General features: G+C 44.2%; 3 protein-coding genes and 2 long non-coding RNA genes across 17 annotated transcripts; 1 reads left to right on the top strand and 4 right to left on the bottom strand.

The window, feature by feature from the left end:
• Positions 1-4956: 4956 nt before the first annotated feature.
• Positions 4957-59678, bottom strand: LOC127925026 (carbonic anhydrase 14-like). 6 transcript variants are annotated; one of them, XM_052509704.1, is made up of 12 exons: positions 59305-59675; positions 57637-57657; positions 51258-51437; positions 14699-14844; positions 13332-13427; positions 13030-13108; positions 12456-12613; positions 12145-12268; positions 8651-8674; positions 8458-8542; positions 7331-7384; positions 4957-5368 (listed from the first exon to the last, which is right to left on the bottom strand). In XM_052509704.1, exons 1-12 carry the CDS (start codon positions 59375-59377, stop codon positions 5272-5274), a joined length of 1137 nt encoding a protein of 378 aa, XP_052365664.1. In that variant the 5' UTR covers positions 59378-59675; the 3' UTR covers positions 4957-5271. The 6 variants fall into 6 exon arrangements, with proteins under 6 accessions (XP_052365664.1, XP_052365665.1, XP_052365666.1 ...); XM_052509705.1 differs by having other exon boundaries at positions 13042-13108; positions 59305-59672; XM_052509706.1 differs by lacking the exon at positions 57637-57657 and having other exon boundaries at positions 59305-59678.
• On the bottom strand, positions 14854-47198 carry LOC127925027 (uncharacterized). Of its 8 annotated transcripts, none has more exons than XR_008119566.1 (3): positions 46968-47198; positions 20356-20403; positions 14854-15499 (listed from the first exon to the last, which is right to left on the bottom strand). It is a non-coding gene; the product is annotated as an uncharacterized LOC127925027 (long non-coding RNA). The 8 variants fall into 8 exon arrangements; XR_008119564.1 differs by lacking the exon at positions 46968-47198 and adding an exon at positions 32535-32813; XR_008119560.1 differs by lacking the exon at positions 46968-47198 and adding an exon at positions 31560-32095.
• A 152-nt stretch (positions 59679-59830) lies between the features above and the next one.
• Positions 59831-62615, bottom strand: LOC127925036 (uncharacterized). Its single transcript, XM_052509771.1, has 3 exons — positions 62547-62615; positions 60528-61197; positions 59831-60478 (listed from the first exon to the last, which is right to left on the bottom strand). Exons 1-3 carry the CDS (start codon positions 62613-62615, stop codon positions 59958-59960), a joined length of 1260 nt encoding a protein of 419 aa, XP_052365731.1. The 3' UTR covers positions 59831-59957.
• Positions 62616-71656: 9041 nt separating this feature from the next.
• Positions 71657-87287, top strand: LOC118379225 (uncharacterized). Its single transcript, XM_052509765.1, has 6 exons — positions 71657-71861; positions 74072-74424; positions 74635-74708; positions 74968-75046; positions 84458-84638; positions 84725-87287. Exons 4-6 carry the CDS (start codon positions 74997-74999, stop codon positions 85289-85291), a joined length of 798 nt encoding a protein of 265 aa, XP_052365725.1. The 5' UTR covers positions 71657-71861; positions 74072-74424; positions 74635-74708; positions 74968-74996; the 3' UTR covers positions 85292-87287.
• Positions 86768-87350, bottom strand: LOC127925034 (uncharacterized). The gene is made up of 3 exons (XR_008119576.1): positions 87278-87350; positions 87008-87097; positions 86768-86917 (listed from the first exon to the last, which is right to left on the bottom strand). It is a non-coding gene; the product is annotated as an uncharacterized LOC127925034 (long non-coding RNA).
• Positions 87351-121896: the final 34546 nt, after the last annotated feature.

Raw genomic sequence — 121896 nt, 5'->3', positions numbered from 1 at the left:
TCTTCATGTGTACTACACCACTTGTCCTATAGCAGTGTCTAGTGTTCATCATGTGTACTACACCACTTGTCCTACAGCAGTGTCTAGTGTTCTTCATATGTACTACACCACTTGTCCTATAGCAGTGTCTAGTGTTCTTCATATGTACTACACCACTTGTCCTACAGCAGTGTCTAGTGTTCATCATGTGTACTACACCACTTGTCCTATAGCAGTGTCTAGTGTTCTTCATGTGTACTACACCACTTGTCCTATAGCTGTGTCTAGTGTTCTTCATATGTACTACACCACTTGTCCTATAGCAGTGTCTAGTGTTCTTCATGTGTACTACACCACTTGTCCTACAGCAGTGTCTAGTGTTCTTCATATGTACTACACCACTTGTCCTACAGCAGTGTCTAGTGTTCTTCATGTGTACTACACCACTCGTCCAACAGCAGTGTCTAGTGTTCTTCATGTGTACTACACCACTTGTCCTACAGCAGTGTCTAGTGTTCTTCATGTGTACTACACCACTTGTCCTATAGCAGTGTCTAGTGTTCTTCATGTGTACTACACCACTTGTCCTATAGCAGTGTCTAGTGTTCATCATGTGTACTACACCACTTGTCCTATAGCAGTGTCTAGTGTTCATCATATGTACTACACCACTTGTCCTATAGCAGTGTCTAGTGTTCATCATGTGTACTACACCACTCGTCCAACAGCAGTGTCTAGTGTTCATCATATGTACTACACCACTTGTCCTATAGCAGTGTCTAGTGTTCATCATGTGTACTACACCACTTGTCCTATAGCAGTGTCTAGTGTTCTTCATATGTACTACACCACTTGTCCTACAGCAGTGTCTAGTGTTCATCATGTGTACTACACCACTTGTCCTATAGCAGTGTCTAGTGTTCTTCATGTGTACTACACCACTTGTCCTATAGCTGTGTCTAGTGTTCTTCATATGTACTACACCACTTGTCCTATAGCAGTGTCTAGTGTTCTTCATGTGTACTACACCACTTGTCCTACAGCAGTGTCTAGTGTTCTTCATATGTACTACACCACTTGTCCTACAGCAGTGTCTAGTGTTCTTCATGTGTACTACACCACTCGTCCAACAGCAGTGTCTAGTGTTCTTCATGTGTACTACACCACTTGTCCTACAGCAGTGTCTAGTGTTCTTCATGTGTACTACACCACTTGTCCTATAGCAGTGTCTAGTGTTCTTCATGTGTACTACACCACTTGTCCTATAGCAGTGTCTAGTGTTCATCATGTGTACTACACCACTTGTCCTACAGCAGTGTCTAGTGTTCTTCATATGTACTACACCACTTGTCCTATAGCAGTGTCTAGTGTTCTTCATATGTACTACACCACTTGTCCTACAGCAGTGTCTAGTGTTCTTCATATGTACTACACCACTTGTCCTACAGCAGTGTCTAGTGTTCATCATGTGTACTACACCACTTGTCATATAGCAGTGTCTAGTGTTCTTCATATGTACTACACCACTTGTCCTACAGCAGTGTCTAGTGTTCATCATGTGTACTACACCACTTGTCCTATAGCAGTGTCTAGTGTTCATCATGTGTACTACACCACTTGTCCTATAGCAGTGTCTAGTGTTCTTCATGTGTACTACACCACTTGTCTTACAGCAGTGTCTAGTGTTCATCATATGTACTACACCACTTGTCCTATAGCAGTGTCTAGTGTTCATCATATGTACTACACCACTTGTCCTATAGCAGTGTCTAGTGTTCTTCATGTGTACTACACCACTTGTCCTATAGCAGTGTCTAGTGTTCTTCATGTGTACTACACCACTTGTCCTACAGCAGTGTCTAGTGTTCTTCATATGTACTACACCACTTGTCCTACAGCAGTGTCTAGTGTTCTTCATGTGTACTACACCACTCGTCCAACAGCAGTGTCTAGTGTTCTTCATGTGTACTACACCACTTGTCCTACAGCAGTGTCTAGTGTTCTTCATGTGTACTACACCACTTGTCCTATAGCAGTGTCTAGTGTTCTTCATGTGTACTACACCACTTGTCCTATAGCAGTGTCTAGTGTTCATCATGTGTACTACACCACTTGTCCTACAGCAGTGTCTAGTGTTCTTCATATGTACTACACCACTTGTCCTATAGCAGTGTCTAGTGTTCTTCATATGTACTACACCACTTGTCCTACAGCAGTGTCTAGTGTTCTTCATATGTACTACACCACTTGTCCTACAGCAGTGTCTAGTGTTCATCATGTGTACTACACCACTTGTCCTATAGCAGTGTCTAGTGTTCATCATGTGTACTACACCACTTGTCCTATAGCAGTGTCTAGTGTTCTTCATGTGTACTACACCACTTGTCTTACAGCAGTGTCTAGTGTTCATCATATGTACTACACCACTTGTCCTATAGCAGTGTCTAGTGTTCATCATATGTACTACACCACTTGTCCTATAGCAGTGTCTAGTGTTCTTCATGTGTACTACACCACTTGTCCTATAGCAGTGTCTAGTGTTCTTCATGTGTACTACACCACTTGTCCTATAGCAGTGTCTAGTGTTCTTCATGTGTACTACACCACTTGTCTTATAGCAGTGTCTAGTGTTCATCATATGTACTACACCACTTGTCCTATAGCAGTGTCTAGTGTTCTTCATGTGTACTACACCACTTGTCCTATAGCAGTGTCTAGTGTTCATCATGTGTACTACACCACTTGTCCTATAGCAGTGTCTAGTGTTCTTCATGTGTACTACACCACTTGTCTTACAGCAGTGTCTAGTGTTCTTCATGTGTACTACACCACTTGTCTTACAGCAGTGTCTCGTGTTCGTCATGTGTACTACACCACTTGACCTATAGCAGTGTCTAGTGTTCTTCATGTGTACTACACCACTTGTCCTATAGCAGTGTCTAGTGTTCTTCATGTGTACTACACCACTTGTCTTACAGCAGTGTCTAGTGTTCATCATGTGTACTACACCACTTGTCCAACAGCAGTGTCTAGTGTTCTTCATGTGTACTACACCACTTGTCCTACAGCAGTGTCTAGTGTTCTTCATGTGTACTACACCACTTGTCCTATAGCAGTGTCTAGTGTTCTTCATGTGTACTACACCACTTGTCCTATAGCAGTGTCTAGTGTTCATCATGTGTACTACACCACTTGTCCTACAGCAGTGTCTAGTGTTCTTCATATGTACTACACCACTTGTCCTATAGCAGTGTCTAGTGTTCTTCATATGTACTACACCACTTGTCCTACAGCAGTGTCTAGTGTTCTTCATATGTACTACACCACTTGTCCTACAGCAGTGTCTAGTGTTCATCATGTGTACTACACCACTTGTCCTATAGCAGTGTCTAGTGTTCTTCATATGTACTACACCACTTGTCCTACAGCAGTGTCTAGTGTTCATCATGTGTACTACACCACTTGTCCTATAGCAGTGTCTAGTGTTCATCATGTGTACTACACCACTTGTCCTATAGCAGTGTCTAGTGTTCTTCATGTGTACTACACCACTTGTCTTACAGCAGTGTCTAGTGTTCATCATATGTACTACACCACTTGTCCTATAGCAGTGTCTAGTGTTCATCATATGTACTACACCACTTGTCCTATAGCAGTGTCTAGTGTTCTTCATGTGTACTACACCACTTGTCCTATAGCAGTGTCTAGTGTTCTTCATGTGTACTACACCACTTGTCCTATAGCAGTGTCTAGTGTTCTTCATGTGTACTACACCACTTGTCTTATAGCAGTGTCTAGTGTTCATCATATGTACTACACCACTTGTCCTATAGCAGTGTCTAGTGTTCTTCATGTGTACTACACCACTTGTCCTATAGCAGTGTCTAGTGTTCATCATGTGTACTACACCACTTGTCCTATAGCAGTGTCTAGTGTTCTTCATGTGTACTACACCACTTGTCTTACAGCAGTGTCTAGTGTTCTTCATGTGTACTACACCACTTGTCTTACAGCAGTGTCTCGTGTTCGTCATGTGTACTACACCACTTGTCCTATAGCAGTGTCTAGTGTTCTTCATGTGTACTACACCACTTGTCCTATAGCAGTGTCTAGTGTTCTTCATGTGTACTACACCACTTGTCTTACAGCAGTGTCTAGTGTTCTTCATGTGTACTACACCACTTGTCTTACAGCAGTGTCTCGTGTTCGTCATGTGTACTACACCACTTGTCCTATAGCAGTGTCTAGTGTTCTTCATGTGTACTACACCACTTGTCCTATAGCAGTGTCTAGTGTTCTTCATGTGTACTACACCACTTGTCCTATAGCAGTGTGTAGTGTTCATCACATGTACTACACCACTTGTCCTATAGCAGTGTCTAGTGTTCATCATATGTACTACACCACTTGTCTTACAGCAGTGTCTAGTGTTCATCATGTGTACTATACCACTTGTCTTACAGCAGTGTCTAGTGTTCATCATGTGTACTACACCACTTGTCTTACAGCAGTGTCTAGTGTTCTTCATGTGTACTACACCACTTGTCCTATAGCAGTGTCTAGTGTTCATCATGTGTACTACACCACTTGTCCTATAGCAGTGTCTAGTGTTCTTCATGTGTACTACACCACTTGTCCTATAGCAGTGTCTAGTGTTCTTCATGTGTACTACACCACTTGTCCTATAGCAGTGTCTAGTGTTCTTCATGTGTACTACACCACTTGTCCTATAGCAGTGTCTAGTGTTCTTCATATGTACTACACCACTTGTCCTATAGCAGTGTCTAGTGTTCTTCATGTGTACTACACCACTTGTCCTATAGCAGTGTCTAGTGTTCTTCATGTGTACTACACCACTTGTCCTATAGCAGTGTCTAGTGTTCTTCATGTGTACTACACCACTTGTCCTATAGCAGTGTCCAGTGTTCATCATGTGTACTACACCAGTGTGAACATCACACTGACCCAAGCAACATCGTCATTCAACTCCTTTATTTTGATGCTTAATGTATTTACAGCTTAATTCAGACAAGCAACACACACACACACACACACACACACACACACACACACACACACACACACACACACACACACACACACACACACACACACACACACACACACACACACACACACACACACACACACACACACACACACACACACACACACACACAGGCCTTCCACTGGCAAGGAATGTGCAGGGCTGATTTCATAATCACATTGTTCGGACTATACAGTCTTCAATTACAAATTGTGTGACATGTTCATGGAGGTATCTGATTGGTCTCAGACTGAGGGGGGGACAGGATCTTCTTTTTTTCCTGGTTCAGTGGTCGTGTTGAGGGCCACGTCCTGTTTCAGCTCCTTCCCTGGCTCCATAGTCCTACATGTCAGAGGGCACAGGCTCATCAATGGAACTACATGGCATAAAAGCTCATTGATCCTGCTGTATGTCATACTCCCCCTGTTTGCACTGTATTTTGTTTAGCAGTTTACTCAACCATCCAGCAGAGTGATACACTAAATAACTGCATGGATTTGTTCTTGTTGGGAAACATCCCAATGGTAGGTCAGAAAGACAGAAAGACAGACTGACAAAGACAGACAGACAGACTGACAAAGACAGACAGACAGACAGACAGACAGACAGACAGACAGACAGACAGACAGACAGACAGACAGACAGACAGACAGACAGACAGACTGACTGACTGACTGACTGACTGACTGACTGACTGACTGAAAGACTGACTGACTTACTGACTGAAAGACTGACTGACTGAAAGACTGACTTACTGACTGACTGACTGAAAGACTGACTGACTGACTGACTGACTGAAAGACTGACTGACTGACTGACTGACTGACTGAAAGACTGACTGACTGACTGACTGACTGACTGACTGAAAGACTGACTGACTGACTGAAAGACTGACTTACTGAAAGACTGACTTACTGAAAGACTGACTGACAGACTGACTAAAAATAAAATGAAGAAAAGCCAACAAATGAAATAAAGCCATAATCTATTATAATAATAATTCATAGGCTTCAAAGTACAGTAAAAGTCCAAGTAAACAACAAGCGAGGAGTAATGCCTGGTGAATGTTTTGGAGGGAATGATGGAGTGAACGGATCAATGACTCAACAGAGGAGTGTGACGTAGAAACCCACTGGGCACAGACCACGTTCCACGTCGACGTGGAAACAACATTGATTCAACCATTGTCTCCTGACCCCTCCTGTCTCAGTCTCCAGTATTTATGCTGCAGTAGTTTATGTGTCGGGGGGCTAGGGTCAGTCTGTTATATCTGGAGGACTTCTCCTGTCTTATCCAGAGTCCTGTGTGAATTTAAGTATGCTCTCTCGAATTATTTCTTTCTCTCTCTCGGAGGACCTGAGCCCTAGGACCATGCCTCAGGACTACCTGGCATGATGACTCCTTGCTGTCCCCAGTCCACTTGGCCGTGCTGCTGCTCCAGTTTCAACTATTCTGCCTGCGGCTATGGAAACCTGACCTGTTCACCGGACGTGCTACCTGTCCCAGACCTGCTGTTTTCAACTCTCTAGAGAAAGCAGGTGTGGTAGAGATACTCTTAATGATTGGCTATGAAAAGCCAACTGACATTTACTCCTGAGGTGCTGACTTGCTGCACCCTCGACAACTACTTGGCCATGTTCTGTTATAATCTCCACACGGCACAGCCAGGTTTCTTCCTAGGTTTTGGCCTTTATATGGAGTTTTTCCTAGCCACCGTGCTTCTACACCTGCATTGCTTGCTGTTTAGGGTTTTAGGCTGGGTTTCTGTACAGCACTTTGAGACATCAGCTGATGTAAGAAGGGCTTTATAAATACATTTGATTTGATTTGAACCTGTGTGTGCCCAGTAGGAAGTTACAGCATTAAAAAGCTATTGAGAGGGAGAAAATGTGCTATATTAGTACAACACTGGATTTAAAGACACAACAATCTACTTTAAACAAATGAGTTGTGAAATTTCCTAGAATAACAGGATTACAGGAATGGATTAGGATTCTTTAGGATAACACGTGATGTTGGAATTTCTAGAGTCCCAGTCCAAAAAACAACTCCTAGACCACCTTGGTGTTTGCAGATCTTAAGGAATTAGATTTGTAAGTAAAATGGCTAAAAGTAAAACTAGCTCAATTGAGCCTGATTTTAACGATACATCTACACGCTTTCTTCAGATCTGGAGGCTACACACCTACGTTTAGGGGTGCTAGGAGTTATCTCTAGCCAGGGACAGAAGGTAGATGATGGGGAGTAGAATCAGGGATTTGGGTTAAAGGGGTGAAGGTCAAAGGTCATAATCTGATTGGTGACCTGGGCACGGGGCCGGGCCGGACACTGGGCAGGACGTCCCAGCTAGAGGTGGAGCTGTTGTGATGAAAACACAGTGTCATGTGACCAGGAAACACAAACGATCACATCACAGACAGACACAATCATGTTAAAAGGGCAACAATCATGCCCCGAACCGACCCTTTATCATTTTCCTCTGCACGTTTTCTAGATGTGAAATAATGAGATAGTTATTGGCAGTATGGTATGGGCTGGGTGAACCTTTGCCATATTCCTTACACCTAGCCAATCATCTCAGCTCTTTAGTCTCATTCCTAACCATGTGTCTTTAGCATTAAGCCTGGCAAGCGAGGCTGTTGGTTCTAAATCTAAAGTGCATAATGTAGGGACAAAGGGTCGATTAAGAAGTGGGCAATTATCACACAGTCAGAGCAACAATCAGACGGTAGAGGATGATGTTGCCACTGATCTAAGGTCAGTTTTTTTATTTTACCTCCTGATGGTTACGGTTACGATTGGAGTAACAAACCGATCCTAGACCTGAGCAAATAGGCCAATGAATCTACCAATCACTGGTGGTTAACATAGTAATGTTATTTTTGATCAGGGTTGGAATTACACATTGACTCTAGGAGGTACACTGATGGGGGTGCCCACGTTGATGTTTTCTTTTTTTACAATTCAAGGGGTGCCAAAACACTTTTGGGGAGAAACTTTTAGTATAGGCGTGGCTAGCATCTCCAGACATCCCTGTAATTAGAACCCTGTCACAGAGAACACTGGCAGTAGTATTCATTTGGTTTATGAACATGTAGTATTGGACATGGAAGCAGTAGGTATCAGGTATTATGGAGGATTCCACCTGTTTACCAAGACCCTTTCATTAAGCAGGTGTTTGAAAAATCTGCCAAGAGAAATGTGAAGATTGAGACACCAAGAACAAAAAGAAACCCAGGACATTTTGGATCAAAGTATACCACAGTTTCATATGATAAACACAGGTAACCAGGTAACCAGTACAACAAAAATCTGGTTGACCATACTGTTTTCTACTTCAGATAACTCTGTAGTTGGTTTAATCAGAAACAGAATAGCCCTCAGGCAGGCTAGTAAGCTAAGAAACCCCATTTAACAGCTCAGTGCCTTACCGTATAGTCTTCACTATGAAGCGAATGATGACAGCCACACCAACACAGCCACACAGAGCTCCTATTACTATCGCTGTGATCTCTCCTGAGACAGACAGAGAAATATTCCAACTAGTACATCAAACATGAAAAGATAGCCATTGACCAGAGGCCTACTCTAATAATGAATCAGCTATGAAGGTCCACATCTTACCGGCAGTGTACACCTTCACTGATTCTGCAAGTGGGAAAAGGAACATGTTATTTAGAGATTGTCTTATTACCTGTACGTCTGTCATAAGGCCTACATAATAACAGGCTTGACATGATCATAACGGTTTGACATGATCGTGATGTCATGACAGAGGGTTCATGTAAAAATACTGCTGTGCTACTTTGTTTATGCAGTCGATAATTCAGTTGGAATTAATGTTCAATCAACATTTAGTAGAACTACAGGGAAATGATGATATGTCTACAGTGTGTTCTGTAGTCTTTGGAATGAGTGTTGTCTACCAGTAGAACTACAGGTAAATGATCATATGTCTACAGTGTGTTCTGTAGTCTTTGTAATGAGTGTTGTCTACCAGTAGAACTACAGGGAAATGATCATATGTCTACAGTGTGTTCTGTAGTCTTTGGAATGAGTGTTGTCTACCAGTAGAACTACAGGTAAATGATGATATGTCTACAGTGTGTTCTGTAGTCTTTGGAATGAGTGTTGTCTACCAGTAGAACTACAGGTAAATGATAATATGTCTACAGTGTGTTCTGTAGTCTTTGGAATGAGTGTTGTCTACCAGTAGAACTACAGGTAAATGATCATACGTCTACAGTGTGTTCTGTAGTCTTTGGAATGAGTGTTGTCTACCAGTAGAACTACAGGTAAATGATCATATGTCTACAGTGTGTTCTGTAGTCTTTGGAATGAGTGTTGTCTACCAGTAGAACTACAGGTAAATGATCATATGTCTACAGTGTGTTCTGTAGTCTTTGGAATGAGTGTTGTCTACCAGTAGAACTACAGGTAAATGATCATATGTCTACAGTGTGTTCTGTAGTCTTTGGAATGAGTGTTGTCTACCAGTAGAACTACAGGTAAATGATCATATGTCTACAGTGTGTTCTGTAGTCTTTGGAATGAGTGTTGTCTACCAGTAGAACTACAGGTAAATGATCATATGTCTACAGTGTGTTCTGTAGTCTTTGTAATGAGTGTTGTCTACCAGTAGAACTACAGGGAAATGATCATATGTCTACAGTGTGTTCTGTAGTCTTTGGAATGAGTGTTGTCTACCAGTAGAACTACAGGTAAATGATGATATGTCTACAGTGTGTTCTGTAGTCTTTGGAATGAGTGTTGTCTACCAGTAGAACTACAGGTAAATGATAATATGTCTACAGTGTGTTCTGTAGTCTTTGGAATGAGTGTTGTCTACCAGTAGAACTACAGGTAAATGATCATACGTCTACAGTGTGTTCTGTAGTCTTTGGAATGAGTGTTGTCTACCAGTAGAACTACAGGTAAATGATCATATGTCTACAGTGTGTTCTGTAGTCTTTGGAATGAGTGTTGTCTACCAGTAGAACTACAGGTAAATGATCATATGTCTACAGTGTGTTCTGTAGTCTTTGGAATGAGTGTTGTCTACCAGTAGAACTACAGGTAAATGATCATATGTCTACAGTGTGTTCTGTAGTCTTTGGAATGAGTGTTGTCTACCAGTAGAACTACAGGTAAATGATCATATGTCTACAGTGTGTTCTGTAGTCTTTGGAATGAGTGTTGTCTACCAGTAGAACTACAGGTAAATGATCATATGTCTACAGTGTGTTCTGTAGTCTTTGGAATGAGTGTTGTCTACCAGTAGAACTACAGGTAAATGATCATATGTCTACAGTGTGTTCTGTAGTCTTTGGAATGAGTGTTGTCTACCAGTAGAACTACAGGTAAATGATCATATGTCTACAGTGTGTTCTGTAGTCTTTGGAATGAGTGTTGTCTACCAGTAGAACTACAGGTAAATGATCATATGTCTACAGTGTGTTCTGTAGTCTTTGGAATGAGTGTTGTCTACCAGTAGAACTACAGGTAAATGATCATATGTCTACAGTGTGTTCTGTAGTCTTTGGAATGAGTGTTGTCTACCAGTAGAACTACAGGTAAATGATCATATGTCTACAGTGTGTTCTGTAGTCTTTGGAATGAGTGTTGTCTACCAGTAGAACTACAGGTAAATGATCATACGTCTACAGTGTGTTCTGTAGTCTTTGGAATGAGGGTTGTCCACGGGAGGCTGGTGGTACCTAAATTGGGGAGGATGGGCAGAATGGAATTATATCAAACACACGGTTTTCATGAGTTTGATACCATTCCATTCACACCACCCCAGCCATTATTTTAAGCCGTCCTCCTCTCACCAGCCTCCTATGGTGTTGTCATAGGCCACCCTATCAGTTTTTCACAAATTCTTTCTCTTTTGTCTGTGTTCCACTCTCTCTCTCTTGCTCTCACTTTTGCCTTCTCTCGCTCTCCCTTTCTCTCTCTCTCTCTCTCCATTTCTTTCTCTCTGTCTCTCTTCCTCTCTCTCTCACCCCCCTCTCTCTCCATTTCTCCCTTTCGTTCTCTGTCTCTCTCTTCCTCTTCCTCTCTCACTCCCTCTCTCTCTCTCTTCCTCTCTTGTCATGTGACAACAACAGTGTCAGTGTTTAGAGACGAGATTTAGCAAAAACGAATCAGCCATCTCGTAAACAGAGCTCCCCCTCATTTACAGCTCCTCTTTCTCTTCCCCACTACCACTCTCTCTCTATCTCTCTCTTTCTCTCTATCACTCCCTCAAATCCCCCCTCTCTCTTTTCCTCTGTCCCGCCCCCTCTATCCCCCTCTCTATCTCTTTCACAGTCAGTAACCCTTGACATTCCCACAGTTCTCACCACATTCCTCTCTTTAGTGTTTAACGTTAGCCTTCCTCCACATGTCCAACTCGAGAGCCCCTCACCGTGACCACTAATACTGTTTGGTGAAATGTTATTAGTGGTCACGGTACGAGGCTAGCCTGCCCCATGCCCTTCCTGCTGATGCTGCTGTTAGCTACGAGGCTAGCCTGCCTCATGTCCTTCCTGCTGATGCTGAAGTTAGCTACGAGGCTAGCCCGCCCCATGCCCTTCCTGCTGATGCTGATGTTAGCTATGAGGCTAGCTCGCCCCATGCCCTTCCTGCTGATGCTGCTGTTAGGTACGAGGCTAGCCCGCCCCATGCCCTTCCTGCTGATGCTGATGTTAGCTACGAGGCTAGCTCGCCCCATGCCCTTCCTGCTGATGCTGCTGTTAGGTACGAGGCTAGCTCGCCCCATGCCCTTCCTGCTGATGCTGATGTTAGCTACGAGGCTAGCTCGCCCCATGCCCTTCCTGCTGATGCTGCTGTTAGCTACGAGGCTAGCTCGCCCCATGCCCTTCCTGCTGATGCTGCTGTTAGCTACGAGGCTAGCCCGCCCCATGCCCTTCCTGCTGATGCTGCTGTTAGGTACGAGGCTTGCCCGCCCCATGCCCTTCCTGCTGATGCTGCTGTTAGCTACGAGGCTAGCCCGCCCCATGCCCTTCCTGCTGATGCTGCTGTTAGCTACGAGGCTAGCCCGCCCCATGCCCTTTCTGCTGGTGCTGCTGTTAGCTACGAGGCTGTTGGTTGTGTTAGAGAACCCCCCCCCAAACCTAAAGGGAAGGATGCGAGGATGGTCCGGTCGTTAAGTGGTTGGGGTGTACGGTAGTTGTCCTGCATGACGACGCGGTCAGCGTCCTCCTTACTGGCATACAGCACTGTCTCCAGCTTCATCAGCTGAGGAAGAAGGGAGGACAGAGAGGAAGAGAAGAGGAAAGAGAGAAGTAAAGAGGGGAGGAAGAGAGGAAAGATGGTGAAGAGGAGGAAGACAAGAGGGAAGAGGGGGAGAAAAGAAGAGGAGGACATAGTGATGCTTTGAATTCAAGCATAAGTATATCACCATCACACACACAACTTCCCTCACCTGTGTGTGTGAGATTTTGACGGTCTCTGTGAAGAGGGTCCAGAGGACACTCTGGAAGCAGGGAGGAGTGGTGAGAGAGCCATTGTATCGGTAGTACCGCCCCAGGTCAGAGGGCAGGAGGGACTGGACATCAAAGGCTGGGATGGACACACTCTGCCCTGACCACGGAGGAAGGAATGGAGGGGTGGATGGACAGATTACAGTTAAAGGAGATGTACAGGGTTTGACTCCTGGGGGCACATAGTGGTGCTGTTTGGCACTTGCATAAGAAATCAGAGAATGCCCATAAACTACTGTAGTCGTGGTAACATTGCTAGAAGGTAGCTGTAGTAATAATGCTGATTGGTTAAGGTGTACTTTGATTAAGCTACGTGGGGCAGCAGGTAGCCTAGTGGTTAGAGTGTTGGACTAGTAACCAAACGGTTGCAAGATCGAATCCCCGAGCTGACAAGGTAAAAGTCTGTTGTTCTGCCTCTGAACAAGGCAGTTAACCCACTGTTCCCAGGCTGTCATTGAAAATAAGAATTTGTTCTCAACTGACTTGCCTAGTTAAATAAAGGTAAATAATAATTACCAGCTGTCTCACCTGCATGTCTGATGCGACCCAGGTAGTTGAGAATGTTCCAAAAGGCCTGGTTAGCCTCCTCACCTGTCTGACAGATCACACATCTTCCCTTTAGGTCAAGTGTGCAGGCTTTACTATACATTCACAAAGCCTTTCTTACTAATCTGGTGATGTGTACATTTTACAACTGAATAAATAAAACGTAAATAAAGGGAATTTGTAACCTATTGTAAAAATACAACTCTTTTGAAGTATGTAATGTCTCCAGTGGTTGATGTGACTGTCAGTTAGTTATGATGTAACAGTCCTACCTCTATGAGGACTCCCAGGACTGCCAGTCCATCCTGCTGGGTCATAGCTACTGACATGTTAGGGTACAGCTCTGAGTTGTAGTGCACCACATGCAGCTACACAGAGGGGGAACATGGTTAGTGTGTGTGTGTGTGTGTGTGTGTGTGTGTGTGTGTGTGTGTGTGTGTGTGTGTGTGTGTGTGTGTGTGTGTGTGTGTGTGTGTGTGTGTGTGTGTGTGTGTGTGTGTGTGTGTGTGTGTGTGCGTGCGTGCGTGCGTGCGTGCGTGCGTGCGTGTGTGTGCATGGCAGTGTCTAATTTTTAGAAAATCCCTCTTGAGTTTGAATGAAAAGTGCTGCTATATTCGTTTACATAAGGGTCAGATGGGAGAAAGAGAGTGAGGGAGAGGGAATGAGAGAGTGATAGAAAGAGGGAGGGGGGATATGCTGGCTCATTGAAACTCTTTGAGAGGGAGGGAGTAGGGGAGGGTGGAGAGATAAACACTAATTGTTTGTCTTTATGTAATAGTGTGTAACCAGAGCACGGAGTGTTTTCAAACTCTCGCTCTCACAAACTCTCACTTTCTCTCTCTCTCACTGTCCCTCCCTCTCTCTTCCTCTCTCTCTCTCACTGTCCCTCCCTCTCTCTCTCTCTCTCTCTCTCTCTCTCTCTCTCTCTCACCATCCCTCACTCCATTACCTCTCCACCCATTTTTTGCAGGTCCACTGCATGTTCTACATTCCCTTCCCACAGAGAATTGGACAGTGTTTCAAATTCCAAAAGTGTGTGTGTGTGTGTGTATGTGTGTGTGTGTGTGTGTGTGTGCGTGTGTGTGTGTGTGTGTGTGTGTGTGTGTGTGTGTGTGTGTGTGTGTGTGTGTGTGTGTGTGTGTGTGTGTGTGTGTGTGTGTGTGTGTGTGTGTGTGTGTGTGTGTGTGTGTGTGTGTGTGTGTGTTTTTGGGGTACAGTAAATACACTGCCAACCTGAGAAAGTTGGTTCCCCTTCCTATGTATACTATAGGTGTTTGAGAGGCTTTTATTTGACATGCTTTCTAATCCTGAAGTCTTTACAACAATTTCAATCAGATTTAATTCCACTCCCCAATTAATTAACATCATTCAAACACTTGTTCTCCAATAACCTTTCTTTTCAAGTTTGTTTTCTCCTACTATGACTAGTGTTAACCAGATGAGCTAAGAGGTTGCTGTTTAGTGTTTCTGTATAATATTTAATGGGATTATAGTATGGTTTCTCAACTGAAGTGCTTAATACTGCAATCTACCTGGATATACAGCATGGCACGTACGCATGTCTTTACACACGCAGGCTTCCAAACTCTCACCCACCAACACACCCCACTCCCCTCCAAACACACACACAGTCCCTCACCTCTGCTGCGGAGCTCTGACCGTTGATGGTGTGTTCGCTGCCCCCGGCCTCCGGGGCTCCATTGCCCCAGTGCAGGTGCATCTGGACGGCCGTGAACTGCCAGGGCAGCCCCCCTAAACCCATCCAGCCTGGGAGAGGAACCACCACTGTGATGGAGAGAAAGCATGGTTGCTGTAGTTACCTGTATGTATGTTGTTAGTGATGGAGTCAGCATGGTTGCTGTAGTTACCTGTATGTATGTTGTTAGTGATGGAGTCAGCACGGTTGCTGTAGTTACCTGTATGTATGTTGTTAGTGATGGAGTCAGCATGGTTGCTGTAGTTACCTGTATGTATGTTGTTAGTGATGGAGTCAGCACGGTTGCTGTAGTTACCTGTATGTATGTTGTTAGTGATGGAATCAGCATGGTTGCTGTAGTTACCTGTATGTATGTTGTTAGTGATGGAGTCAGCATGGTTGCTGTAGTTACCTGTATGTATGTTGTTAGTGATGGAGTCAGCATGGTTGCTGTAGTTACCTGTATGGCTGTTGTTAGTGATGGAGTCAGCACGGTTGCTGTAGTTACCTGTATGTATGTTGTTAGTGATGGAGTCAGCATGGTTGCTGTAGTTACCTGTATGTATGTTGTTAGTGATGGAGTCAGCATGGTTGCTGTAGTTACCTGTATGTATGTTGTTAGTGATGGTGTCAGCATGGTTGCTGTAGTTACCTGTATGTATGTTGTTAGTGATGGAGTCAGCATGGTTGCTGTAGTTACCTGTATGTTGTTAGTGATGGTGTCAGCATGGTTGCTGTAGTTACCTGTATGGCTGTTGTTACCTGTGATGGGTGTCAGCATGGTTGCAGTTACATGGTTGCTGGTTGCTGTAGTTACCTGTATGTATGTTGTTAGTTATGGAGTCAGCATGGTTGCTGTAGTTACCTGTATGTTGTTAGTGATGGAGTCAGCATGGTTGCTGTAGTTACCTGTATGTATGTTGTTAGTTATGGAGTCAGCATGGTTGCTGTAGTTACCTGTATGTTGTTAGTGATGGTGTCAGCATGGTTGCTGTAGTTACCTGTATGTTGTTAGTGATGGTGTCAGCATGGTTGCTGTAGTTACCTGTATGGCTGTTGTTAGTGATGGTGTCAGCATGGATGATGTAATTACCTGTATGGCTGTTGTTAGTGATGGAGTCAGCATGGTTGCTGTAGTTACCTGTATGTTGTTAGTGATGGAGTCAGCATGGTTGCTGTAGTTACCTGTATGTATGTTGTTAGTTATGGAGTCAGCATGGTTGATGTAATTACCTGTATGGCTGTTGTTAGTGATGGAGTCAGCGTGATTGCTGTAGTTACCTGTATGTTGTTAGTGATGGAGTCAGCATGGTTGATGTAATTACCTGTATGGCTGTTGTTAGTGATGGAGTCAGCATGGTTGCTGTAGTTACCTGTATGTTGTTAGTGATGGAGTCAGCATGGTTGCTGTAGTTACCTGTATGTATGTTGTTAGTGATGGAGTCAACGTGGTTGCTGTAGTTACCTGTATGTATGTTGTTAGTGATGGAGTCAGCATGGATGCTGTAGTTACCTGTATGGCTGTTGTTAGTGATGGAGTCAGCATGGTTGATGTAGTTACCTGTGTGTTGTTAGTGATGGAGTCAGCATGGTTGATGTAGTTACCTGTATGTTGTTAGTGATGGAGTCAGCATGGTTGATGTAGTTACCTGTATGTTGTTAGTGATGGAGTCAGCATGGTTGCTGTAGTTACCTGTATGTATGTTGTTAGTGATGGAGTCAACGTGGTTGCTGTAGTTACCTGTATGTATGTTGTTAGTGATGGAGTCAGCATGGATGCTGTAGTTACCTGTATGGCTGTTGTTAGTGATGGAGTCAGCATGGTTGATGTAGTTACCTGTATGTTGTTAGTGATGGAGTCAGCATGGTTGATGTAGTTACCTGTATGTTGTTAGTGATGGAGTCAGCATGGTTGATGTAGTTACCTGTATGTTGTTAGTGATGGAGTCAGCATGGTTGCTGTAGTTACCTGTATGTATGTTGTTAGTGATGGAGTCAGCATGGTTGCTGTAGTTACCTGTATGTATGTTGTTAGTGATGGAGTCAGCATGGTTGCTGTCGTTACCTGTATGGCTGTTGTTAGTGATGGAGTCAGCATGGTTGCTGTAGTTACCTGTATGTATGTTGTTAGTGATGGAGTCAGCATGGTTGCTGTCGTTACCTGTATGGCTGTTGTTAGTGATGGAGTCAGCATGGTTGCTGTCATTATCTGTATGTATGTTGTTAGTGATGGAGTCAGCATGGTTGATGTAATTACCTATATGTATGTTGTTAGTGATGGAGTCAGCATGGTTGCTGTAGTTACCTGTATGTATGTTGTTAGTGATGGAGTCAGCATGGTTGCTGTAGTTACCTGTATGTATGTTGTTAGTGATGGAATCAGCATGGTTGCTGTAGTTACCTGTATGTATGTTGTTAGTGATGGAGTCAGCATGGTTGCTGTAGTTACCTGTATGTATGTTGTTAGTGATGGAGTCAGCATGGTTGCTGTAGTTACCTGTATGTATGTTGTTAGTGATGGAGTCAGCATGGTTGCTGTCGTTACCTGTATGGCTGTTGTTAGTGATGGAGTCAGCATGGTTGATGTAATTACCTATATGTATGTTGTTAGTGATGGAGTCAGCATGGTTGCTGTAGTTACCTGTATGTATGTTGTTAGTGATGGAGTCAGCATGGTTGATGTAATTACCTATATGTATGTTGTTAGTGATGGAGTCAGCATGGTTGCTGTAGTTACCTGTATGTATGTTGTTAGTGATGGAGTCAGCATGGTTGCTGTAATTACCTGTATGTTGTTAGTGATGGAGTCAGTATGGTTGCTGTAGTTACCTGTATGTATGTTGTTAGTGATGGAGTCAGCATGGTTGCTGTCGTTACCTGTATGGCTGTTGTTAGTGATGGAGTCAGCATGGTTGATGTAATTACCTATATGTATGTTGTTAGTGATGGAGTCAGCATGGCTGCTGTAGTTACCTGTATGTATGTTGTTAGTGATGGAGTCAGCATGGTTGCTGTAGTTACCTGTATGTATGTATGTTGTTAGTGATGGAGTCAGCATGGTTGCTGTAGTTACCTGTATGTATGTTGTTAGTGATGGAGTCAGCATGGTTGCTGTCGTTACCTGTATGGCTGTTGTTAGTGATGGAGTCAGCATGGTTGCTGTCATTATCTGTATGTATGTTGTTAGTGATGGAGTCAGCATGGTTGATGTAATTACCTATATGTATGTTGTTAGTGATGGAGTCAGCATGGTTGCTGTAGTTACCTGTATGTATGTTGTTAGTGATGGAGTCAGCATGGTTGCTGTAGTTACCTGTATGTATGTTGTTAGTGATGGAATCAGCATGGTTGCTGTAGTTACCTGTATGTATGTTGTTAGTGATGGAGTCAGCATGGTTGCTGTAGTTACCTGTATGTATGTTGTTAGTGATGGAGTCAGCATGGTTGCTGTAGTTACCTGTATGTATGTTGTTAGTGATGGAGTCAGCATGGTTGCTGTCGTTACCTGTATGGCTGTTGTTAGTGATGGAGTCAGCATGGTTGATGTAATTACCTATATGTATGTTGTTAGTGATGGAGTCAGCATGGTTGCTGTAGTTACCTGTATGTATGTTGTTAGTGATGGAGTCAGCATGGTTGATGTAATTACCTATATGTATGTTGTTAGTGATGGAGTCAGCATGGTTGCTGTAGTTACCTGTATGTATGTTGTTAGTGATGGAGTCAGCATGGTTGCTGTAATTACCTGTATGTTGTTAGTGATGGAGTCAGTATGGTTGCTGTAGTTACCTGTATGTATGTTGTTAGTGATGGAGTCAGCATGGTTGCTGTCGTTACCTGTATGGCTGTTGTTAGTGATGGAGTCAGCATGGTTGATGTAATTACCTATATGTATGTTGTTAGTGATGGAGTCAGCATGGCTGCTGTAGTTACCTGTATGTATGTTGTTAGTGATGGAGTCAGCATGGTTGCTGTAGTTACCTGTATGTATGTATGTTGTTAGTGATGGAGTCAGCATGGTTGCTGTAGTTACCTGTATGTATGTTATAAGTGATGGAGTCAGCATGGTTGCTGTAATTACCTGTATGTTGTTAGTGATGGAGTCAGCATGGTTGATGTAATTACCTATATGTATGTTGTTAGTGATGGAGTCAACGTGGTTGCTGTAGTTACCTGTATGTATGTTGCTAGTGATGGAGTCAGCATGGTTGCTGTAGTTACCTGTATGTATGTTGTTAGTGATGGAGTCAGCGTGATTGCTGTAGTTACCTTTCTGTTGTTAGTGATGGAGTCAGCGTGATTGCTGTAGTTACCTGTATGTATGTTGTTAGTGATGGAGTCAGCATGGTTGATGTAATTACCTATATGTATGTTGTTAGTGATGGAGTCAACGTGGTTGCTGTAGTTACCTGTATGTTGTTAGTGATGGAGTCAGCATGGTTGATGTAATTACCTATATGTATGTTGTTAGTGATGGAGTCAACGTGGTTGCTGTAGTTACCTGTATGTTGTTAGTGATGGAGTCAACGTGGTTGCTGTAGTTACCTGTATGTTGTTAGTGATGGAGTCAACGTGGTTGCTGTAGTAACCTGTATGTTGTTAGTGATGGAGTCAGCATGGTTGATGTAATTACCTATATGTATGTTGTTAGTGATGGAGTCAACGTGGTTGCTGTAGTTACCTGTATGTATGTTGCTAGTGATGGTGTCAGCATGGTTGCTGTAGTTACCTGTATGTTGTTAGTGATGGAGTCATCATGGTTGCTGTAGTTACCTGTATGTATGTTGTTAGTGATGGAGTCAGCGTTGTTGCTGTAGTTACCTATATGTTGTTAGTGATGGAGTCAGCATGGTTGCTGTAGTTACCTGTATGTATGTTGTTAGTGATGGAGTCAGCGTTGTTGCTGTAGTTACCTATATGTTGTTAGTGATGGAGTCAGCATGGTTGCTGTAGTTACCTGTATGTATGTTGTTAGTGAAGGAGTCAGCATGGTTGCTGTAGTCACCTGTATGGCTGTTGTTTGTGATGGAGTCAGCATGGTTGCTGTGATGTCATAAGGTGAATGCACCAATTTGTAAGTCGCTCTGGATAAGAGCGTCTGCTAAATGACTTAAATGTAAATGTATGTAAATGTCTGTCGTTACCTGTATGTTGTTAGTGATGGAGTCAGCATGGTTGCTGTAGTTACCTGTATGGCTGTTGTTAGTGATGGAGTCAGCATGGTTGCTGTAGTTACCTGTATGTTGTTAGTGATGGAGTCAGCATGGTTGCTGTAGTTACCTGCATGTTGTTCGTGATGGAGTCAGAATGGTTGCTGTAGTTACCTGTATGTTGTTAGTGATGGAGTCAGCATGGTTGCTGTAGTTACCTGTATGTTGTTAGTGATGGAGTCAGCATGATTGCTGTAGTTACCTGTATGTATGTTGTTAGTGATGGAGTCAGAATGGTTGCTGTAGTTACCTGTATGTTGTTAGTGATGGAGTCAGCATGGTTGCTGTAGTTACCTGTATGTATGTTGTTAGTGATGGAGTCAGCATGATTGCTGTAGTTACCTGTATGTATGTTGTTAGTGAAGGAGTCAGCATGTTTGCTGTAGTCACCTGTATGGCTGTTGTTTGTGATGGAGTCAGCATGGTTGCTGTAGTTACCTGTATGTATGTTGTTAGTGAAGGAGTCAGCATGTTTGCTGTAGTCACCTGTATGGCTGTTGTTTGTGATGGAGTCAGCATGGTTGCTGTAGTTACCTCTATGTTGTTAGTGATGGAGTCAGCATGGTTGCTGTAGTTACCTGTATGGCTGTTGTTAGTGATGGAGTCAGCATGGTTGCTGTAGTTACCTGTATGTATGTTGTTAGTGATGGAGTCAGCATGGTTGCTGTAGTTACCTGTATGGCTGTTGTTAGTGATGGAGTCAGCATGGTTGCTGTAGTTACCTGTATGTCTGTTGTTCGTGATGGAGTCAGAATGGTTGCTGTAGTTACCTGTATGTTGTTAGTGATGGAGTCAGCATGGTTGCTGTAGTTACCTGTATGTTGTTAGTGATGGAGTCAGCATGATTGCTGTAATTACCTGTATGTATGTTGTTAGTGATGGAGTCATCATGGTTGCTGTAGTTACCTGTATGTATGTTGTTAGTGATGGAGTCAGCGTTGTTGCTGTAGTTACCTATATGTTGTTAGTGATGGAGTCAGCATGGTTGCTGTAGTTACCTGTATGTATGTTGTTAGTGAAGGAGTCAGCATGGTTGCTGTAGTCACCTGTATGGCTGTTGTTTGTGATGGAGTCAGCATGGTTGCTGTGATGTCATAAGGTGAATGCACCAATTTGTAAGTCGCTCTGGATAAGAGCGTCTGCTAAATGACTTAAATGTAAATGTATGTAAATGTCTGTCGTTACCTGTATGTTGTTAGTGATGGAGTCAGCATGGTTGCTGTAGTTACCTGTATGGCTGTTGTTAGTGATGGAGTCAGCATGGTTGCTGTAGTTACCTGTATGTTGTTAGTGATGGAGTCAGCATGGTTGCTGTAGTTACCTGTATGTATGTTGTTAGTGATGGAGTCAGCATGGTTGCTGTAGTTACCTGTATGGCTGTTGTTAGTGATGGAGTCAGCATGGTTGCTGTAGTTACCTGTATGTATGTTGTTAGTGATGGAGTTAGCATGGTTGCTGTAGTTACCTTTTCTGTTGTTAGTGATGGAGTCAGCATGGTTGCTGTAGTTACCTGTATGTTGTTAGTGATGGAGTCAGAATGGTTGCTGGAGTTACCTGTATGTATGTTGTTAGTGATGGAGTCAGCATGGTTGCTGTAGTTACCTGTATGTTGTTAGTGATGGAGTCAACATGGTTATTGTAGTTACCTGTATGTTGTTAGTGATGGAGTCAGCATGTTGCTGTAGTTACCTGCTGTTGTTCGTGATGTTACCTGTAGTTACCTGTATGTTGTTAGTGATGGAGTCAGCATGGTTGCTGTAGTTACCTGTATGTTGTTAGTGATGGAGTCAGCATGATTGCTGTAGTTACCTGTATGTATGTTGTTAGTGATGGAGTCAGCATGGTTGCTGTAGTTACCTGTATGTATGTTGTTAGTGAAGGAGTCAGCATGTTTGCTGTAGTCACCTGTATGGCTGTTGTTTGTGATGGAGTCAGCATGGTTGCTGTAGTTACCTCTATGTTGTTAGTGATGGAGTCAGCATGGTTGCTGTAGTTACCTGTATGGCTGTTGTTAGTGATGGAGTCAGCATGGTTGCTGTAGTTACCTGTATGTATGTTGTTAGTGATGGAGTCAGCATGGTTGCTGTAGTTACCTGTATGGCTGTTGTTAGTGATGGAGTCAGCATGGTTGCTGTAGTTACCTGTATGTCTGTTGTTCGTGATGGAGTCAGAATGGTTGCTGTAGTTACCTGTATGTTGTTAGTGATGGAGTCAGCATGGTTGCTGTAGTTACCTGTATGTTGTTAGTGATGGAGTCAGCATGATTGCTGTCGTTACCTGTATGTATGTTGTTAGTGATGGAGTCAGAATGGTTGCTGTAGTTACCTGTATGTTGTTAGTGATGGAGTCAGCATGGTTGCTGTAGTTACCTGTATGTTGTTAGTGATGGAGTCAGCATGATTGCTGTAGTTACCTGTATGTATGTTGTTAGTGATGGCGTCATCATGGTTGCTGTAGTTACCTGTATGTATGTTGTTAGTGATGGAGTCAGCGTTGTTGCTGTAGTTACCTATATGTTGTTAGTGATGGAGTCAGCATGGTTGCTGTAGTTACCTGTATGTATGTTGTTAGTGAAGGAGTCAGCATGGTTGCTGTAGTCACCTGTATGGCTGTTGTTTGTGATGGAGTCAGCATGGTTGCTGTGATGTCATAAGGTGAATGCACCAATTTGTAAGTCGCTCTGGATAAGAGCGTCTGCTAAATGACTTAAATGTAAATGTATGTAAATGTCTGTCGTTACCTGTATGTTGTTAGTGATGGAGTCAGCATGGTTGCTGTAGTTACCTGTATGGCTGTTGTTAGTGATGGAGTCAGCATGGTTGCTGTAGTTACCTGTATGTTGTTAGTGATGGAGTCAGCATGGTTGCTGTAGTTACCTGTATGTATGTTGTTAGTGATGGAGTCAGCATGGTTGCTGTAGTTACCTGTATGGCTGTTGTTAGTGATGGAGTCAGCATGGTTGCTGTAGTTACCTGTATGTATGTTGTTAGTGATGGAGTTAGCATGGTTTCTGTAGTTACTTTTCTGTTGTTAGTGATGGAGTCAGCATGGTTGCTGTAGTTACCTCTATGTTGTTAGTGATGGAGTCAGAATGGTTGATGGAGTTACCTGTATGTATGTTGTTAGTGATGGAGTCAGCATGGTTGCTGTAGTTACCTGTATGTTGTTAGTGATGGAGTCAACATGGTTATTGTAGTTACCTGTATGTTGTTAGTGATGGAGTCAGCATGTTGCTGTAGTTACCTGCATGTTGTTCGTGATGGAGTCAGAATGGTTGCTGTAGTTACCTGTATGTTGTTAGTGATGGAGTCAGCATGGTTGCTGTAGTTACCTGTATGTTGTTAGTGATGGAGTCAGCATGATTGCTGTAGTTACCTGTATGTATGTTGTTAGTGATGGAGTCAGCATGGTTGCTGTAGTTACCTGTATGTATGTTGTTAGTGAAGGAGTCAGCATGTTTGCTGTAGTCACCTGTATGGCTGTTGTTTGTGATGGAGTCAGCATGGTTGCTGTAGTTACCTCTATGTTGTTAGTGATGGAGTCAGCATGGTTGCTGTAGTTACCTGTATGGCTGTTGTTAGTGATGGAGTCAGCATGGTTGCTGTAGTTACCTGTATGTATGTTGTTAGTGATGGAGTCAGCATGGTTGCTGTAGTTACCTGTATGGCTGTTGTTAGTGATGGAGTCAGCATGGTTGCTGTAGTTACCTGTATGTCTGTTGTTCGTGATGGAGTCAGAATGGTTGCTGTAGTTACCTGTATGTTGTTAGTGATGGAGTCAGCATGGTTGCTGTAGTTACCTGTATGTTGTTAGTGATGGAGTCAGCATGATTGCTGACGTTACCTGTATGTATGTTGTTAGTGATGGCGTCAGCATGGTTGCTGTAGTTACCTGTATGTTGTTAGTGATGGAGTCAGCATGGTTGCTGTAGTTACCTGAATGTTGTTAGTGATGGAGTCAGCATGGTTGCTGTTGTATGTTGTTAGTGATGGCGTCAGCATGGTTGCTGTCGTTACCTGTATGGCTGTTGTTAGTGATGGAGTCAGCATGGTTGCTGTAGTTACCTGTATGTATGTTGTTAGTGATGGAGTCAGCATGGTTGCTGTCGTTACCTGTATGGCTGTTGTTAGTGATGGAGTCAGCATGGTTGCTGTTGTTACCTGTATGTATGTTGTTAGTGATGGAGTCACCATGGTTGCTGTAGTTACCTGTATGTATGTTGTTAGTGATGGAGTCAGAATGGTTGCTGTAGTTACTTGTATGTTGTTCGTGATGGAGACAGCATGGTTGCTGTAGTTACCTACATGTTGTTAGTGATGGAGTCAGCATGGTTGCTGTAGTTACCTGTATGTTGTTCGTGATGGAGTCAGCATGGTTGCTGTAGTTACCTGTATGTATGTTGTTATGATGGAGTCAGCGTGATTGCTGTAGTTACCTGTATGTTGTTAGTGATGGAGTCAGCATGGTTGATGGAGTTACCTGTATGTATGTTGTTAGTGATGGAGTCAGCATGGTTGCTGTAGTTACCTGTATGTATGTTGTTAGTGATGGAGTCAGCATGGTTGCTGTAGTTACCTGTATGTTGTTAGTGATGGAGTCAGCGTGGTTGCTGTAGTTACCTATATGTTGTTAGTGATGGAGTCAGCATGGTTGCTGTAGTTACCTGTATGTATGTTGTTAGTGAAGGAGTCAGCATGGTTGCTGTAGTCACCTGTATGGCTGTTGTTTGTGATGGAGTCAGCATGGTTGCTGGAGTTACCTGTATGTATGTTGTTAGTGATGGAGTCAGCATGGTTGCTGTAGTTACCTGTATGTTGTTAGTGATGGAGTCAGCATGGTTGCTGTAGCTACCTGTATGTATGTTGTTAGTGATGGAGTCAGCATGGTTGCTGTAGTTACCTGTATGTTGTTAGTGATGGAGTCAGCATGGTTGCTGTCGTTACCTGTATGTATGTTGTTAGTGATGGAGTCAGCATGGTTGCTGTCGTTACCTGTATGGCTGTTGTTAGTGATGGAGTCAGCATGGTTGCTGTAGTTACCTGTATGTTGTTTGTAATGGAGACAGCATGGTTGCTGTAGTTACCTGCATGTTGTTAGTGATGGAGTCAGCATGGTTGCTGTAGTTACCTGTATGTATGTTATTAGTGATGGAGTCAGCATGGTTGCTGTAGTTACCTGTATGTATGTTGTTAGTGATGGAGTCAGTGTGGTTGCTGTAGTTACCTATATGTTGTTAGTGATGGAGTCAGCATGGTTGCTGTAGTTACCTGTATGCATGTTGTTAGTGATGGAGTTAGCATGGTTTCTGTAGTTACCTTTCTGTTGTTAGTGATGGAGTCAGCATGGTTGCTGTAGTTACCTGTATGTATGTTGTTAGTTATGGAGTCAGTGTGATTGCTGTAGTTACCTGTATGTTGTTAGTGATGGAGTCAGAATGGTTGATGGAGTTACCTGTATGTATGTTGTTAGTGATGGAGTCAGCATGGTTGCTGTAGTTACCTGTATGGCTGTTGTTAGTGATGCAGTCAGCATGGTTTCTGTAGTTACCTGTATGTATGTTGTTAGTGATGGAGTCAGCGTGGTTGCTGTAGTTACCTGTATGGCTGTTGTTCGTGATGGAGTCAGAATGGTTGCTGTAGTTACCTGTATGTTGTTAGTGATGGAGTCAGCATGGTTGCTGTTGTTACCTGTATGTTGTTAGTGATGGAGTCAGCATGATTGCTGTAGTTACCTGTATGGCTGTTGTTAGTGATGGAGTCAGCATGGTTGTTGTAGTTACCTGTCTGTTGTTGTTAGTGATAGAGTCAGAATGGTTGCTGTAGTTACCTGTATGTTGTTAGTGATGGAGTCAGCATGGTTGCTGTAGTTACCTGTATGCTGTTAGTGATGGAGTCAGCATGATTGCTGTAGTTACCTGTATGTTGTTGTTAGTGATGGAGTCAGCATGGTTGCTGTAGTTACCTGTATGTATGTTGTTAGTGAAGGAGTCAGCATGGTTGCTGTAGTCACCTGTATGGCTGTTGTTTGTGATGGAGTCAGCATGGTTGCTGTAGTTACCTCTATGTTGTTAGTGATGGAGTCAGCATGGTTGCTGTAGTTACCTGTATGTATGTTATAAGTGATGGAGTCAGCATGGTTGCTGTAATTACCTGTATGTTGTTAGTGATGGAGTCAGCATGGTTGATGTAATTACCTATATGTATGTTGTTAGTGATGGAGTCAACGTGGTTGCTGTAGTTACCTGTATGTATGTTGCTAGTGATGGAGTCAGCATGGTTGCTGTAGTTACCTGTATGTATGTTGTTAGTGATGGAGTCAGCGTGATTGCTGTAGTTACCTTTCTGTTGTTAGTGATGGAGTCAGCGTGATTGCTGTAGTTACCTGTATGTATGTTGTTAGTGATGGAGTCAGCATGGTTGATGTAATTACCTATATGTATGTTGTTAGTGATGGAGTCAACGTGGTTGCTGTAGTTACCTGTATGTTGTTAGTGATGGAGTCAGCATGGTTGATGTAATTACCTATATGTATGTTGTTAGTGATGGAGTCAACGTGGTTGCTGTAGTTACCTGTATGTTGTTAGTGATGGAGTCAACGTGGTTGCTGTAGTTACCTGTATGTTGTTAGTGATGGAGTCAACGTGGTTGCTGTAGTAACCTGTATGTTGTTAGTGATGGAGTCAGCATGGTTGATGTAATTACCTATATGTATGTTGTTAGTGATGGAGTCAACGTGGTTGCTGTAGTTACCTGTATGTATGTTGCTAGTGATGGTGTCAGCATGGTTGCTGTAGTTACCTGTATGTTGTTAGTGATGGAGTCATCATGGTTGCTGTAGTTACCTGTATGTATGTTGTTAGTGATGGAGTCAGCGTTGTTGCTGTAGTTACCTATATGTTGTTAGTGATGGAGTCAGCATGGTTGCTGTAGTTACCTGTATGTATGTTGTTAGTGAAGGAGTCAGCATGGTTGCTGTAGTCACCTGTATGGCTGTTGTTTGTGATGGAGTCAGCATGGTTGCTGTGATGTCATAAGGTGAATGCACCAATTTGTAAGTCGCTCTGGATAAGAGCGTCTGCTAAATGACTTAAATGTAAATGTATGTAAATGTCTGTCGTTACCTGTATGTTGTTAGTGATGGAGTCAGCATGGTTGCTGTAGTTACCTGTATGTATGTTGTTAGTGATGGAGTCAGCATGGTTGCTGTAGTTACCTGTATGTTGTTAGTGATGGAGTCAGCATGGTTGCTGTCGTTACCTGTATGGCTGTTGTTAGTGATGGAGTCAGCATGGTTGCTGTAGTTACCTGTATGTTGTTTGTGATGGAGACAGCATGGTTGCTGTAGTTACCTGCATGTTGTTAGTGATGGAGTCAGCATGGTTGCTGTAGTTACCTGTATGTATGTTGTTAGTGATGGAGTCAGCATGGTTGCTGTAGTTACCTGTATGGCTGTTGTTAGTTATGGAGTCAGCGTGATTGCTGTAGTTACCTGTATGGCTGTTGTTAGTGATGGAGTCAGAATGGTTGATGGAGTTACCTGTATGTATGTTGTTAGTGATGGAGTCAGCATGGTTGCTGTAGTTACCTGTATGTTGTTAGTGATGGAGTCAACATGGTTATTGTAGTTACCTGTATGTTGTTAGTGATGGAGTCAGCATGTTGCTGTAGTTACCTGCATGTTGTTCGTGATGGAGTCAGAATGGTTGCTGTAGTTACCTGTATGTTGTTAGTGATGGAGTCAGCATGGTTGCTGTAGTTACCTGTATGTTGTTAGTGATGGAGTCAGCATGATTGCTGTAGTTACCTGTATGTCTGTTGTTCGTGATGGAGTCAGAATGGTTGCTGTAGTTACCTGTATGTTGTTAGTGATGGAGTCAGCATGGTTGCTGTAGTTACCTGTATGTTGTTAGTGATGGAGTCAGCATGATTGCTGTCGTTACCTGTATGTATGTTGTTAGTGATGGCGTCATCATGGTTGCTGTAGTTACCTGTATGTATGTTGTTAGTGATGGAGTCAGCGTTGTTGCTGTAGTTACCTATATGTTGTTAGTGATGGAGTCAGCATGGTTGCTGTAGTTACCTGTATGTATGTTGTTAGTGAAGGAGTCAGCATGGTTGCTGTAGTCACCTGTATGGCTGTTGTTTGTGATGGAGTCAGCATGGTTGCTGTGATGTCATAAGGTGAATGCACCAATTTGTAAGTCGCTCTGGATAAGAGCGTCTGCTAAATGACTTAAATGTAAATGTATGTAAATGTCTGTCGTTACCTGTATGTTGTTAGTGATGGAGTCAGCATGGTTGCTGTAGTTACCTGTATGGCTGTTGTTAGTGATGGAGTCAGCATGGTTGCTGTAGTTACCTGTATGTTGTTAGTGATGGAGTCAGCATGGTTGCTGTAGTTACCTGTATGTATGTTGTTAGTGATGGAGTCAGCATGGTTGCTGTAGTTACCTGTATGGCTGTTGTTAGTGATGGAGTCAGCATGGTTGCTGTAGTTACCTGTATGTATGTTGTTAGTGATGGAGTTAGCATGGTTTCTGTAGTTACTTTTCTGTTGTTAGTGATGGAGTCAGCATGGTTGCTGTAGTTACCTCTATGTTGTTAGTGATGGAGTCAGAATGGTTGATGGAGTTACCTGTATGTATGTTGTTAGTGATGGAGTCAGCATGGTTGCTGTAGTTACCTGTATGTTGTTAGTGATGGAGTCAACATGGTTATTGTAGTTACCTGTATGTTGTTGTAGTGATGGAGTCAGCATGTTGCTGTAGTTACCTGCATGTTGTTCGTGATGGAGTCAGAATGGTTGCTGTAGTTACCTGTATGTTGTTAGTGATGGAGTCAGCATGGTTGCTGTAGTTACCTGTATGTTGTTAGTGATGGAGTCAGCATGATTGCTGTAGTTACCTGTATGTATGTTGTTAGTGATGGAGTCAGCATGGTTGCTGTAGTTACCTGTATGTATGTTGTTAGTGAAGGAGTCAGCATGTTTGCTGTAGTCACCTGTATGGCTGTTGTTTGTGATGGAGTCAGCATGGTTGCTGTAGTTACCTCTATGTTGTTAGTGATGGAGTCAGCATGGTTGCTGTAGTTACCTGTATGGCTGTTGTTAGTGATGGAGTCAGCATGGTTGCTGTAGTTACCTGTATGTATGTTGTTAGTGATGGAGTCAGCATGGTTGCTGTAGTTACCTGTATGGCTGTTGTTAGTGATGGAGTCAGCATGGTTGCTGTAGTTACCTGTATGTCTGTTGTTCGTGATGGAGTCAGAATGGTTGCTGTAGTTACCTGTATGTTGTTAGTGATGGAGTCAGCATGGTTGCTGTAGTTACCTGTATGTTGTTAGTGATGGAGTCAGCATGATTGCTGTCGTTACCTGTATGTATGTTGTTAGTGATGGCGTCAGCATGGTTGCTGTCGTTACCTGTATGGCTGTTGTTAGTGATGGAGTCAGCATGGTTGCTGTAGTTACCTGAATGTTGTTAGTGATGGAGTCAGCATGGTTGCTGTCGTTACCTGTATGTATGTTGTTAGTGATGGCGTCAGCATGGTTGCTGTCGTTACCTGTATGGCTGTTGTTAGTGATGGAGTCAGCATGGTTGCTGTAGTTACCTGTATGTATGTTGTTAGTGATGGAGTCAGCATGGTTGCTGTCGTTACCTGTATGGCTGTTGTTAGTGATGGAGTCAGCATGGTTGCTGTTGTTACCTGTATGTATGTTGTTAGTGATGGAGTCACCATGGTTGCTGTAGTTACCTGTATGTATGTTGTTAGTGATGGAGTCAGAATGGTTGCTGTAGTTACTTGTATGTTGTTCGTGATGGAGACAGCATGGTTGCTGTAGTTACCTACATGTTGTTAGTGATGGAGTCAGCATGGTTGCTGTAGTTACCTGTATGTTGTTCGTGATGGAGTCAGCATGGTTGCTGTAGTTACCTGTATGTATGTTGTTAGTGATGGAGTCAGCGTGATTGCTGTAGTTACCTGTATGTTGTTAGTGATGGAGTCAGAATGGTTGATGGAGTTACCTGTATGTATGTTGTTAGTGATGGAGTCAGCATGGTTGCTGTAGTTACCTGTATGTATGTTGTTAGTGATGGAGTCAGCATGGTTGCTGTAGTTACCTGTATGTTGTTAGTGATGGAGTCAGCGTGGTTGCTGTAGTTACCTATATGTTGTTAGTGATGGAGTCAGCATGGTTGCTGTAGTTACCTGTATGTATGTTGTTAGTGAAGGAGTCAGCATGGTTGCTGTAGTCACCTGTATGGCTGTTGTTTGTGATGGAGTCAGCATGGTTGCTGGAGTTACCTGTATGTATGTTGTTAGTGATGGAGTCAGCATGGTTGCTGTAGTTACCTGTATGTTGTTAGTGATGGAGTCAGCATGGTTGCTGTAGCTACCTGTATGTATGTTGTTAGTGATGGAGTCAGCATGGTTGCTGTAGTTACCTGTATGTTGTTAGTGATGGAGTCAGCATGGTTGCTGTCGTTACCTGTATGTATGTTGTTAGTGATGGCGTCAGCATGGTTGCTGTCGTTACCTGTATGGCTGTTGTTAGTGATGGAGTCAGCATGGTTGCTGTAGTTACCTGTATGTTGTTTGTAATGGAGACAGCATGGTTGCTGTAGTTACCTGCATGTTGTTAGTGATGGAGTCAGCATGGTTGCTGTAGTTACCTGTATGTATGTTATTAGTGATGGAGTCAGCATGGTTGCTGTAGTTACCTGTATGTATGTTGTTAGTGATGGAGTCAGTGTGGTTGCTGTAGTTACCTATATGTTGTTAGTGATGGAGTCAGCATGGTTGCTGTAGTTACCTGTATGCATGTTGTTAGTGATGGAGTTAGCATGGTTTCTGTAGTTACCTTTCTGTTGTTAGTGATGGAGTCAGCATGGTTGCTGTAGTTACCTGTATGTATGTTGTTAGTTATGGAGTCAGTGTGATTGCTGTAGTTACCTGTATGTTGTTAGTGATGGAGTCAGAATGGTTGATGGAGTTACCTGTATGTATGTTGTTAGTGATGGAGTCAGCATGGTTGCTGTAGTTACCTGTATGGCTGTTGTTAGTGATGCAGTCAGCATGGTTTCTGTAGTTACCTATAAGTATGTTGTTAGTGATGGAGTCAGCGTGGTTGTAGTTACCTGTATGTCTCTTGTTATGATCAGTCAGCATGGTTGCTGTAGTTACCTGTATGTATGTTGTTAGTGATGGAGTCAGCGTGGTTGCTGTAGTTACCTGTATGGCTGTTGTTCGTGATGGAGTCAGAATGGTTGCTGTAGTTACCTGTATGTTGTTAGTGATGGAGTCAGCATGGTTGCTGTTGTTACCTGTATGTTGTTAGTGATGGAGTCAGCATGATTGCTGTAGTTACCTGTATGGCTGTTGTTAGTGATGGAGTCAGCATGGTTGTTGTAGTTACCTGTCTGTTGTTCGTGATAGAGTCAGAATGGTTGCTGTAGTTACCTGTATGTTGTTAGTGATGGAGTCAGCATGGTTGCTGTAGTTACCTGTATGCTGTTAGTGATGGAGTCAGCATGATTGCTGTAGTTACCTGTATGTATGTTGTTAGTGATGGAGTCAGCATGGTTGCTGTAGTTACCTGTATGTATGTTGTTAGTGAAGGAGTCAGCATGGTTGCTGTAGTCACCTGTATGGCTGTTGTTTGTGATGGAGTCAGCATGGTTGCTGTAGTTACCTCTATGTTGTTAGTGATGGAGTCAGCATGGTTGCTGTAGTTACCTGTATGTATGTTATAAGTGATGGAGTCAGCATGGTTGCTGTAATTACCTGTATGTTGTTAGTGATGGAGTCAGCATGGTTGATGTAATTACCTATATGTATGTTGTTAGTGATGGAGTCAACGTGGTTGCTGTAGTTACCTGTATGTATGTTGCTAGTGATGGAGTCAGCATGGTTGCTGTAGTTACCTGTATGTATGTTGTTAGTGATGGAGTCAGCGTGATTGCTGTAGTTACCTTTCTGTTGTTAGTGATGGAGTCAGCGTGATTGCTGTAGTTACCTGTATGTATGTTGTTAGTGATGGAGTCAGCATGGTTGATGTAATTACCTATATGTATGTTGTTAGTGATGGAGTCAACGTGGTTGCTGTAGTTACCTGTATGTTGTTAGTGATGGAGTCAGCATGGTTGATGTAATTACCTATATGTATGTTGTTAGTGATGGAGTCAACGTGGTTGCTGTAGTTACCTGTATGTTGTTAGTGATGGAGTCAACGTGGTTGTTGCTGTAGTTACCTGTATGTTGTTAGTGATGGAGTCAACGTGGTTGCTGTAGTAACCTGTATGTTGTTAGTGATGGAGTCAGCATGGTTGATGTAATTACCTATATGTATGTTGTTAGTGATGGAGTCAACGTGGTTGCTGTAGTTACCTGTATGTATGTTGCTAGTGATGGTGTCAGCATGGTTGCTGTAGTTACCTGTATGTTGTTAGTGATGGAGTCATCATGGTTGCTGTAGTTACCTGTATGTATGTTGTTAGTGATGGAGTCAGCGTTGTTGCTGTAGTTACCTATATGTTGTTAGTGATGGAGTCAGCATGGTTGCTGTAGTTACCTGTATGTATGTTGTTAGTGAAGGAGTCAGCATGGTTGCTGTAGTCACCTGTATGGCTGTTGTTTGTGATGGAGTCAGCATGGTTGCTGTGATGTCATAAGGTGAATGCACCAATTTGTAAGTCGCTCTGGATAAGAGCGTCTGCTAAATGACTTAAATGTAAATGTATGTAAATGTCTGTCGTTACCTGTATGTTGTTAGTGATGGAGTCAGCATGGTTGCTGTAGTTACCTGTATGTATGTTGTTAGTGATGGAGTCAGCATGGTTGCTGTAGTTACCTGTATGTTGTTAGTGATGGAGTCAGCATGGTTGCTGTCGTTACCTGTATGGCTGTTGTTAGTGATGGAGTCAGCATGGTTGCTGTAGTTACCTGTATGTTGTTTGTGATGGAGACAGCATGGTTGCTGTAGTTACCTGCATGTTGTTAGTGATGGAGTCAGCATGGTTGCTGTAGTTACCTGTATGTATGTTGTTAGTGATGGAGTCAGCATGGTTGCTGTAGTTACCTGTATGGCTGTTGTTAGTTATGGAGTCAGCGTGATTGCTGTAGTTACCTGTATGTTGTTAGTGATGGAGTCAGAATGGTTGATGGAGTTACCTGTATGTATGTTGTTAGTGATGGAGTCAGCATGGTTGCTGTAGTTACCTGTATGTTGTTAGTGATGGAGTCAACATGGTTATTGTAGTTACCTGTATGTTGTTAGTGATGGAGTCAGCATGTTGCTGTAGTTACCTGCATGTTGTTAGTGATGGAGTCAGCATGTTTGCTGTAGTCACCTGTATGGCTGTTGTTTGTGATGGAGTCAGCATGGTTGCTGTAGTTACCTCTATGTTGTTAGTGATGGAGTCAGCATGGTTGCTGTAGTTACCTGTATGGCTGTTGTTAGTGATGGAGTCAGCATGGTTGCTGTAGTTACCTGTATGTATGTTGTTAGTGATGGAGTCAGCATGGTTGCTGTAGTTACCTGTATGGCTGTTGTTAGTGATGGAGTCAGCATGGTTGCTGTAGTTACCTGTATGTCTGTTGTTCGTGATGGAGTCAGAATGGTTGCTGTAGTTACCTGTATGTTGTTAGTGATGGAGTCAGCATGGTTGCTGTAGTTACCTGTATGTTGTTAGTGATGGAGTCAGCATGATTGCTGTCGTTACCTGCATGTTGTTAGTGATGGAGTCAGCATGGTTGCTGTAGTTACCTGTATGTATGTTATTAGTGATGGAGTCAGCATGGTTGCTGTAGTTACCTGTATGTTGTTAGTGATGGAGTCAGCATGGTTGCTGTAGTCACCTGTATGGCTGTTGTTTGTGATGGAGTCAGCATGGTTGCTGTGATGTCATAAGGTGAATGCACCAATTTGTAAGTCGCTCTGGATAAGAGCGTCTGCTAAATGACTTAAATGTAAATGTATGTAAATGTCTGTCGTTACCTGTATGTTGTTAGTGATGGAGTCAGCATGGTTGCTGTAGTTACCTGTATGTATGTTGTTAGTGATGGAGTCAGCATGGTTGCTGTAGTTACCTGTATGTTGTTAGTGATGGAGTCAGCATGGTTGCTGTCGTTACCTGTATGGCTGTTGTTAGTGATGGAGTCAGCATGGTTGCTGTAGTTACCTGTATGTTGTTTGTGATGGAGACAGCATGGTTGCTGTAGTTACCTGCATGTTGTTAGTGATGGAGTCAGCATGGTTGCTGTAGTTACCTGTATGTATGTTGTTAGTGATGGAGTCAGCATGGTTGCTGTAGTTACCTGTATGGCTGTTGTTAGTGATGGAGTCAGCATGGTTGCTGTAGTTACCTGTATGTATGTTGTTAGTGATGGAGTTAGCATGGTTTCTGTAGTTACTTTTCTGTTGTTAGTGATGGAGTCAGCATGGTTGCTGTAGTTACCTGTATGTATGTTGTTAGTTATGGAGTCAGCGTGATTGCTGTAGTTACCTGTATGTTGTTAGTGATGGAGTCAGAATGGTTGATGGAGTTACCTGTATGTATGTTGTTAGTGATGGAGTCAGCATGGTTGCTGTAGTTACCTGTATGTTGTTAGTGATGGAGTCAACATGGTTATTGTAGTTACCTGTATGTTGTTAGTGATGGAGTCAGCATGTTGCTGTAGTTACCTGCATGTTGTTCGTGATGGAGTCAGAATGGTTGCTGTAGTTACCTGTATGTTGTTAGTGATGGAGTCAGCTTGGTTGCTGTAGTTACCTGTATGTATGTTGTTAGTGATGGAGTCAGCATGGTTGCTGTAGTTACCTGTATGTATGTTGTTAGTGAAGGAGTCAGCATGTTTGCTGTAGTCACCTGTATGGCTGTTGTTTGTGATGGAGTCAGCATGGTTGCTGTAGTTACCTCTATGTTGTTAGTGATGGAGTCAGCATGGTTGCTGTAGTTACCTGTATGGCTGTTGTTAGTGATGGAGTCAGCATGGTTGCTGTAGTTACCTGTATGTATGTTGTTAGTGATGGAGTCAGCATGGTTGCTGTAGTTACCTGTATGGCTGTTGTTAGTGATGGAGTCAGCATGGTTGCTGTAGTTACCTGTATGTCTGTTGTTCGTGATGGAGTCAGAATGGTTGCTGTAGTTACCTGTATGTTGTTAGTGATGGAGTCAGCATGGTTGCTGTAGTTACCTGTATGTTGTTAGTGATGGAGTCAGCATGATTGCTGTCGTTACCTGTATGTATGTTGTTAGTGATGGCGTCAGCATGGTTGCTGTCGTTACCTGTATGGCTGTTGTTAGTGATGGAGTCAGCATGGTTGCTGTAGTTACCTGTATGTTGTTAGTGATGGAGTCAGCATGGTTGCTGTCGTTACCTGTATGTATGTTGTTAGTGATGGCGTCAGCATGGTTGCTGTCGTTACCTGTATGGCTGTTGTTAGTGATGGAGTCAGCATGGTTGCTGTAGTTACCTGTATGTATGTTGTTAGTGATGGAGTCAGCATGGTTGCTGTCGTTACATGTATGGCTGTTGTTAGTGATGGAGTCATCATGGTTGCTGTTGTTACCTGTATGTATGTATGTTGTTAGTGATGGAGTCACCATGGTTGCTGTAGTTACCTGTATGTATGTTGTTAGTGATGGAGTCAGAATGGTTGCTGTAGTTACTTGTATGTTGTTCGTGATGGAGACAGCATGGTTGCTGTAGTTACCTACATGTTGTTAGTGATGGAGTCAGCATGGTTGCTGTAGTTACCTGTATGTTGTTCGTGATGGAGTCAGCATGGTTGCTGTAGTTACCTGTATGTATGTTGTTAGTGATGGAGTCAGCGTGATTGCTGTAGTTACCTGTATGTTGTTAGTGATGGAGTCAGAATGGTTGATGGAGTTACCTGTATGTATGTTGTTAGTGATGGAGTCAGCATGGTTGCTGGAGTTACCTGTATGTATGTTGTTAGTGATGGAGTCAGCATGGTTGCTGTAGTTACCTGTATGTTGTTAGTGATGGAGTCAGCATGGTTGCTGTAGTTACCTGTATGTATGTTGTTAGTGATGGAGTCAGCATGGTTGCTGTCGTTACCTGTATGTATGTTGTTAGTGATGGCGTCAGCATGGTAGCTGTCGTTACCTGTATGGCTGTTGTTAGTGATGGAGTCAGCATGGTTGCTGTAGTTACCTGTATGTTGTTTGTAATGGAGACAGCATGGTTGCTGTAGTTACCTGCATGTTGTTAGTGATGGAGTCAGCATGGTTGCTGTAGTTACCTGTATGTATGTTATTAGTGATGGAGTCAGCATGGTTGCTGTAGTTACCTGTATGTTGTTAGTGATGGAGTCAGCATGGTTGCTGTTGTTACCTGTATGTATGTTGTTAGTGATGGAGTCAGTGTGGTTGCTGTAGTTACCTATATGTTGTTAGTGATGGAGTCAGCATGGTTGCTGTAGTTACCTGTATGTATGTTGTTAGTGATGGAGTTAGCATGGTTTCTGTAGTTACCTTTCTGTTGTTAGTGATGGAGTCAGCATGGTTGCTGTAGTTACCTGTATGTATGTTGTTAGTTATGGAGTCAGTGTGATTGCTGTAGTTACCTGTATGTTGTTAGTGATGGAGTCAGAATGGTTGATGGAGTTACCTGTATGTATGTTGTTAGTGATGGAGTCAGCATGGTTGCTGTAGTTACCTGTATGGCTGTTGTTAGTGATGGAGTCAGCATGGTTTCTGTAGTTACCTATAAGTATGTTGTTAGTGATGGAGTCAGCGTGGTACTGTAGTTACCTGTATGTCTCTTGTTAGTGATCGAGTCAGCATGGTTGCTGTAGTTACCTGTATGTATGTTGTTAGTGATGGAGTCAGCGTGGTTGCTGTAGTTACCTGTATGGCTGTTGTTCGTGATGGAGTCAGAATGGTTGCTGTAGTTACCTGTATGTTGTTAGTGATGGAGTCAGCATGGTTGCTGTAGTTACCTGTATGTTGTTAGTGATGGAGTCAGCATGGTTGCTGTCGTTACCTGTATGTATGTTGTTAGTGATGGCGTCAGCATGGTTGCTGTCGTTACCTGTATGGCTGTTGTTAGTGATGGAGTCAGCATGGTTGCTGTAGTTACCTGTATGTTGTTTGTAATGGAGACAGCATGGTTGCTGTAGTTACCTGCATGTTGTTAGTGATGGAGTCAGCATGGTTGCTGTAGTTACCTGTATGTATGTTATTAGTGATGGAGTCAGCATGGTTGCTGTAGTTACCTGTATGTTGTTAGTGATGGAGTCAGCATGGTTGCTGTTGTTACCTGTATGGCTGTTGTTTGTGATGGAGTCAGCATGGTTGCTGTGATGTCATAAGGTGAATGCACCAATTTGTAAGTCGCTCTGGATAAGAGCGTCTGCTAAATGACTTAAATGTAAATGTATGTAAATGTCTGTCGTTACCTGTATGTTGTTAGTGATGGAGTCAGCATGGTTGCTGTAGTTACCTGTATGTATGTTGTTAGTGATGGAGTCAGCATGGTTGCTGTAGTTACCTGTATGTTGTTAGTGATGGAGTCAGAATGGTTGCTGTCGTTACCTGTATGGCTATTGTTAGTGATGGAGTCAGCATGGTTGCTGTAGTTACCTGTATGTTGTTTGTGATGGAGACAGCATGGTTGCTGTAGTTACCTGCATGTTGTTAGTGATGGAGTCAGCATGGTTGCTGTAGTTACCTGTATGTATGTTGTTAGTGATGGAGTCAGCATGGTTGCTGTAGTTACCTGTATGGCTGTTGTTAGTGATGGAGTCAGCATGGTTGCTGTAGTTACCTGTATGTATGTTGTTAGTGATGGAGTTAGCATGGTTTCTGTAGTTACTTTTCTGTTGTTAGTGATGGAGTCAGCATGGTTGCTGTAGTTACCTGTATGTATGTTGTTAGTTATGGAGTCAGCGTGATTGCTGTAGTTACCTGTATGTTGTTAGTGATGGAGTCAGAATGGTTGATGGAGTTACCTGTATGTATGTTGTTAGTGATGGAGTCAGCATGGTTGCTGGAGTTACCTGTATGTATGTTGTTAGTGATGGAGTCAGCATAGTTGCTGTAGTTACCTGTCTGTTGTTAGTGATGGAGTCAGCATGGTTGCTGTAGTTACCTGTATGGCTGTTGTTAGTGATGGAGTCAGCATGGTTGCTGGAGTTACCTGTATGTATGTTGTTAGTGATGGAGTCAGAATGGTTGCTGTAATTACCTGTATGTTGTTAGTGATGGAGTCAGCATGGTTGCTGTAGTTACCTGTATGTATGTTGTTAGTGATGGAGTCAGCATGGTTGCTGTAGTTACCTGTATGTTGTTAGTGATGGCGTCAGCATGGTTGCTGTCGTTACCTGTATGGCTGTTGTTAGTGATGGAGTCAGCATGGTTGCTGTAGTTACCTGTATGTTGTTAGTGATGGAGTCAACATGGTTGCTGTCGTTACCTGTATGTATGTTGTTAGTGATGGCGTCAGCATGGTTGCTGTCGTTACCTGTATGGCTGTTGTTAGTGATGGAGTCAGCATGGTTGCTGTAGTTACCTGTATGTATGTTGTTAGTGATGGAGTCAGCATGGTTGCTGTCGTTACATGTATGGCTGTTGTTAGTGATGGAGTCAGCATGGTTGCTGTTGTTACCTGTATGTATGTTGTTAGTGATGGAGTCAGCATGGTTGCTGTAGTTACCTGTATGTTGTTAGTGATGGAGTCAGCATGGTTGCTGTTGTTACCTGTATGTATGTTGTTAGTGATGGAGTCAGTGTGGTTGCTGTAGTTACCTATATGTTGTTAGTGATGGAGTCAGCATGGTTGCTGTAGTTACCTGTATGTATGTTGTTAGTGATGGAGTTAGCATGGTTTCTGTAGTTACCTTTCTGTTGTTAGTGATGGAGTCAGCATGGTTGCTGTAGTTACCTGTATGTATGTTGTTAGTTATGGAGTCAGTGTGATTGCTGTAGTTACCTGTATGTTGTTAGTGATGGAGTCAGAATGGTTGATGGAGTTACCTGTATGTATGTTGTTAGTGATGGAGTCAGCATGGTTGCTGTAGTTACCTGTATGGCTGTTGTTAGTGATGGAGTCAGCATGGTTTCTGTAGTTACCTATAAGTATGTTGTTAGTGATGGAGTCAGCGTGGTACTGTAGTTACCTGTATGTCTCTTGTTAGTGATCGAGTCAGCATGGTTGCTGTAGTTACCTGTATGTATGTTGTTAGTGATGGAGTCAGCGTGGTTGCTGTAGTTACCTGTATGGCTGTTGTTCGTGATGGAGTCAGAATGGTTGCTGTAGTTACCTGTATGTTGTTAGTGATGGAGTCAGCATGGTTGCTGTAGTTACCTGTATGTTGTTAGTGATGGAGTCAGCATGGTTGCTGTCGTTACCTGTATGTATGTTGTTAGTGATGGCGTCAGCATGGTTGCTGTCGTTACCTGTATGGCTGTTGTTAGTGATGGAGTCAGCATGGTTGCTGTAGTTACCTGTATGTTGTTTGTAATGGAGACAGCATGGTTGCTGTAGTTACCTGCATGTTGTTAGTGATGGAGTCAGCATGGTTGCTGTAGTTACCTGTATGTATGTTATTAGTGATGGAGTCAGCATGGTTGCTGTAGTTACCTGTATGTTGTTAGTGATGGAGTCAGCATGGTTGCTGTTGTTACCTGTATGGCTGTTGTTTGTGATGGAGTCAGCATGGTTGCTGTGATGTCATAAGGTGAATGCACCAATTTGTAAGTCGCTCTGGATAAGAGCGTCTGCTAAATGACTTAAATGTAAATGTATGTAAATGTCTGTCGTTACCTGTATGTTGTTAGTGATGGAGTCAGCATGGTTGCTGTAGTTACCTGTATGTATGTTGTTAGTGATGGAGTCAGCATGGTTGCTGTAGTTACCTGTATGTTGTTAGTGATGGAGTCAGAATGGTTGCTGTCGTTACCTGTATGGCTATTGTTAGTGATGGAGTCAGCATGGTTGCTGTAGTTACCTGTATGTTGTTTGTGATGGAGACAGCATGGTTGCTGTAGTTACCTGCATGTTGTTAGTGATGGAGTCAGCATGGTTGCTGTAGTTACCTGTATGTATGTTGTTAGTGATGGAGTCAGCATGGTTGCTGTAGTTACCTGTATGGCTGTTGTTAGTGATGGAGTCAGCATGGTTGCTGTAGTTACCTGTATGTATGTTGTTAGTGATGGAGTTAGCATGGTTTCTGTAGTTACTTTTCTGTTGTTAGTGATGGAGTCAGCATGGTTGCTGTAGTTACCTGTATGTATGTTGTTAGTTATGGAGTCAGCGTGATTGCTGTAGTTACCTGTATGTTGTTAGTGATGGAGTCAGAATGGTTGATGGAGTTACCTGTATGTATGTTGTTAGTGATGGAGTCAGCATGGTTGCTGGAGTTACCTGTATGTATGTTGTTAGTGATGGAGTCAGCATAGTTGCTGTAGTTACCTGTCTGTTGTTAGTGATGGAGTCAGCATGGTTGCTGTAGTTACCTGTATGGCTGTTGTTAGTGATGGAGTCAGCATGGTTGCTGGAGTTACCTGTATGTATGTTGTTAGTGATGGAGTCAGAATGGTTGCTGTAATTACCTGTATGTTGTTAGTGATGGAGTCAGCATGGTTGCTGTAGTTACCTGTATGTATGTTGTTAGTGATGGAGTCAGCATGGTTGCTGTAGTTACCTGTATGTTGTTAGTGATGGCGTCAGCATGGTTGCTGTCGTTACCTGTATGGCTGTTGTTAGTGATGGAGTCAGCATGGTTGCTGTAGTTACCTGTATGTTGTTAGTGATGGAGTCAACATGGTTGCTGTCGTTACCTGTATGTATGTTGTTAGTGATGGCGTCAGCATGGTTGCTGTCGTTACCTGTATGGCTGTTGTTAGTGATGGAGTCAGCATGGTTGCTGTAGTTACCTGTATGTATGTTGTTAGTGATGGAGTCAGCATGGTTGCTGTCGTTACATGTATGGCTGTTGTTAGTGATGGAGTCAGCATGGTTGCTGTTGTTACCTGTATGTATGTTGTTAGTGATGGAGTCACCATGGTTGCTGTAGTTACCTGTATGGCTGTTGTTCGTGATGGAGTCAGAATGGTTGCTGTAGTTACCTGTATGTTGTTAGTGATGGAGTCAGCATGGTTGCTGTTGTTACCTGTATGTTGTTAGTGATGGAGTCAGCATGATTGCTGTAGTTACCTGTATGGCTGTTGTTAGTGATGGAGTCAGCATGGTTGTTGTAGTTACCTGTCTGTTGTTCGTGATAGAGTCAGAATGGTTGCTGTAGTTACCTGTATGTTGTTAGTGATGGAGTCAGCATGGTTGCTGTAGTTACCTGTATGCTGTTAGTGATGGAGTCAGCATGATTGCTGTAGTTACCTGTATGTATGTTGTTAGTGATGGAGTCAGCATGGTTGCTGTAGTTACCTGTATGTTGTTCGTGATGGAGTCAGCATGGTTGCTGTAGTTACCTGTATGTATGTTGTTAGTGATGGAGTCAGCGTGATTGCTGTAGTTACCTGTATGTTGTTAGTGATGGAGTCAGAATGGTTGATGGAGTTACCTGTATGTATGTTGTTAGTGATGGAGTCAGCATGGTTGCTGGAGTTACCTGTATGTATGTTGTTAGTGATGGAGTCAGCATGGTTGCTGTAGTTACCTGTATGTTGTTAGTGATGGAGTCAGCATGGTTGCTGTAGTTACCTGTATGTATGTTGTTAGTGATGGAGTCAGCATGGTTGCTGTCGTTACCTGTATGTATGTTGTTAGTGATGGCGTCAGCATGGTAGCTGTCGTTACCTGTATGGCTGTTGTTAGTGATGGAGTCAGCATGGTTGCTGTAGTTACCTGTATGTTGTTTGTAATGGAGACAGCATGGTTGCTGTAGTTACCTGCATGTTGTTAGTGATGGAGTCAGCATGGTTGCTGTAGTTACCTGTATGTATGTTATTAGTGATGGAGTCAGCATGGTTGCTGTAGTTACCTGTATGTTGTTAGTGATGGAGTCAGCATGGTTGCTGTTGTTACCTGTATGTATGTTGTTAGTGATGGAGTCAGTGTGGTTGCTGTAGTTACCTATATGTTGTTAGTGATGGAGTCAGCATGGTTGCTGTAGTTACCTGTATGTATGTTGTTAGTGATGGAGTTAGCATGGTTTCTGTAGTTACCTTTCTGTTGTTAGTGATGGAGTCAGCATGGTTGCTGTAGTTACCTGTATGTATGTTGTTAGTTATGGAGTCAGTGTGATTGCTGTAGTTACCTGTATGTTGTTAGTGATGGAGTCAGAATGGTTGATGGAGTTACCTGTATGTATGTTGTTAGTGATGGAGTCAGCATGGTTGCTGTAGTTACCTGTATGGCTGTTGTTAGTGATGGAGTCAGCATGGTTTCTGTAGTTACCTATAAGTATGTTGTTAGTGATGGAGTCAGCGTGGTACTGTAGTTACCTGTATGTCTCTTGTTAGTGATCGAGTCAGCATGGTTGCTGTAGTTACCTGTATGTATGTTGTTAGTGATGGAGTCAGCGTGGTTGCTGTAGTTACCTGTATGGCTGTTGTTCGTGATGGAGTCAGAATGGTTGCTGTAGTTACCTGTATGTTGTTAGTGATGGAGTCAGCATGGTTGCTGTAGTTACCTGTATGTTGTTAGTGATGGAGTCAGCATGGTTGCTGTCGTTACCTGTATGGCTGTTGTTAGTGATGGAGTCAGCATGGTTGCTGTAGTTACCTGTATGTTGTTTGTGATGGAGACAGCATGGTTGCTGTAGTTACCTGCATGTTGTTAGTGATGGAGTCAGCATGGTTGCTGTAGTTACCTGTATGTATGTTGTTAGTGATGGAGTCAGCATGGTTGCTGTAGTTAACTGTATGGCTGTTGTTAGTGATGGAGTCAGCATGGTTGCTGTAGTTACCTGTATGTATGTTGTTAGTGATGGAGTTAGCATGGTTTCTGTAGTTACTTTTCTGTTGTTAGTGATGGAGTCAGCATGGTTGCTGTAGTTACCTGTATGTATGTTGTTAGTTATGGAGTCAGCGTGATTGCTGTAGTTACCTGTATGTTGTTAGTGATGGAGTCAGAATGGTTGATGGAGTTACCTGTATGTATGTTGTTAGTGATGGAGTCAGCATGGTTGCTGGAGTTACCTGTATGTATGTTGTTAGTGATGGAGTCAGCATGGTTGCTGTAGTTACCTGTCTGTTGTTAGTGATGGAGTCAGCATGGTTGCTGTAGTTACCTGTATGGCTGTTGTTAGTGATGGAGTCAGCATGGTTGCTGGAGTTACCTGTATGTATGTTGTTAGTGATGGAGTCAGAATGGTTGCTGTAATTACCTGTATGTTGTTAGTGATGGAGTCAGCATGGTTGCTGTAGTTACCTGTATGTATGTTGTTAGTGATGGAGTCAGCATGGTTGCTGTAGTTACCTGTATGTTGTTAGTGATGGCGTCAGCATGGTTGCTGTCGTTACCTGTATGGCTGTTGTTAGTGATGGAGTCAGCATGGTTGCTGTAGTTACCTGTATGTTGTTAGTGATGGAGTCAGCATGGTTGCTGTCGTTACCTGTATGTATGTTGTTAGTGATGGCGTCAGCATGGTTGCTGTCGTTACCTGTATGGCTGTTGTTAGTGATGGAGTCAGCATGGTTGCTGTAGTTACCTGTATGTATGTTGTTAGTGATGGAGTCAGCATGGTTGCTGTTGTTACCTGTATGTATGTTGTTAGTGATGGAGTCACCATGGTTGCTGTAGTTACCTGTATGGCTGTTGTTCGTGATGGAGTCAGAATGGTTGCTGTAGTTGCCTGTATGTTGTTAGTGATGGAGTCAGCATGGTCGCTGTTGTTACCTGTATGTTGTTAGTGATGGAGTCAGCATGATTGCTGTAGTTACCTGTATGTTGTTTGTAATGGAGTCAGCATGGTTGCTGTAGTTACCTGATGTTGTTAGTGATGGAGTCAGCATGGTTGCTGTAGTTACCTGTATGTATGTTATTAGTGATGGAGTCAGCATGTTGCTGTTGTTACCTGTGATGATGGAGTCAGCATGGTTGCTGTAGTTACCTGTATGTATGTTGTTAGTGATGGAGTCAGTGTGGTTGCTGTAGTTACCTATATGTTGTTAGTGATGGAGTCAGCATGGTTGCTGTAGTTACCTGTATGTATGTTGTTAGTGATGGAGTTAGCATGGTTTCTGTAGTTACCTTTCTGTTGTTAGTGATGGAGTCAGCATGGTTGCTGTAGTTACCTGTATGTATGTTGTTAGTTATGGAGTCAGTGTGATTGCTGTAGTTACCTGTATGTTGTTAGTGATGGAGTCAGAATGGTTGATGGAGTTACCTGTATGTATGTTGTTAGTGATGGAGTCAGCATGGTTGCTGTAGTTACCTGTATGGCTGTTGTTAGTGATGGAGTCAGCATGGTTTCTGTAGTTACCTATAAGTATGTTGTTAGTGATGGAGTCAGCGTGGTACTGTAGTTACCTGTATGTCTCTTGTTAGTGATCGAGTCAGCATGGTTGCTGTAGTTACCTGTATGTATGTTGTTAGTGATGGAGTCAGCGTGGTTGCTGTAGTTACCTGTATGGCTGTTGTTCGTGATGGAGTCAGAATGGTTGCTGTAGTTACCTGTATGTTGTTAGTGATGGAGTCAGCATGGTTGCTGTAGTTACCTGTATGTTGTTAGTGATGGAGTCAGCATGGTTGCTGTCGTTACCTGTATGGCTGTTGTTAGTGATGGAGTCAGCATGGTTGCTGTAGTTACCTGTATGTTGTTTGTAATGGAGACAGCATGGTTGCTGTAGTTACCTGCATGTTGTTAGTGATGGAGTCAGCATGGTTGCTGTAGTTACCTGTATGTATGTTATTAGTGATGGAGTCAGCATGGTTGCTGTAGTTACCTGTATGTTGTTAGTGATGGAGTCAGCATGGTTGCTGTTGTTACCTGTATGTATGTTGTTAGTGATGGAGTCAGTGTGGTTGCTGTAGTTACCTATATGTTGTTAGTGATGGAGTCAGCATGGTTGCTGTAGTTACCTGTATGTATGTTGTTAGTGATGGAGTTAGCATGGTTTCTGTAGTTACCTTTCTGTTGTTATGATGGAGTCAGCATGGTTGCTGTAGTTACCTGTATGTATGTTGTTAGTTATGGAGTCAGTGTGATTGCTGTAGTTACCTGTATGTTGTTAGTGATGGAGTCAGAATGGTTGATGGAGTTACCTGTATGTATGTTGTTAGTGATGGAGTCAGCATGTTGCTGTAGTTACCTGTATGGCTGTTGTTAGTGATGGAGTCAGCATGGTTTCTGTAGTTACCTATAAGTATGTTGTTAGTGATGGAGTCAGCGTGGTACTGTAGTTACCTGTATGTCTCTTGTTAGTGATCGAGTCAGCATGGTTGCTGTAGTTACCTGTATGTATGTTGTTAGTGATGGAGTCAGCGTGGTTGCTGTAGTTACCTGTATGGCTGTTGTTCGTGATGGAGTCAGAATGGTTGCTGTAGTTACCTGTATGTTGTTAGTGATGGAGTCAGCATGGTTGCTGTAGTTACCTGTATGTTGTTAGTGATGGAGTCAGCATGGTTGCTGTCGTTACCTGTATGGCTGTTGTTAGTGATGGAGTCAGCATGGTTGCTGTAGTTACCTGTATGTTGTTTGTGATGGAGACAGCATGGTTGCTGTAGTTACCTGCATGTTGTTAGTGATGGAGTCAGCATGGTTGCTGTAGTTACCTGTATGTATGTTGTTAGTGATGGAGTCAGCATGGTTGCTGTAGTTAACTGTATGGCTGTTGTTAGTGATGGAGTCAGCATGGTTGCTGTAGTTACCTGTATGTATGTTGTTAGTGATGGAGTTAGCATGGTTTCTGTAGTTACTTTTCTGTTGTTAGTGATGGAGTCAGCATGGTTGCTGTAGTTACCTGTATGTATGTTGTTAGTTATGGAGTCAGCGTGATTGCTGTAGTTACCTGTATGTTGTTAGTGATGGAGTCAGAATGGTTGATGGAGTTACCTGTATGTATGTTGTTAGTGATGGAGTCAGCATGGTTGCTGGAGTTACCTGTATGTATGTTGTTAGTGATGGAGTCAGCATGGTTGCTGTAGTTACCTGTCTGTTGTTAGTGATGGAGTCAGCATGGTTGCTGTAGTTACCTGTATGGCTGTTGTTAGTGATGGAGTCAGCATGGTTGCTGGAGTTACCTGTATGTATGTTGTTAGTGATGGAGTCAGAATGGTTGCTGTAATTACCTGTATGTTGTTAGTGATGGAGTCAGCATGGTTGCTGTAGTTACCTGTATGTATGTTGTTAGTGATGGAGTCAGCATGGTTGCTGTAGTTACCTGTATGTTGTTAGTGATGGCGTCAGCATGGTTGCTGTCGTTACCTGTATGGCTGTTGTTAGTGATGGAGTCAGCATGGTTGCTGTAGTTACCTGTATGTTGTTAGTGATGGAGTCAGCATGGTTGCTGTCGTTACCTGTATGTATGTTGTTAGTGATGGCGTCAGCATGGTTGCTGTCGTTACCTGTATGGCTGTTGTTAGTGATGGAGTCAGCATGGTTGCTGTAGTTACCTGTATGTATGTTGTTAGTGATGGAGTCAGCATGGTTGCTGTTGTTACCTGTATGTATGTTGTTAGTGATGGAGTCACCATGGTTGCTGTAGTTACCTGTATGGCTGTTGTTCGTGATGGAGTCAGAATGGTTGCTGTAGTTACCTGTATGTTGTTAGTGATGGAGTCAGCATGGTCGCTGTTGTTACCTGTATGTTGTTAGTGATGGAGTCAGCATGATTGCTGTAGTTACCTGTATGGCTGTTGTTAGTGATGGAGTCAGCATGGTTGTTGTAGTTACCTGTCTGTTGTTCGTGATAGAGTCAGAATGGTTGCTGTAGTTACCTGTATGTTGTTAGTGATGGAGTCAGCATGGTTGCTGTAGTTACCTGTATGCTGTTAGTGATGGAGTCAGCATGATTGCTGTAGTTACCTGTATGTATGTTGTTAGTGATGGAGTCAGCATGGTTGCTGTAGTTACCTGTATGTATGTTGTTAGTGAAGGAGTCAGCATGGTTGCTGTAGTCACCTGTATGGCTGTTGTTTGTGATGGAGTCAGCATGGTTGCTGTAGTTACCTCTATGTTGTTAGTGATGGAGTCAGCATGGTTGCTGTAGTTACCTGTATGGCTGTTGTTAGTGATGGAGTCAGCATGGTTGCTGTAGTTACCTGTATGTATGTTGTTAGTGATGGAGTCAGCATGGTTGCTGTAGTTACCTGTATGTTGTTAGTGATGGAGTCAGCATGGTTGCTGTCGTTACCTGTATGTATGCTGTTAGTGATGGCGTCAGCATGGTTGCTGTCGTTACCTGTATGGCTGTTGTTAGTGATGGAGTCAGCATGGTTGCTGTAGTTACCTGTATGTATGTTGTTAGTGATGGAGTCAGCATGGTTGCTGTCGTTACCTGTATGGCTGTTGTTAGTGATGGAGTCAGCATGGTTGCTGTAGTTACCTGTATGTATGTTGTTAGTGATGGAGTCAGCATGGTTGCTGTTGTTACCTGTATGTATGTTGTTAGTGATGGAGTCACCATGGTTGCTGTAGTTACCTGTATGTATGTTGTTAGTGATGGAGTCAGAATGGTTGCTGTAGTTACTTGTATGTTGTTCGTGATGGAGACAGCATGGTTGCTGTAGTTACCTACATGTTGTTAGTGATGGAGTCAGCATGGTTGCTGTAGTTACCTGTATGTTGTTCATGATGGAGTCACCATGGTTGCTGGAGTTACCTGTATGTATGTTGTTAGTGATGGAGTCAGAATGGTTGCTGTAGTTACCTGTATGTTGTTAGTGATGGAGTCAGCATGGTTGCTGTAGTTACCTGTATGTTGTTCGTGATGGAGTCAGCATGGTTGCTGTAGTTACCTGTATGTATGTTGTTAGTGATGGAGTCAGTGTGGTTGCTGTAGTTACATATATGTTGTTAGTGATGGAGTCAGCATGGTTGCTGTTGTTACCTGTATGTATGTTGTTAGTGATGGAGTTAGCATGGTTTCTGTAGTTACCTGTCTGTTGTTAGTGATGGAGTCAGCATGGTTGCTGTAGTTACCTGTATGGCTGTTGTTAGTGATGGAGTCAGCATGGTTGCTGGAGTTACCTGTATGTATGTTGTTAGTGATGGAGTCAGAATGGTTGCTGTAGTTACCTTATGTTGTTTGTGATGGAGTCAGCATGGTTGCTGTAGTTACCTGTATGTTGTTAGTGATGGAGTCAGCATGGTTGCTGTAGTTACCTGTATGTATTTTGTTAGTGATGGAGTCAGCGTGGTTGCTATAGTTACCTGTATGTATATTGTTAGTGATGGAGTCAGAATGGTTGCTGTAGTTACCTGTATGGCTGTTGTTAGTGATGGAGTCAGCATGGTTGCTGGAGTTACCTGTATGTATGTTGTTAGTGATGGAGTCAGAATGGTTGCTGTAATTATCTGTATGTTGTTAGTGATGGAGTCAGCATGGTTGCTGTAGTTACCTGTATGTATGTTGTTAGTGATGGAGTCAGCATGGTTGCTGTAGTTACCTGTATGTTGTTAGTGATGGAGTCAGCATGGTTGCTGTAGTTACCTGTATGTATGTTGTTAGTGATGGAGTCAGCATGGTTGCTGTCGTTACCTGTATGGCTGTTGTTAGTGATGGAGTCAGCATGGTTGCTGTAGTTACCTGTATGTATGTTGTTAGTGATGGAGTCAGCATGGTTGCTGTCGTTACCTGTATGGCTGTTGTTAGTGATGGAGTCAGCATGGTTGCTGGAGTTACCTGTATGTATGTTGTTAGTGATGGTGTCAGCATGGTTGCTGTCGTTACCCGTATGGCTGTTGTTAGTGATGGAGTCAGCATGGTTGCTGTGGTTACCTGTATGTATGTTGTTAGTGATGGAGTCAGCATGGTTGCTGTAGTTACCTGTATGTTGTTCGTGATGGAGTCAGCATGGTTGCTGTAGTTACCTGTATGTATGTTGTTAGTGATGGAGTCAGTGTGGTTGCTGTAGTTAAATATATGTTCTTAGTGATGGAGTCAGCATGGTTGCTGTTGTTACCTGTATGTATGTTGTTAGTGATGGAGTCAGCATGGTTGCTGGAGTTACCTGTATGTATGTTGTTAGTGATGGAGTCAGAATGGTTGCTGTAATTACCTGTATGTTGTTAGTGATGGAGTCAGCATGTTTGCTGTAGTTACCTGTATGTATGTTGTTAGTGATGGAGTCAGCATGGTTGCTGTAGTTACCTGTATGTTGTTAGTGATGGAGTCAGCATGGTTGCTGTAGTTACCTGTATGTATGTTGTTAGTGATGGAGTCAGCATGGTTGCTGTCGTTACCTGTATGGCTGTTGTTAGTGATGGAGTCAGCATGGTTGCTGGAGTTACCTGTATGTATGTTGTTAGTGATGGAGTCAGAATGGTTGCTGTAGTTACCTGTATGTTGTTTGTGATGGAGTCAGCATGGTTGCTGTCGTTACCTGTATGTATGTTGTTAGTGATGAAGTCAGCATGGTTGCTGTAGTTACCTGTATGTTGTTAGTGATGGAGTCAGCATGGTTGCTGTAGTTACCTGTATGTATGTTGTTAGTGATGGAGTCAGCATGGTTGCTGTCGTTACCTGTATGGCTGTTGTTAGTGATGGAGTCAGCATGGTTGCTGTAGTTAGCTGTATGTATGTTGTTAGTGATGGAGTCAGCATGGTTGCTGGAGTTACCTGTATGTATGTTGTTAGTGATGGAGTCAGAATGGTTACTGTAGTTACCTGTATGTTGTTAGTGATGGAGTCAGCATGGTTGCTGTAGTTACCTGTATGTATTTTGTTAGTGATGGAGTCAGCGTGGTTGCTGGAGTTACCTGTATGTATGTTGTTAGTGATGGAGTCAGAATGGTTGCTGTAGTTACCTGTATGGCTGTTGTTAGTGATGGAGTCAGCATGGTTGCTGGAGTTACCTGTATGTATGTTGTTAGTGATGGAGTCAGAATGGTTGCTGTAATTACCTGTATGTTGTTAGTGATGGAGTCAGCATGGTTGCTGTCGTTACCTGTATGTATGTTGTTAGTGATGAAGTCAGCATGGTTGCTGTAGTTACCTGTATGTTGTTAGTGATGGAGTCAGCATGGTTGCTGTAGTTACCTGTATGTATGTTGTTAGTGATGGAGTCAGCATGGTTGCTGTCGTTACCTGTATGGCTGTTGTTAGTGATGGAGTCAGCATGGTTGCTGTAGTTACCTGTATGTATGTTGTTAGTGATGGAGTCAGCATGGTTGCTGGAGTTACCTGTATGTATGTTGTTAGTGATGGAGTCAGAATGGTTGCTGTAATTACCTGTATGTTGTTAGTGATGGAGTCAGCATGGTTGCTGTCGTTACCTGTATGTATGTTGTTAGTGATGAAGTCAGCATGGTTGCTGTAGTTACCCGTATGTTGTTAGTGATCGAGTCAGCATGGTTGCTGTAGTTACCTGTATGTATGTTGTTAGTGATGGAGTCAGCATGGTTGCTGTCGTTACCTGTATGGCTGTTGTTAGTGATGGAGTCAGCATGGTTGTTGTAGTTACCTGTCTGTTGTTAGTGATGGAGTCAGCATGGTTGCTGTAGTTACCTGTATGTTGTTAGTGATGGAGTCAGCATGGTTGCTGTAGTTACCTGTATGTATGTTGTTAGTGATGGAGTCAGCATGGTTGATGTAGTTACCTGTATGGCTGTTGTTAGTGATGGAGTCAGCGTGGTTGCTGTCGTTACCTGTATGGCTGTTGTTAGTGATGGAGTCAGCATGGTTGCTGTAGTTACCTGTATGTATGTTGTTAGTGATGGAATCAGCATGGTTGCTGTAGTTACCTGTATGTATGTTGTTAATGATGGAGTCAGCATGGTTGCTGTAGTTACCTGTATGTTGTTAGTGATGGAGTCAGCGTGGTTGCTGTAGTTACCTGTATGTATGTTGTTAGTGATGAAGTCAGCGTGGTTGCTGTCGTTACCTGTATGGCTGTTGTTAGTGATGGAGTCAGCATGGTTGCTGTAGTTACCTGTATGTATGTTGTTAGTGATGGAGTCAGCATGGTTGCTGTAGTTACCTGTATGTATGTTGTTAGTGATGGAGTCAGCATGGTTGCTGTAGTTACCTGTATGTATGTTGTTAGTGATGGAGTCAGCATGGTTGCTGTAGTTACCTGTATGTATGTTGTTACATTTTTACATTTAAGTCATTTAGCAGACGCTCTTATCCAGAGCGACTTACATATTAGTCATATTGATTGATAAAGTTAGTGATGGAGTCAGCATGGTTGCTGTAGTTACCTGTATGTCCGTTGTTGTAGAGGCTGAAGGGTTTGTTGCCGTGCTGTCTATAACCGAGGGGGGTAAGAGGGCCCAGGCTGGGGTCATACTGGGTCTGGACCGTTGCCACGTCAACCGGAGACTGGGCCTTACCACCACAGTCTGGGAAGTAATCCGCCCACTTGGACTGGCCTACTGAACCTGAGGGGGAGGAGGAGGGAAGAGAGTGACCAAAACATAACACATCTTGTGACACTCTATCAGTGATGTACGACACACATTAAGCATGGCCAGTCAGTCAGCAGGCCTTTTCTTTTGTAATATTTCATATTGACCTCTTGATTTATTCCATGACCATTTTCTGTGGAAAACAGAAGATAAATTGGGGGTCCATCCTGCTCATCCTCTCTTCACACTCCCCCCCCTATACTTGACCTGCTCTAACTAACGACTAATGAGCATCATCACCCTGACGAACACACACCCAGACACACAACACACACACATATACGGTACACACACAAACACACTTACACACACACGCACAGACTCACATCATTATCCCAGAAACCCTAGACCCACTTCAATTTGCATACCGCACCAACAGATCCACAGATGATGCAATCTCTATTGCACTCCACACTGCCCTTTCCTACCTGGACAAAAGGAACACCTATGTGAGAATGCTGTTCAACACCATAGTGCCCTCAAAGCTTATCACTAAGCTTAGGACCCTGGGACTAGACACCTCCCTCTGTAACTGTATCCTAGACTTACTGACTGGCCGCCCCCAGATGGTAAGGGTAGGTAACAACACATCCGCCACGCTGATACTCAACACTGGGGCCCCTCAGGGTTGCGTGCTCAGTCCCCTCCTGTATTCCCTGTTCACTCATGACTGCACGGCCAGGCACAACTCCAACACCATCATTCAGTTTGCTGATTACAAAACAGTGGTAGGCCTGATCACCGACAACGATGAGACAGCCTATCGGGAGGAGGTCACAGATCTGGCATTGTGGTGCCAAGTCAACAACCTCTCCTTCAACGTGATCAAGACAAAGGAGATGATTGTGGACTAGCGGAAAAAGAGGACCGAACACGCCCCCATTCTCATCGAAGGGGCTGTAGTGGAGCAGGTTGAGAGCTTCAAGTTCCTTGGCGTCCACATCATCAACAAACTAACATGGTCCAAGCACACCAAGACAGTCGTGAAGAGGGAACGACAAAAACTATTCCCCCTCAGGAGACTGAAAAGATTTGCATGGGTCCTCAGATCCTCAAAAGGTTCTACAGCTGCGCCATCGAGAGCATCCTGATGGGTTGCATCACTGCCTGTTATGGCAACTGCTCGGCCTCCAACCAAGGCACTGCAGAGGGTAGTGCGTATGGCCCAGTACATCACAAGGGGCCAAGCTTCCTGCCATCCAGGACCTCTATATTAGGCGGTGTCAGAGGAAGACCCTAGAAATTGTCAAAGACTCCAGCCACCCTAGTCATAGACTGTTCTCTCTGCTACCGCATGGCAGGTGGTACCGGAGTGCCAAGTCTAGGCCCAAGAGGCTTCTAAACAGCTTTTACCCCCAAGCCATAAGACTCCTGAACAGCTAATCAAATGGCTACCCAGACTATTTGCACAGGCAAAATCCTAGAGGGAAATGTATTTTAGTCTGCTTTCCAACAGACAGTGGGAGATAATAACCTAAATAACCTAAAACACAAGGTCAAATCTACAGAATCTTAGAGTTGCTTACCAAGAAGACAGTAAATGTTCCTGAGTGGCCTAGATACCGTTTTGACTTAAATCTACTTGAAAATCTAAGGCAAGACCTGAGAATGGTTGTCAAGCAATGATCAACAAACAATTTGACAGAGCTTTAAGAATTTGAAAATAATAATGGGCAAATGTTGCACAATCCAGGTGTGGAAAGCTCTTAGAGACTTACCCAGAAAGACTCACAGCTGTAATCGCTGCCAAAGGTGCTCCTACAAAGTGTTGCCTCAATACTTATATAAATTAGATATTTCTGTATTTAATTTTCAATAAATGTTCAACAATTTCTTAAAACATGTTTTCACTTTGTCATTATGGGGTATTATTATGTGTAGATGGGTGAGAATTTTTTTTATTTAATCCATTTTGAATTCAGGCTGTAACACAACAAAATGTGAAATATTTCAAGAGGTATAAATACTTTCTGAAGGTAGCATTGCACTTCCATGTACTGTAACATACTTTTGTCCAGCTAATAGCCTAAACACCGGTCAAGCAATATTATGGACTGAAAGTTCACATCTTGTTGCTGCAGGATTACTTTGCTACAACAATACTGGTCAAATTAAGATCCTACATCTGTATGGAGTATCAGAATGTTAGAATACTGGCTGGTGTGTGTGTGTGTGTGTGTGTGTGAGAGAGAGAGAGAGAGAGAGAGAGAGAGAGAGAGAGAGAGAGAGAGAGAGAGAGAGAGAGAGAGAGAGAGAGAGAGAGAGAGTGAGAGAGAGAGAGAGAGAGAGAGAGAGAGAGAGAGAGAGAGTGTGTGTGTGTGTGTGTGTGTGTGTGTGTGTGTGTGTGTGTGTGTGTGTGTGTGTGTGTGTGTGTGTGTGTGTGTGTGTGTGTGTGTGTGTGTGTGTGTGAGAGAGAGAGGAGAGAGAGAGAGAGAGAGAGAGAGAGAGAGAGAGAGAGAGAGAGAGAGAGAGAGAGAGAGAGTGTGTGTGTGTGTATACAGGAGTGTAAAGTCAGTGGTCAGTCATGCGTGCATGATGAGGTGGTGTATTATATTCACAGTGGTGAGCGCACACACACACACATCCTTTCTCATTACTGATTGGAGGGGAGAGAGAAAGTGGAGCAGAGAGAGGGAGACTGATGGGTGCACAGAGAGACATTCTTGGAACAGAGAGAAAGAGAGAGACAGGGGTAGAGGGGATTCAGACTAGAGAGACTGAGGGAAAACAGGAGAATGGGTCGGAGAGGGGGAATAATAAAAGGACATGTAGAGAATGGAACATCTGAAAAAGAGAGTGACAAGCAAGAGGAAGATTTTGAATGTGAGAGTAGTCAGAACAGAGGAGAGGGGTGATGGTAGTAAAGGACAGGGGCATGAGCACAACTTAGACTCAAACCAGCACAATTACAAGCCTTTCAAGACAATCAAAAACAAGTATTCAACAATGCCATGGTATAATTAAGCAATAAGGCCAGAGGGGGCGTGGTATATGACCAATATACCACGACTAACGGCTGTTCTTAGGCACGACGCAACTATACCACAAAATCCCGAGGTGCCTTATTGCTATTATAAACTGATTACAAACATAATTAGAACAGTAAAAAAATATATCATACCCATGGTATACAGTCTCATATACCACGGATTTACACCAATCAGCATTCTGAGCACGAACCACCCAGTTTATATCATCAATTAATAATACCGAATACACAGAGGGTTCATTCAGATCTCAATGTGAGGTCTCCTCCCAAACCCTCAGGGTGCTCTCGCCTGCTACGGAGGTCAGTGCTGTACTCTCCATGCTACTGTTAATCAATCTGAGGTCTCCTCTCTAACCCTCAGGGTGCTCTCGCCTGCTACGGAGGTCAGTGCTGTACTCTCCATGCTACTGTTAATCAATCTGAGGTCTCCTCTCTAACCCTCAGGGTGCTCTAGCCTGCTACAGAGGTCAGTGCTCTACTCTCCATGCTACTGTTAATCAATGTGAGGTCTCCTCCCCAACCCTCAGGGTGCTCTAGCCTGCTACAGAGGTCAGTGCTCTACTCTCCTTGCTACTGTTAATCAATGTGAGGTCTCCTCTCCAACCCTCAGGGTGCTCTAGCCTGCTACAGAGCTCAGTGCTCTACTCTCCATGCTACTGTTAATCAATGTGAGGTCTCCTCCCCAACCCTCAGGGTGCTCTAGCCTGCTACAGAGGTCAGTGCTCTACTCTCCATGCTACTGTTAATCAATCTGAGGTCTCCTCTCCAACCCTCAGGGTGCTCTAGCCTGCTACAGAGGTCAGTGCTCTACTCTCCATGCTACTGTTAATCAATGTGAGGTCTCCTCCCCAACCCTCAGGGTGCTCTAGCCTGCTACAGAGGTCAGTGCTCTACTCTCCATGCTACTGTTAATCAATGTGAGGTCTCCTCCCCAACCCTCAGGGTGCTCTCGCCTGCTACAGAGGTCAGAGCTCTACTCTCCATGCTACTGTTAATCAATCTGAGGTCTCCTCTCCAACCCTCAGGGTGCTCTAGCCTGCTACAGAGGTCAGTGCTCTACTCTCCATGCTACTGTTAATCAATGTGAGGTCTCCTCCCCAACCCTCAGGGTGCTCTAGCCTGCTACAGAGGTCAGTGCTCTACTCTCCATGCTACTGTTAATCAATGTGAGGTCTCCTCCCCAACCCTCAGGGTGCTCTCGCCTGCTACAGAGGTCAGAGCTCTACTCTCCATGCTACTGTTAATCAATCTGAGGTCTCCTCTCCAACCCTCAGGGTGCTCTAGCCTGCTACAGAGGTCAGTGCTCTACTCTCCATGCTACTGTTAATCAATGTGAGGTCTCCTCCCCAACCCTCAGGGTGCTCTAGCCTGCTACAGAGGTCAGTGCTCTACTCTCCATGCTACTGTTAATCAATCTGAGGTCTCCTCTCCAACCCTCAGGGTGCTCTAGCCTGCTACAGAGGTCAGTGCTCTACTCTCCATGCTACTGTTAATCAATGTGAGGTCTCCTCCCCAACCCCACAACTTTCTGGGAATGGTGCAGGATAGTTGCTTAGCTTTGGATCGTTCTCAGTGTATTTTAGGAACTTCACAAAAAACATTATTTTCTTGGTATTTCATTACTTTAAAGGCACAATCAGCAGTTGCAACATTCCTTTTTGGATGTCTAGTTTTGATTTACATTTGGTTGAGTTGCCAACTAATGTGAATTAAATATGAAATCAACAAAACATTTTCATTGGATTTAGGTTAAAAGTTGGGTAAAAAAAATACAATTTTTTTTAAACTTACGTTTAAAAAAACGTTCAATTTTTCTTGTCAGAAAACATATGGCATCGTTCCCATAACCAATGTCAAACCAAAAACATACGTTCCCACAACTTCCAAGGAACCAAATGTGCTAGCTGGGCCTACACACACACACACACACACACACACACACACACACACACACACACACACACACACACACACACACACACACACACACACACACACACACACACACACACACACACACACACACACACACACACACACACACACTCCCCTCCCCCGGCCTGTACCTCTAAGCCGTCCTCTATCCCCCTCCTTGCCCACCGCCCCCGAAAAAAGGAGAAAAACTTGTCCTGCAGCTCCACAGTTGGTTGTCATGGAAGTACCCATGGTTACAACGGAGAGAATATTCCGTCATTCTGACCTGCTCTACCTCTCATAGCGCTGCCACTGTCCCCAATGTGGATGGGAACAATGCCACACACACACACAAACACACACACACACACACCACACACACACAGACACACAAAATGCCATACAAAGAGCCGCAGTGCCTGTGAGCGAGCCAGCCACAGAATGCTACAGATCCCTTCACACACACCAACACAACACAACTTCCACATCACCATTTACTTTAACAGTATATTGCGCCCTATAGAACACAGAGAAAAACATCACCATGTGGTGATGCCATCTAGCCCTGGACACAGGCTCTGGTTTGAGGACATACTGTACACTTCTGTACTTTATGTGAATGGAAAAGCTCTGTGTGAACTTAGTGTACACACTACCACTCTGTATGCATTCACTAAGGGCCCTTCAGGTCTACAGAGTCATTGTCCACATGATAGGCAGGCAGTATGCCTCAGCCTGGACAGTACAATTAACACACAGGGTTATTGTGTGGCGTAACAATGCTGCTGAAACACGTCTTTCAAACTCTTCATCCTCCTCGTGCACCTGCCACTTCTCTCATTTTCCTCCCCCTCTCTAGCTCTCTTTCCCTCTTCTGCACCCCCATTTCCCTCCCTCTCTCCATCCCCCACTCATCGTTTCTGTTTCTCCCATGCAGAGAGAGAGAGAGAGAGAGAGAGAGAGAGAGAGAACGTACAGTAGGTGAGCTGATGTATAAATGACAGACAGACAGACAGACAGACAGACAGACAGACAGACAGACAGACAGACAGACAGACAGACAGACAGACAGACAGACAGACAGACAGACAGACAGACAGACAGACAGACAGACAGACAGACAGACAGAGAGTATACTGTGGTATTTGTGTAGTGTTTAGTGGCAGGGATAATATTCCTACTGTGATGTACACTTACATTATGAGTTATAATAACATAGTTAGAAATCAACTTGAAGGCCTTTTGGTTTATTGAGAGAGGTGTTCTTACCCGTGTACGTCCAGTACGTCACTGAAAGAGGGGAAATAAAATCACGTTTCTTCATTGTCATTCTCACAACAACACATTACAGCAGTTATCAACAATTATATTTAGTATTACTACATTCACCAAAGTATTCAACATATTGTCAGCAAGTGACATTTTCAATATGAACAGGTGTCATTGAAAAGTGAAATGATATCTCTGTAAAAATATATATGCTATATACAGTATATCTGAACTACTGTATACAGTATATCTGAACTGCTATATAAAGTATATCTGAACTACTATATACCGTATATCTGAACTACTATATAGAGTATATCTGAACTACTATATACAGTATATCTGAACTGCTATATACAGTATATCTGAACTACTATATACAGTATATTTGAACTGCTATATAAAGTATATCTGAACTACTATATACAGTATATCTGAACTACTATATAGAGTATATCTGAACTACTAATCTGAACTACTATATACAGTATATTTGAACTGCTATATAAAGTATATCTGAACTACTATATACAGTATATCTGAACTACTATATAGAGTATATCTGAACTACTATATAGAGTATATCTGAACTACTATATACAGTATATCTGAACTACTATATACAGTATATCTGAACTGCTATATACAGTATATCTGAACTACTATATAGAGTATATCTGAACTACTATATACAGTATATCTGAACTACTATATAGAGTATATCTGAACTACTATATAGAGTATATCTGAACTACTACATAGAGTATATCTGAACTACTATATACATTATATCTGAACTGCTATATATAGTATATCTGAACTACTATATACAGTATATCTGAACTACTATATACAGTATATATGAACTACTATATACAGTATATCTGAACTACTACATCCAGTATATCTGGACTACTATATACAGTATATCTGAACTACTATATACAGTATATCTGAACTACTATATACAGTATATCTGAAATACTATATACAGTATATCTCAACTACTATATACAGTATATCTGAAATACTATATACAGTATATCTCAACTACTATATACAGAATATCTCAACTACTATATACAGAATATCTGAACTACTATAGACAGTATATCTGAACTACTATATACCATATATCTGAACTACTACATACAGTATATCTGAACTACTACATACCATATATCTGAACTACTATATACAGTATATCTGAACTACTATTATACCATATATCTGAACTACCACTATACTGTTCCTTGTTCAACTACTGATTCTACTGCCACTATTCTACTGTTATTACTACTGCTACTAGTTTCTTCAACCACCACCAGCACCACCGGCACCACCACCTCCACCGGCACCACCATAACCACCACCACCATCACTACCGCCACCACCACTACCCCCACCGCTGCACTCTAAGAAAGAAAGGTGCTATCTAGAACCCAAAAGGGTTCTTCGGCTGTCCCCATAGGAGAACCCTTTGAATAACACTTTTTGGTTCCACAGAGGAACCCAAAGGGGTTCTATCTGGAACCAAAATGGGTTTTACCTGAATCCAAAAAGGGGACAGCTGAAGAACCCTTTTGGAACCCTTTTTTCCAAGAGTGTACTACCACAACAACAAACAATAACCAAAACAAACCATCTTAAGGCTGATGTAGGTCTTACCGGCGGCGCCTGTGGTAGTTGTCCATTGCCAAAACACAAGTAATAGAGGCAGAGAGAGACCCACCAAGTCCATGTTAGCCCTCCTCTCCCATACACAACCACAGATGAGCGGACAGACAGAGAGATAGAGAGAGAGAGACAGGGGCTCCTGATCCAACCTGCTATAGCTATCTAAATTAGCTCAGAATGTGTGCGTTACACACTGGGTCCCCTCTATCATTCAAAGTAGCAGTTTAGGTCTCAGTAAAGTAGAGATGGAGAGGGAAAGAGTGATTGAGTGAGAGAGAGAGCCAAGAGACAAAGAAAGGAAGAATGCAAAGGGTGGACAAGTGAGTGGGCATGAGTCCAGTGTTGGGCACTGAAAAGCTTAGTGACAAAACAGAGAGAGAGAAAGAGAGAGAGAGAGAGAGAGAGAGAGAGAGAGAGAGAGAGAGAGACAGACAGACAAACAGAGAAAGAAAGAGCGAGAGGAGGAGAAAGAGGGAGAGGGGGTAGCCGGACCTATTGCTAAACTCTGTCTGGGTTTGTTGATGTATGAGCTTGGAACAAAAGTAGACTAATCCATCCATTGGTAATCTAGATAACTCCTGCACATCGGTGAGAAAGTGGGCATGTTGGCACGCGTGTGTATGTCTTATTTGTTTGTTTTCGGTTTAATGCAACACTAATTTCTCAGAACAAGCTGTCATTAGCGTTTGCATGAAGCACTGGGCAGCAGGACAGATTATGACAGAGTGAGACAGAAGTAGGCAGAGGGAGGGATGGAGGAACAGACCTGCTTTAGGACCCAGAAGGATGGGGAGCAACAGACCTGCTTTAGGACCCAGAAGGATGGGGAGGAACAAACCTGCTTTAGGACCCAGAAGGATGGGGAGGAACAGACCTGCTTTAGGACCCAGAAGGATGGGGATGAACAGACCTGCTTTAGGACCCAGAAGGATGGGGAGGAACAGACCTGCTTTAGGACCCAGAAGGATGGGGATGAACAGACCTGCTTTAGGACCCAGAAGGATGGGGATGAACAGACCTGCTTTAGGACCCAGAAGGATGGGGATGAACAGACCTGCTTTAGGACCCAGAAGGATGGGGATGAACAGACCTGCTTTAGGACCCAGAAGGATGGGGAGGAACAGACCTGCTTTAGGACCCAGAAGGATGGGGAGGAACAGACCTGCTTTAGGACCCAGAAGGATGGGGAGGAACAGACCTGGGGAGGAACAGACCTTTAGGACCCAGAAGGATGGGGATGAACAGACCTGCTTTAGGACCCAGAAGGATGGGGATGAACAGACCTGCTTTAGGACCCAGAAGGATGGGGATGAACAGACCTGCTTTAGGACCCAGAAGGATGGGGATGAACAGACCTGCTTTAGGACCCAGAAGGATGGGGATGAACAGACCTGCTTTAGGACCCAGAAGGATGGGGATGAACAGACCTGCTTTAGGACCCAGAAGGATGGGGATGAACAGACCTGCTTTAGGACCCAGAAGGATGGGGATGAACAGACCTGCTTTAGGACCCAGAAGGATGGGGATGAACAGACCTGCTTTAGGACCCAGAAGGATGGGGAGGAACAGACCTGCTTTAGGACCCAGAAGGATGGGGATGAACAGACCTGCTTTAGGACCCAGAAGGATGGGGATGAACAGACCTGCTTTAGGACCCAGAAGGATGGGGATGAACAGACCTGCTTTAGGACCCAGAAGGATGGGGATGAACAGACCTGCTTTAGGACCCAGAAGGATGGGGATGAACAGACCTGTTGTAGATCCCAGAGGAATGGCTACAAGAGGAATGGTCTTCAAGTAAACCTTTTTTTTTAAAAGGTCCTTTAAAGAGTAGAATGAAGTTGCCCATAGGCACTGATCTAAAGTCAGTTCTGAGTTTCCCCCCTAACACTTAGGCTACTTAGGTTAGCATTTGGTGAAGATACACTGATCCTAGATCTGTGCTAAAGGCAACCCCTATCTGGTGCCAGATTGTCTTCTCCATGACCAATATACTAGTGTTTGATAAGAGAGGAATAACCCACATCCAAAGCAACGACTACAGGCCTGAACTGTTACCTTGGGAACGGTGACACACACACACACACACACACACACACACACACACACACACATATAGATTCATGCTACACACATCACAACTGCTGCTACCAGACTCTTATTTACTGTTACTAATACTGCACCATTTAAACACTTGGCCCCCAATCCCCCTTTCCCTGATGTATAAATATTGTACTATAAATTGTGCCTTCCTGTATACTTGTGCTAAAAATGTATTATATTCTACTGAGCCATTTCCTTTGTGTTCGTATTATTATGTTTTATTATTTATTTTTCGTGTTGGATTGTCGAGAAGGAACCTGCAAGTAAGCATTTCGATGGACGATGTATAATCGATGTATATCGTGTATCGTTAAATAAAGACTAAATAACAACAAAAAATACATACAACTAATAAAACGTGAAACTTGAAAGTGAGAACAGAGCCCTCTAGCGTTGGTAAGTGGCAAGAACAATAGTGTTTCGTCGTGCGCAGCATCAACGGGACATTTGTACAATGTTTGCAAATCCTTGACGCATGAAAACAACGCCAGGGGGAACCCTATTCACACAATATTGTGGATGGAGTTCTATCAACAATAGAATGGTCACTTCGGGTCCTCTCTGTTATGCCAGGAAATGTACATATTTTAAAACATATCTGCTATTTGCATATTATATCTGGCGGGAGATATTATTTCCACAAAACCACTGAATATGGCTAGCATATTGCTATATATAATGCTGACCACAAGTCTGTTGTTGTGAGATATGCACAATTGGTTTGGGACAAAATAATTGGACGTTTTCTATTATGTCTATGTGTTGTCTTGATAGGCGTAAATTGAACAACTAGGCCTAGAGCTAAAGCCTCTAACTTTTCATCTCTCGTATCAACGGTATTTTTATTTTTACAACGCTCATTAAAAATAACCTACATCCTTTCCTCTTCCAATTTGCGCTCAGCACTGTGTAGTTGGCAGTTCAAACGTGCAACCATTGAAAAATGTTATGCAATTGCCATGACCTCTAACAGCTTTCTATTGGCTCGGCAACATCGTAGGGGGCGTGGCAAATACCTTTCTCCCTATTCCATTGGTTACACATTTGTAAAGGGGGCGTGGCCTACTGGCTTCATTCACAAATCTCCGCTTGAGCGCCTCTTGTTCATGAGCGCGAGGAATTTAAAGGACCCGGCACATCTTCAGAGCGACACGTTTCCCGATCAGCAGTGTGTATTTGCCCTCCATTAGTTTATTCATCCCGTCGTTATCATATCATCAGAACACAGAGATGAAATAGATAACATTCCCGTGTGTTCTCTGCTTGCCAAACTGTTGTTATGGAATGTGGTCTCCCACAGCCAAACAATGTGCAGGTGCAGACCACGTGAGAACACAGCCTAGAGAGAGAAGGCTAGTTAGTGTCTGATGTCCCCCTCTAGTCCTCTGGCTTGGCTGTCTAATAGGAGCCTGATACAGCACTGTTAAACTGGGATAGAGAGGGAAGGGGAGGAGATGTGCAGTTTACATAATCCTTCTGTATAGCGTTCCTCCAAGAGGTATACTACAAAGCAAATCAACTTGTCTAAATATTCTGAAATAACTTTTACATTTAAAAAGAAAAGATAAACTTGAAATGGGCATGGTCGAATTGACTTAACAACAAATAACACATATCTAAGTTTAGCTTCCTTAAAGAACCATAAAATCAACAGTACTTTCTGGCTATTTATCAAAGTTAGCTGGCTAACTGCTTTGTAGTATCCTTCAGGTTTATCAGTTTACATTTACATTTACCTTTAAGTCATTTAGCAGACGCTCTTATCCAGAGCGACTTACAAATTGGTGCATTCACCTTATGACATCCAGTGGAACAGCCACTTTACAATAGTGCATCTAAATCTTTTGGGGGGGGGTGAGAAGGATTACTTATCCTATCCTAGGTATTCCTTAAAGAGGTGGGGTTTCAGGTGTCTCCGGAAGGTGGTGATTGACTCCGCTGTCCTGGCGTCGTGAGGGAGTTTGTTCCACCATTGGGGGGCCAGAGCAGCGATCAGTTTTGACTGGGCTGAGCGGGAACTGTACTTCCTCAGTGGTAGGGAGGCGAGCAGGCCAGAGGTGGATGAACGCAGTGCCCTTGTTTGGGTGTAGGGCCTGATCAGAGCCTGGAGGTACTGAGGTGCCGTTCCCCTCACAGCTCCGTAGGCAAGCACCATGGTCTTGTAGCGGATGCGAGCTTCAACTGGAAGCCAGTGGAGAGAGCGGAGGAGCGGGGTGACGTGAGAGAACTTGGGAAGGTTGAACACCAGACGGGCTGCGGCGTTCTGGATGAGTTGTAGGGGTTTAATGGCACAGGCAGGGAGCCTAGCCAACAGCGAGTTGCAGTAATCCAGACGGGAGATGACAAGTGCCTGGATTAGGACCTGCGCCGCTTCCTGTGTGAGGCAGGGTCGTACTCTGCGGATGTTGTAGAGCATGAACCTACAGGAACGGGCCACCGCCTTGATGTTAGTTGAGAACGACAGGGTGTTGTCCAGGATCACGCCAAGGTTCTTAGCGCTCTGGGAGGAGGACACAATGGAGTTGTCAACCGTGATGGCGAGATCATGGAACGGGCAGTCCTTCCCCGGGAGGAAGAGGAGCTCCGTCTTGCCGAGGTTCAGCTTGAGGTGGTGATCCGTCATCCACACTGATATGTCTGCCAGACATGCAGAGATGCGATTCGCCACCTGGTCATCAGAAGGGGGAAAGGAGAAGATTAATTGTGTGTCGTCTGCATAGCAATGATAGGAGAGACCATGTGAGGTTATGACAGAGCCAAGTGACTTGGTGTATAGCGAGAATAGGAGAGGGCCTAGTTTACTGGTGTCTGATCTGTCACTACCCTCACTGACCTGGCCTCTAGTCCTACCTACAGACACCCACCACACCTTTACCACACATATCCTTCAGACAGACCTTTTACAACAACAACGGACGTAAACAAAATGTGACACCTACGTGCATCAACGTTCTACAGTCATGGCATCTCAGCGTTTTCTAACCAAGGAAGTTTTCTAGGTTCCAGTCTTTCTAGTTTACTTCTCAAGCTCTGACCCTCTGGCGTATGTTAGTTCCCATGAGTCACAGTCAGCTTGTATTCCACCCATACCTGTGCTCTTCTCCATTACTTACACCATTAATACACATTGTATAGGGCTACAGAACCCAGAACAGCTTTACTACACTGCAACTCTCATGTCACAGGGAGAGCACCTGTCACTCAACCAGTTGTCCTGTCATCTTTCACCCTGGCCTTTCCCCTCCTGTCAGCCACCCAGTCATCTCAATAGAAAAAGATGAGATTATATCAACGATTTTCATATTGACTGATCTGATATCACTGATCACTTTCTGGCATAGCACCCAGCTAAAGAACATTTATCCAGGAAACACTTCTGTAACTCGTCTCTCTACTATGTTATTGAACTTTAACACAATCAGTCATCAGCAGCTAGCGAGGCTCCGACTCAAGGTCTGTAGAGCCTATTGGAACTCACTGCCCCCGGTTGAGAATGCCTGAAAACACACAGACCATAGATATGGGGGAAGGGTGGAGAGGGGGAAGGGTGGAGAGGGGGATGGGTAGAGAGGGGTATGGGTATAGAGAGGGGGATGGGTAGAGAGCGGGATGGGTAGAGAGGGGAGTGGGTAGAGAGGGGGGTGGGTAGAGAGTGGTGTGGGTAACTCACCATCATAAAGGACCTCACGTTAGCCTATATATACACACCCAATAACTCACCATCATAAAGGACCTCACGTTAGCCTATATATACACACCCAATACCTCACCATCATAAAGGACCTCACATTAGCCTATATATACACACCCAATAACTCACCATCATAAAGGACCTCACGTTAGCCTATATATACACACCCAATAACTCACCATCATAAAGGACCTCACGTTAGCCTATATATACACACCCAATAACTCACCATCATAAAGGACCTCACGTTAGCCTATATATACACACCCATAAAGGACCTAACCTATATATACACCATCATAAAGGACCTCACGTTAGCCTATATATACACACCCAATAACCTCACCATCATAAAGGACCTCACGTTAGCCTATATATACACACCCAATAACTCACCATCATAAAGGACCTCACGTTAGCCTATATATACACACCCAATAATCATAAAGGACCATCATAAACACACCCAATACCTCACCATCATAAAGGACCTCACGTTAGCCTATATATACACACCCAATAACTCACCATCATAAAGGACCTCACGTTAGCCTATATATACACACCCAATAACTCACCATCATAAAGGACCTCACGTTAGCCTATATATACACACCCAATAACTCACCATCATAAAGGACCTCACGTTAGCCTATATATACACACCCAATAACTCACCATCATAAAGGACCTCACGTTAGCCTATATATACACACCCAATAACCCACCATCATAAATGCCAAGAGTGTGCAAAGCTGTCATCAAGGCAAAGGTTGGCTACTTTGAAGAATTTCAAATATAAAATATATTTAGATTTGTTTAACACATTTTTGGTTACTACATGATTCCATATGTGTTATTTTATAGTTTTGATGTCTTCACTATTATTTTACAATGTAGAACATAGTACAAATAAAGAAAAACCCTTGAATGAGTAGATGTGTCCAAACCTTTGACTGGTACTGTTATGCCCAGAAAAACACCAGCAAATCTGAAAGTGATCCCTGTTTCACATCAAACCAATTAATATATTATTAAATAAAAAGTAGCTCATACATTGCTGTACTATTGTCACGCCCTGGTCGAAGTATTTGTGTTTATCTTTATGTATTGGGTCAGGCCAGAGTGTGGCATGGGGTTTTTGTATTGTGGTGTGTTTTGTCTTGGGGTTTTTGTATATAGTGGGATTGTAGCTAGTGGGGTGATCTAGCAGAGTCTATGGCTGTCTGGAGTGGTTCTCAATCAGAGTCAGGTGTTTATCGTTGTCTCTGATTGGGAACCATATTTAGGTAGCCATATTCTTTGGTTGTGTTGTGGGTGATTGTCCTGAGTGTCTTGATGTCCTTGTGCTGTGTTAGTTGACACAAGTATAGGCTGTTTTCGGTTTTCGTTACGTTTTTGTAGTGTTTTGTATCGATTCTTGTTACGTTTGTTTGATTAAACATGGATCGCAATCTACACGCTGCATTTTGGTCCGACTCTCCTTCACCACATGAAAACCGTTACAGAATCACCCACCGTAAACGGACCAATCAGCGTGTCAACAGGCAGGAGCAGCCCAAAGAGGAGATGCGCAATAAGGATTTCTGGACATGGGAGGAAATCCTCGACGGGAGAGGACCCTGGGCTAAACCAGGGGAGTGTAGCCGCCCAAAGGCGGTACAGGTGGAGGCAGCGAGGAGAGCAGAGTCAGCCGGAGAGAGGAGCTGGCGATTTGAGGGAACACGGTTGGCAAGGAAGCCTGAGAGTCAGCCCCAAAAATTTCTTGGGGGGGGGCTCAGGGAGAGAGTGGCAGAGTCAGGAGTCAGACCTGAGCCAACTCTCCCTGTTTATCATGAGGAGCCAAGGAGGAGACCAGAGCCGGTGTTGGAGGTGAGCGAAGCAGAGACTGTGAAGGAGTTAATGGGGAAATTGGAGGAGAGAGAAATGAGGGAGTTGCTGTGTTGGTGCTTTTTGCATGGAATTAGCCCGACGGAACGTGTCAGGGATTTGATGGCACCTGGGTCAGCGCTCCATACTCGTCCTGAGGTGCGTGTTAGTCGGCTGGTGAAGTTGGTGCCAACCTCACGCACCAGGCCTCCTGTGCACATCCCTAGCCTTGCACGTCCTGTGCCAACACTGCTCTCAAGATCTCCAGTACGCTTTCACGGTCTAGCCCATCCTGTGCCACCTCCACACACCAGCCCTCCGGTAGCAGCTCCCCGCACCAGGCTTCTTGTGCGTGTCCTCGGCCCAGTACCACCAGTGCCAGCACCACGCATCAGGCCTACAGTGCGCCTCGCCTCTCCTGCGCTGCCGGAGCCTCCCGCCTGTTCAGCGCTATCGGAGCCTTCCTCCTCTACAGCGCTGCTGGAGTCTCCTGTCTGTTCAGCGCTATCAGAGCATTTCTACTCTCCTGCGCTACCGGAGTCTCCCGCCTGTTCAGCGCAGCAAGAGCCTTCTTCCTCTACAGCGCTGCTGGAGTCTCCTGTCTGTTCAGCGCAGCCAGAGCTGTCAGCCTGCATGGAGCAGTCAGAGCTGTCAGCCTGCATGGAGCAGCCAGAGCTGCCAGTCTGCAAGGTGCTGCCAGCCTGCATGGAGCAGCCAGAGCTGCCAGCCTGCATGGAGCAGTCAGAGCTGCCAGTCTGCAAGGAGCTGCCAGTCTGCAAGGTGCTGCCAGCCTGCATGGAGCAGCCAGAGCTGCCAGTCTGCAAGGAGCTACCAGTCTGCAAGGAGCTGCCAGTCTGCAAGGTGCTGCCAGCCTGCATGGAGCAGCCAGAGCTGTCAGTCTGCATGGAGCAGCCAGAGCTGTCAGTCTGCATGAAGCAGCCAGAGCTGTCAGTCTGCTTGAAGCAGCCAGAGATGTCAGTCTGCATGAAGCAGCCAGAACTGCCAGTCTGCAAGGAGCTGTCAGTCTGCAAGGAGCTGTCAGCCTGCATGGAGCAGCCAGAGCTGCCAGTCTGCAAGGAGCTGCCAGTCTGCAAGGAGCTGCCAGTCTGCATGGAGCAGCCAGAGCTGCCAGCCTGCATGGAGCAGCCAGAGCTGCCAGTCTGCAAGGAGCTGCCAGTCTGCAAGGAGCTGTCAGTCTGCAAGGAGCTGTCAGTCTGCAAGGAGCTGTCAGCCTGCATGGAGCAGCCAGAGCTGCCAGTCTGCAAGGAGCTGCCAGTCTGCAAGGAGCTGCCAGTCTGCATGGAGCAGCCAGAGCTGCCAGCCTGCATGGAGCAGCCAGAGCTGCCAGTCTGCAAGGAGCTGCCAGTCTGCAAGGAGCTGTCAGTCTGCAAGGAGCTGTCAGTCTGCAAGGAGCTGTCAGCCTGCATGGAGCAGCCAGAGCTGCCAGTCTGCAAGGAGCTGCCAGTCTGCAAGGAGCTGCCAGTCTGCATGGAGCAGCCAGAGCTGCCAGCCTGCATGGAGCAGCCAGAGCTGCCAGTCTGCAAGGAGCTGCCAGTCTGCAAGGAGCTGCCAGTCTGCAAGGAGCTCTCAGTCTGCAAGGAGCTGTCAGCCTGCATGGAGCAGCCAGAGCTGCCAGTCTGCATGAAGCAGCCAGAGCTGTCAGTCTGCATGAAGCAGCCAGAGCTGCCAGTCTGCAAAGAGATGCCAGTCTACAAGGAGCTGTCAGTCTACAAGGAGCTGCCAGTCTGCCAGGATCCGCCAGTCTGCCAGGATCCACCAGTCTGCCAGGATCCGCCAGAAGTGCCAGTCAGCCAGGATCCGCCAGAGGTGCCAGTCGGCCAGGATCTGCCAGTCGGCCAGGATCCGCCAGTCGGCCAGGATCCGCCAGTCTGCCAGGATCCGCCAGAACTTCCAGTCGGCCAGGATCTGCCAGTCAGCCAAGATCCATCAACCTGCCTGAGCTTCCTCTCACTCCCGAGCTTCCTCTCACTCCCGAGCTTCCTCTCACTCCCGAGCTTTCTCTCACTCCCGAGCTTTCTCTCACTCCCGAGCTTTCTCTCACTCCCGAGCTTCCTCTCACTCCCGAGCTTTCTCTCACTCCCGAGCTTTCTCTCACTCCCGAGCTTTCTCTCACTCCCGAGCTTTCTCTCACTCCCGAGCTTTCTCTCACTCCCGAGCTTTCTCTCACTCCCGAGCTTTCTCTCACTCCCGAGCTTCCCCTCAGTCCCGAGCTGTCCTTCAGTCCCGATCTGCTCTTCAGTCCAGTGGGGTTCTGGGTGAGGACTACTAGGCCATGGTCAGCGGCGAGGGTGGACTATTCAGGGACGCGAGGAGAGGGGACTGGGACATTGACTGAGTGGGGTCCGCGTCCCGCGCCGGAGCCGCCACCATGGACAGACGCCCACCCGGACCCTCCCTGTTGTTTTGAGGTGCGTTCGGGAGTCCGCACCTCAGGGGGGTTCTGTCACGTCCTGGTCGAAGTATTTTGTGTTTCTTTATGTATTGGGTCAGGCCAAGGTGTGGCATGGGGTTTTTGTATTGTGGTGTGTTTTGTCTTGGGGTTTTGGTATACAGTGGGATTGTAGCTAGTGGGGTGATCTAGCAGAGTCTATGGCTGTCTGGAGTGGTTCTCAATCAGAGTCAGGTGTTTATCGTTGTCTCTGATTGGGAACCATATTTAGGTAGCCATATTCTTTGGTTGTGTTGTGGGTGATTGTCCTGAGTGTCTTGATGTCCTTGTGCTGTGTTAGTTGACACAAGTATAGGCTGTTTTCGTTACGTTTATTGTTTTTATAGTGTTTTGTATTGATTTGTGTTACGTTTGTTTGATTAAACATGGATCGCAATCTACACGCTGCATTTTGGTCCGACTCTCCTTCACCACATGAAAACCGTTACAACTATTTAAATAGTTAATGTTAAACACATTTTTAGAGCGATATGATGACAGTGTAACGATGGCCAGGTTTTCGCCAACAGGGACAACGAATGGGAAATGGCCAGGTTATGAATGTCACATGTTGAAGAGGAGTGTTGCTGAGTTCATAGTGAGCTGGATGTATGGGGAGAGGAAGTAACCTAACACTACATATATTGTATGCTATACACTGTATACACACCCAGAAAACAGCAAATCTGAAATTAGTTCCTGTTTCACATCAAAGCAATTAACACCTTTATTAAATCAAGAGTATCCTATACATTATTGTTGTGTGGGTGTGCTATTGTGTGGTCTCTGTGTGTGTTTTGTCAAATCAATCAAATCCAAACAAATTGCATTTTACACATGTTCCTGAATATGAGTGAAATGCTTACAAGTCTTTCCCAACATTGCAGAGTTAAAAAAAATCTAAAAAATCAGGAGGAATAAAATACACAAATACACAAGTGTGTGTTTTTGTGCGAGTGTGTGTGTGTTGCATGGTGAAGAGGAGGGTCATTGGGTTAATGTTTAGCTGTATGTATAAGGGGATGGAAAGCTTTAGGTCCCTAAGCACCGTATGCTATATGCCTCTGTGACTGTATTGGCTTTCCATGCCTAGAAGACCATATCAAATCCTAAAGTGTTTACTATTTGACCATAAAACACACAGTGAGTGAGGAGAATATTTGCATTGTTGGGAAGTTTGTGTCACCTGTCCACCCATCTCTGTACCCACCCCCCTCTCTACCCATCCCTTCTGCATTGTTGGGAAGTTTGTATTACCTGTCCACACATCTCTGTACCCACCCCCTCTCTACCCATCCCTTTCTGCATTGTTGGGAAGTTTGTATTACCTGTCCACACATCTCTGTACCCACCCCCCTCTCTACCCATCCCTTCTGCATTGTTGGGAAGTTTGTATTACCTGTCCACACATCTCTGTACCCACCCCCCTCTCTACCCATCCCTTCTGCATTGTTGGGAAGTTTGTGTTACCTGTCCACACATCTCTGTATTGAAAACACATTTACACATTTCTGACTTCTTGTAAACCATTATTGCCTAACATTGACATTATACGGTACAAAACAACACAAACAGACACAAAAACATACTGGCATGGATTCTACAGGCTGCCACTGCCCATAATAACTATATCAATGTGATCTTCGTTCTCCTACCTGTTCCTGAGGTAGCCTATTTCACACATTGATAATGACTTGTGGTTTCTCTAGATCAGAACGATGAGAACAGAACTCTGTTCCAGACCCGGTGTGAGGTGTGACCTTGAATGGTGCCGCGTAATCACGTGCGCACTTCTCATGTCAATGAGAAGAACCCTTCGCCCACCAGAGTTATAGGTCTGCCTAATATAGCATTTAGGACTAGACCATCAGGTACAAATTAGTCAGCATATTGACCTACGCCTCTATCCTAAATATTTTATACAGTATAACTCATTTTTATTCTAGGCATTCATTATAATAACTATACAGGCCTAAAAAGACGTGCTCGTGTGCGTGTGTTTACACCGCTCAGCCGTAGTTGACTGAGGCACGAGTAGACTACCCACTCAGCCCTAACCACGAGCCCCACATGCATGGGCGGGGCTTTGAGTGCCCCGCTGACCCACCAATCAGCAGGCAGTAAATAATTCACTGGCTGCATGGATCCACCAATAGAGTTTGTAACTTCAGACGAACAACCAATAGGGCACGAACAAATGTGGGCACGTGTATCCGTGCACATGTTGAAGATCGTAAACGGTGGAGATAGAAAGAACTAGCAAAGAGGCAAACCAATGAAGGTCCGGTGATCGCGAGAGGAAGGAGACTGCGGACCTGATGTTCCAACGAGTGTGAGACAAATATCGCCAAGTGGGTTACAGAGATAGACATTATCAAGGCCGTTTCTGGCAACCGTGGCCTGTTCTACTGCTGTTATTTTGTTGCAATATTTCAGGTGAGAGTTCTCTTTAAAAATGTACATTGCTACATTCATGCGCGGTTTACGGAATTGACTGTGATGGGCTATACCAGAGACACGATACAATGTTTCCTTAATTACGTTCGTTGTGCTACTCCTGGTTTGTTACATCGTTGATGGTAGATGTAATACAGTGTTATAGAGCTGTAGGCTAGCGTTCATTCTAAAAGCATGGAACAATTGCTTGACCTTTGTCAACGTCAGACTTTAACATAATATATTACATTTGTCAGTGTCCGTTATAAGTATAATTATTGTGCTGAGTGTCATTTGTGTCAGTTGTAATGTTTGTGTTTGTCATGATCATGGGCCTCACACACACACACACACACACACCACAGTCAAATTCCCCTGCAGCCTACATACCTACACGGGGCCGGGCCAACACACACACACCGAGAAAAAAAAAGCTGAGGAGTGTATGGGTTTTGGCTCATATGATGCAGTGGGTTGATCCATTGGTCCATGTTACGTCTTTGTATTACATAATATTGGCATGCATCCAGACGTTCATCTTTACATTCCAACAAAGTCTATCCAAATGATAGGCGTAATTGGGAAAGCATAAGTCCCAGGAAAGAGCCACCATAGTTATAATCAATCTGTTATAATCGATTTTAGGATTGTTACAATTATGTTACCCAAGTGTACTGTGGTCCTTCTCTTGTAAAAATCCCAACTTCTGTGACAGACGATTAAACAGTGAAGTGGATGAATAAGTCTGTCTGTGTGTGTGGAATCAAAACAAATACAATGTGTAACGTGCCGAATATGATGTGTGTAGACTTTACCGTGAAATGCTTACTTGTCTTTCCAACAATGCAGAGTTAAAAATATATCATTAAAAATCAAGAGGAATAAAATACACAATTACACAAGTGTGTGTGTGTGTGTGTAGTTATAAAACTCACAACTTCTGTGACAGACTATTAAACAGTGAAGTGAGTTAATAAGACTGTGTGTGTGTGTGTGTGTGTGTGTGTCTGTCTGTGTGTGTGTGTGTGTGTCTGTCTGTCTGTCTGTGTGTGTGTGTCTGTCTGTGTGTGTGTGTGTTTGTTTGTGTGTGTACATTGCAGACGGACTATTATCACAGAGGGTTTTCTCTCTAGCAGAATGTGTGTGGCGAGACTTTATCAGTGTGTGTGTGGGGTGTGTTAAACGGTATGTTGTGTGTGTGTACATTTGTGTGCGTGGAGGGTGTATATACGAAAGTGTGTATTTTTGGGTGTTGGGTGTTAGACCCTGTGTGTGTGGAGATACTAGAGTGCTCTTGTTACCCCTCTTAATGTAGTCTGAGGTCACAAACCAACAGGGACTCCCAGATTAGAGGGGGGGAGAGATGGGGGGGGGGGTACTGTCTACAGAGGGGGGGAAAAGAGAGGAAGAGATGGGAGGCAGACAGAAAAACAGAGGAGGGGGGTGGTATAGTGAGTGAATCAGAGTGAGGGGGGATGGAGAGAAAGAGTGAGTCAGAGGAGAGGAGCGAGAGAGAGAGAACCCCGGAGGCCGAGGAGGAGAGAGAGAGACCCAGCCTGCCTTATTGGATTCTACTACTGCTTATTCTACTCACACCCTTCCCCCTCGCGTTTCACTCTCTCTTACCCCATCTCCTCTCCCCTCAATGGGAGCCAGACATGCACTGCCATTGTGTGCCTACTGCATACCCCCAGTCACGCTCCACATCATGTTTAACTAGGCCACTGGTAGACCCACCATTTTGAATTGCTGTTATTATTTTGGGGTTGTAGGATTTAAAAACAATGTCTCCCCTATAGCAATTTCCACAGCAATGTCACTCCTCCTCTTTCATTCAATTTCAATTTAAGGGATTTATTGGCATGGGAAATATATATTTACATTGCCAAAACAAGTAAAATAGGTAATAAACAAAAGTGAAATGAACAATGCATTTTTTTTACAGTAAACATTAGTTTACATTACACTCACAAAAGTTCCAAAATAATAAAGACATTTCAAATGTCATTAAGTGCAAAGGGGAAAATAAATAAACATAAATATGGGTTGGATTTTTAATTATCTCTGTTGAATATACAATGTAATTTGGCTGTTGTCATAGAGGACACATTTTGTTACTTGGCAGTTATTCTAAATCTTTTCTCTGTTTACCCCACACCCCCCTGCTCTCTCGCCTCTCCCCCTTCCCCCCTCTCTCTCCAATCACACAGTGATGCAATCACAGGGCAGCACTTCCTCCCAGCCCTCTGTTGATTCGCTGAGCTCCAGTGACAGCTACCTGTTCAACCACTCTGAGCAGGCGGAGGATGACACTGACGTCTTCCTGTCTGAACGCACCCCCGCCGTCATCCTCGGCACTGGGGGCATGGTCAGGGGCAACGGGAGTGCCGGGGCAGAGAGTCCCGAGTCCCAGTGGGCGTGTGACGGCTTCACTGACCGCGAGGAGGAGGAGTCACGGGGTTCAGAGGTCACTGGAGATCACCCCAGGGTCACAGCTGAGAGACAGAGAACAAGCGAGACGGAGAAAGAGAAGACAGAGGGAGACCTGCTCTTTGCCCAGAAGGTGAATGTCAGAGAGAGATGAAGGGATTGGGATGGAAGACAGGGATATATAACTCATCTTCCTACAGATGTTTGAGACTGAACCAACTTCAGAGACCACAGTACTGTACCCCATTAATAATCATCCCTCCTCTCTCCCTCCCCCTCCCTCCCTCCCTCCCTCCCTCCCTCCCTCCCTCCCTCCCTCCCTCCCTCCCTCCCTCCCTCCCAGTGTGCTGAGCTGCAGGGATTTGTAAGGCCCCTACTGGAGCTGCTGAATGGACTGAAGGGGGCGATTTGACCGTGGTAAGCACCATTCTCCTACACTGGTGTGTGATGCTGCAGCCGTATTGATCTAATCTGTATTGATCTAGTCTGTATTGATCTAGTCTGTATTGATCTAGTCTGCAGCTACTGTGTCTGTAGTTTTCATCTGTAGGCGTATTGGTGTGTGTGTGTGTCTCGTGTCTGTGTGTGGATGTCTGGTGTGTGTGTGTGTTGACTGTAGCGTGTCAGACAGTGTTACAGTGAATGCTGACTGGAGGATTGTGTATTTGATTGACAGGTCTGAGTAGTTTCCAGCAGAGTGCAGCCATGGACCGCATCCAGAGGATCGTAGGGGTCTTACGGAGACCCAGCATCGGGTAAGGCCACACACACACACACACACCTGTTTATGTGCATACTGGACTCAACCCTGCACTACTCAGTTTCAGCATTCTGTCACAACAGCAGAAAGAGAGCTTTCATAATAAGTAGTCCAGGTTGAATGTTTAGAGAGAGAAGTGGATTTAGTCTGGATCTGTGTTTAGTAGATGAGAACAGGAAAGTTAATGTCCATGCTATTCTTAGAAGGGTTGTTTTCTAAGCCTTATAATCCTCCTCTCTCTATCTCCATTCTCTCCTCTCTCTATCTCTCCATTCTCCCCTCTATCTCTCCATTCTCTCCTCCCTCTATCTCTCCATTCTCTCCCCTCTATCTCTCCATTCTCCCCTCTCTATCTCTCCATTCTCTCCCCTGTATCTCTCCATTCTCTCCCCTCTCTATCTCTCCATTCTCTCCTCCCTCCATCTCTCCATTCTCTCTCCATCTCTCCATTCTCTCTCCATCTCTCCATTCTCTCTCCATCTCTCCATTCTCTCCTCTCTATCTCTCCATTCTCTCCTCTCTATCTCTCCATTCTCTCCATTCTCTCCTCTCTATCTCTCCATTCTCTATCTCTCCATTCTCCCCTCTCTCTCTCCATTCTCTCCTCCCTCTCTCTCCATTCTCTCCTCCCTCTCTCTCCATTCTCTCCTCCCTCTCTCTCCATTCTCTCCTCCCTCTCTCTCCATTCTCTCCTCCCTCTCTCTCATTTCTCTCCTCCCTCTATCTCTCATTTCTCTCCTCCCTCTATCTCTCCATTCTCTCCTCCCTCTCTCTCTCCTTTCTCTCCTCCCTCTATCTCTCCTTTCTCTCCTCCCTCTATCTCTCCTTTCTCTCCTCCCTCTATCTCTCCATTCTCTCCTCTCTATCTCTCCATTCTCTCCTCTCTATCTCTCCTTTCTCTCCTCTCTATCTCTCCTTTCTCTCCTCCCTCTATCTCTCCTTTCTCTCCTCCCTCTATCTCTCCTTTCTCTCCTCCCTCTATCTCTCCTTTCTCTCCTCTCTCTATTCTCTCTCTCTCTATCTCTCCATCTCTCCCTCCCTCTCTATCTCTCTTTTTCTCCTCCCTCTATCTCTCTCTTCTCCATCTCCTCCTATCTCTCCATTCTCTCCTCCCTCTATCTCTCCTTTTTCTCCTCCCTCTCTCTCCATTCTCTCCTCCCTCTCTCTCTTCTCTCTCCCTCTCATCTCTCTCCATTCTCTCCTCTCTATCTCTCCATTCTCTCTCCATCTCTCCATTCTCTCCTCTCTCTATCTCTCCATTCTCTCCTCTCTATCTCTCCATTCTCTCCATTCTCTCCTCTCTATCTCTCCATTCTCTATCTCTCCATTCTTCCCTCTCTATCTCTCCATTCTCTCCTCCCTCTCTCTCCATTCTCTCCTCCCTCTATCTCTCATTTCTCTCCTCCCTCTATCTCTCCATTCTCTCCTCTCTATCTCTCCATTCTCTCCTCCCTCTCTCTCCTTTTTCTCCTCCCTCTATCTCTCCTTTCTATCCTCCCTCTATCTCTCCACTCTCTCCATTCTCTCCTCTCTCTCTCTCCATTCTCTCCTCTCTCTCTCTCCATTCTCTCCTCTCTCTCTCTCTCTTCTCTCCTCTCTCTCTCTCTTCTCTCCTCTCTCTCTATCTCTCCATTCTCTCCTCCCTCAATCTCTCCATTCTCTCCTCCCTCTCCTCTCTCTCTCTCTCTCCATTCTCTCCTCCCTCTATCTCTCCATTCTCTCCTCCCTCTATCTCTCCATTCTCTCCTCCCTCTATCTCTCCAATCTCTCCATCTCTCCATTTTCTCCTCCCTCTCTCTCATTCTCTCCATCTCTCCATTCTCTCTCTCTCCATTCTCTCCTCCCTCTCTCTCTCCTTTCTATCCTCCCTCTATCTCTCCATTCTCTCCTCCCTCTCTCTCTCCTTTCTATCCTCCCTCTATCTCTCCTTTCTCTCCTCCCTCTATCTCTCCATTCTCTCCTCCCTCTATCTCTCCATTCTCTCCTCCCTCTCTCTCCATTCTCTCCTCCCTCTCTCTCTCCTCCCTCTCTCTCATTCTCTCCTCCCTCTATCTCTCCATTCTCTCCTCCCTCTCTCTCCATTCTCTCCTCCCTCTATCTCTCCTCCCTCTATCTCTCCTCCCTCTATCTCTCCATTCTCTCCTCCCTCTATCTCTCCATTCTCTCCTCCCTCTATCTCTCCATTCTCTCCTCCCTCTATCTCTCCATTCTCTCCTCTCCCTCTATCTCTCCATTCTCTCCTCTCCCTCTATCTCTCCAATCTCTTCTCCCTTTATCTCTCCAATCTCTCCATCTCTCCATTTTCTCCTCCCTCTATCTCTCATTCTCTCCATCTCTCCATACTCTCCTCCCTCTCTCTCCATTCTCTCCTCCCACTATCTCTCCATTCTATCCTCCCTCTATCTCTCCATTCTATCCTCCCTCTCTCTCCACTCTCTCCATTCTCTCCTCCCACTATCTCTCCATTCTATCCTCCCTCTATCTCTCCATTCTCTCCTCTCTCTCTCTCCATTCTCTCCTCTCTCTCTCTCTCTTCTCTCCATCTCTCCATTCTCTCCTCCCTCAATCTCTCCATTCTCTCCTCTCTCTATTCTCTCCTCTCTCTCTATCTCTCCATTCTCTCCTCCCTCTATCTCTCCATTCTCTCCTCCCTCTATCTCTCCATTCTCTCCTCCCTCTATCTCTCCATCTCTCCATCTCTCCATTTTCTCCTCCCTCTATCTCTCCAATCTCTCCATCTCTCCATTCTATCCTCCCTCTATCTCTCCATTCTATCCTCCCTCTCTCTCCACTCTCTCCATTCTCTCCTCCCTCTATCTCTCCATTCTCTCCTCTCTCTCTCTCCATTCTCTCCTCTCTCTCTCTCTCTTCTCTCCTCTCTCTCTATCTCTCCATTCTCTCCTCCCTCAATCTCTCCATTCTCTCCTCCCTCTCCTCTCTCTCTCTCTCTCCATTCTCTCCTCTCTCTCTCTCTCTCCATTCTCTCCTCCCTCTATCTCTTCATTCTCTCCTCCCTCTATCTCTCCATTCTCTCCTCCCTCTATCTCTCCATTCTCTCCTCCCTCTATCTCTCCATCTCTCCATCTCTCCATTTTCTCCTCTCTCTCTCCACTCTCTCCATTCTCTCTATCTCTCCATTCTCTCCTCCCTCTCTCTCCATTCTCTCCTCTCCCTCTATCTCTCCATTCTCTCCTCCCTCTCTCTCCATTCTCTCCTCCCTCTATCTCTCCATTCTCTCCTCCCTCTCTCTCATTCTCTCCATCTCTCCATTCTCTCCTCCCTCTATCTCTCCATTCTCTCCTCCCTCTATCTCTCCATTCTCTCCTCCCTCTATCTCTCCATTCTCTCCTCCCTCTATCTCTCCATTCTCTCTTCTCCCTTTATCTCTCCAATCTCTTCTCCCTTTATCTCTCCAATCTCTTCTCCCTTTATCTCTCCAATCTCTCCATCTCTCCATTTTCTCCTCCCTCTATCTCTCATTCTCTCCATTCTCTCTCTCTCCATACTCTCCTCCCTCTATCTCTCCATTCTCTCCTCTCCCTCTATCTCTCCATTCTCTCCTCTCCCTCTATCTCTCCAATCTCTTCTCCCTTTATATATCCAATCTCTCCATCTCTCCATTTTCTCCTCCCTCTATCTCTCATTCTCTCCATCTCTCCATTCTCTCTCTCTCCATACTCTCCTCCCTCTCTCTCCATTCTCTCCTCTCTATCTCTCCATTCTCTCCTCCCACTATCTCTCCATTCTATCCTCCCTCTATCTCCACTCTCTCCATTCTCTCCTCCCTCTATCTCTCCATTCTCTCCTCCCTCTATCTCTCCATTCTCTCCTCTCTTCTCTCCTCCTCTATCTCCCTCTCTCTCTCCCTCTCTCTCATCTCTCATCTCTCCATTCTCTCCTCCTCTCTCTCCATTCTCTCCTCTCTCCATTCTCTCCTCTCTCCATTCTCTCCTCTCTCTTCTATCTCCCTCTATCTCTCCATTCTCTCCTCCCTCTATCTCTCCATTCTCTCCTCCTCTATCTCTCCATTCTCTCTCTCCCTCTATCTCTCCATTCTCTCCCTCTCTCTCTCTCTCATCCATCTCCTCCCTCTATCTCTCCAATCTCTCCATCTCTCCATTCTATCCTCCCTCTATCTCTCCATTCTCCTCCCTCTCTCTCCATTCTCTCTCCATTCTCCTCCCTCCCTCTATCTCTCCATTCTCTCCTCTCTCTCTCTCCATTCTCTCCTCCCTCTCTCTTCTCTCTCTCTCTCCATCTCTCCTCCCTCTCTCTTCCTCCTCCCTCTCTCTCCATTCTCTCTCCTCTCCATCTCTCCATTCTCTCCTTTCTATCTCCTCTATCTCTCCATCTCTCCATTCTCTCCTCCCTCTATCTCTCCATTCTCCTCCTCCTCTATCTCTCCATTCTCTCCTCCCTCTCCTCTCTCCATCTCTCTCCATTCTCTCCCTCTATCTCTCCATTCTCTCCATCTCTCTATCTCTATCTCTCCATTCTCTCCTCCCTCTCTCTCCATCTCTCATTCTCTCCTCCCTCTCTCTCTCCATCTCTCCATTCTCTCCTCTCTCTCCATTCTCTCTCCATTTCTCTCCTCTCTCTCTCATCTCTCCTCCTCTCTCCTCCCTCTATCTCTCTCATTCTCCCTCCTCCTCTCTCCCTCTATCTCTCTCATTCTCCTCCCTCTATCTCTCCATTTTCTCCTCTCTCTCTCCATTCTCTCCTCCCTCTCTCTCTCTCTCTCTCCCTCTCTATTCTCTCTCCCTTTCTCTCTCTCCTCCCTCTCCATCTCTCTCTCCTCCCTCTCTCTCCATTCTCTCCTCCTCTCTCCATCTCTCCATTCTCTCCTCCCTCTATCTCTCCATTCTCTCCATTCTCCCTCTCTCTCCATTCTCTCCTCCCTCTCTCTCCATTCTCTCTCTCCATTCTCTATCTCTCCATTCTCTCCTCCCTCTCTCCATTCTCCTCCCTCCTCTCTATCTCTCCATTCTCTCCTCCCTCTCTCTCCATTCTCTCCTCCCTTCTCTCCTCCTCCTCCCTCTATCTCTCCATTCTCTCCCTTTCTATCTCTCCATTCTCTCCTCCCTCTATCTCTCATTTTCTCCTCCCTCTCTCTCATTCTCTCCATCTCTCCATTCTCTCCCTCTCTCTCCCCTCTCTCTTCCATTCTCTCTCCTCCCTCCCTCTCTCCATTCTCTCCTCCCTCTCTCCATCTCCATTCTCTCCTCCATCTCTCCATTCTCTCCATCTCTCTCCCTCTATCTCTCCATTCTCTCCCATTCTCCCTCCCTCTCTCTCCAATCTCTTCTCCCTTTATCTCTCTCTCATTCTCTCCTCCCTCTATCTCTCCATTCTCTCCTCCCTCTCTCCTCCATTTTTCTCCTCCCTCTCTCTCTCAATCTCTCCATTCTCTCTCCATTTCTCCTCCCTCTATCTCTCCATTCTCTCCTTCTCTCTCTCTCCATTCTCTCCTCCCTCTATCTCTCCATTCTCTCCTCCATCTCTCTCCATTCTCTCCTCCCTCTCTATCTCTCTCATTCTCTCCTCCCTCTCTCCTTCTATCTCTCCTCCCTCTCTCCATTCTCTCTCTCTCTCCTCCATCTCTCCATTCTCTCCTCCCTCTATCTCTCCATTCTCTCCTCCATCTCTCCATCTCTCCTTTTCTCCTCTCTCTCCATTCTCTCCTCCCTTCTCTCTCTCCATTCTCTCCTCTCCCTCTATCTCTCCATTCTCTCCTCCCTCCTCCATTCTCTCCTCCTCTCTCTCCATTCTCTCTCTCCCTCTATCTCCCTTTATCTCCATTCTCTCCTCTCTATCTCTCCATTCTCTCCTCTCCTCTCTCTCCTCCCACTCCATCTCTCCATTCTATCCTCCCTCTATCTCTCCATTCTCTCTCCCTCTCCTCTCTCATTCTCTCCTCCCCTCTCTCTCTCTCCATTCTCTCTCCATTCTCTCCTCTCCATCTCTCTCCATCTCCATTTTCCATTCTCTCCTCCCTCTATCTCTCCATCTCCATCTCTCATTCTCTCTCTCCATTCTCCTCCCTCTCTCTCCTCTCTCTCTCCATTCTCTCCTCTCTCTCTCTCCCCTCTCTCTCCATTCTCTCCTCTCTCCATTCTCTCCTCCATCTCTCCATTCTCTCCTCCCTCTATCTCTCCATCTCTCCTCTCTCTATCTCTCCATTCTCTCCCCTCTCTCTCCATTCTCTCCTCCCTCCATCTCTCCATTCTCTCCTCCCTCTCCTCTCCATCTCTCTCCATTCTCCTCCTCCTCCTCTCTCTCCATTCTCTCCTCCCTCTATCTCCTCCTTCCATTCTCTCCTCTATCTCTCCATTCTCTCCTCTATCTCTCCCTCTTCTCTCTCTCTCTCCATCTCTCCATTCTCTCTCCCTCTCTCTCCATTCTCTCCTCTCCATTCTCTCCTCCCATCTCTCCATCTCTCCATCTCTCCATTCTCTCCTCCCTCTATCTCTCCATTCCATCCTCCCTCTCATCTCTCCAATCCTCTATCTCTCCATTTATCCTCCTCTATCTCTCCCTCTATCTCTCCATCTCTCCTTTCTCTATCCTCTCCTCTCTCTCTCCATTCTCCTCCTCTCTTCTCTCCATTCTCTCCTCCTCTCTCTCTCTCTCCATTCTCTCCTCCCTCTCTCTCATTCTCTCCTCTCTCCATTCTCTCCTCTCTATCTCTCCATTCTCTCTCTCCCCTCTCTCCCATCTCATTCTCTCCTCTCTCTCTCTCATTCTCTCCTCCCTCCTCTCCATTCTCTCCTCCCTCTCCATCTCTCTCTCATCTCTCTCCTCTCTCTCCATTCTCCTCACTATCTCTCCATTCTCCCTCTCTCTCCATTCTCTCCTCTCTCTCTCCATTTTCTCCTCCCTATCTCTCCATTCTCTCCTCCTCTCTCCATTCTCTCTCTCTCTCCCTTTATCTCTCCAATCTCTCCATCTCTCCATCTCCCTCCCTCTATTCTCTCTCTCCATTCTCTCTCCTCTCTCCATCTCTCCATCTCTCCATTCTCTCCCTCTCTCTCCATTCTCTCCTCTCTCCATCTCTCTCTCCTCTCCTCCATCTCTCTCTCCATTCTCTCCTCCCTCTATCTCTCCATTCTCTCCATCTCTCCATTTTCTCTCCCCTCCTCTCTCTCCTCCATCTCTCCATTCTCTCTCTCCTCTCTCTCTCCCATCTCTCCTTCTCTCCCCCTCTCTCCTTTTATCCTCCCTCTATTTCTCCATTCTCTCCTCCCTCTCTCTCTTCAATCTCTCCATCTCTCCATTTTCTCCTCCCTCCATCCATCTCATTTTCTCCTCTATCTCTCTTCTCTATCTCTCCATTCTCTCCTCCCTCTATCTCTCCATTCTCTCTCTCTCTCCATTCTCTCCATCCCTCTATCTCCATCTCTCCATTCTCTCCTCCCTCTATCTCTCCATTCTCTCCTCCCTCTCTCTCCATTCTCTCTCCTCTATCTCTCCATTCTATCCTCCCTCTATCTCTCCATTCTCTCCTCCCTTATCTCTCCATCTCTCCATTCTCCTCTCTCCATCTCTCTCTCTCCCTCTATCTCTCCATGCTCTCTCCTCTATCCTCTCATTATCTCCTCCCTCTATTCTCTCCTCCCTCTATCTCTCCATTCTCTCCTCTCTCTCTCTCTCTCCATTCTCTCCTCTCTCTCTCTCTCTCCATTCTCTCCTCTCTCTATCTCTCCATTCTCTCCTCTATCCATCTCTCCATTTTCTCCTCCCTCTCTCTCATTCTCTCCATCTCTCCATTCTCTCTCTCTCCATTCTCTCCTCCCTCTCTCTCTCCTTTCTATCCTCCCTCTATCTCTCCATTCTCTCCTCCCTCTCTCTCCATTCTCTCCTCCCTCTATCTCTCCATTCTCTCCTCCCTCTCTCTCTCCATTCTCTCCTCCCTCTCTCTCCATTCTCTCCTCCCTCTCTCTCTCCTTTCTATCTCTCCATTCTCTCCTCCCTCTCTCTCCATTCTCTCCTCCCTCTCTCTCCATTCTCTCCTCCCTCTCTCTCTCCATTCTATCTCTCCATTCTCTCCTCCCTCTATCTCTCCATTCTATCTCTCCATTCTCTCCTCCCTCTCTCTCTCCATTCTCTCCTCCCTCTCTCTCTCCATTCTCTCCTCCCTCTCTCTCTCCATTCTCTCCTCCCTCTCTCTCTCCATTCTCTCCTCCCTCTCTCTCCATTCTCTCCTCCCTCCCTCTCTCTCTCCATTCTCTCCTCCCTCTCTCTCTCCATTCTCTCCTCCCTCTCTCTCTCCATTCTCTCCTCCCTCTATCTCTCCATTCTCTCCTCCCTCTATCTCTCCATTCTCTCCTCCCTCTATCTCTCCATTCTCTCCTCTCTCTCCATTCTCTCCTCTCTCCATCTCTCCATTTTCTCCTCCCTCTCTCTCATTCTCTCCATCTCTCCATTCTCTCTCTCTCCATTCTCTCCTCCCTCTCTCTCATTCTCTCCTCCCTCTATCTCTCTCATTCTCTATCTCTCCATTCTCTCCTCCCTCTATCTCTCCAATCACTCCATCTCTCAATTTTCTCCTCCCTCTCTCTCATTCTCTCCATCTCTCCATTCTCTCCATTCTCTCTCTCTCCATTCTCTCCTCCCTCTCTCTCCTTTCTATCCTCCCTCTATCTCTCCATTCTCGCCTCCCTCTCTCTCCTTTCTCTCCTCCCTCTCTCTTCATTCTATCCTCCCTCTATCTCTCCATTCTCTCCTCTCCCCCTCTCCATTTTATCCTCCCTCTATTTCTCATTCTCTCCTCCCTCTATCTCTTCAATCTCTCCATCTCTCCATTTTCTCCACCCTCCATCTCTCCATTTTCTCCTCCCTCTATCTCTCCATTCTCTCCATCTCTCCATTCTCTCCTCCCTCTATCTCTCCATTCTCTCCTCCCTCTCTCTCATTATCTCCTCCCTCTATCTCTCCATTCTCTCCATCTCTCTCTCCATTCTCTCCATTCTCTCCTCCCTCTATCTCTACATTTTCTCCTCCCTCTATCTCTCCATCTCTATCTCTCTCATTATCTCCTCCCTCTATCTCTCCATTCTCTCCATCTCTATCTCTCCATTCTCTCCTCCCTCTATCTCTACATTCTCTCCTCCCTCTATCTCTACATTATCTCCTCCCTCTATCTGTCCATTCTCTCTATCTCTGCATTCTCTCCTCCCTCTGTCTCTCCATTCTCTCCTCTCTCTCGCTCTCCATTCTCTCCTCTCTCTCGCTCTCCATTCTCTCCTCCCTCTCTCTCCATTCTCTCCTCTCTCTCTCTCCTTTCTCTCCTCCCTCTCTCTCCATTCTCTCCTCTCTATCTCTCCATTCTCTCCTCTATCTCTCTATTCTCCCCTCTCTCCCTCCATCTCTCCATTTTCTCCTCCCTCTATCTCTCCATTCTCCATAGGGAAAAGTATATGAACACTCTTCTCCAGGTGGAGACGATGCTGAAGATGTGGTTTCCACAGGTGTCCCCCTTGGCCCCACCCACTGCCCCTACCCTCTTCCCCCTTCACCTATCCCCCCGGGACAGCCCCAGCAGCACCCCCCCACACAGGCACAGAGACCAGTCGCACATCCCTGTGAAGGTGAGAATACACAAACACTCACGCGCGCGCACACAATAATATGTTGATAAGTTGTGGCTGACAACATTCTCTCTGTCTCCCTCCAGAAGCGCAGACTGAGTTGGTCAGACACAGACTCTGACACCCCTCCTCCTGTACTCTTTAAGAGGCTCAACGCCGGTGGAGGAGAGGAGAGGAGGAAGGAGGGGGGAGACGTCCCCTCGGCAACTTCAGGGGTACCCCCACACCCCCAGGACCCCACCAGCAACCAAGAGAATGAGAGAGAGGAAGATGAGGACAGCAAAGAGAGAGAGGGAGAGTCATCAAGCAACAAAGCGGGGCTCTGTTCTGAGCCCGGTCCCACCTCGGTCCTTGTAGTGCCCATCCTTTCTCCCTGGAAACCAATTGAGGGGAAACAGCTGCTGCCTGTCATGCCACCTCCCACCACCAGGGGCGGTCCAGCCATGCAGGACAGCGTAATCTCTTCCACCACACCCTTCAACAACCTCCAAAGCCAGCAGCAGCCAATCGGGTGCCAAAGCCAGCCTGTTGCCGGGAAGACTGGGAAAAAGACTGTAAAGACCTGTCAGGGGCGGGTCCAGGCTCATTCAATCACGGCAAAGCCTTTGAAAAGGGGGGAGTGTAAGAGCAGGGTTAACCCCGCCCCTTTATAGACCTGATGCACTGAGCACACTCCGCCCAGCAGGCTAGTGTGACTACGTCAACATGCTAAAGCTGCTGTGATAGGGAGAGTCAGGGCTAGAAATGGGCTGCAGTGCAAACACTTTATGTTTAGCCCCTCAGCCCTCAGCCCTCGCACCAGCCACTCTCCCTTGGGGGAATCCCCTTTGAAACCGGATGCAGTTTGATTGCCATCTTAAGTGGAGGTCCAATTCACTAACGTTGCCCCCTCGGCCCTCGATTTAGCTCGAGGGAGCGAGTGAAGAACTTTGATCACTTGCGGGGTTTATATGACCCACAATTCAATGCAAATTGTAGTCATGTATCATACTCCGGTGGCCGCGAAATTCACATTCACTCATCACGGCTGCATTTTTGGCCTGTCAGACAAAATGATGATTCTAGCTTGCTATATGGATAACTGTAGCTAGCCAGCTATGGATAACTGTAGCTAGCCAGCTATGGATAACTGTAGCTAGCCAGCTATGGATAACTGTTGCTAGCCAGCTATGGATAACTGTAGCGAGCCAGCTATGGATAACTGTAGCGAGCCAGCTATGGATAACTGTTGCTAGCCAGCTATGGATAACTGTAGCTAGCCAGCTATGGAGAAATGTAGCTAGTCAGCTATGGAGAAATGTAGCTAGCCAGCTATGGATAACTGTAGCTAGCCAGCTATGGAGAACTGTTGCTAGCCAGCTATGGAGAACTGTTGCTAGCCAGCTATGGATAACTGTAGCTAGCCAGCTATGGATAACTGTAGCTAGCCAGCTATGGATAACTGTAGCTAGCCAGCTATGGATAACTGTAGCTAGCCAGCTATGGATAACTGTAGCTAGCTAGCTACGTTAGCTTGCTAGATACATAAATAGCTGTGGGTTGGTTGTTTTTAAGCTCAACTTCCAGATTTCCACTCAGGACGTTGCCTCCGATCATCACACTCTCATTAGAATTTGGACTGCAGCCATGGTTTTAGGTGCTGATGAGTTTCCTTAATGATGGATCTTTTGCAACTACCTAAACGCAATTAGGACCATTAATGAAAATGATATCTGAGAGACTACAGTTATTACTACATGAGGACAGAATGTGTCCTTGTGAATCATAATCACAGTTCAACAACAATCAGATGTTTTTGCACAAATAGTGGTTGTAGATTGGAAGGTTGGTCAGCACCTCTTAAAGCCCATCGCTTGTTTATAGAATATTGGATCTCTGATTGACCGAATGCTATACTCTCTTACTCCACTTAAGAAAAGGTAAATGCCACTATGCAAACTTAATCGAAACACTGTTGGCTTAGGGATATTTGGGTTTCAGGTGGGTGGAGGTGAGATGTGACGAGGAGAGGATGGTTAGAAGGACAGGTGAAATAAGATTTGGGGATTAAGGATAGTTATATTCCTGGAATGATATTCCTGGAATCTCCTCAGAGATGATGCTTCCAGTGAATAACAGCAGACAGACAGTTCAATAGACAGAGGCATTACGGATAGAAGTGAGGAATAATCATTAGACTACTGAATGACCTCTAGAGCTGAATAACAGCAGACAGACAGTTCAATAGACAGAGGCATTACGGATAGAAGTGAGGAATAATCATTAGACTACTGAATGACCTCTAGAGCTGAATAACAGCAGACAGACAGTTCAATAGATCGAGGCATTACGGATAGAAGTGAGGAATAATCATTAGACTACTGAATGACCTCTAGAGCTGAATAACTGCAGACAGACAGTTCAATAGACAGAGGCATTACGGATAGAAGTGAGGAATAATCATTAGACTACTGAATGACCTCTAGAGCTGAATAACAGCAGACAGACAGTTCAATAGACAGAGGCATTACGGATAGAAGTGAGGAATAATCATTAGACTACTGAATGACCTCTAGAGCTGAATAACAGCAGACAGACAGTTCAATAGACAGAGGCATTACGGATAGAAGTGAGGAATAATCATTAGACTACTGAATGACCTCTAGAGCTGAATAACAGCAGACAGACAGTTCAATAGACCGAGGCATTACGGATAGAAGTGAGGAATAATCAGACAGACAGTTCAATAGACATTACTGAATGACCATTAGACTAGAGCTGAATAACAGCAGACAGACAGTTCAATAGATCGAGGCATTACGGATAGAAGTGAGGAATAATCATTAGACTACTGAATGACCTCTAGAGCTGAATAACAGCAGACAGACAGTTCAATAGACAGAGGCATTACGGATAGAAGTGAGGAATAATCATTAGACTACTGAATGACCTCTAGAGCTGAATAACTGCAGACAGACAGTTCAATAGACAGAGGCATTACGGATAGAAGTGAGGAATAATCATTAGACTACTGAATGACCTCTAGAGCTGAATAACAGCAGACAGACAGTTCAATAGACAGAGGCATTACGGATAGAAGTGAGGAATAATCATTAGACTACTGAATGACCTCTAGAGCTGAATAACAGCAGACAGACAGTTCAATAGACAGAGGCATTACGGATAGAAGTGAGGAATAATCATTAGACTACTGAATGACCTCTAGAGCTGAATAACAGCAGACAGACAGTTCAATAGACAGAGGCATTACGGATAGAAGTGAGGAATAATCATTAGACTACTGAATGACCTCTAGAGCTGAATAACAGCAGACAGACAGTTCAATAGACAGAGGCATTACGGATAGAAGTGAGGAATAATCATTAGACTACTGAATGACCTCTAGAGCTGAATAACTGCAGACAGACAGTTCAATAGACAGAGGCATTACGGATAGAAGTGAGGAATAATCATTAGACTACTGAATGACCTCTAGAGCTGAATAACTGCAGACAGACAGTTCAATAGACAGAGGCATTACGGATAGAAGTGAGGAATAATCATTAGACTACTGAATGACCTCTAGAGCTGAATAACTGCAGACAGACAGTTCAATAGACCGAGGCATTACGGATAGAAGTGAGGAATAATCATTAGACTACTGAATGACCTCTAGAGCTGAATAACAGCAGACAGACAGTTCAATAGACAGAGGCATTACGGATAGAAGTGAGGAATAATCATTAGACTACTGAATGACCTCTAGAGCTGAATAACTGCAGACAGACAGTTCAATAGACAGAGGCATTACGGATAGAAGTGAGGAATAATCATTAGACTACTGAATGACCTCTAGAGCTGAATAACAGCAGACAGACAGTTCAATAGATCGAGGCATTACGGATAGAAGTGAGGAATAATCATTAGACTACTGAATGACCTCTAGAGCTGAATAACAGCAGACAGACAGTTCAATAGACAGAGGCATTACGGATAGAAGTGAGGAATAATCATTAGACTACTGAATGACCTCTAGAGCTGAATAACAGCAGACAGACAGTTCAATAGACCGAGGCATTACGGATAGAAGTGAGGAATAATCATTAGACTACTGAATGACCTCTAGAGCTGAATAACAGCAGACAGACAGTTCAATAGATCGAGGCATTACGGATAGAAGTGAGGAATAATCATTAGACTACTGAATGACCTCTAGAGCTGAATAACATCTAAGAGGACGTGGCAGGGACCTCTACTGAAGTCTAAAGAGGTTTAGAATCTATTCAATGTCAATCCATCAACATGACACAATCTGTTTGTGAAGACGGATGCAAGGTGTTTTGGGTGAAGATCGATTATGACTGAAACTAATGAACCACAACTGGGTTTTATTCTGTGTGGAGAAATGTGAAGCGGGTTATCCGGTAAACAGTAAATCACATTTCAATGGCCTAACCGGTAGGGGATAGAATACCAAACAGACCGTAGATCAGCTTCTAGGGACAACTTAATCCTTTAAATGGCTCAGTGAGAGACTCTAAAGACCACCCTGAGAGAAGAGTCCACTCACAGACAGACAGAAATCCTGTTTATTTATTCACATGTTCACTTGACAACGCTGCATTTATTTATTACCTTTATTTATTAATTGGCAGCTGTGTTTCTCGCTCTTTGAACTTACAATTGGTTGACCGATTGGTTGACCGATGCTCTTGGGAAAGTTGCTGTACAGCAGTTTGTTTGTGGTTTTTACTGTTATGATGGGACAAATTTTTTGGGGGGGATGATTGGACTTTTGTGCCTTTACCAAATAGGATGTGTACAAAAAACAAAGCATTTTATTCTTTCAAAGCATTTTCTACTGCATTTTGATAATTTGCTTGTCTTTCTTAATAGCACAGTGCACAATCAGTCGGATAACACAGTACACAACGCCTAATTCCTGCCTTCAATCTCTTATCTGGCTTCCAGGGGTCTGTTGGGCAAAACTAGCTACCAACAGATCCCACAACAGCAAGGCAACCTCTACTCCAACCTGTACAGTGGTCATGTGTACAACACAATAGTATTCTATACATATACATCATAGTCTTCTATGAACTAACGACAGTAGCTAATTTATTTCCGTTTTTAGATTGCCAGTTGCCTCTTCTCCGGGGTGTATTTTATAGTTGATTATGTAGGTCTGACTGGAGGATATGATCAGTGCTTGCTATCTCCTGTGTGCTTCTTGGCGCTCGTCAAACTTGAAAAACGTGAGGATCAGAGCTAAAAGGGAGACCGTATGAATATTTATTTTGCACCATCATCGTAAGCTGCTATACATAATAGGACTAAAACATGATTGAAATATTCCTCATAACAAATCATTAATAAACATGTATTTACTAATGAAACATATGCCATTCAGCAGATGCTTTTTATCCAAAGCGACTTACTGTCGTTCGTGCATACATTTTTACATATGGGTGGTCCCTGGAATCAAACCCACTGTCCTGGCATTGCAAGCACCATCCTCTACCAACTGAGCTCCAGAGGAAATACATGATACAGGGTTTACAAAGAGTTTACTTATACTTAATCAACTGTTTATATGTAGAGCTTCCAGTAAAGCACTGCTAAAACAAGTTCATATGGTTGCATCCATACTCCCTATAGCTTTCTCCAAGGAGAGCCACAACTGAACACACAATCACTGGTAGCCTCCATGTTACCTACCTACTGTCTTTACTTGGGGCTGTGGGATGTTTTTATGCTTGAGGTATAAGTTGCTCTTAACCACAGGTTTATGATCAGATTTTTCCTACCCCCAATCCTAACTTTTACCATTAGGGGTTGAAAACACACCTGACCCCGGGCCTGTGGTTAAGGGCCACTTCGTCCTACTTGTGTTTTTTATACAGCTGTTTTGTGACAGAGAAACTGATTACACAGATTTTTGTGATCTCTTTTCCATGTATGTTTTCTACTGCAGAGACCACCGCTGATTGGTCAGAAATAATATGTCTTGTTTATTTCAACTGCCTTTTTATATCTTATATGCTGTACTCACCCCCTCTACTCCTCCCCTCTCTATCCTCCTCCCTCACTCCTCCCCCTCTCTCTACTCCTCCCTCCAACCCTCTACTCCTCCCTCACTCCTCCCCCTCTCTATCCCTCTCTCTACTCCTCCCCATCTCTATCCTCCTCCCTTCTGCTCCTCTCTATCCTCCTCCCTCACTCCTCCCCCTCTCTATCCTCCTCCCTCCCTTCTGCTCCTCTCTATCCTTCTCCCTCACTCCTCCCCCTCTCTATCCTTCTCCCTCCCTTCTGCCCCTCTCTATCCTTCTCCCTCACTCCTCCCCCTCTCTCTACTCCTCCCCCTCTCTATCCTTCTCCCTCACTCCTCCCCCTCTCTATCCTTCTCCCTCACTCCTCCCCCTCTCTATCCTCCTCCCTCCCTTCTGCTCCTCTCTATCCTCCTCCCTCACTCCTCCCCCTCTCTCTACTCCTCCCCCTCTCTATCCTTCTCCCTCACTCCTCCCCCTCGCTCTACTCCTCCCCCTCTCTCTACTCCTCCCTCCCTTCTGCTCCTCTCTATCCTCCTCCCTCACTCCTCCCCCTCTCTCTACTCCTCCCTCCAACCCTCAACTCCTCCCTCCCCTTTCCCCTTCTCTATCCTCCTCCCTCCCCCTCTCTCTACTCCTCCCTCCCTCCTCCTCTCTATCCCCAGCCCTCCCTCCTCCCCCTCTCTACTCCTCCAACCCTCTACTCCTCCCTCCCCTTTCCCCTTCTCTATCCTCCTCCCTCCCCCTCTCTACTCCTCCCTCCCTCCAACCCTCTATCCCCAGCCCTCCCTCCTCCCCCTCTCTCTACTCCTCCCTCCCTCCAACCCTCTACTCCTCCCTCCCCTTTCCCCTTCTCTATCCTCCTCCCTCCCCCTCTCTCTACTCCTCCCTCCCTCCACCCCTCTATCCCCCGCCCTCCCTCCTCCCCCTCTCTCTACTCCTCCCTCCCTCCAACCCTCTACTCCTCCCTCCCCTTTCCCCTTCTCTATCCTCCCCCCTCCCCCTCTCTCTACTCCTCCAACCCTCTATCCCCAGCCCTCCCTCCTCCCCCTCTCTCTACTCCTCCCTCCCTCCAACCCTCTACTCCTCCCTCCCCTTTCCCCTTCTCTATCCTCCTCCCTCCCCCTCTCTCTACTCCTCCCTCCCTCCAACCCTCTACTCCTCCCTCCCCTTTCCCCTTCTCTATCCTCCTCCCCCCCTCTCTCTACTCCTCCCTCCCTCCAACCCTCTATCCCCAGCCCTCCCTCCTCCCCCTCTCTCAACTCCTCCCTCCTTCTCTGCCACATTCTACTACTTTTGCCCTCCTCCCTTTCTCTCATATCTGTTCATCCCTTTCTCTCCCTCTCTTACCTTCTCTCTCACTATTTCTCTGTTTCTCACTCTTACTCTGCTGTCACTCTGTGTTACTCTTCGGAGTACTTTTTACATTGATGATACAAAAATAAAATCTTTTAATAAATGAAACTTTTGAAGATTCATTTTTTTGTGTTCTCTGTTATGTGCATGGGTGTTGGTATGTTGGGTTAGAGTGTGTTGGGTTAGTGTGTTCGTATGCTGGGTTAGAGTGTGTTGGTATGTTGGGTTAGAGTGTGTTGGGTTAGAGTATGTTGGTATATTGGGTTAGAGTGTGTTGGTATGCTGGGTTAGAGTATGTTGGTATGTTGGGTTAGAGTGTGTTGGTATGTTTGGTTAGAGTGTTGGTATGTTGGGTTAGAGTGTGTTGGTATGTTGGGTTAGAGTGTGTTGGTATGTTGGGTTAGAGTATGTTGGTATGTTGGGTTAGAGTATGTTGGTATGTTGGGTTAGAGTGTGTTGGTATGTTTGGTTAGAGTGTTGGTATGTTGGGTAAGAGTGTGTTGGTATGCTGGGTTAGAGTGTGTTGGTATGTTGGGTGAGAGTGTGTTGGTATGTTGGGTTAGAGTGTGTTGGTATGTTGGGTTAGAATGTGTTGTATTTTGGGTTAGAGTGTGTTGGTATGTTGGGATAGAGTGTGTTGGTATGTTGGGATAGTGTGTAAGTATGTTGGGATAGAGTGTGTAAGTATGTTGGGTTAGAGTGTGTTGGTATGTTGGGATAGAGTGTGTAAGTATGTTGCGTTAGAGTGTGTTGGTATGTTGGGTTAGAGTGTGTTGTATGTTGGGTTAGTGTGTGTTGGTATGTTGGGATAGAGTGTGTAAGTATGTTGGGTTAGAGTGTGTTGGTATGTTGGGTTAGTGTGTGTTGTATGTTGGGTTAGTGTGTGTTGGTATGTTGGGATAGAGTGTGTTGGTATGTTGGGTTAGAGTGTGTTGGTATGTTGGGTTAGAGTGTGTTGGGTTAGAGTGTGTTGTATGTTGGGTTAGTGTGTGTTATGTTGGGTTAGAGTGTGTTGGTATGTTGGGATAGAGTGTGTTGTATGTTGGGTTAAAGTATATTGGTATGTTGGGTTAGAGTGTGTTGGTATGTTGGGTTAGAGTGTGTTGGTATGTTGGGTTAAGAGTGTGTTGGGTTACTGTGTTGTATGTTGGGTTAGAGTGTGTAAGTATGTTGGGTTAGAGTGTGTAAGTATGTTGGGTTAGAGTGTGTTGGGTTGGAGTGTGTTGGTATGTTGGGATAGAGTGTGTGTTATGTTGGGTTAGAGTGTATTGGTATGTTGGGTTAGAGTGTGTTGTATTTTGGGTTAGAGTGTGTTGGGTTAGTGTGTTGGTATGTTGGGTTAGACTGTGTTGTATGTTGGGTTAGACTGTTAGTATGTTGGGTTGGAGTGTGTTGGTATGTTGGGGTAGAGTGTGTTGGTATGTTGGGTTAGTGTGTGTTGTATGTTGGGTTAGTGTGTGTTGGGTTAGAGTATGTTGGTATGTTGGGTTAGAGTATGTTGGTATGTTGGGTTAGAGTGTGTTGGTATGTTGGGTTAGAGTGTGTTGGTATGTTGGGTTAGAATGTGTTGTATTTTGGGTTAGAGTGTGTTGGTATGTTGGGATAGAGTATGTAAGTATGTTGGGTTAGAGTGTGTTGGGTTGGAGTGTGTTGGTATGTTGGGTTAGTGTGTGTTGTATGTTGGGTTAGTGTGTGTTGGGTTAGAGTATGTTGGTATGTTGGGTTAGAGTATGTTGGTATGTTGGGTTAGAGTGTGTTGGTATGTTGGGTTAGAGTGTGTTGGTATGTTGGGTTAGAATGTGTTGTATTTTGGGTTAGAGTGTGTTGGTATGTTGGGTTAGAGTGTGTTGGTATGTTGGGTTAGAGCGTGTGTTATGTTGGGTTAGAGTGTATTGGTATGTTGGGATAGAGTGTGTGTTATGTTGGGTTAGAGTGTATTGTTATGTTGGGTTAGAGTGTGTTGTATTTTGGGTTAGAGTGTGTTGGGTTAGTGTGTTGGTATGTTGGGATAGAGTGTGTGTTATGTTGGGTTAGAGTGTATTGGTATGTTGGGTTAGAGTGTATTGGTATGTTGGGTTACTGTGTTGTATGTTGGGTTAGAGTGTGTTGGGTTGGAGTGAGTTGGTATGTTGGGTTAGAGTGTGTTGGTTTAGAGTATGTTTGTATATTGGGTTAGAGTGTGTTGGTATGTTGGGTTAGAGCGTGTGTTATGTTGGGTTAGAGTGTATTGGTATGTTGGGTTAGAGTGTGTTGGTTGAGAGTGTGTTGGTATGTTGGGTTAGAGTGTGTTGGTTGAGAGTGTGTTGGTATGTTGGGTTAGAGTGTGTGTTATGTTGGGTTAGAGTGTGTTAGTATGTTGGGATAGAGTGTGTTGTATTTTGGGTTAGACTGTGTTGTATGTTGGGTTAGACTGTGTTAGTATGTTGGGTTAGAGTGTGTTGGTTGAGAGTGTGTTGGTATGTTGGGTTAGAGTGTGTAAGTATGTTGGGTTAGAGTGTGTTAGTATGTTGGGATAGAGTGTGTGTTATGTTGGGTTAGAGTGTGTTGTATTTTGGGTTAGAGTGTGTTGGGTTAGTGTGTTGTATGTTGGGTTAGACTGTGTTAGTATGTTGGGTTAGAGTGTTTTGGGTTGGAGTGTGTTGGTATGTTGGGTTAGTGTGTGTTGTATGTTGGGTTAGAGTGTGTTGGTTTAGAGTGTGTTGGTATGTTGGGTTAGAGTGTGTTGGTATGTTGGGATAGAGTGTGTAAGTATGTTGGGTTCGAGTGTGTTGGTATGTTGGGTTAGAGTGTGTTGGTTGAGAGTGTGTTGGTATGTTGGGTTAGAGTGTGTTGGTTGAGAGTGTGTTGGTATGTTGGGTTAGAGTGTGTGTTATGTTGGGTTAGAGTGTATTGGTATGTTGGGTTAGAGTGTGTTGGGTTACTGTGTTGTATGTTGGGTTAGAGTGTGTTAGTATGTTGGGTTAGAGTGTGTTGGGTTGGAGTGTGTTGGTATGTTGGGATAGAGTGTGTTGGTATGTTGGGTTAGACTGTGTTAGTATGTTGGGTTAGACTGTGTTAGTATGTTGGGTTAGAGTGTGTTGGGTTGGAGTGTGTTGGTATGTTGGGGTAGAGTGTGTTGGTATGTTGGGTTAGTGTGTGTTGGGTTAGAGTATGTTGGTATGTTGGGTTAGAGTATGTTGGTATGTTGGGTTAGAGTGTGTTGGTATGTTGGGTTAGAGTGTGTTGGTATGTTGGGTTAGAATGTGTTGTATTTTGGGTTAGAGTGTGTTGGTATGTTGGGATAGAGTGTGTAAGTATGTTGGGTTAGAGCGTGTGTTATGTTGGGTTAGAGTGTATTGGTATGTTGGGTTAGAGTGTGTAAGTATGTTGGGTTCGAGTGTGTTGGTATGTTGGGTTAGAGTGTGTTGGTTGAGAGTGTGTTGGTATGTTGGGTTAGAGTGTGTTGGTTGAGAGTGTGTTGGTATGTTGGGTTAGAGTGTGTGTTATGTTGGGTTAGAGTGTGTTAGTATGTTGGGATAGAGTGTGTGTTATGTTGGGTTAGAGTGTATTGGTATGTTGGGTTAGAGTGTGTTGTATTTTGGGTTAGAGTGTGTTGGGTTAGTGTGTTGGTATGTTGGGTTAGACTGTGTTGTATGTTGGGTTAGACTGTGTTAGTATGTTGGGTTAGAGTGTGTTGGTTGAGAGTGTGTTGGTATGTTGGGTTAGAGTGTGTAAGTATGTTGGGTTAGAGTGTGTTAGTATGTTGGGATAGAGTGTGTGTTATGTTGGGTTAGAGTGTATTGGTATGTTGGGTTAGAGTGTGTTGTATTTTGGGTTAGAGTGTGTTGGGTTAGTGTGTTGTATGTTGGGTTAGACTGTGTTAGTATGTTGGGTTAGAGTGTGTTGGGTTGGAGTGTGTTGGTATGTTGGGTTAGTGTGTGTTGTATGTTGGGTTAGAGTGTGTTGGTTTAGAGTGTGTTGGTATGTTGGGTTAGAGTGTGTTGGTATGTTGGGATAGAGTGTGTTGGTATGTTGGGTTAGAGTGTGTTGGTTGAGAGTGTGTTGGTATGTTGGGTTAGAGTGTGTTGGTTGAGAGTGTGTTGGTATGTTGGGTTAGAGTGTGTGTTATGTTGGGTTAGAGTGTATTGGTATGTTGGGTTAGAGTGTGTTGGGTTACTGTGTTGTATGTTGGGTTAGAGTGTGTTAGTATGTTGGGTTAGAGTGTGTTGGGTTGGAGTGTGTTGGTATGTTGGGATAGAGTGTGTTGGTATGTTGGGTTAGACTGTGTTGTATGTTGGGTTAGACTGTGTTAGTATGTTGGGTTAGACTGTGTTAGTATGTTGAGTTAGAGTGTGTTGTGTTGGTATGTTGGGGTAGAGTGTGTTGGTATGTTGGGTTAGTGTGTGTTGGGTTAGAGTATGTTGGTATGTTGGGTTAGAGTATGTTGGTATGTTGGGTTAGAGTGTGTTGGTATGTTGGGTTAGAGTGTGTTGGTATGTTGGGTTAGAATGTGTTGTATTTTGGGTTAGAGTGTGTTGGTATGTTGGGATAGAGTGTGTAAGTATGTTGGGTTAGAGTGTGTAGGTATGTTGGGTTAGAGTGTGTTGGTATGTTGGGTTAGTGTGTGTTGTATGTTGGGATAGAGTGTGTTGGTATGTTGGGTTAGAGTGTGTTGGTATGTTGGGTTAGAGTGTGTTGGTATGTTGGTATGTTGGGATAGTGTGTAAGTATGTTGGGTTAGAGTATGTTGGGTTAGTGTGTGTTATGTTGGGTTAGAGTGTGTTGGTATGTTGGGATAGAGTATGTAAGTATGTTGGGTTAGAGTGTGTTGGTATGTTGGGTTAGAGCGTGTGTTATGTTGGGTTAGAGTGTATTGGTATGTTGGGATAGAGTGTGTGTTATGTTGGGTTAGAGTGTATTGGTATGTTGGGTTACTGTGTTGTATGTTGGGTTAGAGTGTGTTGGGTTGGAGTGAGTTGTTATGTTGGGTTAGAGTGTGTTGGTTTAGAGTATGTTTGTATGTTGGGTTAGAGTGTGTTGGTATGTTGGGTTAGAGTGTGTTAGTATGTTGGGTTAGAGTGTGTTGGGTTGGAGTGTGTTGGTATGTTGGGATAGAGTGTGTGTTATGTTGGGTTAGAGTGTATTGGTATGTTGGGTTAGAGTGTGTTGTATTTTGGGTTAGAGTGTGTTGGGTTAGTGTGTTGTATGTTGGGTTAGACTGTGTTAGTATGTTGGGTTAGAGTGTGTTAGTATGTTGGGTTAGAGTGTGTTGGGTTGGAGTGTGTTGGTATGTTGGGGTAGAGTTTGTTGGTATGTTGGGTTAGTGTGTGTTGGGTTAGAGTATGTTGGTATGTTGGGTTAGAGTATGTTGGTATGTTGGGTTAGAGTGTGTTGGTTTAGAGTGTGTTGGTATGTTGGGTTAGAGTGTGTTGGTATGTTGGGTTAGAGTGTGTTGGTATGTTGGGTTAGAGTGTGTTGGTATGTTTGGTTAGAGTGTGTTGGTATGTTTGGTTAGAGTGTGTTGGTATGTTGGATTAGAGTGTGTTGTATGTTGGGTTAGTGTGTGTTATGTTGGGTTAGTGTGTTGGTATGTTGGGTTAGAGTGTGTTGGGTTAGAGTGTGTTGTATGTTGGGTTAGAGTGTGTTGTATGATGGGTTAGTGTGTGTTATGTTGGGTTAGTGTGTGTTAGAGTGTGTTGTATGTTGGGTTAGAGTGTGTTGTATGTTGGGTTAGAGTGTGTTGGTATGTTGGGTTAGAGTGTGTTGGTATGTTGGGTTAGAGTGTGTTGGTATGTTGGGATAAAGTGTGTAAATATGTTGGGTTGGAGTGTGTTGGTATGTTGGTTTAGAGTGTGTTGGGTTGGAGTGTGTTGGTATGTTGGGATAGAGTGTGTTGGTATGTTGGGTTAGTGTGTGTTGTATGTTGGGTTAGTGTGTGTTATGTTGGGTTAGAGTGTGTTGGGTTAGACTGTGTTGTATGTTGGGTTCGAGTGTGTTGGGTTGGAGTGAGTTGGTATGTTGGGTTAGAGTGTGTTGGTTTAGAGCATGTTGGTATGCTGGGTTAGAGTGTGTCGGTATGCTGGGTTAGAGTGTGTTGGTATGTTGGGATAGAGTGTGTTGGTATGTTGGGTTAGAGTGTGTTGGTATGTTGGGTTAGAGTGTGTTGGTTTAGAGTGTGTTGGTATGTTGGGTTAGAGTGTGTTGGTATGTTGGGTTAGAGTGTGTTGGTATGTTGGGTTAGAGTGTGCTGGTATGTTGGGATAGAGTGTGTAAGTATGTTGGGTTAGAGTGTGTTGGTATGTTGGGTTAGAGTGTGTTGGTATGTTGGGATAAAGTGTGTAAGTATGTTGGGTTAGAGTGTGTTGGGTTGGAGTGTGTTGGTATGTTGGGATAGAGTGTGTTGGTATGTTGGGTTAGTGTGTGTTGTATGTTGGGTTAATGTGTGTTATGTTGGGTTAGAGTGTGTTGGGTTAGACTGTGTTGTATGTTGGGTTCGAGTGTGTTGGGTTGGAGTGAGTTGGTATGTTGGGTTAGAGTGTGTCGGTATGCTGGGTTAGAGTGTGTTGGTATGTTGGGTTAGAGTGTGTTGGGTTGGAGTGTGTTGGTATGTTGGGATAGTGTGTAAGTATGTTGGGTTAGAGTGTGTTGGTTTAGAGTGTGTTGGGTTAGAGTGTGTTGGGTTAGAGTGTGTTGGTATGTTGGGTTAGAGTGTGTTGGTATGTTGGGTTAGAGTGTGTTGGTATGTTGGGTTAGAGTGTGTTGGTATGTTGGGTTAGAGTGTGTTGGTATGTTGGGTTAGAGTGTGTTGGTATGTTGGGTTAGAGTGTGTTGGTATGTTGGGTTAGAGTGTGTGTTATGTTGGGTTAGAGTGTGTTGGTATGTTGGGTTAGAGTGTGTTGTATTTTGGGTTAGTGTGTTGTATTTTGGGTTAGAGTGTGTTGGGTTAGACTGTGTTGTATGTTGGGTTAGAGTGTGTTGGGTTGGAGTGTATTGGTATGTTGGGTTAGAGTGTGTTGTATTTTGGGTTCGAGTGTGTTGGGTTAGTGTGTTGGTATGTTGGGTTAGACTGTGTTGTATGTTGGGTTAGAGTGTGTTGGGTTAGAGTGTGTTGGTATGTTGGGTTAGAAAGTGTTGTATTTTGTGTTAGACTGTGTTGGTATGGTGGGTTAGAGTGTGTTGGTATGCTGGGTTAGAGTGTGTAAGTATGTTGGGTTAGAGTGTGTTTGTATGTTGGGTTAGAGTGTGTTGGTATGTTGGGTGAGTGTGTTGGTATGTCGGGTGAGAGTGTGTTGGTATGTTGGGTTAGAGTGTGTTGGTATGTTGGGTTAGAGTGTGTTGGGATAGAGTGTGTTGGTATGTTGGGATAGAGTGTGTTGGTATGTTGGGTTAGAGTGTGTTGGTATGTTGGGATAGAGTGTGTTGGTATGTTGGGTTAGAGTGTGTTGGTATGTTGGGTTAGAGTGTGTTGGTATGTTGGGTTAGAGTGTGTTGGTATGTTGGGTTAGAATGTGTTGTATTTTGTGTTAGAGTGTGTTGGTATGGTGGGTTAGAGTGTGTTGGCATGTTGGGTTAGAGTGTGTTGGGTTAGAGTGTGTTGTATGTTGGGTTAGTGTGTGTTATGTTGGGTTCGAGTGTGTTGGTATGTTGGGATAGAGTGTGTTGGTATGTTGGGTTAGAGTGTGTTGGTATGTTGGGTTAGAGTGTGTTGGTTTAGAGTGTGTTGGTATGTTGGGTTAGAGTGTGTTGGTTTAGAGTGTGTTGGTATGTTGGGTTAGAGTGTGTTGGTTTAGAGTGTGTTGGTATGTTGGGTTAGAGTGTGTTGGTATGTTGGGTTAGAGTGTGTTGGTATGTTGGGATAGAGTATGTAAGTATGTTGGGTTAGAGTGTGTTGGTATGTTGGGTTAGAGTGTGTTGGTATGTTGGGATAGAGTATGTAAGTATGTTGGGTTAGAGTGTGTTGGTATGTTGGGATAGAGTGTGTGTTATGTTGGGTTATAGTGTGTAAGTATGTTGGGTTAGAGTGTGTTGGTATGTTGGGTTAGAGTGTGTTGGTATGTTGGGTTAGAGTGTGTTGGGTTAGAGTGTGTTGGTATGTTGGGTTAGAGTGTGTTGGTATTTTGGGTTAGAGTGTGTTGGTATGTTGGGTTAGAGTGTGTTGGTTTAGAGTGTGTTGGTTTAGAGTGTGTTGGGTTAGAGTGTGTTGGGTTAGAGTGTGTTGGTATGTTGGGTTAGAGTGTGTTGGTATGTTGGGTTAGAGTGTGTTGGTATGTTGGGTTAGAGTGTGTTGGTATGTTGGGTTAGAGTGTGTTGGTATGTTGGGTTAGAGTGTGTTGGTATGTTGGGTTAGAGTGTGTTGGTATGTTGGGTTAGAGTGTGTGTTATGTTGGGTTAGAGTGTGTTGGTATGTTGGGTTAGAGTGTGTTGTATTTTGGGTTAGAGTGTGTTGTATTTTGGGTTAGAGTGTGTTGGGTTAGACTGTGTTGTATGTTGGGTTAGAGTGTGTTGGGTTGGAGTGTATTGGTATGTTGGGTTAGAGTGTGTTGTATTTTGGGTTCGAGTGTGTTGGGTTAGTGTGTTGGTATGTTGGGTTAGACTGTGTTGGTATGTTGGGTTAGAAAGTGTTGTATTTTGTGTTAGACTGTGTTGGTATGGTGGGTTAGAGTGTGTTGGTATGCTGGGTTAGAGTGTGTAAGTATGTTGGGTTAGAGTGTGTTGGTATGTTGGGTTAGAGTGTGTTTGTATGTTGGGTTAGAGTGTGTTGGTATGTTGGGTGAGTGTGTTGGTATGTCGGGTGAGAGTGTGTTGGTTTGTTGGGTTAGAGTGTGTTGGTATGTTGGGTTAGAGTGTGTTCGGATAGAGTGTGTTGGTATGTTGGGTTAGAGTGTGTTGGTATGTTGGGTTATAGTGTGTTGGTATGTTGGGTTAGAGTGTGTTGGTATGTTGGGTTAGAGTGTGTTGGTATGTTGGGTTAGAATGTGTTGTATTTTGTGTTAGAGTGTGTTGGTATGGTGGGTTAGAGTGTGTTGGCATGTTGGGTTAGAGTGTGTTGGGTTAGAGTGTGTTGTATGTTGGGTTAGTGTGTGTTATGTTGGGTTAGAGTGTGTTGGTATGTTGGGATAGAGTGTGTTGGTATGTTGGGTTAGAGTGTGTTGGTATGTTGGGTTAGAGTGTGTTGGTTTAGAGTGTGTTGGTATGTTGGGTTAGAGTGTGTTGGTTTAGAGTGTGTTGGTATGTTGGGTTAGAGTGTGTTGGTTTAGAGTGTGTTGGTATGTTGGGTTAGAGTGTGTTGGTATGTTGGGTTAGAGTGTGTTGGTATGTTGGGATAGAGTATGTAAGTATGTTGGGTTAGAGTGTGTTGGTATGTTGGGTTAGAGTGTGTTGGTATGTTGGGATAGAGTATGTAAGTATGTTGGGTTAGAGTGTGTTGGTATGTTGGGTTAGAGTGTGTTGGTATGTTGGGTTAGAGTGTGTTGGTATGTTGGGATAGAGTATGTAAGTATGTTGGGTTAGAGTGTGTTGGTATGTTGGGATAGAGTGTGTGTTATGTTGGGTTATAGTGTGTAAGTATGTTGGGTTAGAGTGTGTTGGTATGTTGGGTTAGAGTGTGTTGGTATGTTGGGTTAGAGTGTGTTGGGTTAGAGTGTGTTGGTATGTTGGGTTAGAGTGTGTTGGTATTTTGGGTTAGAGTGTGTTGGTATGTTGGGTTAGAGTGTGTTGGTTTAGAGTGTGTTGGTTTAGAGTGTGTTGGGTTAGAGTGTGTTGGGTTAGAGTGTGTTGGTATGTTGGGTTAGAGTGTGTTGGTATGTTGGGTTAGAGTGTGTTGGTATGTTGGGTTAGAGTGTGTTGGTATGTTGGGTTAGAGTGTGTTGGTATGTTGGGTTAGAGTGTGTTGGTATGTTGGGTTAGAGTGTGTTGGTATGTTGGGTTAGAGTGTGTGTTATGTTGGGTTAGAGTGTGTTGGTATGTTGGGTTAGAGTGTGTTGTATTTTGGGTTAGAGTGTGTTGGGTTAGACTGTGTTGTATGTTGGGTTAGAGTGTGTTGGGTTGGAGTGTATTGGTATGTTGGGTTAGAGTGTGTTGTATTTTGGGTTCGAGTGTGTTGGGTTAGTGTGTTGGTATGTTGGGTTAGACTGTGTTGGTATGTTGGGTTAGAAAGTGTTGTATTTTGTGTTAGACTGTGTTGGTATGGTGGGTTAGAGTGTGTTGGTATGCTGGGTTAGAGTGTGTAAGTATGTTGGGTTAGAGTGTGTAAGTATGTTGGGTTAGAGTGTGTTTGTATGTTGGGTTAGAGTGTGTTGGTATGTTGGGTGAGTGTGTTGGTATGTCGGGTGAGAGTGTGTTGGTATGTTGGGTTAGAGTGTGTTGGTATGTTGGGTTAGAGTGTGTTCGGATAGAGTGTGTTGGTATGTTGGGTTAGAGTGTGTTGGTATGTTGGGTTATAGTGTGTTGGTATGTTGGGTTAGAGTGTGTTGGTATGTTGGGTTAGAGTGTGTTGGTATGTTGGGTTAGAATGTGTTGTATTTTGTGTTAGAGTGTGTTGGTATGGTGGGTTAGAGTGTGTTGGCATGTTGGGTTAGAGTGTGTTGGGTTAGAGTGTGTTGTATGTTGGGTTAGTGTGTGTTATGTTGGGTTAGAGTGTGTTGGGTTAGAGTGTGTTGGTATGTTGGGTTAGAAAGTGTTGTATTTTGTGTTAGACTGTGTTGGTATGGTGGGTTAGAGTGTGTTGGTATGCTGGGTTAGAGTGTGTAAGTATGTTGGGTTAGAGTGTGTTTGTATGTTGGGTTAGAGTGTGTTGGTATGTTGGGTGAGTGTGTTGGTATGTCGGGTGAGAGTGTGTTGGTATGTTGGGTTAGAGTGTGTTGGTATGTTGGGTTAGAGTGTGTTGGGATAGAGTGTGTTGGTATGTTGGGATAGAGTGTGTTGGTATGTTGGGTTAGAGTGTGTTGGTATGTTGGGATAGAGTGTGTTGGTATGTTGGGTTAGAGTGTGTTGGTATGTTGGGTTAGAGTGTGTTGGTATGTTGGGTTAGAGTGTGTTGGTATGTTGGGTTAGAATGTGTTGTATTTTGTGTTAGAGTGTGTTGGTATGGTGGGTTAGAGTGTGTTGGCATGTTGGGTTAGAGTGTGTTGGGTTAGAGTGTGTTGTATGTTGGGTTAGTGTGTGTTATGTTGGGTTCGAGTGTGTTGGTATGTTGGGATAGAGTGTGTTGGTATGTTGGGTTAGAGTGTGTTGGTATGTTGGGATAGAGTGTGTTGGTATGTTGGGTTAGAGTGTGTTGGTATGTTGGGTTAGAGTGTGTTGGTTTAGAGTGTGTTGGTATGTTGGGTTAGAGTGTGTTGGTTTAGAGTGTGTTGGTATGTTGGGTTAGAGTGTGTTGGTTTAGAGCAGGGGTGTCAAACATACGGCCCGCGGGCCGGAACCGGCCCCCAAGGAGGTTCGATCAGGCCCGCAGGATAATTTGAAAGTGGAAAAAAATGCATAAAAGACATGGAATTAATTTTTTTTTTTTTAAAGACAAGCCGCATCACTGAGACAGACTGAAAACAGCAGACGGTATCAATGCGCCATCTGCTGCTTGTTACGACGTTGTTAAGATTGTTAATGTCTCTACCTCTCCACTACACCCTCATTAGCCAAAATGTCGTTATCCAAACGGAGAAAAGTAGATAAGGAGTGTAGAATTTTCAAAGAAAAATGGACCACGTCCTATTTATTTACAGAGATGCACGGAAAACCTTTGTGCTTGGTGTGTTTGCAACAAGTTTCGGTATTGAAGGAATATAATATTCGACGCCACTACGAGACTCATCACAGCGAAAAATATGACGGCTTGCAAGGACAACTGAGAAGAGATAAGATTAACGAATTGCTGGCGGGTCTGAGGAAACGGCAGTCAACTTTCATCCAGAGCCGAGAAGTCAGTGAAGCAGCGGTAAAAGCCAGCTACCTAATTGCTAGCGAAATAGCATTAGCATCGAAGCCGTATTCCGACGGTGACTTTGTTAAACGATGCATGATGAAGGTGGCTGAACTTGTATGTCCCGAGAAGCGACAAGCTTTTGCCAATATTAGCATGACGAGGAATACTATAGCAGAGAGGATTTCGGAACTATCGGCAGATTTAGACAGTCAATTGAAACAGAGAGTCAAGTCATTTATTGCATTTTCCGTGGCAATTGACGAGAGCACTGACATCACAGACGTGGCCCAACTGGCCATATTTATTCGAGGAGTTGATGAGACATTGACTGTTACTGAAGAGTTTCTTGAGTTGGTGCCAATGATGGACACCACAACAGCCGAGGACATTTTCGGCTCTGTCCTTGCTGCATTGGACAGAGTTGGAGTGGACTGGTCCCGCGCTGTCAGCCTGGCTACAGACGGCGCGCCATCCATGGTCGGAAAGAAAGCAGGTGTCGCGACAAAGTTCAAAGACAAAGTACAAGCCCTTAATGGAGGAGATCGTTTCTGGACATTTCACTGTATTTTGCACCAGGAGGCATTGTGTTGCAAGTCGCTGAAAATGGACCACGTCATGGAGGTGGTTGTTCGCACTGTAAATTTCATCCGGTCCAGAGGTCTGAACCATCGTCAGTTTGACAAACTTCTCAGCGACAGCAACATTACCCACAGCCTGCCATACCACACTGAAGTGAGATGGTTAAGCCGAGGCGCTGTGCTGAGGCATTTCTTTGATCTACGAGAGGAAATCGGACAGTTCATGGAGAAAAAGGAAAACCGGTGTTGGAATTACAATCTCAGGAATGGCTACGGGACCTTGCATTCTTGGTTGATATTACTGAACACTTGAACAATCTGAACAAAATGTTGCAAGGCCGCAAAAAGTTGTCACACAGTTTTCTGACAACATACATGCATTTAAGTTGAAGCTGACTTTGTGGGAGATGCAACTGGCAAATGGCAACCCTGCTCATTTCCCTGTCTGAGAGATGTGTGTGTGACCAGACCTGATGCGGACATGAAACGGTACAAAGACAAAATTGCAGGACTACTGCGGGAGTTTGAGAAACGTTTTCAGGTATTTGGTGAACTTGAGACAGAATTTTCAGTTTTTCGCTCACCTTTCACAGTTAAAGCTTCTGATCTGCCGGTCGAAATTCAGCTAGAGATAATTGATTTGCAGTGTGATGCAGATTTGAAGGGCAAATTTGCCTCTGTAGGTCTGGACAGATTTTATCAGTATCTACTACCAGGGTACCCCAAATTAACAGCCCTGGCTGCTAAAATTTTGTGCATGTTTGGGACAACCTACCTTTGTGAACAAATTTTCTCAGTGATGAATATCAATAAAACAAAAATGCGTTCAAGGCTCACAAACAAGCACTTAAATGACATTCTGAAAGTGACAGCTAGTCAGGACATGACACCTGGTGTTGATGCACTTGTACAGGCCAAAAGATGCCAAGTTTCAGGTACAAATACAAGTCCAGACTAGACTAACACCCTTAAAATGCTGCCTTAGATACTGTTTGCATTGAAAGAATACAGCTCTGTGAAGATGAATCCTTACTGTGGTGATTTAAAAAATGTGCACTTTAATGTTAGTCAGCAGCTTCAAAACAAAAGTTGTGTGATGGAATTCTACTGTTCATACAACTCCATACATTTTCAGTATGTATTGTATGTGTATGTATGTTTCATGTATGAAGTTTACAGATTTACAGGACAGGCGAACACTTTCTTCATTACACATTTAAAATCACTCTCCTTCGTTTGTAAGGTGTACGCAGGGATTACATTTAGATTTTATATGCGTATGTGTAAGTGGTTTAAAAATTCCTTTCTTTAAAAGTCTCATTTAATCTTAAAGTGCATTACTATATTTTTCAGTACCAATTAAAGTTTTGTGCCTTTGTACAATCAGTGGGATCAGTTGCAATGCATATTTGTGAATGATAAAAGTAAATTGCACATTTGTCTAAGGAAATATGAGGTGTTTCATGAAATGTTTTGTAAAAGGATAGTTCATTAAATTTCAATATTTTCCTAATGTTCTTGTGCTTCTTTACACCAAAACAAAGGAAAGACATGATATTTTGGTTATTTATAGCAGAGTATGGTATAATTTTAATGGTCCGGCCCACTTGACATCTCCCTAGGCCGTATGTGGCCCACGATGCGAAATGAGTTTGACACCCCTGGTTTAGAGTGTGTTGGTATGTTGGGTTAGAGTGTGTTGGTATGTTGGGTTAGAGTGTGTTGGTATGTTGGGATAGAGTATGTAAGTATGTTGGGTTAGAGTGTGTTGGTATGTTGGGTTAGAGTGTGTTGGTATGTTGGGTTAGAGTGTGTTGGTATGTTGGGATAGAGTATGTAAGTATGTTGGGTTAGAGTGTGTTGGTATGTTGGGATAGTGTGTGTTATGTTGGGTTATAGTGTGTAAGTATGTTGGGTTAGAGTGTGTTGGTATGTTGGGTTAGAGTGTGTTGGTATGTTGGGTTAGAGTGTGTTGGTATGTTGGGTTAGAGTGTGTTGGGTTAGTGTGTTGGTATGTTGGGTTAGAGTGTGTTGGTATTTTGGGTTAGAGTGTGTTGGTTTAGAGTGTGTTGGTTTAGAGTGTGTTGGGTTAGAGTGTGTTGGGTTAGAGTGTGTTGGTATGTTGGGTTAGAGTGTGTTGGTATGTTGGGTTAGAGTGTGTTGGTATGTTGGGTTAGAGTGTGTTGGTATGTTGGGTTAGAGTGTGTTGGTATGTTGGGTTAGAGTGTGTTGGTATGTTGGGTTAGAGTGTGTGTTATGTTGGGTTAGAGTGTGTTGGTATGTTGGGTTAGAGTGTGTTGGTATGTTGGGTTAGAGTGTGTTGTATTTTGGGTTAGAGTGTGTTGTATTTTGGGTTAGAGTGTGTTGGGTTAGACTGTGTTGTATGTTGGGTTAGAGTGTGTTGGGTTGGAGTGTATTGGTATGTTGGGTTAGAGTGTGTTGTATTTTGGGTTCGAGTGTGTTGGGTTAGTGTGTTGGTATGTTGGGTTAGACTGTGTTGTATGTTGGGTTAGAGTGTGTTGGGTTAGAGTGTGTTGGTATGTTGGGTTAGAAAGTGTTGTATTTTGTGTTAGACTGTGTTGGTATGGTGGGTTAGAGTGTGTTGGTATGCTGGGTTAGAGTGTGTAAGTATGTTGGGTTAGAGTGTGTAAGTATGTTGGGTTAGAGTGTGTTTGTATGTTGGGTTAGAGTGTGTTGGTATGTTGGGTGAGTGTGTTGGTATGTCGGGTGAGAGTGTGTTGGTATGTTGGGTTAGAGTGTGTTGGTATGTTGGGTTAGAGTGTGTTGGGATAGAGTGTGTTGGTATGTTGGGTTAGAGTGTGTTGTATTTTGTGTTAGACTGTGTTGGTATGGTGGGTTAGAGTGTGTTGGTATGCTGGGTTAGAGTGTGTAAGTATGTTGGGTTAGAGTGTGTAAGTATGTTGGGTTAGAGTGTGTTTGTATGTTGGGTTAGAGTGTGTTGTATGTTGGGTTAGTGTGTGTTATGTTGGGTTTGAGTGTGTTGGTATGTTGGGATAGAGTGTGTTGGTATGTTGGGATAGAGTGTGTTGGTATGTTGGGATAGAGTGTGTTGGTATGTTGGGTTAGAGTGTGTTGGTATGTTGGGATAGAGTGTGTTGGTATGTTGGGTTAGAGTGTGTTGGTATGTTGGGTTAGAGTGTGTTGGTATGTTGGGTTAGAATGTGTTGTATTTTGTGTTAGAGTGTGTTGGTATGGTGGGTTAGAGTGTGTTGGTTTAGAGTGTGTTGGTATGTTGGGTTAGAGTGTGTTGGTTTAGAGTGTGTTGGTATGTTGGGTTAGAGTGTGTTGGTTTAGAGTGTGTTGGTATGTTGGGTTAGAGTGTGTTGGTATGTTGGGTTAGAGTGTGTTGGTATGTTGGGTTAGAGTGTGTTGGTATGTTGGGATAGAGTATGTAAGTATGTTGGGTTAGAGTGTGTTGGTATGTTGGGTTAGAGTGTGTTGGTATGTTGGGATAGAGTGTGTTGGTATGTTGGGTTAGAGTGTGTTGGTATGTTGGGATAGAGTATGTAAGTATGTTGGGTTAGAGTGTGTTGGTATGTTGGGATAGAGTGTGTGTTATGTTGGGTTAGAGTGTGTAAGTATGTTGGGTTAGAGTGTGTTGGTATGTTGGGTTAGAGTGTGTTGGTATGTTGGGTTAGAGTGTGTTGGTATGTTGGGTTAGAGTGTGTTGGGTTAGAGTGTGTTGGTATGTTGGGTTAGAGTGTGTTGGTATTTTGGGTTAGAGTGTGTTGGTATGTTGGGTTAGAGTGTGTTGGTTTAGAGTGTGTTGGTTTAGAGTGTGTTGGTTTAGAGTGTGTTGGGTTAGAGTGTGTTGGGTTAGAGTGTGTTGGGTTAGAGTGTGTTGGTATGTTGGGTTAGAGTGTGTTGGTATGTTGGGTTAGAGTGTGTTGGTATGTTGGGTTAGAGTGTGTTGGTATGTTGGGTTAGAGTGTGTTGGTATGTTGGGTTAGAGTGTGTTGGTATGTTGGGTTAGAGTGTGTTGGTATGTTGGGTTAGAGTGTGTTGGTATGTTGGGTTAGAGTGTGTTGGTATGTTGGGTTAGAGTGTGTGTTATGTTGGGTTAGAGTGTGTTGGTATGTTGGGTTAGAGTGTGTTGGTATGTTGGGTTAGAGTGTGTTGTATTTTGGGTTAGAGTGTGTTGTATTTTGGGTTAGAGTGTGTTGGTATGTTGGGATAGAGTATGTAAGTATGTTGGGTTAGAGTGTGTTGGTATGTTGGGATAGAGTGTGTGTTATGTTGGGTTAGAGTGTGTTGTATTTTGGGTTAGAGTGTGTTGTATTTTGGGTTAGAGTGTGTTGGTATGTTGGGATAGAGTATGTAAGTATGTTGGGTTAGAGTGTGTTGGTATGTTGGGTTAGAGTGTGTTGGTATGTTGGGTTAGAGTGTGTTGGTATGTTGGGTTAGAGTGTGTTGGGTTAGAGTGTGTTGGTATGTTGGGTTAGAGTGTGTTGGTATTTTGGGTTAGAGTGTGTTGGTATGTTGGGTTAGAGTGTGTTGGTTTAGAGTGTGTTGGTTTAGAGTGTGTTGGTATGTTGGGTTAGAGTGTGTTGGTATGTTGGGTTAGAGTGTGTTGGTATGTTGGGTTAGAGTGTGTTGGTATGTTGGGTTAGAGTGTGTTGGTATGTTGGGTTAGAGTGTGTTGGTATGTTGGGTTAGAGTGTGTTGGTATGTTGGGTTAGAGTGTGTTGGTATGTTGGGTTAGAGTGTGTTGGTATGTTGGGTTAGAGTGTGTTGGTATGTTGGGTTAGAGTGTGTGTTATGTTGGGTTAGAGTGTGTTGGTATGTTGGGTTAGAGTGTGTTGGTATGTTGGGTTAGAGTGTGTTGTATTTTGGGTTAGAGTGTGTTGTATTTTGGGTTAGAGTGTGTTGGGTTAGACTGTGTTGTATGTTGGGTTAGAGTGTGTTGGGTTGGAGTGTATTGGTATGTTGGGTTAGAGTGTGTTGTATTTTGGGTTCGAGTGTGTTGGGTTAGTGTGTTGGTATGTTGGGTTAGACTGTGTTGTATGCTGGGTTAGAGTGTGTTGGGTTAGAGTGTGTTGGTATGTTGGGTTAGAAAGTGTTGTATTTTGTGTTAGACTGTGTTGGTATGGTGGGTTAGAGTGTGTTGGTATGCTGGGTTAGAGTGTGTAAGTATGTTGGGTTAGAGTGTGTAAGTATGTTGGGTTAGAGTGTGTTTGTATGTTGGGTTAGAGTGTGTTGGTATGTTGGGTGAGTGTGTTGGTATGTCGGGTGAGAGTGTGTTGGTATGTTGGGTTAGAGTGTGTTGGTATGTTGGGTTAGAGTGTGTTGGGATAGAGTGTGTTGGTATGTTGGGATAGAGTGTGTTGGTATGTTGGGTTAGAGTGTGTTGGTATGTTGGGTTAGAGTGTGTTGGTATGTTGGGTTATAGTGTGTTGGTATGTTGGGTTAGAGTGTGTTGGTATGTTGGGTTCGAGTGTGTTGGTATGTTGGGTTAGAGTGTGTTGGTATGGTGGGTTAGAGTGTGTTGGCATGTTGGGTTAGAGTGTGTTGGGTTAGAGTGTGTTGTATGTTGGGTTAGTGTGTGTTATGTTGGGTTTGAGTGTGTTGGTATGTTGGGATAGAGTGTGTTGGTATGTTGGGATAGAGTGTGTTGGTATGTTGGGTTAGAGTGTGTTGGTATGTTGGGATAGAGTGTGTTGGTATGTTGGGTTAGAGTGTGTTGGTATGTTGGGTTAGAGTGTGTTGGTATGTTGGGTTAGAGTGTGTTGGTTTAGAGTGTGTTGGTATGTTGGGTTAGAGTGTGTTGGTTTAGAGTGTGTTGGTATGTTGGGTTAGAGTGTGTTGGTATGTTGGGTTAGAGTGTGTTGTATGTTGGGTTAGTGTGTGTTATGTTGGGTTTGAGTGTGTTGGTATGTTGGGATAGAGTGTGTTGGTATGTTGGGATAGAGTGTGTTGGTATGTTGGGTTAGAGTGTGTTGGTATGTTGGGATAGAGTGTGTTGGTATGTTGGGTTAGAGTGTGTTGGTATGTTGGGTTAGAGTGTGTTGGTATGTTGGGTTAGAGTGTGTTGGTATGTTGGGTTAGAGTGTGTTGGTATGTTGGGTTAGAGTGTGTTGGTTTAGAGTGTGTTGGTATGTTGGGTTAGAGTGTGTTGGTTTAGAGTGTGTTGGTATATTGGTCAATTAGAGTGTGTTGGTTTAGAGTATGTTGGTATGTTGGGTTAGAGTGTGTTGGTATGTTGGGTTAGAGTGTGTTGGTATGTTGGGATTAGAGTGTGTAGTATGTTGGGTTAGTTGGTATGTTGGGTTAGAGTGTGTTGGTATGTTGGGTTAGAGTGTGTTGGTATGTTGGGATAGAGTATGTAAGTATGTTGGGTTATGTGTTGGTATGTTAGAGTGTGTTGGTATGTTGGGATAGAGTATGTGTGTTATGTTGGGTTGTGTTGGTATGTTGGGTTAAGTGTGTTGGTATGTTGGGTTAGAGTGTGTTGGTATGTTGGGTTATAGTGTGTAAGTATGTTGGGTTAGAGTGTGTTTGTATGTTGGGTTAGAGTGTGTTGGTATGTTGGGTTAGAGTGTGTAGGTATGTTGGGTTAGAACAGTGTGTTGGTATGTTGGGTTAGAGAGTGTGTTGGGTTAGAGTGTGTTGGGTTAGAAGTGTGTTGGGTTAGAGAGTGTGTTGGTATGTTGGGTTAGAGTGTGTTAGTATGTTGGGTTAGAGTGTGTTGGTATGTTGGGTTAGAGTGTGTTGGTATGTTGGGTTAGAGTGTGTTGGTATGTTGGGTTAGAGTGTGTTGGTATGTTGGGTTAGAGTGTGTTGGTATGTTGGGTTAGAGTGTGTGTTATGTTGGGTTAGAGTGTGTTGGTATGTTGGGTTAGAGTGTGTGTTATGTTGGGTTAGAGTGTGTTGTATTTTGGGTTAGTGTGTGTTGGGTTAGTGTGTTGGTATGTTGGGTTAGACTGTGTTGTATGTTGGGTTAGAGTGTGTTGGGTTGGAGTGTATTGGTATGTTGGGTTAGAGTGTGTTGTATTTTGGGTTAGAGTGTGTTGGGTTAGTGTGTTGGTATGTTGGGTTAGAGTGTGTTGGTATGTTGGGTTAGAGTGTGTTGGTATGTTGGGTTAGAGTGTGTTGGTATGTTGGGATAGAGTATGTAAGTATGTTGGGTTAGAGTGTGTTGGTATGTTGGGTTAGAGTGTGTTGGTATGTTGGGATAGAGTATGTAAGTATGTTGGGTTAGAGTGTGTTGGTATGTTGGGTTTGAGTGTGTTGGTATGTTGGGATAGAGTATGTAAGTATGTTGGGTTAGAGTGTGTTGGTATGTTGGGATAGAGTGTGTGTTATGTTGGGTTAGAGTGTGTAAGTATGTTGGGTTAGAGTGTGTTGGTATGTTGGGTTAGAGTGTGTTGGTATGTTGGGTTATAGTGTGTAAGTATGTTGGGTCAGAGTGTGTTGGTATGTTGGGTTAGAGTGTGTTTTGGTATGTTGGGTTAGAGTGTGTTGTTATGTTGGGTTAGAGTGTGTTGGGTTAGAGTGTGTTGGTATGTTGGGTTAGAGTGTGTTGGTATTTTGGGTTAGAGTGTGTTGGTATGTTGGGTTAGAGTGTGTTGGTATGTTGGGTTAGAGTGTGTTGGTTTAGAGTGTGTTGGTTTAGAGTGTGTTGGGTTAGAGTGTGTTGGTATGTTGGGTTAGAGTGTGTTGGTATGTTGGGTTAGAGTGTGTTGGTATGTTGGGTTAGAGTGTGTTGGTATGTTGGGTTAGAGTGTGTTGGTATGTTGGGTTAGAGTGTGTTGGTATGTTGGGTTAGAGTGTGTTGGTATGTTGGGTTAGAGTGTGTGTTATGTTGGGTTAGAGTGTGTTGGTATGTTGGGTTAGAGTGTGTTGTATTTTGGGTTAGAGTGTGTTGTATTTTGGGTTAGAGTGTGTTGGGTTAGACTGTGTTGTATGTTGGGTTAGAGTGTGTTGGGTTGGAGTGTATTGGTATGTTGGGTTAGAGTGTGTTGTATTTTGGGTTCGAGTGTGTTGGGTTAGTGTGTTGGTATGTTGGGTTAGACTGTGTTGTATGTTGGGTTAGAGTGTGTTGGGTTAGAGTGTGTTGGTATGTTGGGTTAGAAAGTGTTGTATTTTGTGTTAGACTGTGTTGGTATGGTGGGTTAGAGTGTGTTGGTATGCTGGGTTAGAGTGTGTAAGTATGTTGGGTTAGAGTGTGTAAGTATGTTGGGTTAGAGTGTGTTTGTATGTTGGGTTAGAGTGTGTTGGTATGTTGGGTTAGAGTGTGTTGGTATGTTGGGTGAGTGTGTTGGTATGTCGGGTGAGAGTGTGTTGGTATGTTGGGTTAGAGTGTGTTGGTATGTTGGGTTAGAGTGTGTTGGGATAGAGTGTGTTGGTATGTTGGGATAGAGTGTGTTGGTATGTTGGGTTAGAGTGTGTTGGTATGTTGGGTTATAGTGTGTTGGTATGTTGGGTTAGAGTGTGTTGGTATGTTGGGTTAGAAGTGTGTTGGTATGTTGGGTTAGAATGTGTTGTATTTTGTGTTAGAGTGTGTTGGTATGGTGGGTTAGAGTGTGTTGGCATGTTGGGTTAGAAATGTTTGGGTTAGAAGTGTGTTGGTATGTTGGGTTAGTGTGTGTTATGTTGGGTTTGAAGTGTGTTGGTATGTTGGGATAGAGTGTGTTGGTATGTTGGGTTAGAGTGTGTTGGTATGTTGGGATAGAGTGTGTTGGTATGTTGGGTTAGAGTGTGTTTGGTATGTTGGGTTAGAGTGTGTTGGTTTAGAGTGTGTTGGTATGTTGGGTTAGAGTGTGTTGGTTTAGAGTGTGTTGGTATGTTGGGTTAGAGTGTGTTGGTATGTTGGGTTAGAGTGTGTTGGTATGTTGGGTTAGAGTGTGTTGGTATGTTGGGTTAGAGTGTGTAAGTATGTTGGGTTAGAGTGTGTTGGTATGTTGGGTTAGAGTGTGTTGGTATGTTGGGTTAGAGTGTGTTGGTATGTTGGGATAGAGTATGTAAGTATGTTGGGTTAGAGTGTGTTGGTATGTTGGGTTAGAGTGTGTTGGTATGTTGGGATAGAGTATGTAAGTATGTTGGGTTAGAGTGTGTTGGTATGTTGGGTTAGAGTGTGTTGGTATGTTGGGATAGAGTGTGTGTTATGTTGGGTTAGAGTGTGTAAGTATGTTGGGTTAGAGTGTGTTGGTATGTTGGGTTAGAGTGTGTTGGTATGTTGGGTTATAGTGTGTAAGTATGTTGGGTTAGAGTGTGTTTGTATGTTGGGTTAGAGTGTGTTGGTATGTTGGGTTAGAGTGTGTAGGTATGTTGGGTTAGAGTGTGTTGGTATGTTGGGTTAGAGTGTGTTGGGTTAGAGTGTGTTGGGTTAGAGTGTGTTGGGTTAGAGTGTGTTGGTATGTTGGGTTAGAGTGTGTTAGTATGTTGGGTTAGAGTGTGTTGGTATGTTGGGTTAGAGTGTGTTGGTATGTTGGGTTAGAGTGTGTGTTATGTTGGGTTAGAGTGTGTTGGTATGTTGGGTTAGAGTGTGTGTTATGTTGGGTTAGAGTGTGTTGTATTTTGGGTTAGAGTGTGTAGGTATGTTGGGTTAGAGTGTGTTGGTATGTTGGGTTAGAGTGTGTTGGGTTAGAGTGTGTTGGGTTAGAGTGTGTTGGGTTAGAGTGTGTTGGTATGTTGGGTTAGAGTGTGTTAGTATGTTGGGTTAAAGTGTGTTGGTATGTTGGGTTAGAGTGTGTTGGTATGTTGGGTTAGAGTGTGTTGGTATGTTGGGTTAGAGTGTGTTGGTATGTTGGGTTAGAGTGTGTTGGTATGTTGGGTTAGAGTGTGTTGGTATGTTGGGTTAGAGTGTGTGTTATGTTGGGTTAGAGTGTGTTGGTATGTTGGGTTAGAGTGTGTGTTATGTTGGGTTAGAGTGTGTTGTATTTTGGGTTAGAGTGTGTTGGGTTAGTGTGTTGGTATGTTGGGTTAGACTGTGTTGTATGTTGGGTTAGAGTGTGTTGGGTTGGAGTGTATTGGTATGTTGGGTTAGAGTGTGTTGCATTTTGGGTTAGAGTGTGTTGGGTTAGTGTGTTGGTATGTTGGGTTAGACTGTGTTGTATGTTGGGTTAGAGTGTGTTGGGTTAGAGTGTGTTGGTATGTTGGGTTAGAAAGTGTTGTATTTTGTGTTAGACTGTGTTGGTATGGTGGGTTAGAGTGTGTTGGTATGCTGGGTTAGAGTGTGTAAGTATGTTGGGTTAGAGTGTGTAAGTATGTTGGGTTAGAGTGTGTTTGTATGTTGGGTTAGAGTGTGTTGGTATGTTGGGTGAGTGTGTTGGTATGTCGGGTGAGAGTGTGTTGGTATGTTGGGTTAGAGTGTGTTGCTTTAGAGTGTGTTGGTATGTTGGGTTAGAGTGTGTTGGTATGTTGGGTTAGAGTGTAAGTATGTTGGGTTAGAGTGTGTTGGTATGTTGGGTTAGAGTGTGTTGGTATGTTGGGTTAGAGTGTGTTGGTATGTTGGGTTAGAGTGTGTTGGTATGTTGGGATAGAGTATGTAAGTATGTTGGGTTAGAGTGTGTTGGTATGTTGGGTTAGAGTGTGTTGGTATGTTGGGATAGAGTGTGTGTTATGTTGGGTTAGAGTGTGTAAGTATGTTGGGTTAGAGTGTGTTGGTATGTTGGGTTAGTGTGTGTTGGTATGTTGGGTTAGAGTGTGTTGGGATAGAGTGTGTTGGTATGTTGGGTTAGAGTGTGTTGGTATGTTGGGTTAGAGTGTGTTGGTATGTTGGGTTAGAGTGTGTTGGTATTTTGGGTTAGAGTGTGTTGGTATGTTGGGATAGAGTGTGTGTTATGTTGGGTTAGAGTGTGTAAGTATGTTGGGTTAGAGTGTGTTGGTATGTTGGGTTAGAGTGTGTTGTTTTAGAGTGTGTTGGTATGTTGGGTTAGAGTGTGTTGGTTTAGAGTGTGTTGGTATGTTGGGTTAGAGTGTGTTGGTATGTTGGGTTAGAGTGTGTTGGTATGTTGGGTTAGAGTGTGTTGGTATGTTGGGTTAGAGTGTGTTGGGATAGAGTGTGTTGGTATGTTGGGATAGAGTGTGTTGGTATGTTGGGTTAGAGTGTGTTGGTATGTTGGGTTAGAGTGTGTTGGTATGTTGGGTTAGAGTGTGTTGGTATGTTGGGTTAGAGTGTGTTGGTATGTTGGGTTAGAAGTGTGTTGGTATGTTGGGTTAGAGTGTGTTGGTATGTTGGGTTAGAAGTGTGTTGGTATGTTGGGTTAGAGTGTGTTGGTATGTTGGGTTAGAGTGTGTTGGTATGTTGGGTTAGAAGTGTGTTGGTATGTTGGGTTAGAATGTGTTGTATTTTGTGTTAGAGTGTGTTGGTATGGTGGGTTAGAGTGTGTTGGCATGTTGGGTTAGAGTGTGTTGGGTTAGAGTGTGTTGTATGTTGGGTTAGAGTGTGTAAGTATGTTGGGTTAGAGTGTGTTGGTATGTTGGGTTAGAGTGTGTTGGTATGTTGGGTTAGAGTGTGTTGGTATGTTGGGTTAGAGTGTGTTGGGATAGAGTGTGTTGGTATGTTGGGATAGAGTGTGTTGGTATGTTGGGTTAGAGTGTGTTGGTATGTTGGGTTAGAGTGTGTTGGTATGTTGGGTTAGAGTGTGTTGGTATGTTGGGTTAGAGTGTGTTGGTATGTTGGGATAGAGTGTGTGTTATGTTGGGTTAGAGTGTGTGTTATGTTGGGTTAGAGTGTGTTGGTATGTTGGGTTAGAGTGTGTTGGTATGTTGGGTTAGAGTGTGTTGTTTTAGAGTGTGTTGGTATGTTGGGTTAGAGTGTGTTGGTTTAGAGTGTGTTGGTATGTTGGGTTAGAGTGTGTTGGTATGTTGGGTTAGAATGTGTAAGTATGTTGGGTTAGAGTGTGTTGGTATGTTGGGTTAGAGTGTGTTGGTATGTTGGGTTAGAGTCTGTTGGTATGTTGGGTTAGAGTGTGTTGGTATGTTGGGTTAGAGTGTGTTGGTATGTTGGGTTAGAGTGTGTTGGTATGTTGGGTTAGAGTGTGTTGGTATGTTGGGTTAGAATGTGTTGTATTTTGTGTTAGAGTGTGTTGGTATGGTGGGTTAGAGTGTGTTGGCATGTTGGGTTAGAGTGTGTTGGGTTAGAGTGTGTTGTATGTTGGGTTAGTGTGTGTTATGTTGGGATAGAGTGTGTTGGTATGTTGGGTTAGAGTGTGTTGGTATGTTGGGATAGAGTGTGTTGGTATGTTGGGATAGAGTGTGTTGGTATGTTGGGTTAGTGTGTGTTGGTATGTTGGGTTAGAGTGTGTTGGTATGTTGGGTTAGAGTGTGTTGGTATGTTGGGTTAGTGTGTGTTGGGATAGAGTGTGTTGGTATGTTGGGATAGAGTGTGTTGGTATGTTGGGTTAGTGTGTGTTGGTATGTTGGGTTATTGTGTGTTGGTATGTTGGGTTAGAGTGTGTTGGCATGTTGGGATAGAGTGTGTTGGTATGTTGGGATAGAGTGTGTTGGTATGTTGGGTTAGTGTGTGTTGGTATGTTGGGATAGAGTGTGTTGGTATGTTGGGTTAGAAATGTTGGTATGTTGGGTTAGAGTGTGTTGGTATGTTGGGTTAGAAATGTGTTGGTATGTTGGGTTAGAGTGTGTTGGTATGTTGGGTTAGAGTGTGTTGGTATGTTGGGTTAGAGTGTGTTGGTATGTTGGGTTAGTGTGTGTTGGGATAGAGTGTGTTGGTATGTTGGGATAGAGTGTGTTGGTATGTTGGGTTAGAGTGTGTTGGTATGTTGGGTTAGAGTGTGTTGGTATGTTGGGTTAGTGTGTGTTGGTATGTTGGGTTAGAGTGTGTTGGTATGTTGGGTTAGAGTGTGTTGGTATGTTGGGTTAGAGTGTGTTGGTATGTTGGGTTAGTGTGTGTTGGTATGTTGGGTTAGTGTGTGTTGGTATGTTGGGTTAGAGTGTGTTGGTATGTTGGGTTAGTGTGTGTTGGTATGGTGGGTTAGAGTGTGTTGGCATGTTGGGTTAGAGTGTGTTGGGTTAGAGTGTGTTGTATGTTGGGTTAGTGTGTGTTATGTTGGGTTAGAGTGTGTTGGTATGTTGGGATAGAGTGTGTTGGTATGTTGGGTTAGAGTGTGTTGGTATGTTGGGTTAGTGTGTGTTGGGATAGAGTGTGTTGGCATGTTGGGATAGAGTGTGTTGGTATGTTGGGTTAGAGTGTGTTGGTATGTTGGGTTAGAGTGTTGGTATGTTGGGTTAGAGTGTGTTGGTATGTTGGGTTAGAGTGTGTTTGTATGTTGGGTTAGAGTGTGTTGGTATGTTGGGTTAGAGTGTGTTGGTATGTTGGGTCAGTGTGTTGGTATGTTGGGTTAGAGTGTGTTGGTATGTTGGGTTAGTGTGTGTTGGTATGTTGGGTTAGAGTGTGTTGGTATGTTGGGTTAGAGTGTGTTGGTATGTTGGGTTAGAGTGTGTTGGTATGTTGGGTTAGAGTGTGTTGGTATGTTGGGTTAGAGTGTGTTGGTATGTTGGGTTAGAGTGTGTTGGTATGTTGGGTTAGAGTGTGTTGGGATAGAGTGTGTTGGTATGTTGGGATAGAGTGTGTTGGTATGTTGGGTTAGAGTGTGTTGGTATGTTGGGTTAGAGTGTGTTGGTATGTTGGGTTAGTGTGTGTTGGTATGTTGGGATAGAGTGTGTTGGTATGTTGGGATAGAGTGTGTTGGTATGTTGGGTTAGAGTGTGTTGGTATGTTGGGTTAGAGTGTGTTGGTATGTTGGGTTAGAGTGTGTTGGTATGTTGGGTTAGAGTGTGTTGGGATAGTTGTGTTGGTATAGGGATAGAGTGTGTTGGTATGTTGGGTTAGAGTGTGTTGGTATGTTGGGTTAGTGTGTGTTGGTATGTTGGGTTAGAGTGTGTTGGTATGTTGGGTTAGAAGTGTGTTGGTATGTTGGGTTAGAGTGTGTTGGTATGTTGGGTTAGAGTGTGTTGGTATGTTGGGTTAGAGTGTGTTGGTATGTTGGGTTAGTGTGTGTTGGGATAGAGTGTGTTGGCATGTTGGGATAGAGTGTGTTGGTATGTTGGGTTAGAGTGTGTTGGTATGTTGGGTTAGAGTGTGTTGGTATGTTGGGTTAGAGTGTTGGTATGTTGGGTTAGAGTGTGTTGGTATGTTGGGTTAGAGTGTGTTTGTATGTTGGGTTAGAGTGTGTTGGTATGTTGGGTTAGAGTGTGTTGGTATGTTGGGTCAGTGTGTTGGTATGTTGGGTTAGAGTGTGTTGGTATGTTGGGTTAGTGTGTGTTGGTATGTTGGGTCAGTGTGTTGGTATGTTGGGTTAGAGTGTGTTGGTATGTTGGGTTAGTGTGTGTTGGTATGTTGGGTTAGAGTGTGTTGGTATGTTGGGTTAGAGTGTGTTGGTATGTTGGGTTAGAGTGTGTTGGTATGTTGGGTTAGAGTGTGTTGGTATGTTGGGTTAGAGTGTGTTGGTATGTTGGGTTAGAGTGTGTTGGGATAGAGTGTGTTGGTATGTTGGGATAGAGTGTGTTGGTATGTTGGGTTAGAGTGTGTTGGTATGTTGGGTTAGTGTGTGTTGGTATGTTGGGTTACAGTGTGTTGGTATGTTGGGATAGAGTGTGTTGGTATGTTGGGATAGAGTGTGTTGGTATGTTGGGTTAGAGTGTGTTGGTATGTTGGGTTAGAGTGTGTTGGTATGTTGGGTTAGAGTGTGTTGGTATGTTGGGTTAGAGTGTGTTGGGATAGAGTGTGTTGGTATGTTGGGATAGAGTGTGTTGGTATGTTGGGTTAGAGTGTGTTGGTATGTTGGGTTAGTGTGTGTTGGTATGTTGGGTTAGAGTGTGTTGGTATGTTGGGTTAGAGTGTGTTGGTATGTTGGGTTAGAGTGTGTTGGTATGTTGGGTTAGAGTGTGTTGGTATGTTGGGTTAGAGTGTGTTGGTATGTTGGGTTAGAGTGTGTTGGTATGTTGGCTTAGAGTGTGTTGGTATGTTGGGTTAGAATGTGTTGTATTTTGTGTTAGAGTGTGTTGGTATGGTGGGTTAGAGTGTGTTGGCATGTTGGGTTAGAGTGTGTTGGGTTAGAGTGTGTTGTATGTTGGGTTAGTGTGTGTTATGTTGGGTTAGAGTGTGTTGGTATGTTGGGATAGAGTGTGTTGGTATGTTGGGTTAGAGTGTGTTGGTATGTTGGGATAGAGTGTGTTGGTATGTTGGGATAGAGTGTGTTGGTATGTTGGGTTAGAGTGTGTTGGTATGTTGGGTTAGAGTGTGTTGGTATGTTGGGTTAGAGTGTGTTGGTATGTTGGGTTAGTGTGTGTTGGGATAGAGTGTGTTGGTATGTTGGGATAGAGTGTGTTGGCATGTTGGGTTAGAGTGTGTTGGGTTAGAGTGTGTTGTATGTTGGGTTAGTGTGTGTTATGTTGGGTTAGAGTGTGTTGGTATGTTGGGATAGAGTGTGTTGGTATGTTGGGATAGAGTGTGTTGGTATGTTGGGATAGAGTGTGTTGGTATGTTGGGTTAGAGTGTGTTGGTATGTTGGGTTAGAGTGTGTTGGTATGTTGGGTTAGAGTGTGTTGGTATGTTGGGTTAGAGTGTGTTGGTATGTTGGGTTAGTGTGTGTTGGGATAGAGTGTGTTGGTATGTTGGGATAGAGTGTGTTGGTATGTTGGGTTAGAGTGTGTTGGTATGTTGGGTTAGAGTGTGTTGGTATGTTGGGTTAGTGTGTGTTGGTATGTTGGGTTAGTGTGTGTTGGTATGTTGGGTTATTGTGTGTTGGTATGTTGGGTTAGAGTGTGTTGGCATGTTGGGTTAGAGTGTGTTGGGTTAGAGTGTGTTGTATGTTGGGTTAGAGTGTGTAAGTATGTTGGGTTAGAGTGTGTTGGTATGTTGGGTTAGAGTGTGTTGGTATGTTGGGTTAGAGTGTGTTGGTATGTTGGGTTAGAGTGTGTTGGGATAGAGTGTGTTGGTATGTTGGGATAGAGTGTGTTATGTTGGGTTAGAGTGTGTTGGTATGTTGGGTTAGAGTGTGTTGGTATGTTGGGTTAGAGTGTGTTGGTATGTTGGGTTAGTGTGTGTTGGGATAGAGTGTGTTGGCATGTTGGGATAGAGTGTGTTGGTATGTTGGGTTAGAGTGTGTTGGTATGTTGGGTTAGAGTGTGTTTGTATGTTGGGTTAGAGTGTGTTGGTATGTTGGGTTAGAGTGTGTTGGTATGTTGGGTCAGTGTGTTGGTATGTTGGGTTAGAGTGTGTTGGTATGTTGGGTTAGAGTGTGTTGGTATGTTGGGTTAGAGTGTGTTGGTATGTTGGGTTAGAGTGTGTTGGTATGTTGGGTTAGAGTGTGTTGGTATGTTGGGTTAGAGTGTGTTGGTATGTTGGGTTAGAGTGTGTTGGTATGTTGGGTTAGAGTGTGTTGGTATGTTGGGTTAGAGTGTGTTGGTATGTTGGGTTAGAGTGTGTTGGTATGTTGGGTTAGAATGTGTTGTATTTTGTGTTAGAGTGTGTTGGTATGGTGGGTTAGAGTGTGTTGGCATGTTGGGTTAGAGTGTGTTGGGTTAGAGTGTGTTGTATGTTGGGTTAGTGTGTGTTATGTTGGGTTAGAGTGTGTTGGTATGTTGGGTTAGAGTGTGTTGGTATGTTGGGTTAGAGTGTGTTGGTATGTTGGGTTAGAGTGTGTTGGTATGTTGGGTTAGAGTGTGTTGGTATGTTGGGTTAGTGTGTGTTGGTATGTTGGGTTAGAGTGTGTTGGTATGTTGGGTTAGAGTGTGTTGGTATGTTGGGTTAGAGTGTGTTGGTATGTTGGGTTAGAGTGTGTTGGTATGTTGGGTTAGAGTGTGTTGGTATGTTGGGTTAGAGTGTGTTGGTATGTTGGGTTAGAGTGTGTTGGTATGTTGGGTTAGTGTGTGTTGGTATGTTGGGTTAGAGTGTGTTGGTATGTTGGGTTAGAGTGTGTTGGTATGTTGGGTTAGAGTGTGTTGGTATGTTGGGTTAGAGTGTGTTGGTATGTTGGGTTAGAGTGTGTTGGTATGTTGGGTTAGTGTGTGTTGGGATAGAGTGTGTTGGTATGTTGGGTTAGAGTGTGTTGGTATGTTGGGTTAGAGTGTGTTGGTATGTTGGGTTAGTGTGTGTTGGTATGTTGGGTTAGAGTGTGTTGGTATGTTGGGTTAGAGTGTGTTGGTATGTTGGGTTAGAGTGTGTTGGTATGTTGGGTTAGAGTGTGTTGGTATGTTGGGTTAGAGTGTGTTGGTATGTTGGGTTAGAGTGTGTTGGTATGTTGGGTTAGAGTGTGTTGGTATGTTGGGTTAGAGTGTGTTGGTATGTTGGGTTAGAGTGTGTTGGTATGTTGGGTTAGAATGTGTTGTATTTTGTGTTAGAGTGTGTTGGTATGGTGGGTTAGAGTGTGTTGGCATGTTGGGTTAGAGTGTGTTGGGTTAGAGTGTGTTGTATG

This window comes from Oncorhynchus keta, unplaced genomic scaffold, assembly GCF_023373465.1.
Source record: "Oncorhynchus keta strain PuntledgeMale-10-30-2019 unplaced genomic scaffold, Oket_V2 Un_contig_496_pilon_pilon, whole genome shotgun sequence".
Classification (NCBI taxonomy): domain Eukaryota; kingdom Metazoa; phylum Chordata; class Actinopteri; order Salmoniformes; family Salmonidae; genus Oncorhynchus; species Oncorhynchus keta.
Note: the sequence above shows the minus strand (reverse complement) of the source record. Positions and strands in the feature narration are given on the sequence as shown.

Coding starts and splice junctions, on each gene's coding strand:
- LOC127925026 (XM_052509704.1), bottom strand. CDS start 59,377: ATGGACTTGGTGGGTCTCTCTCTGCCTCTATTACTTGTGTTTTGGCAA. Junction 51,438..57,636: donor GACGTACTGGACGTACACGG/GTAAGAACACCT, acceptor CCTCCCCCTCAG/GTTCAGTAGGCCAGTCCAAG. Junction 14,845..51,257: donor CTACAACAACGGACATACAG/GTAACTACAGCA, acceptor TCTCCATCACAG/TGGTGGTTCCTCTCCCAGGC.
- LOC127925036 (XM_052509771.1), bottom strand. CDS start 62,615: ATGAATAAACTAATGGAGGGCAAATACACACTGCTGATCGGGAAACGT. Junction 61,198..62,546: donor TCGCTCTGAAGATGTGCCGG/GTCCTTTAAATT, acceptor CCTAAGTGTTAG/GGGGGAAACTCAGAACTGAC. Junction 60,479..60,527: donor CATCCTTCTGGGTCCTAAAG/GTCTGTTCCTCC, acceptor TGGGTCCTAAAG/CAGGTCTGTTCCTCCCCATC.
- LOC118379225 (XM_052509765.1), top strand. CDS start 74,997: ATGGACCGCATCCAGAGGATCGTAGGGGTCTTACGGAGACCCAGCATC. Junction 75,047..84,457: donor TTACGGAGACCCAGCATCGG/GTAAGGCCACAC, acceptor CATTCTCCATAG/GGAAAAGTATATGAACACTC. Junction 84,639..84,724: donor AGTCGCACATCCCTGTGAAG/GTGAGAATACAC, acceptor GTCTCCCTCCAG/AAGCGCAGACTGAGTTGGTC.